Source organism: Tachyglossus aculeatus, chromosome X1 (assembly GCF_015852505.1).
Source record: "Tachyglossus aculeatus isolate mTacAcu1 chromosome X1, mTacAcu1.pri, whole genome shotgun sequence".
Taxonomy (NCBI): domain Eukaryota; kingdom Metazoa; phylum Chordata; class Mammalia; order Monotremata; family Tachyglossidae; genus Tachyglossus; species Tachyglossus aculeatus.
In genome coordinates, this window is record NC_052101.1 from 39274559 (window position 1) to 39397708 (window position 123150).

Genomic DNA, 123150 nt, shown 5'->3' on the forward strand with positions numbered 1-123150 from the left:
AAGTTGGCAACATATAGAGACAGTCCCTACCCAACAGTGGGCTCACATCATTATTACTAAGTCTTGTTGTAGGGCAGTGGGAAGGGCCGAATCGAAAAGGATAAGAATGAATTTAAGGCTGACAGGGTCAGAGAGATGTCTGGATTTCCTTCAACCGTGCTCCTCAATCAATCAATCAATCAATCAATCAATCAATCAATCAATCGTATTTATTGAGCACTTAGTGTGTGCAGGGCACTGTACTAAGCGCTTGGGAAGTCCAAGTTGGCAACATATAGAGACGGTGCCTACCCAACAGTGGGCTCACAATCTAAAAGGCTCGGGCTCGGGAACGGAGGATGCATACTCTGGAGGTGATCCAGGGTAGGGGACTGGTGGCGGGATAAGGGGGCAAGGGAGTTCAGTTCAGTGGAGAGGGTGGTGTTGAGGGTGTCTATTTAATAATAATAATAATAATAATAATAATAATAATGGCATTTATTAAGCACTTACTATGTGCAAAGCACTGTTCTAATCGCTGGGGAGGTTACAAGGGGATCAGGTTGTCCCACGGGGGGGCTCTCACAGTCTTCATCCCCATTTTCCAGATGAGGGAACTGAGGCCCAGAGAAGTGTAGTGACTTGCCCAAAGTCACACAGCTGATAATTGGCGGAGCCGGGATTTGAACCCATGACCTCTGACTCCAAAGCCCGGGCTCTTGCCACTGAGCCATGCTGCGATTTGTGTGTCAGGAAGAAGGTAACTGGGGTGTGGAGACGAAACTGTGTAGGATGGTTGTAGAATACTGGAGGGAGTCAAAAGAACAGAGGTCTGAGTCAATCAATCAATCAATCGTATTTATTGAGCGCTTACTGTGTGCAGAGCACTGTACTAAGCACTTGGGAAGTACAAGTTGGCAACATATAGAGACGGTCCCTACCCAATAGTGGGCTCACCCCACAGAGGGCTCACAGTCTGTGTGCAAAGCACTGTTCTAAGCGCTGGGGAGGTTACAAGGTGATCAGGTTGTCCCACGGGGGGCTCACAGTCTTCATCCCCATTTTACAGATTAACTGAGGCACAGAGAAGCAAAGCGATCTGTCCAAGGTCACACAGCCAACACGTGTCAGAGAACAGAACAGAGAGCCCTATGCGGGGAAAAGGCAGATTTGTGGCAGGGGGGTGGTGGGTGCGTGGAAAACACAACAGGTGAGGAGGTTGTGGCACAATAGAGGGCTGCTAAGTAATGGGAGGGGGCTTTGGGAATAAAAAAGCATTAATCAAAACTAAGGTGCCTTCCGTAATTTGTAGGTAAATTTTAACATCTCTTGTGAATGCTTACCTAATAGCCCTACTGGATAGCGGGATGCAAATAATCTTTGCTTATCATCACCATCAATCGTATTTATTGAGCGCTTACTATGTGCAGAGCACTGTACTAAGCACTTGGGAAGTACAAATTGGCAACATATAGAGACAGTCCCTACCCAACAGTGGGCTCACAGTCTAAAAGCTTCAGTGATCACTTTAATTCAGAAGGGGAAAAAAAAGAATTCCAGACAGAGGGATTCCTCATTCCTCATCCCGGCTCTGCCAACTGCCAGCTGTGTGACTTTGGCCAAGTCACTTCACTTCTCTGGGCCTCAGTTCCCTCATCTGTAAAATGGGGATGAAGACTGTGAGCCCTCCGTGGGACAACCTGATCACCTTGTAACCTCCCTAGCGCTTAGAACAGTGCTTTGCACATAGTAAGCGCTTAATAAATGCCATTATTATTGTTATTATTATTACAGCACCAGCTGCAGTCAGCACTTAGAACAGTGCTTTGCACACAGTAAGCGCTTAATAAATGCTATTATTATTATTATATTATCTCTTTATATTAATATTATTTATATTGTCTGTCCCCCCCTCTGGATTTTGAGGGAACCAATCTACCAGCTTTGTTGTTTTGTACTTTCCCTAGCTCCTTTCATTTATTCATTCGTTTATTTGATCGTATTTATTGTGTGCAGTACGCTGTATTCAGTGCTTGGGGGAACACACTAGTACAACTTCTCGGTGCCTCAGTTGCCTCATCTGTAAAATGGGGATTAAAAGCGCGAGCCCACGCGGGACAACCTGATTACCCTGTATCTACCCCAGCGCCTAGAACAGTGCTTGACACATAGTAAGCGCTTAACAAATGCCATAATAATAATAATGATGATTATTACAGTACTCTGCTTACAGTATTTATTTATTCAGTTGTATTTTTTGAGCACCGTACTGTGTGCAAAGCAGTGTATTATTAATAATAATACTAATAATACTAAAAATAATGGTAGTTGTCAAGTGCTTACTATATGCCAGGCACTGTACTAAGCACTGGGGTGGATACAAGCAAATCAGGTTGGACACAGTCCCTGTCCAATGTGGGGCTCACAGTCTTCATCCCCATTTTACAGATCAGGTAACTGAGGCCCAGAGAAGTGAAATGGTTTGCCCAAGGCCTCTCAACAGACAAATGGCGGAGCCGGAATTAGAACTCATGACCTACGCTTGGGAGAGTACAGTGTTCAATAAATACCACTGATTGCTTATTATTATTATTATTAGAGAAGCAGCGTGGCTCAGTGGAAAGTGTGGCCTTGGGAGTCAGAGGTCATGGGTTCGAATTCCAGCTCAGCCACTTGTCAGCTGTGTGACTTCAGCAAGCCACTTAACTTCTCTGTGCCTCAGTTACCTCATCTGTAAAATGGGGATTAAGACCGTGAGCCCCATGTGGGACAACCTGATCACTTTATATCCTCCCCAGCGCTTAGAGCAGTGCTTGGCACATAGTAAGCGCTTAACAAATACCATCATTATAATTATTATTATTATTGAGTAGCCCAAGGCCACCCAGCAGACAGGTGGTGGCGCTTAGAACGGTGCTTGACATATAGTAATCGCTTAACCTCATCTGTAAAATGGGAATTAAGACTGTGGGACAACCTGATCACCTTGTAACCACCCCAGCGCTTAGAACAGTGCTTTGCACATAGTAAGTGCTTAATAAATGCCATCATTGTTATTATTATTAACAAATTCATTCAACTGTATTTATTGAGTGCTTACTGTGTGCAGAGCACTGGACTAAGCGCTTGGAAAGGACAATTTGGCAACAGATATTCATTCATTCAATTGTATTTATTGAGTGCTTACTGTGTGCAGAACACTGTACTAAGCGCTTGGGAAGTACAAGTTGCGAACATATAGAAACGGTCCCTACTCAACAACGGGCTGACAGTCTAGAAGCGGGACAGACAACAATACAAAACAAGGAGACAGGTGTCAACAGTCCCTACCCAACAATGGGATCACAGTCTAGAATAATAATAATAATGATGGCATTTATTAAGCGCTTACTATGTGCAAAGCACTGTTCTAAGCGCTGGGGAGGTTACAAGGTGATCAGGTTGTCCCACGTGGAGCTCACAGTCTTAATCCCCATTTTCCAGATGAGGTAACTGAAGCCCAGAGAAGTGAAGTGACTTGCCCAAAGTCACACAGCTGACAGTTGGCCGAGATGGGATTTGAACCCATGACCTCTGACTCCAAAGCCCGTGTGCTTTCCACTGAGCCACGCTGCTTCTCTATCAGATACCATCATAAGATACCATCATTCATTCAATCGTATTTATTGAGTGTTTACTGGGTGCAGAGCACTGGACTAAGCGCTTGGGAAGGACAAGTTGGCAACAGAGACAGTCCCTACCCAACAACGGGGTCACAGTCTAGGCGGGGGAGACAGACAACAAAACAAAACAAGTAGACAGGTGATAATAATAATGATGATGGTATTTATTAAGTGCTTACTGTGTGCAAAGCACTGTTCTAAGCACTGGGGAGTTACAAGGTGATCAGGTTGTCCCACGGGGGGCTCACAGTCTTCATCCCCATTTCACAGATGAGGCCCAGAGAAATTGTGACTTGTCCAAAGTCACACAGCTGACAAGTGGCGGAGCCAAGATTTGAACCCATGACCTCTGACTCCAAAGCCTGCACTCTTTCCACTGAGCCAAGCTGCTTCTCAATAATAATAATGATAGTTATTATCGTTATTATAATAATTATTAACAATCATTCTTATAATGATAATTCTTAATAAGCATTATTGTAATGAAAGCTCTGAACAATCATTCTTATAATGATAATTCTGAACAATCATTATTATAATGATAATTCTTAACAATCATTCTTAAAATGATAATTCTGAATAATCATGATTATAATGATAAATCTTAACAATCATTCTCATAATGATAATTCTGAATAATCATGATTATAATGATAAATCTTAATCGTTCTCATAATAATTCTGAATAATCATGATTATAATGATAAATCTTAATAATCATTCTTAAAAGGATAATTCTGAGTAATCATTCTTATAATGGTAAATCTTAACAATCATTCTTATAATGATAATTCTGAATAATCATTCTTATAATGGTAAATCTTAACAATCATTCTTAAAAGGATAATTCTGAGTAATCATTATTACAATGATAAATCTTAACAATCATTCTTATAATGATAATTCTTAATAATCATGATTATAATGGTAAATCTTAACAATCATTCTTATGATAATTCTGAATAATCATGATTATAATGATAAATCTTAACAACCATTCTTAAAAGGATAATTCTGAATAATCATTCTTATAATGGTAAATCTTAATCATTCTTATAATGATAATTCTGAATACTCATTCTTATAATGGTAAATCTTAGCAATCATTCTTAAAAGGATAATTCTGAGTAATCATTATTACAATGCTAGATCCTAACAATCATTCTTAGAATGATAATTCTCAATAATCATGATTATAATGGTAAATCTTAACAATCATTCTTAAAGGGATAATTCTGAGTAATCATTATTACAATGCTAAATCCTATCATTCTTATAATGCTAATTCTCAATAATCATGATTATAATGGTAAATCTTACCAATCATTCTTATAATGATAGTTCTGAATAATCATGATTACGATGATAAATCTTATCATTCTTATAATGGATTATAATGGTAAATCTTGACAATCACTCTTAAAAGGAGAATCCTGAATAATCATTCTTACAATGATAATTCTTAACAATCATTCTTTTAATGATAATTCTTAATAATCCTCATAATGAAATAACAATCAGCCTTATAATGATAATCATTATTATGAGGATGATTCTTAATAATCATTATTACTAGGTCACGCTGCTTGTCTAGCCCCAAGGCGGGGCTGCCCTGCCCTCAAGGAAGGCCCACACCTTCCCCCCAGGGCGCCATTTTGGGGGGAAGGGCCGCCCGTCCCCTTCAGTGGGGTCACCGGAAGAGGCGGTGCTGCCCGCGAGGCCGGCGGCCAATGGCGTGGCGCGAAGCGTCCCGGCCCTGCGTCACTTCCGGTCCGCGCGGCCGGCGGCCGCCACGGGGGTGGGAGGCCGCGCAGGCGCAGTGGGCCTAGCGGGCCTAGCGGGGGCGCGCGCGCGCGGGGGCGCGCACGCACACATAGCGGGGCCGGCGGGGGCGCGCGTGCGCGCGCCCCCGCACTGCTCCAGGCCGGGCTGCAAATCCATCCCAGCCCAGGCGCAAGGCCTGCTCCGGCTCCAACATGCCCTTTGACTTCAGGAGGTGAGTGAGGCCTCCAGATCTGACCCCTGACCTTTGACCCCTGACCCCCCATCCCTGCACAGAGCCCAGCAGGCCCACGTGGGGCAGGGACCACGGCCTGTCCGCCTAGGTGGAATAATAATCAATCAATCAATCCTATTGAGCGTTCACTATATGCAGAGCACTGTACTAAGCGCTTGGGAAGTACAAATTGGCAACATATGGAGACAGCCCCTACCCAACATTGGGCTCCCAGTCTAAAAACAATAGTAACGGCCTTTGTTAGGCGCTTACTACGCGCAGAGCACTGTTCTAAGCGCTGGGGAATTTGCGAGGTGATCAGATAATAACAATCATCATCCTAGTGGTGGCACTTATAGTGGCATGTGTTAGGCGCTTACTACGTTCTAAGCGCTGGAGGGATACAGGGCGGGCAGGTTGGCCCACGTGGGGCTCACAGGCTTAATCCTCGTTTTGCAGATGGGGGAGCTGAGGCTCAGAGAAGTGGAGTGATCAATCAATCAATTAATCGTGTTTATTGAGCGCCTACTGTGTGCAGAGCACTGGACTAAGCGCGTGGGAAATCCAAGTTGGCTTGTGGTGATGTTGACATCTGTTAAGCGCTTGCTATGCGCAAAGCACTGTTCTAAGCGCCCGGGGAGGTTACAGGGTGATCAGGTTGGCCCACGTGGGGCTCACAGTCTTAATCCCCATTTCACAGGTGAGGGAACTGAGGCACAGGGAAGTGGAGTGACTTGCCCAAGGCCACACAGCCAGACAGGTGGCGGAGCTGGGATTCGAACCCGTGACCTCCGACTCCAAAGCTCCGGCTCTTTTAGACTGTGAGCCCACTGTTGGGTAGGGACTGTCTCTATGTGTTGCCATCTTGTACTTCCCAAGCGCTTAGTACAGTGCTCTGCACATAGTAAGCGCTCAATAAATACGATTTGATTGATTGATTTCCACAGAGCCACGCTGCTTCTCATTTAGCATCATAATAATGATGGCATCCATTAAGCGCCTACTATCAATCAATCAATCAATTGTATTGATTGAGCGCTTACTGTGTGCAGAGCACTGTACTAAGTGCTTGGGAAGTACAAGTTGGCAACATATAGAGACAGTCCCTACCCAACTTACCCAACTGCGCTTACTATCAATCAATCAATCGTATTTATTGAGCGCTTACTGTGTGCCAAGCACTGTACTAAGCGCTGGGGAGAGAAGCAGCATGGCTCTGAGAAAGGCCCGGCATTTAGCATATCTATTCTATTTATTTTATTTTGTTAATATGTTTGGTTTTGTTCTCTGTCTCCCCCTTCTAGGCTGTGAGCCCACTGTTGGGTAGGGACCGTCTCCATATGTTGCCAACTTGTACTTCCCAAGCGCTTAGTACAGTGCTCTGCACACAGTAAGCGCTCAATAAATACGATTGATTGATTTAGCATCATCATAATGATGGCATCTATTAAGCGCTTACTGGCGTGGCTCAGTGGAAAGAGCACGGGCTTTGGAGTCAGAGGTCATGGGTTCGAATCCCGACTCATCCACATGTCTGCTGTGTGACCTTGGGCAAGTCACTTCACTTCTCTGAGCCTCAGTTCCCTCATCTGCAAAATGGGGATTAAGACTGTGAGCCCCATGTGGGGCAACTTGAGCACCTTGTATTCCCCCCAGTGCTTAGAACAGTGCTCTGCACATAGTAAGCGCGTAACAAATTCAATCGTATTTATTGAGCGCTTACTGTGCAGAACACTGTACTAAGCACTTGGGAAGTACAAGTTGGCAACATATAGGGACGGTCCCTACCCAACAGTGGGCTCACAGATGCCATTATTATTATTGTGTGCCAAGCACTGTTCTAAGCGCTGGGGAGAGAGGCAGCGTGGCTCAGTGAGAGGAGCCTGGGCTTGGGAGTCAGGGGTCATGGGTTCTAATCCCGGCCCCACCACTTGTCAGCTGTGTGACTCTGGGCAAGTCACTTCACTTCTCTGGGCCTCATCTGGAAAAAGGGGATTAAAAGTGTGAGCCCCAAGTGGGACAACCTGACTACCATGTAGCCCCTCAGCGCTTAGAACAGTGCTTGGCACATAGTAAGCGCTTAACAAATGCTATTATTATTATTATTACAAGGTGATCAGATTGTCCCATGTGGGGCTCACAGTCTTCATCCCCATTTTCCAGATGAGGGAACTGAGTCACAGACAAGTGAAGTGACTTGCCCGAAGTCACACAGCTGACAAGTGGCGGAGCCGAGATTTGAACCCATGACCTCTGACTCCTAAACCCGGGCTCTTTCCACTGAGCCACGCTGCCGCTACTTATTAAGCGCTTACTATGTGCAAAGCACTGTTGTAAGCTCTTGGGAGGCTACAAGGTGATGAGGTTGTCCCCCGGGGGGCTCACAGTCTTCATCCCCATTTTCCAGATGAGGGGACTGAGGCCCAGAGAAGTGAAGTGACTTGCCCAAAGTCACCCAGCTGACAGCTGGCGGAGCTGGGATTTGAACCCACAACCTCTGAATGAATCCCAGCCCTTATCACGGGGCTTGTCACGTTGGAAGTCATCCAAGCGTGCAGAACAGTGTACTGAACGCTTGGGAGGTGTGCCCCCGCAAATGCCAAGCTGCTCGGGTCGAGCTCTTTATGGACAGGGAGTGTGGCTGCTCATTCGCAGTCCTATTTATTGAGCGCTTACTGTGTGCAGAGGACTGTACTGAGTGCTCAGGAGGGTACACTCTAACAACAAATAGACATTCATAATAATAATGATGATGGTATTTGTTAAGTGCTTTCTACGTGCCATGCAGTGTTCTAAGCGTTGGGGTCGATATAAGGTAATCAGGTTGTCCCACGGGAGGCTCACAATCTTCATCCCCATTTTACAGATGAGGGAACCGAGGCACAGAGAAGTTAAGCGACTTGCCCAAAGTCACACCGCTGACAAGTGGCGCAGCCGGGATTACGACTCCGAAGCCCGTCCTCTTGCTACTAAGCCATGCTGCTTCCCACGTTCATTCATTCAATCGTATTGATTGGGCGCTTAGTGTGTGCAGAGCACTGTACTAAGCACTTGGAAAGTACAATCCAGCAACAAATAGAGACAATCCCTAGCAAACAGCGGGCTCACCGTCTAGTATGGGGGAGACAGGCAACCAAACAAGTAGACTGGCACCAGTAGCATCACATTCCTTGCCCAAAATGATTCTGTTGCAATGAAGTGCTTAGTACAGAGCTCGGCACGCAGTAAACGCTCAAGAAATACCATTGGTTGATTCGTGGGGTTGCGGTTGCACCTGCAGGGATTCATGCAGAGCGGGTTGACACGGTTTGATCCGCTTTTCTCGTCGGGAAGCAGTGTGGCCTAGTGGAAAAAGCACCGGCCCGGGAGACGGGGGACCCGCTTTCTAATCCCAGAGCCATCGGCCTGCTGTGTGATCTCGGGCAAGTCACTTAACTGCTCAGTGTCCCAGTTACCTCATCTGCAAAAAAAAAAAAGGTTTAAATACCTGCTCTCCCTCTTAGACTGTGAACCCAACGTGAGACGAGTCTTTATCATCATCAATCATATTTATTGAGCGCTTACTATGTGCAGAGCACTGTACTAAGCGCTTGGGAAGTACAAATTGGCAACATATAGAGACAGTCCCTACCCAACAGTGGGCTCACAGTCTAAAAGGGGGAGACAGAGAACAAAACCAAACATACTAACAAAATAAAATAAATAGAATAGATCTGTACAAATAAAATAAATAAATAAATAGAGTAAAAAAATATGTACAAACATATATACATATATACAGGTGCTGTGGGGAAGGGAAGGAGGTAAGATGGGGGGGATGGAGAGGGGGACGAGGGGGAGAGGAAGGAAGGGGCTCAGTCTGGGAAGGCCTCCAGAAATGCAATGATACGCAGAGTCCTGAAGCGTTGAGGTTGCGGGCCGGTATTTTATCCAACCTTATCTTTATCCAACCTAATCTTGTGTTATCTTGAGTATCTTGTGTATTATCTCAACCTTATCTTGAGTCTTTATCCAACCTTATCTTGTGCTTAGTACAGTGCTTGGCCCGTAATAAGTGCCTAACAAATATTAATTTTGTGATGACCAGCCCCATGCCCCCACCACCCCCGACCTGCCTCGATGGCACCCCGCCGTCTTTAGATTTGCCCCTTATCCATGCCCTTGTCGCGTCAAGGTCTGACTACTTATAAAGAAAGGAAGACTGGAAAGGGGTAGAGAATGGGCCAGGTTTTCATCTCTTTTGACCTAATTTTGGGATCACATTGTGCATCTCAAAGAGGAACTGCCTCTGTAAAGAGCCTGGAGTCTACAATTGCAGCGGTCTGGAGCGGTCAGCTTTCTGGCCACATCGTTGACCCAGCCCACCTGCACCCCTATAAAGCCGGCGCACGTCACCGGGTGGTCGAGAGGGCTGAAACCAGGGCCTGAAGAAGCCAAGGAGAGGTTTTACTAGCCACGGGGATCGGGGAGAGGGATAGGTGACCCTGATGGCTCTCTCTCCCTGCTGTCAATAAATACAATTGAATGAATGAATGTGGAAAGCAGCATGGCTTAGTAGAAAGAGCACGGGCTTCGGAGTCGGAGATCATGGGTTCTAATCCCGGCTCCGCCACTTGTCAGCGGTGTGATTTTGGGCAAGTCGCTTAACTTTTCTGTGCCTCGGTTTCCTCATCTGTAAAATGGGGATGAAGACTGAGAGCCTCCCGCGGGACAACCTGATTATCTTATATCGATCCCAGCGCTTAGAACACTGCATGGCACGTAGAAAGCACTTAACAAATACCATCATCATCATTATTATTATGTCTATTTGTTGTTAGAGTGTGCTCTCCTGAGCACTCAGTACAGTCCTCTGCACACAGTATGTGCTCAATAAATAGGACTGCGAATGATCAGCCACACTCCCTATCCATAAAGAGCAGCCTCGGGAAAGGACTGTGGAGTCCCTCACGAACGCCTCGGCTCTTCCCCAAAAGTCTCTCAGAACTGGCTAGCGTCTTCTCACCGCCCCAGCAGAAATCCGCTACTCCAGACGGCGAGCTCATTGTGGGCAGTCGTATTTATTGAGCGTTTACCGTGCGCAGAGCACTGTACTAAGTGCTTCAGTATGCTATAACAGTAAAGAGACGCATTCCCTGCCCACAGTGAGCCCGCCGTCTAGAGTAGAGGATTTCTGCTGTGGTGGTGAGAAGACGCTAGCCAGTTCTGAGAGACTTTTGGGGAAGAGCCGAGGCGTCCGTGAGGGACTCCGCAGTCCTTTCCCGAGGCTGCCTTTGGGGAGGCTCTCTCCCTCCCGGTCATCTGCCCCATGAGAATGGCAAGGGGGTGGTTTCCGATCTGCCAGTGCATCTCTACTGGGTTTATAAGGTAACAGAATCAATGTTTATCTTCCAAGCCTAGGGCTTTTCTCGGACTTCAGTCGGTTTTGTCACTGGCACAATTTTGGCCCCGGCCAGTGAAGCAGCAGGCAGTGCAGTAAAGTAGTGAAAAGACAGCTCCATAGGTGCCCAGTCTACCAGTGCCATGGGCACAGACCCCTCCTGGCCCCCCAATTTTCCGAGTCGGACTCCTGGAACCGTTTGGCTGATCGGAAGACTTGACGGTTTCCAGTCATGGCCGAAAAGACCCACGATTGTCGCTTCCTGGACAGCTCGTTCGTGGAAGCCCCTTCCATCCTAATCCTCCTTTTCCTCCTCCCCCTAAAGTCCCTGCCCTCTTTCCGCCCCTGGGATCAAAATGAAAAGTTGGCACCTCTGCTCCATTGTTCCCCGAAATGGAGAGGAATTGACGCCCTTGGAAAAATTTGGTTTGGGAAGTGGGGAGAGAGGGGGATGCTGTTGCTTTGACCATGGTCAAGGGCTTAGTACCCATAAAAAAGGAAAGACTGGGTGGAGTTAAAGAGTGGGCCAACTTCTCATCTCTTTGCAGCCTCATTTCAGGACCCCGTTGCTGATTTCTCTCTAGTGTCCGTCTTGTTCTTGGTGAAGAGCGTAGAACCGGCAGTTGCAGCAGAGGTGACAATGACTGGGCTCCTCCAGGGTTCCTCGAGGAGGAACCAGCAGCTTACTTTTCCCTCTAAATTCTTTCCCCTGAGCAAACAGGATTTGAAAATGTTGTCAAGCAGAATTGCCCCCAGACGTTTGCTTTGTCTTCTAGTGTCAGCTTGGGTTGTGCTGAGCTCAAGGTGAGAGGAGAGAAAGTCTCTATGAGGCTCCGCATTGGTTGTGGGGGCAAGAGAGGTGTGTTGGAGCCGCCTCTGTCTTTCCATCCTCGGGGGCTCTTGTTGGGAAGGGCTTTGTGAGATTGTTGTAGGGGTTGGGACTTTCATAGCAATCCCTGGACTTTATAATCAATCAATCTGGTATTTATCAAGCACTCACTGTTGCACAGATCTGCCCTAAGCACTTGGGAGAGTCTGATGTGTCCATTGCTGTGTTGTACTCTCCCGAGCACTTAGTACAGTGGTCTCCACACAGTAAGCGCTGTATAAATACAGTTGATTGATGCAGCAGTGTTAGCAGATACATTCCCCTCTCAGAACGAATGTGCAGTCCAGAGCTCTTCATCATCATCATCATCAATCGTATTTATTGAGCGCTTACTGTGTGCAGAGCACTGTACTAAGCGCTTGGGAAGTACAAATTGGCAACATTTGGGTAACAATCTTCCCGCATCCTTCCCCCCAGGTGGCCTTGGTCAGGGCGAGAAGGTACTCTGGCTGGCTTCATTCTGCTCCTTAAAAACTCGTTGTCCTTAAGAAAAGTGGCCAACAGTCCTTTCGTACCTTTTCATTTTGAAGACTGCGTGAAGGAAGATTCCCAATCTGGTGCAAAACGTTATTGCTTAGAAACTTAGTCTCCTTCTCTTCTCCAAGGAAGAGCTGTAAGTCTTGCGTGCCAACTCCATTCCGCTACTGTTGTAGAGGGAAGTGGGAACGGACCCCTTTGGGGTAAAAATTTGTATTTAAAGCGTAGCAGATTTTCTTTGGGAAATGCAGGCAGGCAGTTGACATCGTCAAATTGGACTGCGTTAACAGAACTCTTTTTTGAGCCGCTGTAACTCTCTGCTTTTCTCTTGTTGAATCATTGTACTGACCCCGTGTCAACAAGGTTGTGAGGCAGGTGTGCTTCCGGGTACGGACCTAGATCCGTCCGGGCTGTTCCCCTGCCGTGAAGTGCAGGGACCGTGGAGTTAGAATGCATTATAGTGTGTGTCTGTGTGTTTGTGTTTCTTTGTCTGTTGCCTCACCCTTGTCCTCTAGATGTGAGGTCGGGCCCAGGTCGAGCTAAAGCTAAATAATAATGATGGTTTGAATTAAGAGCTCACTATGTGTCAAGTCCTGTTCCAGTTAATTAGTCCGGACACAAGTCCTTGTCCCAAGTCCTTGTCCCAATTATGTTGCCAATTTGTACTTCCCAAGCGCTTAGTACAGTGCTCTGCACATAGTAAGCGCTCAATAAATACGATTGATTGATTGATTGATTGTCCCACTTGGTCTCAGTAACCAGGCCCCGGCTTTCCAACTCATCCAGGGTTCCTGCAGGCTTGGTCAGGGAAGCATTAGGGAACGTTTTGGGATAGAGGAGCCGGGCAGAATGAAACCTCTGAGCGCTTAGTGTGCAAAGAGCCGAGCGGACGCTCTCTGGACCGCCCTTAGGATGTCATTATGTCGCGCGGCGTGTGACATGATGCGATGATGACGTCGGGTCACGTGGCTGCTTCGTGATGACCGCTGTTAGGGCCAGGGTGGAATGGAGAGAGGAGGAAGGGGAAAAGAGAAGAGGAGGAATGATGGTTGGCTCTGACAGCCCACGTCTTTTTGCCGTCTCCTGCCTTTTCCCCAGGAGGGCAAGAGGGCCGTACCCAGCCAGGCACTGGCAGCATGGACCGTCCCGAGCTCGGGGTGGTGGGGATTGGGTGCCTTAAAGATGATGAGAAGGAGTTTCTGTTTGGAGATGGATGGCATCCACGAGCAACCTGCGTAGTGGATAGAGCACTGTCTTGGGGGTCAAAAGGCTGTGTAGGTTCTAATCCTGGCTCTGCCACTTGTCTGCTGTGTGACCTTGGGTAAGTCACTTCAGTTCTCTGGGCCTCAGTTTCCTCATCTGTAAAATGAGGATTGAGACTGTGAGCCCCACGTGGGACAGGGACTCTGTCCAACCTGATTTGCTTGTATCCACCCCAGCGCTTAGTACAGTGCCTGGCACGCAGTAAGTGCTTAACAAATACCAGAATTGTTATTATTGTTATTGGAGGCTTTTGAGGAGCGGGAAGACTTGAACTGAACAGATTTTGGGAAAAATGATGCAGACGGCCAGAGGGCGAGCTAGGGGGTATAGAGGTCAGTCAGTGAGGAGGCAGGTTTGGTAGTCAAGGGAGGGTATGTCTTGAATCAGCATGATAGTTTGGATGAAAAGGAAGGGCTGGATTCTACAGATGTTGTGAAGGTAGAATCTAGAGGATTTGGTGCAGATTGAATATGCGGGTTGAGTGAGCCAGGCGAGTTGAGGAAAATCAATCAGTGGTATTTATAACGCCACAGTTATGAGCCTGTGACACAGAGAGGGAATGGCGGTGTTGTCCACAGTGATGGGAAAGTCAAAGGGAGGTTGGGAAGATGGGCTCTGTTTTGGATGTGTTAAATTTGAGGCGTTGGCAGGACACTCAAATGGAGAGGGCCTGAAGGTAGGATGAATGTGAGAATGCAGAGGAGACAGATCAGGGCTGGAGAGTCAGATATGGGAATCATCTGCATAGGAATGGTAGTTGAAGGCTTGGGAGAAAAAAATGAGTTCTCCGAGGGAGTGAATGGAGATGGAGAATAGAAGGGCACTCAGAACTGAGCCTTGAATAATAATAATGGTATTTGTTAAGAGTTTACTATGTGCTTGCAGTAAGGATTAGGATGGAGTAGCGGCCATTGGATTTGGCCAGAGGGAGGTTATTGGTGACTTCAGGGCCATTTCTGCTATCGCACTCATGTACATAATTATAAATTAATGTCCGTCTCCCCCTCTAGACTGTAAGCTCCTTGTGGGCCGTGACTACCAACTCTTGTTGAATGCTCCCACACTCTTAGAACACCGCTCTGCACACAACGCTTAATAATCCGTCAATCTCACAGCACCAACCCGCAGCCTTTGATCACCCCCACAGTGCACTTCCTCTGCCCTTTTGTTCCAGATGAGGAACGCTGCTGGCAGAAATCCAGACACCAAGCGGACCTCATCCGTCTCAAACTCATCCTCACCTGCTTTAAACTCTGCCTTCTCCTCTGCTCGGAAACCGTACTTCTCCACGCTTTTTGGCCTCCATTTTCCTGGGCTAGGCCACCTGCTTCGGACTTTGAATTCCCCCCTCAGACCTCCTGCTCCCCCATCTCTTGCCCCTAACGACCTTGTCACCTATTCCATCGATCAGACAAACCACCGGGTGTGATCTCCCCGATAGCACCCCTCCTCCCTCTCCTTCTTTAACTCTCATCACTTCTCAGAAGTTTCTCACGAGGCGATCTCCCGTCTTCTCTTAAAATTTAGCCCATCCACCTGCACCTTCACTCATTCATTCATTGAGTCATATTTATCGAGCGCTACTGTGCGCAGAGCACTGTATTAAGTGCTTGGGAGAGTACAACGCAACAATAAATGGACACATTCCCTGCCCACAGCGAGCTTACAGTCTAAGATGCACCTTCAGTCCCATCTCTCAGCACCTTATGAAAACACTTGTGCCCTTCTTGACATCTTGAGCCACTCACTCACCCATGGCTCCTTCCCCACTGATTTCAAACATGTCTCTGTATCCCCTATCCTAAAAAAAAGGCCTCCCATGGCATCCTCCAGGGAGGATCGCTCCGTCCCCCTCTCACCATTCCTTCCCAGACTCCTGGAGCTAGTTTTTTATACCTGCTGTCTCCACATCCTCGCCTCCAGTCCTCTCCTTGACCCCATAGCGATCTGGCTTCCACCCCTTTGGACTATTGGAGGGGGTCGAGAGATTGGAGATCTCTGGGGGAGGAATAGCACAGTTGGGGGGAGAAGATGTGTGGGAGACAAGACAGGTGAGGAGATTGTGGTATGAGAGTGGAAATTTCAGCATCGGTGAGGTTAGAGATTGTAGAGTGATTTGAGATGATGAGATCGAACGGGGGTCCAGTGGGTGAATTATTGAGGCGGGGTGGAGCCCGGCGGAGTGGGAGGAAGCGGGCGGCGGAAAGGTCATTGGAAACATCCATGTGACTATCCAAGTCCCCAAGGATCGGGGTAGGGATGGAGAAAGGGAGAAGGAATGTGTGAAAGAAATCAAAATGATTCAGAGTCGGAAGAAGAGCCTGGCGGGCGCGGTAGATGACCGTGACTAATAATTGGCGCCGGTGGTAGAGATGGATGAGGTGGGCTTCCAAGGTAGGGAAAGAGAAGGATGGGGTGGTGGGATGGCGTAAAAGCGGAATTAGGAATCAAGAAGGACGCCAACTCCCATTTCCCAGTGAGTCTTAGAGAATGGAAAACGGTGAGGCCCCCTCCGGAGAGAGCTGCCGGGTTCTGGAGTCTGGTATAAACCGTCCTTCTGTATTCTTCTCAATGTAATCTTCAACATCGTCGGTATTTGAGTGCCAGTCGTGGCACTTGGTAACATGGAGGAGAAGACACAGAGGCCTCTGTTTCTCCAAACATTGCCCTGACAGCAGGCAGTACCAGCTGGGAAGTAAGGAATAAGGAGAAGTTGGGAAGGGGGTGGCACAGGACCTCGCTATTTCAGTTTTTCTACCAGATTACGCCCACCACCGCAGGGAACTTGAAGGAATTCCTATTTCACTTGTGGAACCGCGTTAGTCTCAACTAGGGGTGAAAATGCTGCATGTGGTTAAAGAATGACTCGGCTGGGGTTTTTCTGCCCGCGTCTTCCACCCCTAGTGCGTTGAAGCAGCGGGATTTAGTGGGAAGAACACGGGCCTGGGAATCAGGGGACCTGGATTCTCATCCCAGCCCCGCCTCTCCCTGCTGTGTGAACTTGAGCAATCACTTGGTGTCTCTGTGCTTCAGCTTTCTCATCGGTGAAAAAGAGGTGAAATACCTGTCCTCCTTCCCCCGTAGATCGCGAGCCCCTTATTGGACTGGGTCTGTGTCCAACTTGATGATTTTGTAACTACCCCAGTGCTTAGAACAGGGCTTGGCACTCAGAAGAAAATACCAGGACAGGGAAATAAGGGAGTTCTTCCAACATGGCACCAGGTGTCCATTGCCTAGGATTTATGTGAGTAGTGGGGACCAGTAACATATTAGGACTGTAATATTAAGTGCTTAGTACAGTGCTCTGCGCACCGTAAGCACTCAATAAATACGATTGAATGAATGAATGACTGCAAGCTCCTTGTGGACCAGGAATATGTCTGCCAACTATAATAATAATAATAAATAATGATGACATTTGTTAAGCGCTTACTATGTGTGAAGCACTGTTCTAAGCACTGGGGGGGATACAAGGTGATCAGGTTGTCCCACAGGGGGCTCACAGTCTTCATCCCCATTTTCCAGATGAGGGACCGGAGGCCCAGAGAAGTGAAGCGACTTGCCCAAAGTCGCACAGCTGACAAGTGGCGGAGCCGGGATTAGAACCCAGGACCTCTGGCTCCCAAGCCCGGGCTCTTTCCACTCAGCCACGCTGCTTCAATTTTGTGCTATTCATTTTATACTATTTTGTGTTCTTTCAAGCTTTCGGGCAGTGTTCAGCTCCCAGTGATCGCTCAGTAAATAGCCTTGATTGGTTGATTGGGAGATGGCCTTTTGGAGCAAGTTGGAAGAATCCAGGTCTGCTAATCCCAGGTGCCCTGCTGCTTTCCTGGCAACAGGGCCCAGGGCGTTGCTGTGGCCAGAAGAACAGAGCCTCCCCTGCAGCTTGGGGTTTGGAGAATTCCCAGAAAGTCATGCCCCCGCCCTGCTTTCCCCTTTAGGAATTGTGGCTCCGGCCGAATCATCATCATCAATCGTATTTATTGAGCGCTTACTCTGTGCAGAGCACTGTACTAAGCGCTTGGGAAGTACAAATTGGCAACATGTAGAGACAGTCCCTACCCAACAGTGGGCTCACAGTCTAAAAGATGAGCCTGAGAAGAGCTGAACGTCTTGAACTTCCAAAATGGAGGAGAATCCAGTTCATCCGACTACCTTTTTTCCTGCCCCCGCCATCCAGAGTCCTTGTCAGGAATGCCTTATTTTTCAGAAGGGCCGGGGCTGAGGCGGTGCCCAGTACTAAATCTGTAGTTGGGGGGCCGGGGGGAGGTATTTGGAACAGTGCTTTGCACATTGTAAGCGCTTAATAAATGCCATTTAAAAAAAAAAAAAGGTGGGCCTTAAGCTCTGAGCCCTTATCTGTCCCGAAGAAGCAGGGAAAAAGTGACTCCAGGGGCAGAGGGTCCCCGACTTACTCATGGGCGGTGTGAAACGGTGAAAACAGGTATTTGGTTTCCGTTTCACAAATGAGGAAACTGAGGCAAAGAAGAGTGAAGCGACTTGCCCAAGGTCACACAACAGGCAAGCCCGCGTTAGAACTCGGGTCCCCCGAGGGTCAGACCCGTGCTCGTTCCACCCGAGTTCAAACGCGGGCTCTGGCAGTTGCCTGTTGGGCAAGTCGCTTCACTCTTCTTTGCCTCAGTTTCCTCATTTGTAAAATGGAAACAAAATACCTGTTTTCTCCCCCCTCCTTAGACTGGGAACCCCGCGTGGGATAGGGTATGTGTGTATGATTGTGCATATTTATTATTCTATTTATTTATTTTACTTGTACATATCTATTTTATTTTGTTAATATGTTTGGTTTTATTCTCTGTCTCCCCCTTTTAGACTGTGAGCCCACTGTTGGGTAGGGACTGTCTCTATATGTTGCCAATTTGTACTTCCCAAGCGCTTAGTACAGTGCTCTGCACACAGTAAGCGCTCAATAAATACGATTGATGATGATGATGATGATGACTGTTCGATCTGAGTATCTCCTAACTTCCCCAGCACTTAGTACAATGCTTGGCCCATGGTAAGTGTGTAACAAATACAGTTATTCTTATCATCATGCATTCCTTCAATCGTATTTATTGAGTGCTTACTGTGTGCAGGGCACTGTATGAAGCAGCATGGCGCAGTGGAAAGAGCACGGGCTTTGGAGTCAGAGGTCATGGGTTCAAATCCCGGTTCTGCCAATTGTAAGCCGTGTGACTTTGGGCAAGTCACTTCACTTCTCTGTGCCCCAGTTACCTCATCTGTAAAAGGGGGATGAAGACTGTGAGCCCCCCGTGGGACAACCTGATCACCTTGTAACCTCCCCAGCGCTTAGAACAGTGCTTTGCACATAGTAAGTGCTTAATAAATGCTATTATTATTATTATTACAACACAATGTAACACAGATTCCCCACCCACAAGGAGCTTACCAGCTAGAGGGGGAGTTCCATAATCAATGGTATTTTCTGAGGGCTTACTGTGTAAAGAGAACCGTACTAAGCGCTTTGGAGAGTACAGCGCAACAGAGTTGGTAGACATGTTCCCTGCCCTCAAGAAGCTTAGAGTTTAGAGGGGGAGACAGACATTAATATAATTAAATTATGGGTAGGTGCGTAGATGCCGTGGGGCTGAAGGTATATAAAGGTTGTAAATCCAAGTGCATTAAAGTAATAAGCAGGATCTTAGGGTTCTCAGGATGTTCTTCCTTCCCACGGTAAATTCAATCAGAATCTCAGTTAGGAAAATTACCCACAGGATTCAAAGAACGTCCTGGTTTAGATTGAATAAGTCTTTTGCACTGCAGAGGTAGGTGTCTATTGCTGTCCTTGTGATGTTTAGAAACAGTAATCAGCTCCTCTAAAATCTCAAGTATCTGCTCATCTCTGTAAAATTCGTACTTGCAACAGATGCGTCATTCTTTTGGTATTTTAAACCTAGGATGTTGGCTGTGGGCAGGTCTCCCTCTAAATTCCTAAAATAAGTGTGTTCCACATGCCTTTCCGTATCCCGGGCCAGCTGTAACTATTATGGTGCCCTTCAATCAATCAGTCGTATTTATTGTCCTAAGCACTGTCCTAAGCACTTTTCATTCATTCATTCAACCATATTTATTGAGTGCTTACTGTGTGCAGAGCACTGTCCTAAGCACTCTTCATTCATTCATTCAGTCGTATTTATTGAGCGCTTACTGTGTGCAGAGCACTGTACTAAGCGCTTGGGAAGTACAAGTTAAGCATTTGGGAGAGCCCCATATAACAGACACATTCCCTGCCCATAGAGAACTTTCCCGGACCGTTCCTGTCTTCTCTGGGGTGCTCCCACCCTGATGACCTTATATCTACCCCCGCGCTTAGAACAGTGCCTGGCACATAGTAAGCGCTTAACAAATATTCATTCATTCATTCAATCATATTTATTGAGCGCTTACTGTGTGCAGAGCACTGTACTAAGCGCTTGGGAAGTACAAGTTGGCAACATATAGAGACGGTCCCTACCCAACAGTGGGCTCACAGTCTAGAAGGGGAGACAGAGAACAAAACAAAACATACTAACAAAATAAAATAAATAGAATAAATATGTACAAATAAAATAGAGTAATAAATACGTACAAACATATATACATATACACAAATACAATCAGTATTATCGGTATTCTATATATGTATATATGTTTGTACATATTTATTACTCTATTTTACTTGTACATGATCTATTCTATTTATTTTATTTTGTTAATATGTTTGGTTTTGTTCTCCGTCTCCCCCTTCTAGACTGTGAGCCCACTGTTGGGTAGGGACTGTCTCTATATGTTGCCAACTTGGACTTCCCAAGTGCTTAGTCCAGTGCTCGGCACACAGTAAACGTGCAATAAATACGACTGATTGATTGATTATTCTGTTTTATTCTTCTTTCACTTCTCCTGCATTGGCTGGTTTTGCAAGCCATCCCTTTTTATTGTTGCTCAGGGTTTGCCTTTTTTACCAGTATACCTGTCTGGCTTTCTCTCGCCAAGGCTACACAGAATGAGCACTTTGCCCCATCGCCCAGACTTCCAGTGGCTTTAAAACAGCAACACAGAGTAAGGGTCCTTTGCTGGTTCCTTTCACCTTTCCGGGATTTTTATCTTGCCTGACTCCCCTTCTTTTCCGCTCCCCTTTCCCGCTCCTTCTTCCTCCCAACCACTACTTCCCTTTCCTCTCCCCTTCGCTATAGCACAACCCTCGGCGTCCAATGCCTCAGCTGGAAAAATCAGTCCATCAGTGGTATTTATCGAACACTTACTGTGTGCAGAGCGCTGTATTAAGTGCTTGGGAAAACAGTAGAACCGTTGGTGGACGGGTTCCCTGCCCACAAATATGGTAGACTCTTCTATCGGATGTTTGCTTTTAGACTGTGAGCCCACTGTTGGGTAGGGGCTGTCTCTATATGTTGCCAACTTGTACTTCCCAAGCGCTTAGTCCAGTGCTCTGCACACAGTAAGCGCTCAATAAATACGATTGATTGATTGATTTGCTCAGTACGGCCTGGGGTCTCCCAAGGGCTGGGCACTAAGAGAAGCAGCGTGGCTCAGTGGAAGGAGCACAGGCGTTGGAGTCAGGGGTCAGGGGTTCGAGTCCCGGCTCTGCCAATTGCCAGCTGTGTGACTTTGGGCAAGTCACTTCTCTGGGCCTCAGTTCCCTCACCTGTAAAGTGGGGATTAAGACTGTGAGCCCCCCGTGGGACAACCTGATCACCTTGTAACCTCCCCAGCGCTTAGAACAGTGCTTTGCACATAGTAAGCCCTTAATAAATGCCATTATTATTAGTAGTACATCAACTGGTGATATTTTTTGAGCGTTTACACCATACAGAGCACTGTTAGCTCTTGGGGGCGGGGGGATGCTGTTCCGAAGTTACATAATCTGGTAGCACGCGTGTCTGACTAAGTGAGGCCCTTTTATTGACGGAATCAATGCGTCATAGGTGCCAAGGCTCCTGCCAGCCCCCGGGAAGGGCCATCTGTAACCCTAAATTTGGGCTCTAATTCGACTCCCTCCCGTGAAAGCTGTCGGAAAGTTCTCCTTCTGTCAGAACCACTTCCACGACCATGCTCTTGGTCGCAGTAAGCGCTCAGTAAGTACCTTTGATGATGCAACCACCTTATAGGTGTCAGCGGAGACCAGGGTTTGTAAGCAGGCTCACCCCGGGGTACCAACCGGTTTTCCTTCTCTTGACACAGAGGGCAAAGATAAGAGATTCTGTCAGTTGGCCAGGAGTTTCATTAATTGCCCTGTTCTCTATCAGCTTTGGCTCTCGAGGGCCAAGCCGACCTTTCCCCCTCTGCGTAATCACCAGGATTTCCATCCGGGTTTGTCTTCAGGGTCATATTGTTTTTGAATTCTCACCTCCTTACTTCGCACTGGACTCCTCACCTCTGCTCCCACCCATTCTCCAGATAGCTCACCCCACAGCCCTCGGGCAGGTTTGTATTTCAGCTTTCTTAAGCCTGGAGGATTTCTGAATTTGTGGTCTCCAGTAGGAAATTCAAGATGCAGACTCCTTCCCCTCTCCAGCCCTCTATCATGCCCTTCCCATCCATGGCTCGTGGCCAGTCTTTCACACAGAAGAGCCAAATAAAAGAAAACCTGTAAACAGTGAGGGTGTCAGGGGGCAAAGAGTCACCATAGAAACAGAAGGGGGAGGAGAGCTGGACAGAAGAAGTGGGGGAGAGGAGGGGAGAGAGGAACAATCAATCAATCGTATTTATTGAGCGCTTACTGTGTGCAGAGCGCTGTACTAAGCGCTTGAGAAGTACAAGTTGGCAACATATAGAGACAGTCCCTACCCAACAGTGGGCTCACAGTCTGAAAGAACAACAGGGTGGGCAGGGTGGTACCTGCCTTTGTGTCTAACTCACCCCCTGTGCCTCCTCCTCCACGCTTGAGGTGCATGTGAATCTTTTCCTCCTGTGTTGTTTGTTTTGTTTAAATGGTATTTAAGTGTTTATTATGTGCCAGGCACTGTACTAATCGCTAGGGTAGACGCAAGACCATCAGGTTGGACCCAGTCCCTGTCCCCAGCCCTAATCCCCATTTTTCAGATGAGGTGACTGACGCTCAGAGACGAGAAATGACATGCCCAAGGTCACGGGACAGACAAGTGGCCGGAGCCAGGATTAGAACCCGCGTCCTCTGACTTCTGTGCCCGTGTTCTTTCCGTTAGGCTAGGCTGCTTCTAAGGGGTTTGTGGGGAGTGTGGTGTTGGGGGCTTTTTTGCCCCCTCCCGGAGTGCTGTTCGTGGGGAGTGTGGTTCCCCAGTGTGGGGGCTTCTTCGTGCCCCTCATCAGTGGACAGTAACTTCTACTGAAGTGGAGCATTGGTTGGGGGGAAGGCATTTCCCTTCCTTTCCTGGCTTGGCTGGCCGGCCTTTGGGCCACTGCTGCTTACATAGGGGTGGGGGAGGAAGGAGAAGAGGACAAGGAGGAGGAGGAAGGTGCCAAGAGCATCTCCAGTTTGCTCTGCTGTCCGGTGAGGATGGGGTGGGTAGAGCCCCGTGGCCCACTGGATAGAGCAGGGGCCTGGGATTCAAAAGGACCCGGGTTCCTTTTGGTTAAGCTCCTCCACTTGTCTGCCGTGTGACCCCAGGCAAGTCACTTCACTTCCCAGTTACCTCTTCTGCAAAATGGGGATTATGACTGTGAGCCCCAGGTGGGACAGGGATTGTGTCCAGCCTGATTAGCGTGTATCTGCCCCAGTGCTCGACATAATAAGGGCTTAACAAATAGTGTCGTCATCATCCGTGCTGGCAGCAGAGGCCGAGGAGCGGCGCCTCCGTCTTGATTCTCTCTTAGTCCCTTCCCTATCAAAGGAGCACGGTGGGTGAGCTTCTTCCTGCCCAGAAAGCTGTGAAGGAGGGGGTAATGACATTTCCCTCATGGTACCAAGTCCATTCATTCATTCAATTGTATTTATTGAGCGCTTACTGTGTGCAGAGCACTGTACTAAGCGCTTGGGAAGTACAAGTTGGCAACATATCAATCAATCAATCATATTTATTGACCGCTTACTGTGTGCAGAGCACTGTACTAAGCTCTTGGGAAGTACAAGTTGGCAACATATAGAGACGGTCCCTACCCAAGAGTGGGCTCACAGTCTAGAAGGGGGAGACATAGAACAAAACAAAACATATTAACAAAATAAAATAGAATAGATATGTACAAGTAAAATAAATACATAAATCTGCAAACTGGCGATTGAGTCCACCTACGGAGCCGGAGCTGCTGCTCCACAACCGCGGAGGGGGTCGTGAAGAGCCACGTCTGACGCTCCCCATGTAAAGTTCAATCACCTGCCCCCGTTCATTAATAGAGCAAGGTTGTCACCTGGTTGTTGCCCGTGGAGGCCTGTGGGAGCTGCTTGCCAATGACGAGGGGGTCTAGGACACTAAAGTATTTAAAAAATAATAATAATACCCGAAAAGCTTGCGGGCATCTAGGCAGGGGAAAGCCGAAAGGGTAAAGGTTGTCACCTGGTTGGTGCCTGTGGAGGCCTGTGGGAGCTGCTTGCCAATGACGAGGGCATCTAGGACACTAAGGTATTTAAAAAATAATAATAATACCCAAAAAGCTTGCGGGCATCTAGGCAGGGGAAAACCGAAAGGATAAAGGTTGTCACCTGGTTGGTGCCTGTGGAGGCCTGTGGGAGCTGCTTGCCAATGACGAGGGGGTCTAGGACGCTAAAGTATTTAAAAAATAATAATAATACCCAAAAAGCTTGTGGGCATCCAGGCAGGGGAAGGCTGAAAGAATAAAAATGATGGGATCCTGGATAGGCGCTGATGGGTTTAAAGTCAAGTTGAGGGGAATCTGAGCCAGAGAGGGAGTGGTAGCCAAAGGCCTGGCGACAAGTTTGGGAAACGGGCAGCCCGAGACCTCCGCTGGAACTTCCCAGCTTTCCCTTTCCAGGGCACTTCAATTTCTCCCTCACAGAGTATCTCACCCTTCCCCAGGATTTGGATGGGGGGAGACCATGGTTAGAAAGTTGATATGGAAATACCAGGTGATAGTATTATCTGGACCAGAAACCCTCACATATTAAGCATCCTTTGTGTGTCAGCAGGATTGACAGAAACCTTTATGTGGAAAGATAAGACTATCAGAATTTTTTGGTGTGTTTTCTGACAGAAACCTTTGTGTGGAAAGACAAGACTATCGGAATTTTTTGGTGTGTTTTACTGGGAAAAATACTAGGTTAAATGATAGTTTCAAGGCTTTTCTCAAATCCTGTGGGTAGAAATCTTCCCTGGCTCCTGTCTGGTCCTGGTCCATCATTAGCCCATTGGCTCATCAATCAATCAATCAATCAATCGTATTTATTGAGCGCTTACTGTGTGCAGAGCACTGTACTAAGCGCTTGGGAAGTACAAGTTGGCAACATATAGAGACAGTCCCTACCCAACAGTGGGCTCACTGTCTAAATGGGGGAGACAGAGAACAAAATCAAACATACTAACAAAATGAAATAAATAGAATAGATGTGCACAATTAAAATAAATAAATAAATGGAGTAATAAATATGTACAAACATATATACATATATACAGGTGCTGTGGGGAAGGGAAGGAGGTAAGATGGGGGGGATGGAGAGGGGGACGAGGGCTCAGTGACCTGGCGTTGGAGATAGAACACGAGCCTGGGTGTCAGAAGGACCTGGCTTCTAATCCCAAATCCGCCCCTTGTCTGCTCTCTGACGTTGGACAAGGCGCTTCATGTCATCTCTCTGGGCCTCAATTACCTCATCTATAAAATGGGGATTATGATTGTGCCCCATGTGGGACAGGGACTGTGTCTAACCCGATTACCTTGTATCTACCCCAGCACTTAGCACAGTGCCTTAGTAAGTGCTTAATACCATTAACACCCCCCCCCCAAAAAAAAAAACCCCTGTGGTCTTTCCAAATCTGTTCAGGAATTCTCCCTGTGAGAATAGGTGTCACTATGTTGGCTTCGTTGGAAGAGGTAAAATCACTTTCATCAGCACAGCACTGTGTGCAGAGCGTTGGCCTCAGTGGCAACTGTAGAGCACTGGTTTGGGAAGATGGTAAAAATGGAAGCCCCTGCCCCCAGAAACTTTTTTTTTAGTGGTATTTATTAAGCACTTACTATGTGCCAGGCACTGTACTAAGCGCTACTGTAGATAAACGGTAATTGGTTCGGACCTAGTCCCTGTCCTACAAAGGGCTCAAAGCCGTAACCCCCATTTTACAGATGAGGAAACTGAGGCACAGAGAAATGAAGGGACTTGCCCAAGGTCACACAGACAGGTGGCAGAGCCAGGACTAGAATCCAGTGGGAGCCAAGAGGGCACAAATGGCAGAACATGCATTGGGTAAAGGAGTAAGACTGATAAGATAAGGGTGACTGAAAACAAAATAAGGGAGAGAAGGCCATTGTTCCCCGAATTGGAGAGAAGGGGCTGTTGTGGGGCTAGGGGAGTGGGGAAAGGTGTTGGATTGTGTGGTTTTGCCAGTGAGCCATTCAGATCTCCTGTTGGGCAGGGTTGTATTTCAAAGCACTCAGTCACATCTTGGGCTGGAGATGGGCAGAGGAATTGAAGGGGAAGGAAGGTAGAAACAGGCATCACAGGGCAGACTTTCCACATTTCCCAGCAATTAAAAGGGGCAATTCTGGGCAGGATCCAAGCTGCCAGAGTTCTCTTTGAGAGCATTTTCAGGAACTCGTCTCCCCTATTCGCCCTCACTTCTGCATCACCTGTGCACTTGGATATGAACCCCCTGACTACTTGTTATTCACCCCACCTCCAGTCCCACGGTAACATCTGCCAGGCACTGGGTTGAACACAGCAAATTGGGTTGAACATAGTCCCTGTCCTGCCTAGGACTCGCAACCTTCACCCCCATTTTACAGATGAGGTAACTGAGGAACAGAGAAGTGAAGTGACTTGCCCAGGGCCACACAGCAGACGAGTGGTGGAGCCGGAATTAGAAGCCATGACCTTCTGACTCCCAAGCTGTGCTCTATCCACTTTGCCGTGCTGCTCCTCTACTATGCCATAATAATAATAAGAATAATAATAATAATGGCATTTATTAAGCGCTAACTATGTGCAAAGAACTGTTTTAAGCGCTGGGGAGGTTACAAGGTTGTCCCATGGGGGGCTTATTTACCTGTCCCCTGCTCCATCATTTCCCCTATCTCTAATCGATTTTAATGTCCCTCTCCCTCTCTAGACAAGCTCCTTGTGGGCAGGGATCACATCTACCCACTCTAATGGTATTGTGCTTTCCCAAGCGCTTAGCGGAATGCTCTGCACACAGAAAGTGCTCCATCAATATCTTTGATTGAGTTTCAGGCTGTTTTCCCTCTGCCCTTGCTGAAGATGGCTGGGCCTTATTCCTGCTCAAAGCCTGACTCTGAAGAAGACAGGGAGAAGTCTTCCTCCCGAGAATTTAATCAATCCTGCTGGGAAGGTTAGCATAGCAGTAAGTGTTTGCTTTTCTAGTCTATGGAGTTCAGGTTTGCTTTTCCCTTTTGAATTCCAATCCTTATTGTCATATCTACTAAGCAATTAAGCATGTCAATCTGCTAGGTCCAAAGGCTGAAATAGATACCAGATAATTAGACCAGATGCAATCCAGGCCTATGTGGGGCTCACAATCTGAGAGAGGGGGGAAACAGGCTGTTTAGCCCCATTTTTCAGATGAAAAAACTGAGACACAGAGAAGTGAATTGACAAGTCCGAGGTGTTTCAGCAGAAAAACGGCAGGGCCAGGAGCCCAGCATGGACCTCTTGACTTCCAGTCTTGGACTGTTTCCATTAGACAATGCAGTAAGTATTTTCTGAGTAGGTTATTGTGGCTTACTAATACCGTGTCTGTGAATTCCTTCTCAAAAATGTTCAACAAAACTTCGTAGCTGCCCAAGAGGCCTACTCGGGGTTGCTCGCCGTTGGAAACTTGGCCAGACTCCTTAACTCTCCCCTGTCCCTTTTGAAGGCCTTGATTAGGAAAAGAGCTCTGACTCTTGCTTCTCACTCGAGGTATGTTAGTGAGGCGGTCCCAATCTCACTGTGTGTCAGAAACGGAAAGAACCATAGGTAGCAGGTGGAGTTAGGAAGTATGAAGAGTGTGAGCTGGACTGTAACAGGAGGAAAAAAAGGAGTTGAGAGAGAGGCAGTCTGTGGATTTCTGTGAAGCCTAACGTAGGAGTTTTTTGTTTAACGGGAAGAGAAATGGGTAGTCGTCGGAGGTTTTCGAGAATGAGAGTGATGTGGTCCAAAAGGCATTTTAGTAAGATGATAGGAATCGCCATATATAGGAGAGTTTGAGACGGAGAGGATTGAGGTAGTGAGGCCAGCAGGAGGCCGACCCGGTAATCCAGTTGGGCGGGGTCGAGGGTTTGAACCAGAGTTGATGGCCGGAGGGGTGGGTCTGGGGAAATAAAGGAGGAACCAGCAGGATTTAGATTTTTCCCTGAGGAGTCCTATATGATATCGAGGTCATGAACTTCTAGGGCAGGGGGAATGGTGGGGTCCTCGATAGGGATGGGGTCAAACATCAAACAAAAACTCTTCACCTGTGGCTTTAAAGCTCTCATACCTCCCCCTCCTACAAACCAGCCTGCACATTTTGCTCCCCTATTGCTAACCTTCTCACTGTACCATGATCTCGTCTAGCTCACCGCCGACCTCTCGCCCACGTCCTGCCTCTGGCCTGGAACTCTGTCTCCCACCCCCTAACTGTGGGCATCCTTCTAGGTTCAGTTCTGGGTCCCCTTCTATTCTCCATCTACACCCACTCCCTTGGAGAACTCATTCGCTCCCACGACATCAACTATCATCTGTATGCGGATGACACCCAAATCTGCACCTCCAGCCCTGATCTTTCTTCCTCTTTGCCGTCTCGCATTTCCTCTTCCCTTCAAGACATCTCTACTTGGATGTCCTCCCGTCTCCACAAGCTTAGCATGTCCAAAACAGAACTCCTTATCTTCCCACCCAAACCCAGTCCTCCCTCTGACTTTCCCATTACTGCAGATGGCACCATCATCCTTCTCCATCCCTTCTAAACTGTAAGCCCATTGTGGGTAGGGATTCGCTCTCTTTATTGCCTTATTGTGCTTTCCATGTACTTAGTACAGTGCTCTGCGCACAGTAAGTGCTCAATAAATATGATTGAATGACTGGAACACCCTCCCTCTTCATAACTAAAAGACGTTCACTCTCCCCACTTTCAAAGCCTTATTGAAGGCACATCTATCTCCTCCAAAAGGCCTTCCCGGACTAAACCCTCTTTTTCTTTTCTTCAACTCCCTTCTGCGTCGCCCCCTCCCAGCCCCGCAGCACTCATTCTCATATCTGAAATTTATTTCTTTACATTAATATCTTTCTCCCCCTGTAGACTGTGAAGTCACTGTGGGTAGGGAATGTGTCTGTCGTGTTGTTATATTGTACTCTCCCAAGCTCTTAGCTACAGTGTTCTGCACACAGTAAACGCTCAGTAAATACGATCGACTGAGTGACCGACTGAAAGTGGGGAAGGGGAGAAAGTTTGAGGGGAGGGGAAGAGGAAAAATGTATTTTTTGACACACTGAGTTAAAGTGGTTTTTATGCCTGTCTCCCTGCTTCTAGACTGTGAGCCCGTTGTGGGCAGGGATTGTCTCTATTTGTTGCTGAATTGTACTTTTCAAGCACTTAGTACTGCTCTGCAGTAATTGCTCAATAAATATGACTTGAACGAATGAAGTGCTTACTATGTGTCAGGTCCCCCATGAGACTCACAGTCTTAGCCCCCATTTTACAGATGAGATAACTGAGGCACAGAGGAATTAAGTGACTTTCAAGGTTACACAGGTGGCCGGCGGTGGAGCCAGGATTAGAACCCAGGTCCTTCTGACCCCAAAGCCTGTGCTGTATCCACTGGGCCATGCTAAGGATCATCCGCGAGGTGGGATATTGGTGGTAGAAGGCGATACAAGTTTGTAAAGTAGAGAGGTAGGGCTGTTTTAATGAAGGGGGTAGTTGAAACCACATAAAGAGGCCAAGAATACAGAGCTCCGAAAGGGGAGAAGAAAACCAGGAGGGGACCGAGGCCGTAAAACCAAAGGTGAAGGGAGTTTTACGGAGCGGCGAGTGGTCAGAGGTAACCGACGAGGAGTAGAACAAAAAAGTCCTTTAAAATTGGCGTGAAGTTGGTACTGGAGGTTTTGGTGAATGTGGTCTCAGTAAAGGGGAAAATCCAGTCAGTGGTAACTGTGCACCTGCTCGGGTGTGAGCCCTGCGCTGAGTGCTCGGGTGAGTACAACAGAGGGCAGAGACGTGATCCCGGTCCTCAAGGAGCGGGCAGTCTAATGGGGAAGACAGACAGGATAAAATGTAGGTAGGAAAAAAAAGAGAAAGGGGAGATAGATGAAGAGGAAAGGCTCACATGGTCAAGAAGGTAAAGTGACATGTGCGGAAGTTGTACAGGTGGCAGTGAGATGGGGCATCAGTCAGTCGTATTCATTGAGCACTCATTGTTTGCACAGCACTGTACTAGACGCTTGGAAGAGTACAATATAACAGAGTTGGTAGATGCGTTCCCTGTCCACAAAGTGCTTTCAAGGGTATGGCAGTTAGGCGATAAAAGCAGGAGGAAGTGAGCAAGGAGTCAAGGAGGGGAGAAGTGAGCTTGAGCATCAGTGAGGAATGAAGACTGTGAGTTGGCAGGTCGTAGGAGGAGAGAGTTGATAATTATGGGGTCGGAAGGTTCTGCCTCATGTGGAAAGGAATGGGTAACGATTGAAGGATTTTGAGGAGTGAAGAGATGGGGGTTCAATGCCTATTCTCCCTCTTGGACTGTGAGCCCCGTTTGAGACAGGGACAAAGTCCGACTTGATTATCCTAAATCTACACAACAGTGCTTGACACGTAGTAAGTGCTTATGCAACACCGTAATAATTTTTAAAAAGTGTAAGAACACTGATCCAGGCAGCAGGGTGAAGTATAACCTGGAGATGGGCGAGGCTGAAGTCAGGGAGTCCAGTCAGGATACGTCAGGCACCTGGATCGGGATGCCTTTGGATGGAGAGAAAGAGGCGGTTAGCAGGAGAGAGACAGAAGAGGAGCCTGTGAAAGAGACTCAGGAGCAGCCGGGAAGAGAAATGGGCCGGAAAGCTAAGGTTGGATAGCATTTCCAGGAGGAAGAAGTCAAATGCGGTTGAGTGGTCAAGGAGGATTAGAGTAGAGGCTGTTAACGTGGCAAGGAAAAGGTCACTGGTGACCACACAGCGGCTTTTTTTTAAAAAAAGGAGTTGGAGGTAGCAAGTTGTTTGAGGAGTTTGAAAAGAAATGGGAGGAGGGAGACAGGATAATAATAAGTGTAATATTTGTTAAATGCTTACTGTGTGTCAGGCACTGAAAAAAGTGATGGGGTGGATACAAGCAAATCGGGTTGGACACAGTCCCTGTCCCTCATGGGGCTCATAGTCTTAATCCCCATTGCATAGATGAGGAACTGAAGCATAGAGAAGTGAAATGACTTGCCCGAGACCACACAGCAGACAAGGGACGGAGCCGAGTTTAAAACCCATGACCTTCCGACTCCTAGGCTCGTGCTCTAAACACTTCACCATGCTCCGGGATGGGTGCAGTACAGTGCTCTGCACACAGTAAGCGCTCAGTAAATGCGATTGAATGAGTAAATGAATGCAGAGGAGTCCAGAGAAGGCTATTTCTGTATCAAAGGAACTTTTTTGAAGGTGGACTAGAAGGAGCCATTGGTGAGCGAGCCCTTGAAGATGGTGGCTAGGATGGGAACAGGTGTTTTAAAAGGGGAGAGAAGCAGCGTGGCTCAGTGGAAAGAGCCCGGGCTTTGAAGTCAGAGGCTGTGGGTTCAAATCCTGGCTCCGCCAATTGTCAGCTGTGTGTCAGCAAATCACTTAACTTCTCTGGGCCTCAGTTCCCTCATCTGTAAAATGGGGATTAAGACTGTGAGCCCCCCGTGGGACAACCTGATCACCTTGTTAACCCCCCCCCAACAACCTGATCACCTTGTTAACCCCCCCCAGTGCTTAGAACGGTGCTTTGCACATAATAAGCGCTTAACAAATACCATCATTATTATTATGTCAGAGGAGAGGTAGGAGAGGATTCGTTTTTGAAAGCAGATGTTCACTTTAGGGAACACTGTGAAGAACTGCAGAGAGCAGGGAGTCAAGAAGAGAAAATGGAGGCCGCAGGCACATGTAGTCCATTCAGAGATTTTGGACAGGATTATTTTACCCCCTCTAGGCTGTAAACTCATTGTGGACAGGGGATGTGTCTGTTATATTGTTGTATTGCACTCTCCCAAGTTTTTAGTACCGTACTCTGCACACAGTAAGCGCTTAATAAATAAGATTGATTGCTTAATCTTTTGCCCCCGTTTCCCATTCCTTCCTCCACCATCCCCTCTGCAAGATACCGGCTTGGTCCGTAGAAATACCAGACCTCTCACTTGAACGTTTTTGAACTCTGTGATTTATATTCCCATCTTGATGAGCCGCGGAAGGGGCCGGTGCTCCATGACTCACAGCTTTCACTTCGCTACATACGGATAAAATTTAACGGGGACCGTCTGGACTTTTGAGTGCGAAGGCGCCAAGCCCACGCCCCGCTGAGCACATGACAGCTGCTCAGTGCCCGTGTTCATCGGCCCTGGGTTAGCACGGAGGCTCAGGGAGGCTGAAGACAGAGAACACCTCCGTCGTACAACAGTCGAGCGTTTCTCTTCCGGCTCCTTCCCACGGGGCCTCACTTGCCCTTTCCCCCCTCTCCCAGCCCCCTTCCCCTCTCCTCCTTCCCTCTGGAGAAGCTGCACGGCCTAGTGGAAAAGAGGATGGGCCTGGGAATCCGGGGACCCGGGTGCTAATCCTGCTCTACCACATACCTGCTGGGTGGCCTCGAGCGAGTCACAGAATATTGTGGTGTTTGTTAAGCACTCATTTTTATGCCAAGCAGTATATTGGGCTCTGGGGCAGATGCAAGATAATAATAATAATAATAGCATTTATTAAGCGCTTACGATGTGCAAAGCACTGTTCTAAGCGCTGGGGAGGTTACAAGGTGATCGGGTTGTCCCTTGGCGGGCTCACAGTCTTAATCCCCATTTTACAGATGAGGGAACTGAGGCCCAGAGAAGTGACTTGCCCAGTCACACAGCTGACAATTGGCGGAGCCGGGATTTGAACCCGTGACCTCTGACTCCAAAGCCCGGGCTCTTTCCACTGAGCCACGCTGTTTCATCAGGTCCCACATGTTTGTACATATTTATTACTCTATTTATTTATTTTACATGTCCATATCTATTCTATTTTATTTTGCTAATATGTTCGGTTTTGTTCTCTGTCTCCCCCTTCTAGACTGTGAGCCCGCTGTTGGGTAGGGACCGTCTCTATATGTTGTGAACTTGTACTTCCCAAGTGCTTAGTACAGTGCTCTGCACACGGTAAGCGCTCAATAAATATGATTGATTGATTGATCCCAGTGTAATCACAGGGAGGGGGCTTGGTTCTCCTTGGATTAATACCAGTTTTGTTTTGTTTTTAAATGGTATTTGGTAAGCGCTTACTATGTGCCCGGTACTCTTCTAAGCGCTGGGGAAGATACAGGCAAATCAGGCTGGACACAGTCCGTGTCCCACATGGGGCTCACAGTCCTAATCCCCATTTTATGGATGAAGTAACTGAGAAGTGAAGTGACTTGCGCAAGGTCACACAGCAGGCAAGTGAGAGAACAGGGAATAGAGTCCAAGTTTTTCTGACTCTCAGGACCGTGCTTCATCCACACAGGCCACACTGCTTCTCTAGCCAGTTGTTCCGAAGCAGCGTGGCTCCGTGGAAGGAGCCTGGGCTTGGGAGTCAGAGGTCATGGGTTCTAATCCCGGCTCTGCCACTTGTCAGCTGGGTGACTTTGGGCTAGTCACCTCACTTCTTGGTGCCTCAGTTCCCTCATCTGTAAAATGGGGATTGAGACTGGGAGCCCCACGTGAAATCAATCAATCAATCGTATTTATTGAGCACTTACTGTGTGCAAAGCGCTTGGGAAGTACAAGTTGGCAACAGATAGAGACAGTCCCTACCCGACAGTGGGCTCACAGTCTAAAAGGGGGAGACAGAGAACAAAACCAAACATACTAACAAAATAAAATAAATAGAATAGATATGTACAAGTAAAATAAATAAATAAATAGAGTAATAAATATGTACAAACATATACATATATACAGGTGCTGTGGGGAAGGAAGGAGGTAAGATGGAGGGGATGGAGAGGGGGTAATCAGGTGAAACAACCTGATTACCTTGTATCCCCGCCCAGTGCTTAGAACAGTGCTTGGCACATACTGCTTAACATACCATTATTATTATTGTTGTTATCATTATTATTATTACTGCAGAACTAGACAAACCAGCTAGCCGGAGAGATTTGGCAGGCAGAGAGGAGGAAAGTGCCTGGTTCTTCAGACTCCTAAAGCTGTGCTTCACTAAGGTCGATTGTGCCCAAGCTGGATTATCAGAACCGTATGGACCTGGGTCTGGAATTTCATTCACTCATTCATTCGATCGTATTTATTGAGCGCTTACTGTGTGCAGAGCACTGGACTAAACGCTTGGGAAGTACAAATCGGCAGCCTATGGAGACGGTCCCTACCCAGCAGCGGGCTCACAGTCTAGAAGGGGGAAACAGACAACAAAACAAAACAAGTAGACAGGTGTCAATACCATCGTAATAAATAGAAGTATAGCTATATACAAATCATTGATAAAATGGAGTAATAAATATGTACAGATAAAATAAATAGCGTAATAAATATGTACAAATATATCCAAGTGCTGTGGGGAGGGGGAGAGGGTAGGGCGGGGGGCACGGAGGGGAGGACGGGAGGAAAAAGGCGGGTTTCTGTCTGGGAAGGCCTCCTGGAGGAGGTGAGCTCTCAGTAGGGCTTTGAAGGGAGGAAGAGAGCTAGTTTGGCGGATGTGGGGAGGGAGGGCATTCCGGGCCAGGGGGAGGACGTGGGCCGGGGGTCGATGGCGGGACGGGCGAGAAAGAGGTACAGTGAGGAGATTAGCGGTGGAGGAGCGGAGGGTGCGGGCTGGGCTGGAGAAGGAGACAAGGGAGGGGAGGTAGGAGGGGGCGAGGGGATGGACAGCCTTGAAGCCCAGGGTGAGGAGTTTTTGCCTGATGCGTAGGTTGATTGGTAGCCACTGGAGATCTCTGAGGAGTAAGGAGTGAAGTGCACGGGCTGGTTATAGTAGGAAATTAGCAGAAATTTCTGTCCAGTCAACAGTTATCCCATTTATCCCACTTCTTCTTCCAAGGAGGGAAGTTGAAGAGGGGGAGAACCAGGGAACGAAGCAGGGGACTTGGGTGGAGAGGGGGACAGAGAGGGAGGGAGTCAGCAGTGGATCTCCTAGAGAAGCAGCGTGGCTCAGTGGAAAGAGCCCGGGCTTTGGAGTCAGAGGTCATGGGTTCAAATCCCGGCTCCGCCACTTGTCAGCTGTGTGACTTTGGGCAAGTCACTTCACTTCTCTGGGCCTCAGTTCCCTCATCTGGAAAATGGGGATTAAGACTGTGAGCCCCCCCATGGAACAATCTCGTCACCTTGTAAACTCCCCAGCGCTTAGAACAGTGCTTTGCACATGGTAAACACTTAATAAATGCTATTATTTCTTTTAGACTGTGAGCCCACTGTTGGGTAGGGACTGTCTCTATATGTTGCCAACTTGTACTTCCCAAGCGCTTAGTACGGTGCTCTGCAAACAGGAAGCGCTCAATAAATACGATTGACTGATTGATTATTATTATTATTATCTCCTGCCTCTCTAACCATCCTGTCTGACTGCCTCTTCCACCAAAGCACACTTTTGAGGGGAGTCCTGAATGGGCTAAAGTGGAAGAGAGAATTCAGTTCAGACTGAACTCTAGACATTAAGCTCCTTCATCATCAGTCGTATTTATTGAGCGCTTACAATGTGCAGAGCACTGTACTAAGCGCTTGGGAAGTACAAATTGGCATCATATAGAGACAGTCCCTACCCAGCAGTGGGCTCACAGTCTAAAAGGGGGAGACAGAGAACAAAACCAAACATACTAATAAAATAAAATAGAGTAATAAATATGTACAAACATATATACATATATACAGGTGCTGTGGGGAAGGGAAGGAGGTACGACAAGGTAAGCTCCTTGTGGGTAGGGCATGTGTCCCCCACTTCTGTTGGACTGTCCTCTCCCAAGCACTTAGTACCAGTGCTGGGCACACAGGAAACGCTCAATAAATACCACTGATCCATCGGGTTGGGCAGTGGAAACTTTCCTTTGTCTGGATTGATTAAATATTAAACAGGGAGGCTTTGTCTGAGAACAGTTTAAAAATCAGCTCAACAGTCTCTGACTTGTTAATGTAGGTGAAAGGAGAGTACTGGGCAAGGTGACCTTGGGAGGTTGCTTCTGGCCTGCTGCTTTTTGGCTGAGAAGTGCCAGGGAGGTTGGAGAGCGGGCCAGTCGGCTCTCTGGCCAAGAAAATTGAATATGATGACGGCTGAGGAAGAGGCGGCGACGGAGGGTCCGATTAAAAAACCGACACTGGAGTTTGATAAACCCTGCTTCTGGCTCATTCATTTGATCATATTTATGGAGCGCTTCATGCAGTATACTAAGCACCTGGGAGTGTACAGTCCAACAACAAACAGGCACAGTCCCTGCCCACCGCGAGCTCACGGGGAGACAGACGTCAATACAAATAAATAAAATTGCGTTTATGTACAGAAGTGCTGTGGGGCTGGGAGGTGGGGAGTGTTGCCAACTTGTACTTCCCAAGCACTTAGTACAGTGCTCTGCACACAGTAAGCGCTCAATGAATACAATTGATGATGATGGGGAGCAGCTCTCCAGGCTGGGCAACAGAAACCTGGATTAGGCTGGCTTGATGTTGGCCTTGTCCCCTCAAGCTTTCGGTAGTCACAGCCCCCTGACTCACTATATGTGCTTGTATACATTTATTACTCTATTTTATTTGTACCTATTTATTCATTTTATTTTGTTAATATGTTTTGTTCTGTTGTCTGTCTCCCCCTTCTAGACTGTGAGCCCGCTGTTGGGTAGGGACCGTCTCTAGATGTTGCCAGCTTGTACTTCCCAAGCGCTTAGTCCAGTGCTCTGCACACAGTAAGCGCTCAATAAATATGATTGAATGAATGAACAAGGTCAGCTGAGTTCATCTCTCCTGGACTTACCACTCAACAGCAATAATAATAATAATAACTGTAGTATTTGTTAAGCTTTACTGTGTGTCAAGTACGGTACCAAGTGCTGGGGTGGATTCAAGCTAATCAGGTTGGACAGAGTCCGTGTCCCACATGGGGCTCAAGGTTTCAATCCCCACTTTACAGATGAGTTAACTGAGGCCTAGAGAAGTGAAGTGACTTGCCCAGGGTCACACAGCAGACCAGTGGCAGGGCCGGGATTAGAACCCATGACCTTCTGGCTCCCAGGCTCGTGGTCTTGCCAGGCTGCTTCTCACCCCTGCGTTTGGTCCTCAGATTTGGCTGATGGGTTTCTATCCCCAGGTGAGCAGTGATAATAATAATAATAGTTACTGTTATCGACAAGTAGGGTGCAAAATCGGTTAACTCGGTGTAAATCGGCCGCAGGGTTCTTGAACCCACGGTGGTGATGCAGATAGGAAAAATGACTCGGAGACATGCGTTCAGATAGAGCAGTAAAGAAGGAAAGTGGCTACTTGCCCGTTCACCTCCCGGGAGAGGTACGAGTGACAAGCAGCCCCGATCCCAATATCACTGTGTCTTTTATTGAGTTACAGCAACATGGGAATGGGGCATTTGGGACTTTCAGGAATTGAGACCGGCAGGATGTTACAGATTACCTTTGTTCTCCTTTCCCACGCCTTGCATAGATAGGTAATAGGTATTAAATTCCTGTGCCCTATGGCCTTGCATAGTCAGGTAATAGGGATGTAAATTCTCTTCGGATGGTTGTTACTTGTTGACGGCCTTGAAGGCATCTTTTACAGACTTGTTCTCTCAGCCTGCAGAAAGGGAGGGTTACTGTCAGCATATACAAAATGGAGTCAGTCATGTCAAGTCTGCTGTGGACAACAATACTAATACTAATAATGATAATAATAACAATAATAATAATAATGGCATTCGTTAAGCACTTACTGTGTGCCAAGCACTGTTCTAAGCACTGGGGAGGATACAGGGTGATCAGGTTGTCCCACGGGGGGCTCACAGGCTTCACCCCCATTTTACAGGGGAGGGAACTGAGGCACAGAGAAGTGAAGTGACTTGCCCAAAGTTACCCAGCTGATAACTGGTGGTGCCGGGACTCTGACTCCCAAGCCCGGGCTCTTTCCACTGAGCCCCGCTGCTTCCCTGCCTTGGTGGGAAGGTATGCATTTCGGTTTAGGTGGCCTTTCCTCGTTTCATCCAGTGGAAGAATGAAGGTCTTGGGCCAAAGGTCGGGAGCAGTTGCCACAGTCAGGCCTGCCCCTAGCCCCCCCAGTTACCAGCTCTAGCCCCGGGGAATGGCGAACCAGCTCATCAGTCGGTGCTATTTACTGAGTGTGCAGCACTGACCCAACCCTTTGGGAAAGTACGGGAGAAGCAAGATCCGTTCCCCGCCCCTCCAGGAGCTTACAGTCTTATGGGGAGACAGACGGACAGCAGAAGCACCACGGCCCAGTGGATAGTCATTCATTCAATCAGTCAATCAATCAATCGTATCTATTGAGCGCTTACTGTGTGCAGAGCACTGGACTAAGCGCTTGGGAAGTACAAGTTGGCAACAATCATGCTTATTGAGTGCTTGCTGTGTGCAGAGCACTGTACTAAGCGCTTTGGAAAGCACCATTCACCAACAGAGACAATCACTACCCAACAACGGGCTCACAGTCTAGAAGGGGGAGACAAACAACGAGACAAGTAGACAGGCATCAATAGCATCAGTAAAAATAAATAGAATTATAGCTACACATACAGACGACTAATAAAATTAATAAATATGTCCAAATATACACAAGTGCTGTGGGGCAGGGAGGGGGGGTAGAGCAGAGGGAGGGAGTCGGGCGGTGGGGAAGGGGATGAGGAGCAGAGGAAAAGCGGGGCTCAGGCTGGGAAGGCCTCCTGGAGGAGGTGAGCTCTCAGTAGGGCTTTGAAGCGGGGGAATTGTGCTATCAATCAATCAGTCGTATTGAGCGCTTACTGTGTGCAGAGCACTGTACTAAGCGCTTGGGAAGTACAAGTTGGCAACATCTAGAGACAGTCCCTACCCAACAGTGGGCTCACAGTCTAGAAGGGGGAGAGAGAGAACGAAACCAAACATACTAACAAAATAAATAGATATGCACAAATAAAATAAATAGAGTAATAAATACGTACAAACATATATACATATATGCAGGTACTGTGGGGAAGGGAAGGAGGTAAGATGGGGAGGGTGGAGAGGGGGAGGAGGAGGAGAGGAAGGAAGGGGCTCAGTGTGGGAAGGCCTGGGAGGGCATTCCGGGCCAAAGGTAGGATATGGGCCAGGGGTCGACGGTAGGAAAGGCGAGAACGAGGCCCAGTGAGGAGTTTTAGCGGCGGCAGAGGAGCGGAGGGTGCGGGCTGGGCTGGAGAAGGACAGAAGGGAGGTGAGGTAGGAGGGGGCGAGGGAATGGACAGCTTTGAAACCAATAGTAAGGAGTTTTTGCTTCATATGAAGGTTGATAGGCAACCACTGGGTGTGAGCCCGCTGTTGAGCAGGGACCGTCTCTAGATGTTGCCAACTTGTACTTCCCAAGCGCTTAGTCCAGTGCTCTGCACAAAGTAAGTGCTCAATAAATACGATTGAATGAATGAATGAATGAATGAACAGATACCTGGGAGTCAGGAGGACCTGGCCTCCACCACTTTAATCTGTTGTACGACCCTGGGCAACTCACTGCACTTTTCTGTGCTTCGGTCATCTCATCTGTGAGCCCACTGTTGGGTAGGGACTGTCTGTATATCAATCAATCAATCAATCATTCATATTTATTGAGCGCTTACTATGTGCAGAGCACTGTACTAAGCGCTTGGGAAGCACAAATTGGCAACATGTAGAGACAGTCCCTACCCAACAGTGGGCTCACAGTCTAAAAGGGGGAGACAGAGAACAAAACCAAACGTACTAACAAAATAAAATAAATAGAATAGATATGTACAAATAAAATAAATAAATAAATAAATAAATAGAGTAATAAATATGTACAAACATATATACAGGTGCTGTGGGGAAGGGAAGGAGGTAAGAAGGGGATGGAGTGGGGGACGAGGGGGAGAGGAAGGAAGGGGCTCAGTCTGGGAAGGCCTCTTGGAGGAGGTGAGCTCCCAGCAGGGCCTGTATATGTTGCCAACTTGTACTTCCCTAGCGCTTAGTACAGTGCTCTGCACACAGTAAGCGCTCAATAAATATGATCTGTAAAATGGGGATGAAAGCTGACTGTGGTACATGGACTGTGTCCAACCTGATTAAGCTTGTATCCACCCCAGTGCTTAGTACAGTGCTTGGCACCTAGTAACTGCTTAATGAATTCCACAGAACAAGCAGATGGACACAAATGATTTACAAATACTGAGGAGGAAGACCGAGAATGCCGCAGGAAGTAGCACAGCTACGGGAGAATGAACAGAAGCGGGCTCTGTTGCTCCTGGGGCTGTTGGCACCGTTGAGCATCTCATCATCATCAGTCGTATTTATTGAGCGCTTACTATGTGCAGAGCACTGTACTAAGCGCTTGGAAAGTACAAATTGGCAACATATAGAGACAGTCCCTACCCAACAGTGGGCTCACAGTCTAAAGTCTAAAGCACAGTCTAAAGCATTTCACAGTCTGAGCATTTCACACCTGTGGGGCAGGCCCCGGCCTTTCCGGCCAGATCACCCCAAAATCAATCAATCAATCGTATTTATTGAGCGCTTACTGTGTGCAGAGCACTGGACTAAGCGCTTATAATAATGATGGCATTTGTTAAGCGCTTACTAGGTGCAGAACACTGTTCTAAGCGCTGGGGTGGGGGGGGTGATACAAGGTGATCAAGTTGTCCCACGTGGGGCTTACCGTCTTAATCGCCGTTTTACAGATGAGGGAACTTGAGGCTCAGAGAAGTGAAGTGACTTGCCCAGGGTCACACAGCAGACCTGTGGCACAGCCGGGATTCGAACCGGTGACCTCTGACTCCAAAGCCCGGGCTCTTTCCACTGAGCCACGCTGCTTCTTGGGCGGAACAGAAAGCAGCCGCCCTAGCCCGTGTGAGTTGTATCGCTTGCTGTGGGCGGTCGTCGCAGAAAGCACAAGAAGTAAATTGGTATTGAAAGGAAGCAGCAGCGTGGCCTAGTGGGTAGAGCACGGGTCTGGGAATCAAAAGGACCTGGGTTCTAATCCCGGCTCCGCCAAGTGGCCTCGGGCAAGTCACTTCTCTGTGCCTCAGTTACCCCATCTGTAAAAGGAGAAGCCGCGTGACTCCGTGGAAAGAGCCCGGGCTTTGGAGTCGGAGGTCATGGGTTCAAATCCCAGCTCTGCCAACTGCCAGCTGTGTGACTTTGGGCAAGTCACTTAGCTTCTCTGTGCCTCAGTTATCTCCTCTGTAAAATGGGGGGTGAAGACTGTGAGGCCCCTGTGGGACAACCTGATCACCTTGTAATCTCCCCAGCGCTTAGAACAGTGCATTGCACATAGTAAGCACTTATTATTATTATTATTATTATTAATGGGGATTAAGAGTCTGAGCCCTATGTGGGACATTGTGTCCAACCTGATTACCTTGTATCTACCCCAGTGCTTAGAAGGGGGCCTGGCGCATAGTAAGCACTTAATAAATACCATTTAAAAAAATTGATTGTCCAGCTATGGCTCACTTGGGCCCAGGCTCTTTGGTCAGAAACATCTTGGTTGCAAAAATGAAGGGAAACTGTCCCACACAGTTTCCCAGCCTCGCAGGGGATGTGCTGAACGTCTTGATTCGGTTTCTGCCCCTCTAGACCATAACCTCGCTGCAGCAGGGAATTTGTCTGCTATCCTGTGCTCTCCCAAGCGCTTAGTAGAGTGCTCTGCACACAGTAGGCGCTCAGTAAATACGATCCGTACTTCCTTGTTTATTGCTACATCAGTTGCATGTCTTTTTGGGTGTGTGCTTATAGCGCACAGGCATCGGCAAACGGGGGGTTTCAAACGTCTTTCGCTAGGATTCTGGGTGATCCTTGGAGTCTGTCTAGTTGAAAGCGTTTCCCAGCTTACTGAACCCCTTTTAATCACCTGTATCCAGGTCTCCTGTTGCTTCTTCCAGTGTGGTTGTTTAGAATAGTAATACTAAAAACTGTGATATTTGTTGAGCGCTCAATGCGTGCCAGGCACTGTGCTAAGCACTGGGGTGGGTACAGGCCAGTCGGATTGGACGCTGTGCCTCTCCAACATGGGGCTCCCAGTCTTGGTCCCCATTTTGCAGATAACTAAGGCCCAGAGGAGTGAAGTGACTTGTCCAAGGTCACACAGCAGACACATGGCAGAGCTGGGATTAGAACCCAGGTCCTTCCGACTCCCACCTGCTTTACACGGCATTGGCAGTGGATAATAATAATAATAATGGCATTTATTTAGCACTTACTATGTGCAAACTATGTGTGTACTATGTTCTAGACCGTGAGCCCACTGTTGGATCGGGACCGTCTCTATATGTTGCCAACTTGTACTTCCCAAGCGCTTAGTACAGTGCTCTGCACACAGTAAGCGCTCAATACATACGATTGATTGATTGATTGCAAAGGACTGTCTAAGCGCTGGGGAGGTTACAAGGTGATCAGGTGGTCCCACATGGGGCTCCCAGTCTTCATCCCCATTTTGCAGATGAGGGAACTGAGGCCCAGAGAAGTGAAGTGACTTGCCCGAAGTCACACAGCTGGCAGTTGGTGGAGCCGGGATTTGAACCCGTGACCTCTGAGTCCCAAGCCCGGGCTTTTATGGGGCGGGTCACCCTCAGGTCTGACCCGGCCAGCTGTGCCTTTGCAAAGTCATCTCATAATCTTGATGAATTTTCCAGGGCAGTCAAACTTCCTAAATAATTTCTGGACCTGATCCACTGATACCAAGCGCTTTCATAAAGTCTGTGGGTAATGTGTAAGCGTGGGTTTAATACTGTTCTAGGAACTAAGGGTTAGATTTTCTTTTCTTTTATTTTATGGTCCTTATTAAACATACACTATATTCCAGCACTGTACTGAACGCTGAGATAGATGAATCAACCGTATTTATGGAGCGCTTGTACTAAGCACGGAGATACAAGGTACTCAGGTCGGACACAGCCCCTGCCCCCAGTCTAAGTGGGAGGGAGGACTTAATTCCCACTGTACAGATGAGGTGACTGAGGCACAGAGAGGTGAGGTGACTTGCCCAAGGTCACCCAGCAGTCGAGTGGCGGAGCCGGGATTAGAACCCAGATCCTTTGACTCCCAGGCTCCGGTTCTTTCCAGTAGGCTGTGCTGCTTTCTTGGTGTGGTTGTCTCTCGGGCGATGTTGGGAAGGAAAAGGGGCCCATTTCAGGAGAGTCAGGGGAGGAGAAGAGCGTGGGCCTCCACTAACATCTCGTTGTGGGCTGGGAATTGTCCATTTATTGTTCTGTCCTACTCTCAATCAATCAATCGTATTTATTGAGCACCTACTGTGTGCAGAGCACTGTACTGAGTGCTTGGGAAGTACAAGTTGGGCAACATATAGAGACGGTCCCTACCCAACAGTGGGCTCACAGTCCAGAAGACTGACCAAGCGCTCAGTACAGTGCTCGCTTACTGTGTCCAGAGCACTGTACTAGGCGCTTGGGAAGTGCAAGTTGGGCAACATATAGAGACGGTCCCTACCCAACAGTGGGCTCACAGTCCATCATCATCATCATCAATCGTATTTATTGAGCGCTTACTATGTGCAGAGCACTGTACTAAGCGCTTGGGAAGTACAAATTGGCAACATATAGAGACAGTCCCTACCCAACAGTGGGCTCACAGTCTAAAAGGGGGAGACAGAGATCAAAACCAAAGATACTAACAAAATAAAATAAATAGAATAGATGTGTACAAATAAATTAAATAAATAAATAAATAGAGTAAAAAAATATGTACAAACATATATACATATATACAGGTGCTGTGGGGAAGGGAGGGAGGTAAGACGGGGGGATGGAGAGGGGGACGAGGGGGAGAGGAAGGAAGGGGCTCAGTCTGGGAAGGCCTCCTGGAGGACTGACCGAGTGCTCAGTACAGTGCTCGGCACAGAGTAAGCGCCGAGTAAATACGATTAACTGACTAGAGGAGAAGGAGCCTCTCCAGGGCCAGTGAATTTCTACGGCAAGCTCCATCTCCAAATGGGAGATTCAAGCTGGGACAAAAATCCAAGCGCTTCCCACAGTGCTCTACACACAGAAAGCAGCGTGGCTCAGTGGAAAGAGGCCGGGCTTTGGAGTCAGAGGTCATGGGTTCGAATCCCGACTCCGCCACATGTCTGCTGTGTGATCTTGGGCAAGTCACTTAACTTCTCTGGGCCTCAGTTACCTCATCTGGAAAATGGGGATTAAGACTGTGAGCCCCATGTGGGACAACCTGATCAGCCTGCATCCTCCCCAGCGCTTAGAACAGTGCTTTGCACATAGTAAGCGCTTAACAAATGCCAATTATTATTATTTTTTAGACTGTGAGCCCACTGTTGGGTAGGGACTGTATATGTTGCCAACTTGTACTTCCCAAGCGCTTAGTACAGTGCTCTGCACACAGTAAGCGCTCAATAAATACGATTGATGATGATGATGAGTAGGAATAAATAATTACCATAAATTGATGGTAACAATAAATAAATAAATACCACCGATGAGGGTGGTGACGGGCAGCGGTCAGTGTGTGAGCCCACTGTTGGGTAGGGACTGTCTCTATATGTTGCCAATTTGTACTTCCCAAGCGCTTAGTACAGTGCTCTGCACACAGTCAGCGCTCAATAAATACGATTGATGATGATGAGAGCCACCCGCATGCACGGGGCCAGTGACTTGCAATGGCCCCGACTTGCTTTTTCCGTAGACATCCGCACAGGTGGTGACCCGCAGGCTGCATCTGAACTCAATCCAAAACTCGGCGGGCTAAAAATAATTTCGGGGGCCGGGCCGGGCCTCTACGAGGGGGCTGACATCGCACGGAAGGGCCTTGGGTCAGAGATGACGAGAAGGTGTTGGTGGGCGAGCGACCCGGTTGGCTTTAGATCCTGTTACTGAATATTTTTCTCCTCCCCCAAAAAAGACTGGAGGTGGGTGAGTGAAGGAAATAAAAATAAAAATGATTCCTTTTAAATCCCCGGTTAGGTCCGGGCCCTGGAGGGCAGCCACAGGAACGAGAGCCCCGTCCCCAGAATAGCTCCGGCCTTTCGGCGTTTTAACGCGCCTGTATTTTTATCCGGTGATGGATCGCTTTTGAAATCTGTTAATACTGTGCCCCACCAAGAGCACATCGCCATTTATAGTATCGGCATATAGGGTGTTGTTTTTAATGTTCATCGCGGAGCTATTTCCTGTTTCCAATTATCCGGTCGCACTCCGGGGTTGTTGCTCACTGCCTGCCTTAATTCTCTCTGACTCTTTGCCCGCAAGCCGAGAAGGGCACCACCAAGCCGGCCTTGGCGGCCTGTAGTGCACTTTGAACAGGAAGTCAAGTTCTTTTTCCCCCCTCCGGCAAGATGGGCCGTGATGTCAGCAGCTGCCCTCGCTCACTTTTTCGGCCCTTGGGTCCGTGGAAGGAATGTAAACATCTTTTTCCAGATGGGTTCCGAATGACTGCAGTCCCGTAAACGGGCTCCCGGCTCAGAGATCTCAGTGGCGGGCAGGGCAGGGGCTGGCGGAAAAAAAAAACCGTCTTTGAAAGCGGTTATTTGGAGTCGTAGAATCGCCCAGCCAAGAGTTGCAGGGCGACGGGAGAGACGCCCGCGCAATGGTGGCGGCCTCGAACAGTAATCGCGTTCGGCGTGGCGTAGGGGGTAGAGCCGGGCCTGGGATTCAGGACGTCATGGGCTCTAATTTCCCCTCTGCCACTTGCTGTGTGATCTTGGGCAAGTCACTTCCTTCTCTGTGCCTCAGTTACCTCATCTGTAAAATGGCGATTGAGACTGAGGACTGTTCCCAACCTGATTTGCTTGTATCCACCCCAGTGCTTAGTACAGTGCCTGGCAGAGAGTAAGTGCTTAACAAGTACCATTATTATCATCATTATTATTAATTATAACCCTCACTGTACCTCGTTCTCGCCTGTCCCGCCATCGACCCCTGGGCCTGGAGTGCCCTCCCTCTGCCCATCCACCAAGCTACCTCTCTTCCTCCCTTCAAAGCCCTCCTGAGAGCTCACCTCCTCCAGGAGGCCTTCCCACACTGAGCCCCCTTTTTCCTCTCCTCCTCCCCATCCCCCCGCCCTACCTCCTTCCCCTCCCCACAGCACTTGTATATATAATTTGTACAGATTTATTACTGTATTCGTTTTATTTGTACATACTCACTATATTTATTTTATGAATGATGTGTGTACAGCTATAATTTTATTTATTCTGATGGTATTGACACCTGTCTACTTGTTTTGCTGTTTGTCTCCCCCTTCTCGACTGTGAGCCCACTGTTGGGTAGGGACCATCTCTAGATGTTGCCGACTTGTACTTCCCAAGCGCTTAGTACAGTGCTCTGCACACAGTAAGCGCTCAATAAATACAATTGAACGAATGAATGAATAATAACTGTGAACGGGCTCTCAGGGGAGGTTGGGGAACTCTGACAAGCGCGTAGTACAGTGCTGTGCACGCAGTAAGCACTCAATAAATACGATGGCTTGATTTCAGGAAAGAGAACCATTTTTCCTGGATCATTTTAAGGTTTAAATGTGTATGAATGTGGAACTGAAGTGATGTGGGTCAGATCCAGCGCTTAGAACAGTGCTTTGCACATAGTAAGTGCTTAATAAATGCCATTATTATTATTATTATTATCCGTAGTCAAACAAAATTCCTTATGTCGTCAGGAGCCATCAGCATCCACTTTAGTGAAAGTCCTTTATAATGCTTATCAATTGCCTCCTGAGCTTTCTCTTTCATTCATTCAGTTGTATTTATTGAGCACTTACTGTGTGAAGAGCACTGTACTAAGCGCTTAGGAAGTACAGGTTGGCCACATATATTTCTCTTCTCTAGGTGTAATATTCCCAATTCTCCCATTTTTCTGAATCCCTATTTTTCCTATCTTTATATTTTTGTTGCTTTTCTCTGGAGCCGTCTCTATATGTTGCCAACTTGTACTTCCCAAGCGCTTAGTACAGTGCCTTGCACACAGTAAGCGCTCAATAAATACGATTGAATGAGTGAATATCGTGCCTAGTGTCGTAAATACCATTGATTGACTGAGGGCCAAGGGCTAATGGCAGTGACTTGTGGAGCCCCTGTCCTGGCTGAGGATCACTGGATGAATCTCCGGTCCTGAAAGTCAGATGGACCTGTGTTCCAATCCTGCTCCGCCCCGGATTATTATTCTTATTATCACCGGCACTCCAACTGGAATAATAATAGTGATGATAATAGTATTTGTTAAGCACTTACTCTGTGCCAGGCACTGTACTAAGTGCTGGAGTGGATACAAGCAAATCGCGTTGGACAGAGTCCCTGTCCCAAGTGGGGCTCACAGTCTCAATCGCCAGTTTGCAGATTTATGTATTTATTCATTTTACTTGTACATATCTATTCTATTTATTTTATTTTGTTAATATGTTTGGTTTTGTTCTCTGTCTCCCCCTTCTAGACTGTGAGCCCACTGTGGGGTAGGGACTGTCCCTATATGTTGCCAACGTGTACTTTCCAAGTGCTTAGTACAGTGCTCTGCACACAGTAAGCGCTCAATAAATATGATTGATTGCTATGTTGCCAACTTGTACTTCCCAAGCGCTTAGTACAGTGCTCTGCACACAGTAAGCGCTCAATAAATACAATTGAATGAATGAATGAATGAATCCCCCATCTTACTTCCTTCTTCTCCCCACAGCACCTGTATATGTGTGTGTACATATTTATTACTCTATTTTACTTGTACATATTTATTCATTTTATTTTGTTAATATGTTCTGTCGTCTGTCTCCCCCTTCTAGACTGTTAGCCCGCTGTTGGGTAGGGACGGTCTCTAGATGTTGCTGACTTGTACTTCCCAAGTGCTTAGTACAGTGCTCTGCACACAGTAAGCGCTCAATAAATACGATTGAATGAATGAATGAGGTAACTGAGGCACAGAGGTTGTAAAATGACTTGCCCAAGGTCACACATCAGGCAAGTGGCGGCTCCGGGATTAGAACCCATGACCTTCTGACTCCCAGGGCCGGGCCGTAGCCACACTGTGCCTTGTTGAGCACTGGTGCCCAACTTGTCCCTGCTCATAAGCACCCGTGGGGTCTGTTATTTGATAATAATGTACTGGAAATCGGTCCTTGTCCTCCCTCCTGTTTCCACCCTGAACTCTTTTCGTCCCTCTAGACTGTAAGCTCGCTGTGGCAGGGAATGCATCTGTTACATTATGCTTTTCCAAGCGCTCAGCACACTATAAGCGTTCAATAAATACGATTGACTGACAGATTGTAAGAATCTTGAGAGTGGGGAACCCGTGCTTGCTTCTCTTCTACTCTTCCAAGTGCTCCCCACTCAAGCAGGTGCTCAGTAAATCCCACCGAACGATTTATTCACTGAGGTAGGCAAGAAGCAGGAGTAGCTTGCTTTGTACAGATTATGGAGTTCGTACAGTGCTCTGCCCATAGTAAGCACCGAATAAATGCCATTGATGATACAGATCCGGCCCCAGGAACGGAGATGAGGGACGTGTCGTGAGTTAGAGAGCATGTGACCTCGTGACATGAAGTGGTAGGACTGATTCCCCCTTGAAAACTTGATGTTTTCAATAATAATAATAATAGTACGCATTAAGCATTTACCATGTGCCCAGCACTGAACTAAATATTGGGGTAATGGTGAGAATTTGTGGCATCTGTTAAGCGCTCACTTTGTGCCAGGCACTGTTCTAAGCGCTGAGGTGGTTGTCAGCAGATGGAGTCGGACACAGTCCCTGCCCCACATGGGGCTCACAGTCTTCACCCCCAGGGTGCAGATGAGGGAACCGAGGCGCAGAGAAGTGAAGCGACTTGCCCAAGGTCGCACAACGGACAAGAGGCAGAGCCAGGGTTCGAATTGGGTCCTTGGGAGTCCCGGGCCCGTGTGCTATCCACTAGGCCACGGTGCAGAGATGATCGGGTTGGAGAGAGTTTCTGTCCACAAGGGAAGTCCCTTTTCGCAGATGGAGAAACTGAGACCCAGGGAGGTCACGCGACTTGCCCAAAGTCGTACAGCAGACAAATGGTGGAGCCGAGTCGCGCGTCCAACTCCTCCGACTTAACCCCGTCCACCTGGCCACCCCATTCTGGCGGGGCCCACGGATTTCCCCTGAGCCCACGGTTGTTTTGTGGGCACCTCAGTCATCCGGCCATGGGCAGGGAGGGTGGGCGGCTTCTGACGTGGCGGGGCTGGGCTGCTTGGAGCCAGAGCTAGAAGAATCACTTTCTGGCAGCGAAACCAACCAAAAATAGAAACAGAAAGCCCTATAGCCTGCCACTTCCCACGACTTCCAGTGATTTGTTTTTAAACGGGGTAATTGATTTTATTAAGTCTTGGAAATAGTGAGGTCATGGGCAGCCTGGTGCCTGCCCACACAGGATGGAGCACAAAGTGATCAGAAATCCATCCCTCGGGATCGCAGGGGAAAGCGAGCGCCCAACCGGGAAGGTTAAAATAGCAAAGCGGAGCCACTCGGCCCCGAAAAGAAGTTTTAGACTGAGCGTTATTAGTCAGGCATTTCCAGAGGGCTTAATGAGGTTTGTGTATGTTTCCTTTGGGTTCTGCTGCATTTTTCTCATGTTTCTGTAATGATTCCGTTTTTTCGGTCCTGATTCAGTCTTGGGCGTTTCAGATTCTCTCGGTAAGATTCACTGGGCACCCACCGTGCTCCGGGGCCCTGGCCGGAATAGCGGCTCCAGACTTAGGTCATCCCGACAGTCCCCCGATTTGGGCCTCCTCCTGTAGCCTGGAAGGTCGTTGTGGGCAGGGAATAAGTCTCCCCACTCTCCCAAGCGCTTAGTACAGTGCTCTGCACACAGTAAGTGCTCAGTGAATGCCATGGATTGATTGAGGGCCACGGAGTCCCAATCCTTCTGAAGATCATGGGATAAATGTGGAAGTCCTCACTGCCCTAGGGATCCATCGCCCGTATTTAGCATTTATTGAGTGCTACGTTCACCGACCACATGCAGCTAACACCCCTGTCTCTCCCCGGAGTGAGGCTTGACTGATGCCAGGGGCCAGATGAGGGTTAACACTCCTATTCTTGGGCTAGGCCAAGCCCGGGCTGGGCTCTCCCTTGAGTGTGTAATTTCCTTCTTCCAGAAGGAAATCTTCCAGAAACAGCTCAGGTCCCTGAGACGAGACTGGGTGCGCAGTCCCGTTGCCGACAGTTCCCTTCAGCAACCCTTCATTCATTCATTCATTCATTCAGTTGTATTTATTGAGCGCTTACTGTGTGCAGAGCACTGGACTAAGCGCTTGGGAAGTACAAATCGGCAACATATAGAGACGGTCCCTACCCAACAGTGGGTTCACAGTCTAGAAGGGGGAGACAGACAACAAAACAAAACATATTAACAAAATAAAATAAATGGAATAAACATGTACAAATAAAATAAGTAAATAAAGAGTAATATAAGATAAATAAATAAATAGAGTAATACACATGGTAAGAGCCCGCTGCGGGTCAAGGCCTGCGTCCAACCCGATCTCCATGGGACGGCTCCTTGAGATCTCTCCCGGGAAGGGGCCTCAGGAGGACAGGGAAGCCGGCTCGATTTGGCCTCCTGAATCTTCTGGCCACAAGCGTCAGCCTTCCTTAGGTGAACATAGTCCCTTGGGCTTTGTCCCTCCTGAATCCCTCCTGAATCAGTTCCCTTCGGCAAACCCTTCATCCGGACGGCTCCTTGAGATCTCTCCCGGGAAGGGGCCTCAGGAGGGCAAGGAAGCCGGCTCTATTTGGCCTCCTGAATCTTCTGGCCACAAGCGTCAGCCTTCCTTAGGTTGAACATAGTCCCTTGGGCTTTGTCCCTCCTGAATCCCTCCTGAATCAGTTCCCTTCGGCAAACCCTTCATCCGGACGGCTCCTTGAGATCTCTCCCGGGAAGGGGCCTCAGGAGGGCAGGGAAGCCGGCTCGATTTGGCCTCCTGAATCTTCTGGCCACAAGCATCAGCCTTCCTCAGGTGAATATAGCCCCTTGGGCTTTGTCACTGGCCTACACGGGGCCGCAAGAAAGAGGCCATCCGTGGAGTTACCTTTCGGTAGTCCGCAAAAACCGTCCTCCTGCCTCAGATCTGAATTATTCCATCCTCCTCGATCCATCGATCGATGGTATTTCGGGAGTGCTGAGCTGCGCACTTGGGAGAGTACAGTATAAAAGATTTAGCAGACATGTTCCCTGCCCATAACGAGCTTACAGTCTAGAGTCAGCCTCCTGGTTGAGGTAGGGTGGTGTGTTTGGTGGGGGCTGTGAGAATCTGTTCCTTTCCCCTTTTCCTCTCTTTTTTCGTTTATTTTTTTGAAATGGCATTTGTTAAGCACTTAGGATGTGTCAGGCACTGTTCCACGTACTGGGGTAGATACAAGCTAATTGGGTTGGACACAGTCCCCTTCCCACGTGCGCTCAGAGTCTTGATCCCCATTTTGCAGATGAGGGAGCTGAGGTGCAGAGAAGTTAAGTGACATATCCAAGGTCACACAGCAGACATGATGGAGCTGGGATTAGAACTCAGGTCCTCCCGGGCCCATTCTCTAGCCACTAGGCCATACTACTTCTTTCCTCGAGGGAATACATGGAAGGCCCTGTTGGGGTTTCAGTGTCTGGGTTGGAATTCCCAGAACTTGTTCTCTTTTGGGCCCATTGGCTGTAATAATTACAGGCTATATCCTTTTGAAGGGAATATTGCTTCCCAAATTCTCCTAATCCATTTCATAACATTTTTGAGAAGCAACGTGGCCTAGCAGAAACAATACAGGCCTGGGTATCAGAGGGCTCTTCTACTTGTCTGCTGCATGACTGTGGACAAGTCACTTCACTTCTCTGTGCCTCAGTTCCTTTTGAGGGGAATATTGCTCCCCAAATTCTCCTAATCCATTTCATAACATTTTTGAGAAGCAACGTGGCCTAGCAGAAAGAGTACAGGCCTGGGTATCAGAGGGCCCTTCTGCTTGTCTGCTGCATGACCTTGGACAAGTCACTTCACTTCCCTGTGCCTCGGTTCCCTCTTCTGTAAAATGGAGATTAAGACTGTGAGCCCCGTGCGGGACGGCGACTGTCCACCCCGATTAGCTTGGCGCTTAGTACAGTTCCTGGCTCGTAGTAAGTGCTTAACATATACCTTAAAAAAAAAAGTCCTCAAATCAGACTGATCAATAGTTTATCATTAGAAACATCCTTCAGCATTGCTGGGTAGAACCCCAGTAAGACATTTCCTTCGTTGAGGAACCAGGACTAGAACCCAGGACAGGCCGAAAAAATTGGTTAGGGAGGAGGAGGGATGTAGCGATGGAGACGGGGACGAAAGTATAAATGGCAAATCTTTTTCTGTCCCCGAGCTTCACCGCAAAACCTAAATGTGTCTGGGAATCCAAATGGAAAGATGGCCAGAGACGCTCAGCACCCTGCGGATGCGCGGGACTGAAATGTCCTGCTTCCCTCACGCCTGCCGCTTTTCCCCTTTTCAGATTTGACATCTACAGGAAGGTGCCGAAGGACCTCACCCAGCCAACATACACCGGGGCGATCAGTGAGTATCAAGCCATCGCTGTCTTTGCCCTCTTCTTCCTTCGGACTCCCGCCCGCTGCCCTAAAGTTACTGGGATTGAATGAAAAGTAAAATCCTCCGAGGTCGAGCTGGGCCGTCCTTTTGGAAGGTGGCCTTGTCGGGAGTTTTGGGGGTATCCTGCGGCCCCTTGCTGGCCTGTTCACCTGGAACCTACGGTTCGAATGACGGGCCCCTCCTCCCCGCCGCAGCTCTGGCGATGGCGGTTCGTTCAGTTTCTTACTTCACGGGCACCACCAAGAATAGCCCAGACCACCCAGATACCATTAGATAGCAGTACTAAAGTCTTTACTAGAGAACTAATGCACACACAGACTATTAGAGGCACAGAGAGCTATTATCCAGCCAGCAGAGTAGGGGCTGCCCTGAGGGGCCGGGTTGTGGCAGCTTGCCAGAGGCTCATTCATTCAGTCATTCAATTCATTCAACCGTATTTATTGAGCGCTTACTGTGTGCAGAGCACTGGACTAAGCGCTTGGGAAGTACAAGTCGGCAACATCTAGAGACCGGCAGCAGGCTCACAGTCTGGAAGGGGGAGACAGACAACAAAACATATTAACAAAATAAAGTAAATAGAATAAATATGTACAAGTAAAATAAATAAGTAGAGTAATAAATATGTACACACATATATACAGGTGCTGTGGGGAGGGGAAGGAAGTAAGACGGGGGATTCATTCATTCATTCAGTCGTATTTATTGAGTGCTTACTGTGTGCAGAGCACTGTACTAAGCGCTTGGGAATACAAGTTGGCAACATATCAATCAATCGTATTTATTGAGCACTTACTGTGTGCAGAGCACTGTACTAAGTGCTTGGGACGTACAAGTTGGCAACATATAGGGATGGTCCCTACCCAAAAGTGGGCTCACACTCAAGAATTGGGAGACAGAGAACAAAACAAATTAACAAAATAAAGTAAATAGAATAGATTAGCCACCTTCTGCGGTTCCGGGTCCGGGGAGAGGCCTCCCGGCCATAGGGGCTTGCCATTCCTTTATATCAATCAATCAATCAGACAGATTTATTTAGCACCAACTGTGGATGGAGGACTGTTCTAAGAAACCCTGTGGCCTAGTGGATAGAGCATGGGCCCGGGAATCAGAAGGACCTGGGTTCTAATCCTGGCTCTGGCACTTGTCTACTGGGTGTCCTTGGGCAAGTCACGTCTCTCCTCCTCAGTCCCCTCATCTGGAAAATGGGGATTAAGACTGTGAGACCTGTGTAGGACAGGGACTGTGACCAGTCCAATTGCCATATATCTACCCTAGCGCTTAGTACAGTTCTTGGCATATAGTAAGTGCTTAACACATACCGCAATTATTATTGTTACTAGTACGAATAAGCACTTGGGAAAGGACAGTACAGCAGTGTAGGTAGACACATTCCCTGCCCACAGCGAGCGTAGAGTCTACACTCGGAATATCATTTAAAGAGTTCGTGGAGCGTCCGGCCGGCCCTTCAGAGTGGACTAGATTTTCCAGCACCGTCAATGATTTACTTGCAGCACCCAGGATAGGGTGGGATGTTTGCTTACATTCCTCTGTGTTTCCAGTACTTCCCTTTCCCGGGAGAGATCCCAAGACTTGGGCCCTGCCTACGTGCTGAGGCTCGGGCCAAGTGTGGCCGCTCAGGAGACCTCCTTGGATTCAGTGGTCTTCCGGAGCGATCCTCATCACCTAGCTTGGCCATGCTCCGTGAGCTGGGTACTTCCAGCATGACCCAGTGGATAGAGCACGGGCCTGGGAATCGGAGGACCTGTTTTCTCATGTCGGCTCGGTAACCTCGGGCAAGTCATTTCACTTCTCTGGGCCTCAGTTCCCTCATCTGTAAAACGGGGATTAAGACTGTGAGCCCCCCATGGGGCAACCTGATCAACTTGCAACCTCCCCAGCGCTTAGAACAGTGCTTTGCACAGAGTAAGCACTTAATAAATCCCATTGTTATTATTATTTTGTTCCTCATCCTCCAGTCTAGGAAGCCTGATCCTTTTGGGGGTCTGAGGCAAGAGAGGGACTCCCAGCTTGTGGTGTTGGCAAGAATCTGACATCTGGCTGGGAACAATGGGAGGTGAACGACCCCTGAGATGGCAAATTGGGAACTCTGAGAACAGCAGAGCAGTGCTACCCCAGGACAGCTAGCAGCCCAGTGTAATCTGCAGGCATTAGGGTAGGACAGAAGGGACAAGAGGAGGGCCCATTGGCCCCAGGACCAGGGATTTAGTTCTAAGATGTGAGAATAGAAAGGAGGCCCGAAGAGTCACCTTATTTTTTCCATGACTTGCTATTGCCTCTCCTTCTGTCTAGCTCTGCCAGCCAGTCGCCCTTACCCTTTCTCCTCCTCCTTTCTAACATTCATTAAGCCTTTCCTCTGTGTGCTAAGTGCTAGGGAAATGACTCAAGAATCAATTAAGCCCCTGAGCCCGGTTCCCCTGGCGGCCCACAGTCTAAAGGAAGAGACTTCAAGACAGTAAGAACATAATCCAGGCGGCAATGAAAACAAATCAGAATTCAACGTTTCAAACACCAGACGGTCTCTCCCCGTCCCGAGGAGGAGCAGGGTTACCTCAGCTGCTCCAGGCTGACGGTTCTTGGGGAGAAACCACCCCAACTTTCCAACAGGGTGACGGGAACCGACTCCCGTAATCTGCTCCTGCGGTGGCCGGTGGGAGGCCGCCCAGAGCCCGCAGTGGCTCCTCCATCATCATCAATAGTATTTATTGAGCGCTTACTTTGTGCAGAGCACTGTACTAAGCGCTTAGGAAGTACAAGTTGGCAACATATAGAGACGGTCCCTACCCAATAGTGGGCTCACAGTCATTGGCTCTAGAGCCCCGGTAGCGTCTCTGGGCCGAGAGTTTGAGGGGAGGGAACGCTGGTCCTGTCTGTGAAGGTCTGGAAGAATTCACACAATCGGACCGATTGTTTGGAGCTTGTAATGAGTTGTCGAACGTGGCTCCTGGCTCTGATGGCCAGTGACTTCCTCTTGTAGCAGTGACCCATTCCTAGGCCTTGTGATTGAGTCCCAGTTCTGTTGGCATGACAGTGAGCGCCTGCTTCGTCCTCCAGTGTGTTATAATGGGCAGCGGCCAGAGCCTGACTCGTTGGGGGATGTATGCTGCAGGGTTTTAGGTGGTTAACCAAACATGGATCGAGAGTTTAAACTTTATCTTGGGAGTCGGGAATCAGTTAAGATAAAGATACTTTCGACCCCTGTCGAGATCACTGGATTAGCCCTGCTTTGTCCGTATCTTTCCTCCCAAGTCCTCTCCTCCACCCAGCTTTTCCATTACAGTTGACAACTCCAGCCGTCATTCTCCCCGTCTCTGAAGCCTGTCACCATGGCGTTATGCCTGGGTTCTTTCAAACCCTTATTCAGTCTGTTACCAAATCACGTCAGCTTTTTCTCCTAAACGACTTTGGGATCCGCCCCTTCCTCTCTATCGAAGCAGCTATCCTGCTTGTCCAGGTACTTGTCATATCTTGGTTTAGTATGATCACTAGTAATAATAATAATAATGGTATTTGTTCTAAGTGCTCCCTTCAAAGCCCTATTGGGAGCTCACCTCCTCCAGGAGGCCTTCCCAGACTGAGCCCCCTCCTTCCTCTCGCCCACACCTTACCTCCTACCCCTCCCCACAGCACCTGTATATATGTATATATGTTTGTACATATTTATTACTCTATTTTACTTGTGCATATTTATTCTATTTGTTTTATTTTGTTAATATGTTTTGTTTTGTTGTCTGTCTCTCCTTTCTAGACTGTGAGCCCGCTGTTGGGTAGGGACCATCTCTACATGTTGCCAACTTGTACTTCCCAAGCGCTTAGTACAGTGCTCTGCACACAGTAAGCGCTCAATAAATACGATTGAATAATAATAATAATAATAATGATGGCATTTGTTAAGCACGTACTATGTGCAAAGCATTGTTCTAAGCGATGGGGGGATACAAGGTGATCAGGTTGTCCCACGTGGGGCTCACAGTCTTAATCCTCCTTTTACAGATGAGGTAACTGAGGCTCGGAGAATCAATCAATCAATCAATCGTATTTATTGAGCGCTTACTGTGTGCAGAGCACTGTACTAAGCGCTTGGGAAGTACAAGTCGGCAACACATAAAGACAGTCCCCACCCAACAGCGGGCTCACAGTCTAGAAGAAGTTAGGTGACTTGCCCAAGGTCACACAGCAGACATGTGGCAGAGCCGGGATTCGAACCCATGACCTCCCACCCCAAAGCCCGGGCTCTTTCCACTGAGCCACGCTGTACGATTGAGTGACTGGATGAATGAGTGCTGTCGTAGGTACAAGGCAATCAGGTTGTCCCACTTGGGGCTCACCGTCTTGATCCCCGAACAGTGCTTGGCACATAACAGATACCATAATTATCATTATTAATCCCCATTTGACAGATGAGGTAACTGAGGCACGGAGGAGGTCACACAGCAGACAAGTGGCGGAGCCGGTAGTAGAACCCACATCCTCTGCCTCCCAAGCCATCCTCTTTCCACTAAGCCACGCGGCTTCTGCCTCAGCCTCCTCACTGCCCCCCGAATTCTCTCCCTTCTCCAGTCCGTACTTTCCTCTGCTGTCCAGGTGATTTTTCGGAAACGTCCCTCTGCACGCGTCCCCTCGAAACCCCCCAGTGTTTAACCGTCCTCTGCATCCAGCAGAAACTCCTGGCTTTAAGGAAGTGAGTCAGCTCTCCCTTCTATCTATCTGTCCACTCTCAATCAATCAATCGATCAATCGTATTTATTGAGCGCTTACTATGTGCAGAGCACTGTACTAAGCACTTGGGAAGTACAAATTGGCAACACATAGAGACAGTCCCTACCCAACAGTGGGCTCACAGTCTAAAAGGGGGAGACAGAGAACAGAACCAAACATACCAACAAAATAAAATAAATAGGGTAGAAATGTACAAGTAAAATAAATAGAGTAATAAATATGTACAACCATATATACATATATACAGGTGCTCTCCTCCCATTGCACCCCAGAGCGCACACTTTGTTCCCCTCAAACTATTCTAGTCACCGCTGACCTCTTGAACGCTCCTCTTCCCCCTACCCAGAAGCGCCTCCCACTTCAAATCCAAAAGACCACAGCTCTCCCCATCTTCAAAGCCCTTCTGAAATCACATCTCCAAGAAGCCTTCTCCTATTAATTGTTAATCTCCCCAGATTTATGTCCCCTCGATCAATCAATCAATCATTTATTGAGCGCTTACTGTGTGCACAGTACTACCTGGGCGAGAACAGTATAACAGAGTTGGTAAACACATTCCCCGTCCACGACGAGCTTACAGTCCAGAGTGGAGGGGACTGCTGAGCCCGTTGTTGTCACTCTTCATTGCTGTATTGTACTTTCCAAGCGCTTAGTACAGTGCTCTTCACACAGTAAGCGCTCAATAAATGCAATTGAATGAATTTCTTTGCCACCCAAGCCTTGGTTTACTCAGAACTGCCCAGATCACCATGCACATATTTTACATTCCGATATTACTTTGGCACGGACTCCTGTACAGATCCCCTTTTCGTTCATCCCGTTCCCTGGAAATTATTTTAGGGTCTCTCTCCCTTGCCAGATTGTAAAATTCTTCAGGGAAGGGATCACATCTATTTATTACACTTTCAAAGTGTTTAGGACAGTGCTTTGCATACAGTGGGTGCTCCAAAGATCTTATTGATTGAGTGATGAATTATCTGGGATTAAACAGAGTAGAGGTAATTCCCATGCAGAATTCCCAAACCCACTTTGGAAGGATTAATAATAATAATATAATGTAATAATTAAAAAGTCTCATTTGGGAGAAAGTGAAGAGAAGGTCTAGGGAAATGGGGTGGGGGGTGGGGTTCCGATGGTGAAAGAGAAAGTTAACTTCCAGCTTCCGGATGTTCTGGGGTTTACCATCATTCTCCTCCCTTTATTTTCCTATCGGAAACATTTGGGAGCTCCTGCTTTCTTCCCTGCTAGGGAATCCCTTTGAGGGTGGGCCCAGGCTTCCATGATGGAAGCACTTCTTTCAGCAGCAGACTCTGGGGTCTGGCAGAACCCAAGGACGCTGAAGCTGTAGACCAGCTTTGGGCCAGGGAGTTTGGGGTGATGTTCCCAATCAATCAGTCAATCAATTATATTTATTGAGCACTTACTGTGTTGCAGAGCACTGTACTAAATGGTTGGGAGTGTACATATAACAATTAGTAGACATATTGCCTGGTGATTGGAGTGGTCTGGAGTCACTCAGCGAATCAACCAAGTGATCAATCACATTTACTGAGTGCCCTTTACTGTGTGACCTTGGGCAAGTCACTTAACTTCTGTATGCCTCAGTTCCCTCATCTGTAAAATAGAGATTAAAGACTGTGATCCCCCCGAGGGACAACCTGATTACCTTTTATCTACCCCAGCACTTAGAACAGTGCTTTGGCACATAGTAAGTATTTAACAAATACTGTTATTATTATTACAGAGGATGGTACTGAGCACTGGGGAGTTGGTAGACGCGATCCCGGCCCACAGTGGGCTTACAGTCTAGAGGGGAGACTTCCTGGTTCATCCGTCGATAGGCGCAAAACCTTGTTCCCAAGCTGAGGATTTTGGAGCTGAACCAGACCTCCTTTGAAGCCCCCGTGAGAGAAACTTTTCCTGGCTCACTGTTTTAGCTTCCGGGCAAGATAGATTTGCCCCCTCACTTTGGAGTCTTCTTGTGTTTCATGGGAATCAAGTCAGTTAATCAATCAGTGGTATTTAATAATCATCATCATCATCCTAATAATGGTATTTGTAAAGCACTTCCTAAGTGCCAAGCTTTGTTCCAAGCACTGGGAAATACAAGGTAATCATCATCATCATCATCAATCGTATTTATTGAGCGCTTACTATGTGCAGAGCACTGTACTAAGCGCTTGGGAAGTACAAATTGGCAACATATAGAGACAGTCCCTACCTAACAGTGGGCTCACAGTCTAAAAGGGGGAGACAGAGAACAAAACCAAACATACTAACAAAATAAAATAAATAGAATAGATATGTACAAATAAAATAAATAAATAAATAGAGTAAAAAATCTGTACAAACATATATACATATATGCAGGTGCTGTGGGGAAGGGAAGGAGGTAAGATGGGGGGAATGGAGAGGGGGACGAGGGGGAGAGGAAGGAAGGGGCTCAGTCTGGGAAGGCCTCCTGGAGGAGGTGAGCTCTCAACAGGGCCGTGAACTTAATCAGGTTGTCCAGAGTGGGGCTCACAGTCTTAATCCCCATTTAACAGATGAGGTAACTGAGGCTTAGAGAATAATAATAATAATAATAATTTTGGTTTTTGTTGAGCACTTAACTATGTGCAAAGCACTGTTCTAAGCACTGGGGAGGGTACAGGTGATCAGGTTGTCCCATGTAGCGCTCACAATCTTAATCCCCATTTTACAGGTGAGGGAACCGAGGCCCAGAGAAGTGAAGTGACTTGCCCAAACTCACCTAGTTGACAAGTGGCGGAGCTGGAATTAGAGTCCACGTGCTCTGACTCCCAAGCCTGTGCTCTTTCAACTATGCCGCACTGTTTCTCCACTTACTGTCAGCTTCGAAACCCTCAATCCCCTTGACCCCTCCTTTCTCACCTCACTGCTCTCCTACTGCCACCCGGCCAGTACACTTGATTCCTCTGATGCCAGCCTTCTCACTGCACCTCGATCTCGTCACCGACCTTTCCTCACCCACATCTGGCCTCTGGCCTGGAATGCACTCCCTCTTCATATCTGACAGCCCAGCCCATTGTCGGGTAGGGATCTCGTCTCTATTTGTTGCCGTATCGTGCTTTCCAAGCGCTTAGTACAGTGCTGTGCACACAGTGAGCGCTCAGTAAGTACGACTGAATGATTGAACGAATGAGGACTTACTGTGTGCATTGTAGTATTATTATTATTATCATTTGGAGTCAGAGGTCATGGGTTCAAATCCTGGCTCCGCCAACTGTCAGCTGTGTGACTTTGGGCAAGTCACTTCACTTCTCTGTGCCTCAGTTACCTCATCTGTAAAATGGGGATTGACTGTGAGCCCCCCCGTGGGACAAACTGATCACCTTGTAACCTCTCCAGCGCTTAGAACAGTGCTTTGCACATAGTAAGCGCTTAATAAATGCAATTATTATTATTATTAGTAGTAGTAGTGCTTGGGAGAGTACAGTGTAACAGATGTGGTAGACATGGTGTCTACTCACAGGGAGCTTACAGTCTAGAGGAGGAGACAGATATAAAAATAAATTTCAGATAGGGTAAATGGCAGATTATAAGGATATGCGTATAAGTGCCGTCGGGATGGGGAGGGTGGAGGCGGACGCAGAAGGGAGCGATCAGGAAATTAGGGATTAAGTCAATCAATCAATCAATCGTATTTATTGAGCGCTTACTATGTGCAGAGCACTGTACTAAGTGCTTGGGAAGTACAAATTGGCAACATATAGAGACAGTCCCCACCCAACAGTGGGCTCACAGTCTAAAAGTCCTGCAGGGTACTTTTGCGAGAAAGGGAGGAAGTGTTGATGGGTTTTGTTTTATTTTGTTTCAAAGCAATTCCAGGTCTGGAGAGCTAGAAAGTGCATGTTCAAATGGACATAGGGCTTTATTTCATCTTCCACAGCGGATTTGCGTATTGAGGAAGTAGAATGTAAATACACCTTGTCTCAAAGTCTTTCCCAGAGCAGAAGAGGCAGCCTGGCTTAATGGAAAGAGCACTGGATTAGGAGCCCGAGAGTCCCAGGTTCTAGTCCCAGCCCTGCCATTGGCCTTGAGCGAGTCACCCGACTTCTGAGCCCCAGTTTCCACATCTGTAAAATGGGGATAAGATAAGATAAGCCACGTGTGGGTCAGAGACTGTGCCCAATCTAATAAATCCCGGGTCTATCTCAGTGTTTGACACAGAGAAAGCACTTAACCGAGAGCATAATTCATTAAAATGAAAGGCAGCAAATATGCGAGAACCTATTTGCCTGTTCCATTGCCTGGAGGGTGGAAGCAGGTTGCCTTCTGCCTGCCAGGCAGCAGTTATCTTTTTATCAGGTTGATCTTAGGGGGTGGCAGGCCAATTTAAAGGAAAGGTTCGGCCACCCCAGGCTGATATTCCTGCAGAAGTCTGAGGGGCAGGATGGCAAGTTGTGTGTGGTGTCTCCCCAAGAGAATCCTGGTAGATTGGAGACTTCTTGTGGACAGGAATCTTTTTTTCTACTAGTATTTAAGCACTTACTAGGTGCCAAGCTCTGGGGTAGATACAGGCTAATCATGTTGGACACGGTCCCTGTCCCACGGGGTATCACCGTCTCAATCCTCATTTTATGTATGAGGTAACTGAGGCACAGAGATGTTAAGTGACTTGCCCAGGGTCACCCAGCAGTCAAGTGGCAGAACCGGGATTAGAAGCCAGGAATTGTCTATTTACTCTGTTGTGCTCTCCCAAGTGCGCTTAGTACAGTGCTCTGTACAGAGTAAGTGCTCAGTAAACACCATTGATTCATTGCTGCTTCTTCCTACTCAGGCCCCTGCAAGCTCAGGATGAGGAAGGCCGTGGCGACAGGGAAGAGGAGGAGGAGGAGAAAGGCACGTACCGTGTTAGGAGGCCTCCACCCCTCCCCTCCCCGAGCTAAGCTTTTCCCAAGTGTAGCAGCTTCAGTTTTCAGGGAGTACAGAGACAACGTGGAATTTGAGAAAGGGCTAATAATCTCCATCCATGCAACTCCTCAAAATAAAAACCTTGGAACAATACAGTGCTCTGCACACAGTAAGCGCTCAATAAATACGATTGATGATGATGATGATGATACCTGTGACCCCAAACCCATAATACTTTTTCTCACCCGTCGATTTTGTGTTGTTGTTTTTTGTCTTCCAGTCTCTGTCTGCTGTTGCCTCTTTATTCTGTTCCTCTTCCTTTCGGAGCTCACGGGATTCATAGCCACAGAAATGTGAGTAAAATACCCCTGGATGGGAGCGATTTCTAAAGCGTTCAGGGATTTTGGAGGGAGAAGCTCAGATCTCTGGGACGCTTCCAAATGTTTGAATTCCTCAAGTGCCCTGACCTCCAACGTCACACAGGGCACAGGATTGTGTTGCTTACACAAACACACACCACACACACACTCCCCCCCGAGCCCCCTTGTTATCCCTGGCCTATGAGCCACCGGGTAAGGCACTTACTGTCTGCAAAGTGCTTGGAGAGTACGGTATAACAGAGTTGGTAGACATATTCCTGGCCCACGATGAGTCTAGAGTGGGGGACAGACATTAATATAAATAAATAAATTATGGATATGTATATAAGTGCTGAGGGGTTGAGGGAGGGGTGAACAAAGGAGCCCGTTGTTGGTAGGGATTGTCTCTATTTGTTGCCAAATTGTACTTTCCAAGCGCTTAGTACAGTGCTCTGCACACAGTAAGCACTCAGTAAATACAATTGAATGAAGTACAAGGATGACGCAGAAGGGAGTGGTAGAAGACGAAATGAGGGCTTAGGGAAGGCGTTTTGGAGGTGATATGTTTTTATTAAGACTTTGAAGGTGGGCAGAGCGACCATCTATCGGATATGAAGGGCGTGGGCGAGGGGTCGGAGGGGTCAGAAGCAGGACGTGGGTGAGGGGTCAGCAGTGGAAGGAGACGAAGGTTAAGTGCCAAAATGCCTTGTGGAGTCCTTCGACTGGTGGATTGAGCCCTCTAGGCCCGTGGGGAAGGGGGTAGGGTGGGGTGGAACACTCTCTCCTTTCATTCAAACCCAGAGCACAGAAATGGAGCCGTTTCTTTAACTTCTCGGGATTCCTGCTGGGTTGAGGAAATTGGGCGGATGGTGTCAAAAGATCGGCGGTGTCGGGGAATTGCACAGATTTGTTGGGGAGGAGGTGTGTGGGAGAGAAGGCAGGTGAGGAAGTTGTGCGGACAGAGGAATTTCAGAATTGGTGAGGGAATTCTTGAGATTCCTGAGCAGGGCTAATTCTCTTTCTAAAAGACAACAGAACCTTCTTTTCTGGGATGCCGTTGTTGATTTTATCGTGTGCTTGTAGCTCCTTTTGTCACGGATTGAAAGAAACTCGATTCTGCCCTCCTTACGTCGCGAGCATAGGTCGTTCGTAGTTGCGTGAAGATGCGCCTCTTGCCTTCATGGGCCGTGACCAGTTTCCTTTCGGTCAGGGCAATGAAAAAATGTATTCTGAGTTCAAGAAGAATGGGTGCAATTTCCTGTCAGAGAGGGGAGCTAGGCACGTCACCTATTAGTATTTTCACTTCAAAAGCCATTTCTTCCTGCTCCCTCTAATCTGCCTTTCCTGTACTCATTTTTCAGTAACTGAAGCTGTTTCCTCCCGGGCTTCGACCTAGAGTGAATCCATCCTTAATTCCTAGAATTATTCATCGTCCTCATCATCTCTCCATGAGGTCATTGGGATGGGCAGGAGGCGGGCTTCCTCGGGAATTCTTTAATCACAGTCACATCCGCCGAAATAGACTTGGATCCGACGGGGTCCTGGTACCATTCCTGGGTTTGGATTTTCTTTTTTTCTTTTTTCCAGATACTGGAGACTTTTCAAGGTCTTTTTTGGGTGGTTGTTGCTTTACAATACGCTTAGTCACTGGGAAAGCTAGACCTTCACCTTAGCCGGTCTAGGCTTTAATCGAGAAATACCGAATTTCTGAACAGGTTGTTTCCCCCTCGGTGGTGAGCTTAGTGCCTGCCTTCAAAAGGAATGCACTCAGGTGCTGATCTTCCGGGGCTGCCGAAGACCCATCAGCCCATAACCAGTGTTTAACTAGCCTAAACTGCTCCTGGGTGGTCCTAGCCACCCCCCAATGGCTCCCACAGTCCCTTGGAGCCCCCCCAAAACTGGGCTTTCTGGTGAGCTTCCAACTACGTTAAACTGTACTCTCCCAAGCACTTAATACCGTCCTCTACACACAGTAGGTACTCAGTAAATACCATTAAGTGATTGATTGATTGATCAGGTGGTCCTGGGAGATCTGTTCCCAAGAGCCTGCACCCTCTTTTCAGGGAATACTTCAGGCTGGGCCGGCCAGCCCTGGTTTGGGAATTCTGAGATGATGATGATGATGATGATGGTATTTGTTAGGCGCTTACTGTGTGTCAAGCACTGGGGTAGATACATGCTAATCAGTCTGGACACAGTCCCTGTCCCACCTGAGGCTCACAGTCTTCATCCCCATTTTACAGGTGACGTTAAGTGAGGCACAGTGAAGTGACTTGCCCAAGGTCACACAGCAGACAAGTGGCAGAGCTGGGATCAGAACCCAGGTCCTTCTGACTTCCAGGACCGTGCTCTCTGATAATAATAATGGCATTTATTAAGCGCTTACTATGGGTGAAGCACTGTTCTAAGCACTGGGGAGGTTACAGGGTGATGAGGTTGTCCCACAGGGGGCTCACAGTCTTCATCCCCAGATGAGGGAACTGAGGCACAGGGAAGTGACTTGCCCAGAGTCACCCAGCTGACAAGTGGCGGAGCCGGGATTTGAACCCATGACCTCTGACTCCAAAGCCCTGGCTCTTTCCGCTGAGCCACGCTGCTTCTCCTTCTCTATCCATTAGGCCATGCCGCTCCTTTGCTGAGAGTGGGGTGGGGCTGTCTCAGGGTTCACCACTGGACTCGACTTCCATTTAGGGGGTCCACTAAACCGGGAGAGGTGTCTCTCCCCGCCCCGTCCCCCTTTACCCTCCTTCCCATACACACCCCTTACATCTCAGGAGTTGGTCAGACAGAAGAAAGATAGCGGAGAGATGGCTAGGCAGAGAGGGCCCAGAACTAGATCAAATCCTGTCGTGAACACTCCATCCATCCCCCACAACATCACCTTGTCATTCCTCTCTGTCCATTGCAGCCGGGCCTAATTCGAGCTCCCGGTGGGAGCGTCAGGACGAGCCTCTGTGGTGACAGTGACGGCCACATTCCCCCCATCCAGCCGGCACCCTCGAGTTAGGTGGATACGAAACGAAAACCAAAGCTGGGCCACTTTTAAAGCATGAGTAATAATAACGATAAAACGGCGTTGCGTGTTTCAAATATGCCAGAGCATCGTGTTAAGTGCTTGGGTAGATGCAGACGATCGGATCAGACCCATTTCCTGTCCCTTACTAAGCTCGCAGGGGAGGTGTGATAAACTCCATGGAGAGGCAGTTGATAAGTTGACAAGCAGAGAGGATGCTTGGGCGTGTGAAACAGTCCTTGGTTAGCCATTAGGGTGGCTAATAATAATAATTGTGGTATTTGTTAAGCACTTACTATGTGCCGGGCACCGTACTAAGTACTAGGGTGAATACAAGCAAATCAAGTTGGACACCGTCCCTGTCCCTTATGGGGCTCGCAGCCTCAATCCCCATTTTACAGCTGGGGCAACTGAGGCACAGAGAAGTGACTTGCCCGAGGTCATACAGCAGCCAAGTGGTGGAGCTGGAGAGTTAGCAGACACTTTCCCTGCCCATAATGAGCTTACAGTCTTATCAGCTGGAGGGCATACACGCTTGATTTAGACTTTTGAGCACAAACCTCCTGGACTCTGTCATCTTCAAGACCCTCCTCAGTCCCTCCCATTCCCCTCTCTTCCTCTTTTGCAACGAGAGCATTCCCTTGTCAATGAACACCCTTATTTTCCAGGAGGGGGTTCCCCAGAGCGGCACAGGGAATCTTTCCGCTCAACCACACCCCAGTTTGGAACGGGGGAGACCAGAAGGAGCAGACTCGTCCAACTCCCATGGGGTTTCGGGGGACGAATCTGGATCTGAAATACTGTAGAAGTCGTGGGGGGCCCTGTCATTTAAGGGGTTTATCAGGGTCTTCAGTGGCGTAGCTGCACACAGCGTGGCTCAGTGGATAGAGCACGGCAATGGGTTCAAATCCCGGCTCCGCCAACTGTCAGCCGTGTGACTTTGGGCAAGTCACTTAACTTCTCTGTGCCTCGGTTCCCTCATCTGTAAAAAGCGGATTAAGACTGTGAGCCCCACGTGGGACAACCTGATCACCTTGTATCCCCCAGCGCTTAGAACAGTTCTTTCCACGTAATAAGCGCTTAACAAACACCATCAGCATTATTATTTTTATTAAGGTCGGGCTGTCCCACAACGACTTTTAAAGTCCCGTGCCATTTGGGTGGCAGGCCTGGCGCGTGGTTCTCTCCCAGAAATGTCTAGTTCTTGCCTTCTTCTTACTTACCGCCAGTGAACCGCCAGAAGAAAAATGTGCCAGATGAACCTCCAGACCGTAAGCTTGTTTTGGGCAGGGAACGTGCCTACCAACTCTGTTTTATTGCACTCTACCAAGTGCTTAGTACAGTGCTCGACACGCAGTAGGCGCTCAGTAAATATGACCGATTGATTGATGAAAGGATCTGAATTGGTGCCCAACCTCAGGGCCCACCTCACATTGTTCCAGCGTCGGGGAAAGGCCCTTAGCGTAGCGTAGCGGATAGACCGTGGACCATGAAGGTTCTAGTCCCAGCTCCGCCGCTTGTCTGCTGTGTGACCTTGGGCAAGTCGCTTCACTTCTCTGGGCCTCCATTCCCTCATCCGTAAACCCGATTTGCTCGTATCCACCGCAGCCCTTAGTACAGTGCCTGGCACATAGTGAGCACTTAACGAATGCCATTATTGTTGTTGTTATTATCACCCCCCGGTGCAGGGGTGCTCCACAGACTGGGCCCATGCCCCTTCCAGGTGGATCTGAAAATTTCTAGGTTGTGTGAGGAGAAAGGCCCTCGGGGGCTGGGGCAGACATTCCTCCCTGCTCCCAGGTGTAGGAGTCCCAGCCAGTTTGGGGCTGGCCCTCTGGGTTCAGTCTGGCCACTCATATCTCCCTCCGCAATTGCTCTGGTACAGGTTCTGCTGCTGCCAGTTCTTGAGTCTGTCCGGTGATTGGAAATATCTCGTGCTGAACGTGCCAGGGGATTAGGCCAAACTCCACCTCCGACTTCTCCGCGTGACTTTCTCCTTGTTACCATAGGGAAGCACTCATGGACGCGGCCGTAATTGATTTTAACGCCCGTCTCTCCCTCTGGACTAAGCTCGCTGTGGGCAGGGGACGTGTCTTCCAACTCTGTCGTACCGAACTCTCCCAGTGATCTGTAATAGCAGCAACAACTGTGGTTTGTGTTGAGCGCTTATGTGCCAGGAACTCTACTAAGTGCTGGGGAAGATACAAGCACATCGGGTCCCTGTCCCCTGTCTTTACAGTCTTAATGCCCCCATCTTACCTCCTTCCCTTCCCCACAGCACCTGTATATATGTATATATGTTTGTACATATTTATTACTCTGTTTATTTATTTATTATACTTGTACATATCTATTCTATTTATTTCATTTTGTTAGTATGTTTGGTTTTGTTCTCTGTCTCCCCCTTTTAGACTGTGAGCCCACTGTTGGGTTCCCCTTCCCCTCTCCCCCTCGTCCTCTCCCCGTCGTCCCCCTCTCCATCCCCCCCGTCTTACCTCCTTCCCTTCCCCACAGCACCTGTATATATGTATATATGGTTGTACACATTTTTTACTCTATTTATTTTACTTGTACATATCTATCCTATTTATTTTATTTTGTTAGTATGTTTGGTTTAGTTCTCTGTCTCCCCCTTTTAGACTGTGAGCCCACTGTTGGGTAGGGACTGTCTCTATATGTTACCAATTTGTACTTCCCAAGCGCTTAGTACAGTGCTCTGCACATAGTAAGCGCTCAATAAATACGATTGATGATGATGATGTTGGGTAGTGACTGTCTCTATATGTTGCCAACTTGTACTTCCCAAGCGCTTTGTCCAGTGCTCTGCACACAGTAAGCGCTCAATAAATACGATTGATGATGATGATGATATTTTACAGGTGAAGCACAGAGAAGTTTTAAGTGACTTGCCCAAGATCACTCAACAGACAGGTAGCAGAACCGGGAGTAGAACCCAGGCGGGTCCTCTGAATCCTACTCTGAAAGTGTACTCTTTCCACTAGGAATCACTGCTCCTCACACACAGTAAGCGCTCAATAAATAAGATTGATCGATTGATTGGCGGGGCTCTGAATGGGCTCCGAGGATGTGGTGGGGGAATGCCATTCATCTCGGCTTCCTCCAGCGCAGCCTGCTCGGGCAATAAAGCAAGAAGCGACTCAGCCCCCGATCTCTCCTTGGAGTAACAGGAATCCTTCCTGCTGAGTAGCGGGATTCGTCGTGAAGAGGCCCGTGTCCGGGACCACGGGGAAAGTGGTCCGGAGGAGGGATGAGCGAGGGTGAGGGAACCGTGAGGAGTAGGGGAGAGAAAGCGAGTCCTAGGAGATTGGGGTCGGAAGGAATCTGAGAGGAACAGCGGTGCCGACTTTCTTTTTGAGCACGGGGGTGAAAAGGGGATGGGGATTTTAGAGGAGATGAGAAGTAGCATGGTTGAGAGGATAGAGCGTGGCCAGCGGGTCAGAAGGATCTGGATTCTAATCCTGGCTCCGCCAGTTGTCTACTGTTTGATCTTGGATGGGTCACTTCTCTGTGTCTCAGACACCTCGTCTGTAAAAAGGGGATTTAAGGACTGTGAATCCCGTGTGGGACAGGGACTCTGTCCGACCTGATCAGTTTGTATCTACCTGTAATAATGATGGTATTTAAGTGCTTACTACGTGCCAAGCACTGGTCTAAGTGCTGGGGTAGAGACAAGGTAATTAGGTTGTCCCATGTGGGGCTCGGAGTCTTAATCCCCATTTTACAGATGAGGTAACTGAGGCACGGAGAAGGTAAGTGACATGCCCAAAGGCACACTGCTGACGAGAGGCGGAGCCGGGATTAAAACCCACAGTCTCTGACCCCCCAAGCCCGAGCTCTTTACATTAAGCCATGCTGCTTCTCAGTCCAGAGACTGTTTAGTACAGTCTCTGTCACAAAGTAAGCGCTTCGCAAATATCATTTAAAAAATGACTGGGAGGGAACAGGTATCACGGAGCTAATAGGCAAGAAAGCCACCATTTTCTGTCTCTCTGATGCAGCCTGGAAGCTCAATTTTTGTCAAAGGCCTTCAGTGAGCAAGTATGGGAGTCTAGCTCAAAAACGGTATTTGGAGAGGGGGCGAGGGAATCACCGTCATGGGGTGGATGCGTCGAAGTAGACTTCTCTCTGGGAAGATTGAAAGAAACCAAAATGAGGCCTTACGTCAGAGCTCGAGTCGGCCACGGGGTGCCGGTGGTTAGGGGTGGGGTGGGTGGGTTTGCTGGGGTGGGTGAGGACATGGGCATTTCTTGGGTGGGAGAGCTACAGCAGCGGCAGGCGGGCCTCCAGGAGGTGGTTACTCACTGGACTTGGAATGCTTCTCCTCCTCCTCCTCCTCCTCCTGTTAAGTTGTGCACCAAGGGAATGAAGTCACCGCTCGCTGTTGTAATTATTATTATTCTTTCATTTTAACTCCGGTCAAGCGTGGTGGCTAGAAAAACAACTGTCAAGCTAATGAGCTAATGGGTTCATTCTGAAAGAGCACCCCGGTCGGCTCCCGGGCCGCCGACTCCGTCCCACGCCGACTGGCGCGGCGCGGCCGTGGGACCACGAGGGTCTCACCATTGTGCAACGCGGTGGGTCCCCAGCGGCCCCCCGAGAGCCGCCCGTGATGGACCTCGGTCCTCTCCGCGCCTGCTGACGACTGGCAGGCTCGTCACGGAGCTCTCATCGGGCCCGGGTGTGAGGGTTTCGGTTGCCGGTGTCTCGAAGTTGCCTTCCCCGGAAGGGACGGGAGGGCTAGGGCTCTGGATTGAGGACCGGAACACCAAGGCTTCAGGCCCCGGCATTGTCTGAGGGACCACAGCCAAAAAAACTCTATATCCTCATCAGCCAGTCTTATTTATTGAGCCCTCACTGTGCGCAGAGCACTGAACTAAGCGCTTGGTCGCGTACAATCAAACAGAATTGGTACCTGAGCCCCCTTTGGGTGACGAGCATGGCCCTCGGGCACCAACTATAAAAGTCGAAGGCACGGTCGCTGACTGTGGGGAGCTTTACAATCCAATCAATCAATAAATCAATCGTATTTATTGAGCGCTTACTGTGTGCAGAGCACTGTACTAAGTGCTTGGGAAGTACAAATTGGCGACACATAGAGACAGTCCCTACCCAACAGTGGGCTCACAGTCTAAAAGGGGGAGACAGAGAACAGAACCAAACATACCAACAAAATAAAATAAATAGGATAGAAATGTACAAGTGAAATAGAGTAATAAATATGTACAACCATATATACATATATACAGGTGCTGTGGGGAAGGGAAGGAGGTAAGATGGGGGGATGGAGAGGGGGATGAGGGGGAGAGGAAGGAAGGGGCTCAGTCTGGGAAGGCCTCCTGGAGGAGGTGAGCTCTCAGCGGGGCCTTGAAGGGAGGAAGAGAGCTAGCTTGGCGGAGGGGCAGAGGGAGGGCATCGACTCCAACAACTCCCATTTGTGTAACGGGAGTAACAATCCTTGCCCCTTCCAATTCCCAGGCAGGGTGGCTCTTTGGGAAGCGGCGTGACCAAAGTCCAAGGCATTTATTACCAGATTTTACAACTACCCTCATTAAGGGTTGGCAGAGCTTAGCAGTGGTAAAACTTGGGCTCCCTTGGCTGGAGGTGCCGGCCGTTGTCAGGATGATGTTGTCACGGGTCATTATGAGTGCGTTGACAGGAGGTGGGTGGGAAGCCCCGTCCTCCCTGTGACCGTGTTTAATTCACGCGGTTATTGCGAGCTTGAAATGGGTCAGCCTCTGTAACCCCGAAAATGGTGGCTCCGTGTGTGTTCCCAAATGTGCCGGCTGATTGCCCGCTGCTCCCTCCGGGACGGCGAGCCTCGGGGCCTGGCAGCCGCCGGATGTGAGGACGTGAAAAGAGCGGGTTCGCAAACCGTGGGGAGATGCTTGGAGGGACCCGGGGTTGTGTGGCTTGTCTTTGGCGCTGTCACTATCCCACCCTTAGTTGTTGGGGGTTTGGAGGGAAGTAGCTTCTGCTCTCCTCTCCCCCGACCACTTCTTCAGTTCATTCAGTTCATCGTCAGTTCATTCGTTCACTCAATCGTATTTATTGAGCGCTTACTGTGTGCAGAGCACTGTACTGAGCGCTTGGGAAGTACAAGCTGGCGACCTATTGAGATGGTCCCTACCCAACAGCGGGCTCACAGTCTAGAAGCGGGGAGACAGACAACAGAGAAGCAGCGTGGCTCAGTGGAAAGAGCACAGGCTTTGGAGTCAGAGGCCGTGGGTTCAGATGCCGGCTCCGCCACTTGTCAGCTGTGGGACTCTGGGCAAGTCACTTCACTTCTCTGGGCCTCAGTTTCCTCATCTGTAAAATGGGGATTAAGACTGTGAGCCCCATGTGGGACAACCTGATCACCTTGTAAGCTCCCCAGCGCTTAGAACAGTGCTCTGCACATAGTAAGCGCTTAAAAAATGCCATCATTATTATTATTAGTACTTCTTCCATTCATTCATATAGAGCGCTGTGTGCAAAGCACATTACTAAGCACTTGGTAGACTACAGTATAACGATAAACTGACACATTCCCTGCCCACAGCGAGCTTACAGGCTAGAGGGGGAGAGAGACAGCGTGGCTTAGTGGATAGAGCATGGGCCTGAGATTCAGAAGGTCATGGGTTCTAATCCTGGCTCTGCCACGTGTCTGTGGGCAAGTCACTTTACTTCTCTGGGACTCAGTGACCTCATCTGTAAAGTGGGGATTAAGACTGTGGGACAACCTGACTACCTTCTATCTGCCCCAGTGCTTGGCACATAGGAAGCACTTAACAAATACCATCATCATTATTATTATTACTTCTCTGTGCCTGAGTTACCTCATCCGTACAATGGGGATTGAGACTGTGAGCCCCATGTGGGACGTGGACTATGTCCCACCCGAATTGCCAGTATAATAATAATAATAATAATAATAATGATAGTATCCACCCCAGCGCTTAGTACAGTGCCTGACACCTAGTAAGTGCTTAACAAATACTATTATTATTGTTATCATTGTCAAGTCTTCCAAGGCTGCACGTCTCCTTATTCTCCCAAGAGCTTCCTACAGTGCTCTGCACACAGTAAATGCTCAATAAATAAGTGGTAATGGAGTTTTCTGCAGCTCTGGGCAGCTGCAGGGGAAGAGAGCAGGAGACTCCTCCACTCTCGGCTTCAAGGTTCTCCATCCCTCCCCTCCCCACAGCACCTGTATATATGTTTGGACAGATTTATTACTCGATTTTACTTGTACATATTTACTATTCTATTTATTTGGTCAATATGTTTGGTTTTGTCGTCTGTCTCCCCCTTCTAGACTGTGAGCCCGCTGTTGGGTAGGGGCCGTCTCTAGGTGTTGCCAACTTGGACCTCCCAAGGGCTTAGCGCAGTGCTCTGCACACAGTAAGCGCTCAATAAATATGATTGAATGAATGAATGAATGAATGAATGAATGTACTGGGCGCCCCGCATTGGCTACTAGGGCCTCTTGCCCGCCACCTAGTGGAGAGGCCGCAGGACTGGGAGTAAGGAGGCCTGGCTTCTCATCTTGACTCTTTCACATAATAATAATAATAATAATAATAATAATATAGCATTTATTAAGCGATTACTATGTGCAAAGCACTGTTCTAAGCGCTGGGGAGAGGTAACAGGGTGATCAGGTTGCCCCACGGGGGGCTCACAGTCTTAATTCCCATTTTACAGAGGAGGTCACCGAGGCCCAGAGAAGTGAAGCGACTTGCCCAGAGTCACACAGCTGACAAGCGGCGGAGCCGGGATTTGAACCCGTGACCTCTGACCCCGAAGCCCAGGCTCTTTTCCACTGAGCCACGCGGCTTCCCGTGCCCGCTGTGTGACCTTGGTCAAGTCACGTAACATCTCCGTGCCTCCGTTTCTTCATCTTCCTTCCTCTTAGGGGGTGAGTCTCATGTGAGACAGGGCCTGTGTCTGATTGATCTGATTGTCTACCTCAGTGCTTAGTTCAGTGCTTTTCCTTCATTCATTAGAGAAGCAGCATGGCTCAGTGGAAAGAAAACGGGCCTTGGAGTCTGAGGTCATGGGTTCAAATCCTGGCTCCACCAATTGTCAGCTGGGTGACTTTGGGCAAGTCAGTCAACTTCTCTGTGCCTCAGATACCTCATCTGTAAAATGGGGATGAAGACTGTGAGCCCCCCGTGGGGCAACCTGATCACCTTGTAACCTCTCTGGTGTTTAGAACAGTGCTTTGCACGTAGTAAGCGCTTAATAAATGTCATCATTATGATTATTATTATTCATTCAGTCGTATTGATTTAGCGCTTACTGTGTGCAGAGCACTGTATGAAGCTCTTGGGATGCATATAGAGACGGTCCCTACCCCACAATGGTCTCACAGTCTAGAAGGGGGAGACAGACAACGAAACAAGTAGACAGGTGTCAATACCATCAGAATAAATAATCAGAATAAATGCTTGGCAAGAGAGTAAGGGAACCAGACAGGACGCTCCTTAGTTCCATACTTACTGGCCCCCGGGCAGCCATGGCAGGCTGCCTCTCTCCACCTGAGCAGGGAAGCCGGCAGCTGAACGCACTCCCAGTGGGCTGGTTTAGGGTTTGGAAGTTGCTCCACAGACCTGGAGTAATAATAATAATAATGACATTTATTAAGCGCTTACTATGTGCAAAGCACTGTTCTAAGCTCTGGGGAGTTTACAAGGTGATCAGGTGGTCCCACACGGGGCTCACAGTCTTAATCCCCATTTTACAGATGAGGTAACTGAGGCCCAGAGAGAAGTTAAGTGGCTTGCCCAAAGTCACACAGCCGACAAGTGGCGGAGCCGGGATTTGAACCCATGACCTCTGACTCCCGGGCTCTTTCCACTGAGCCACGCTGCTTCCCTGGAGTAGGGACAGAGATGGCCAGAGGCAGAACTGTTCCCAGTTCCCAGTAGTCTTCCTTCACACAACAGGGATCAAGGCTCTTGACTATAGGGGTTGAACTTGTCGGTCTCCAGCTTGCCCTTTTCATTGGCCTTTTCCTCTCCTCCCTCCCAGCCTCAGCTTCCTTTTCCCCTTTCCCGTTGGAATCCTCTGGGCCTGGCCCACAGCAGCCTCGGCCTCGCCGTCCGGCGTGGCCTCCAAACCCTCGGACCGTCGGAGAAGGCGACAACTTCTCTTCTCTCCCTCCTCCACGCCCCCTCCTCCCTCATCCTTCTGGTGACCCCCGGAGATCCGAAGGGCTCCGGGTTCAGTGATAGCGTGGTTGGAGCCCCAGGCTGACCCGGCCTGAACCCCAATGGCTTTTGTTCCCTGGCCTGAGCCCAGTCATCATCATCAATCGTATTTATTGAGCGCTTACTATGTGCAGAGCACTGTACTAAGCGCTTGGGAAGTACAAATTGGCAACACATAGAGACAGTCCCTACCCAACAGTGGGCTCACAGTCTAAAAGGGGGAGACAGAGAACAAAACCAAACATACCAACAAAATAAAATAAATAGGATAGATATGTACAAGTAAAATAAATAAATAAATAGAGTAATAAATATGTACAACCATATATACATATATACAGGTGCTGTGGGGAAGGGAAGGAGGTAAGATGGGGGGGATGGAGAGGGGGACGAGGGGGAGAGAGGGGGAGAGGGGAGCCCAGTCGGAGGGGTAGCCATGGCTCAGGCTTAGGCACGGACATTTCTGGCGCAGCAGACTGATCTTATGATTTAAAAAAAATCCCTGACTTGGGCCTCTCGGCCCGTGCCCCCCTTTACGTAACTACCCCGGCCCCGGCGAGGCCAAACAGACCTCGATCGTATCCTGTCCGTCATCCCGTAACTTCCACAGACACCCGCTCGTCCTTTGGGAAGTGGGGCGAGAAGGAGGAGGAGAAGATGGGAACTGGCCCCTGCTCCCCTTTACATAACTACCCCGGCCCCGGCGAGGCCCAACAGACCTCGATCGTATCCTGTCCATCATCCCGTAACTTCCACAGACACCCCCTCGTCCTTTGGGAAGTGGGGCGAGGAGGAGGAGGAGGAGCAGGTGGGAATTGGAGTCCTTGACCCCAGTGGGGACGTGAAGTTCACCCGGTCATTTTTGGCCACCCCCAAGACTTTGAGCTAAGAAGCTTTTCCCAGCTATTCCGCTGCTGTTCCTTTGGCCAGGTCACTTCCACCATTTGGGGGCCCAGGCCTCCGGTCTCCAAACCTCACCCCGTTAGACCGGGGGAGGCCGAGAGTGTGAGTTGGGAACCCCTGGATTTCATTTCTCTGCAGCCGTCGCTTTTCAATAGGCTGTGCCTTGGAGATTTTTGGATCTCTTCCCGCCTCTCTCCTTGTCCCTTTGTAAAGAAGGTACAGTTACAGGGAGCGAGCGAGCCTTAGAGGATGTTGGAACGGCACCGTAAGACCTTCGAGGGGGTCTCATGTAGCCCTCCCACCTTCAAGGCTGGCCCCTTGAAGGCCGAGCTGGGACTTTGGATTCCATCTGAGCCTTGGCGCTGTGCCCTGCCAGGGCGCTGGCAGCCCCCACCGTGAGCCAGCTGGCGGGCACAGTATTGGAGCCGGGTTCTAGTCCAATACTCGTCTGCTACGTGACCTTGGGGAAGTCACTTCTCTGGGCCTAAATTCCCTCATCTGTAGAAGGCTTATTAAGATTGTTAGCTCCATATGGGACAGGGACTGTGTCCAGCCGATTATCTTGCGTCCACCCCAGCGTTTAGAACAGTGCCTGCACTGAACAAATACCTTTATTATTATTATTAGGCACAGCCCCCCTCCCCTCGCCCGTTTAGTGCCCAACAGAGAGCCGGCAGGGTGGGGAACCCAGGCCGACGGGGCCGGGCATAGACGTAAGTGAGCCACTCATGGGATGCAGACAGGTGCAGTCATGCCGTCTGCCCCTCAGGGGTTACCACCTCACCCGGGTGAGCTCACTCCCGGAGCAATACGGAGAGCCGGTTCTGTCCGCATTGCACCCGGGTGGGGTGCGTGTGGGGGGGTCAACGACAACCGTGCAACTCACACAATCATCCCCAGGAGGAAGGGGGAGCCGACCGGCAGAAAGATCTCAACCGGCGTTCAGGAGGCCGCCGCGCTCGGTGACCCTCTCCTTAATCACTCAGAAGTTCCCCCGGCGTGTCCCTCGCCAGCCCGGCTCCGCTCGGTGATGAGCGAGCGAGCAGGGAGTGGAGCTGGGATGCGGGAGAGGCATCCAGCCGATAGAGAAAACAATCCACCTCACTGTTGACTTAGTAATTCTCCTGCCAGCTGGTCATTTTCTCCGCTCCAGCTCTGAGCTGTGGGGTCGGAACAGCTGGTGGGCACGTGCTCGCTGGTTTTTAGTCAGCCGGCCGCAGCCCTGCCCTGGATATTCCTGGGCCCACGGGCCGCCGCCGCTGCCGGGCGACTTTACAGTGAGAAGCCCAAGTCCCCCTACGACCCAAGAGCTTGAGCCACGCTAAGGGCAGGCCTGTCTGCCCCTTCCCCGAACTGATCGGAGCAGGGCTAGGGAGTGAGGCCAAAGGACTACTGTCATCCCATCACGGCTCTATTTCCTTAAGAAAATGCTCACTGTACCTCGATCTCGTCACCAACCCCTAGCCTACGTCCTTCCTCTGGCTTGAGACGCCCTCCCTCTTCATATCCGACCGACAGTCGCTCTCCCTACCTTCAGAGCCTTATTAAAAGCACATCTCTTCCAAGAGGCCGTCCCCGACTAAGCCCTCATTTCCTCTTCTCCCCATCAATCTCACTGTGTGCAGACCACTAAACTAAGCCCTTGGGAGAGGACAATATAATGCCCACAATAAGCTTACACTCCCTTCCACATCACCCTTACACTTGGATTTTCACCCTTTATTCACCCTTCCCTCAACCCGTAGCACTTCTGTTCCTATCCGTTATTTATTTGTATTAATGTCTGTCCCCCTGTCTAGACTGTAAGCTCATTGCGCTTAGAACAGTGCTTTGCACATAGTAAGCGCTTAATAAATGCCATTATTATTATTATTATTATTATTGTGGGCCGGGAAAGTATCTCTGTTGTACTCTCCCAAGCACTCGGTTCAGTGTTCTGCACACATAAGCGCTAAGCTTAAGCATAAGAGCTAAGCGCTTTTAGACTGTGAGCCCACTGTTGGGTAGGGACTGTCTCTACATGTTGCCAATTTGTACTTCCCAAGCGCTTAGTACAGTGCTCTGCACATAGTAAGCGCTCAATAAATACGATCGATGATGATGATGATGATGATAAGCGCTCAATAAATACAATTTATTGATTGATTGGATCCCTTTTTCGGTGGGCCTGTTCCTTCCCTTCTAACCCCAGCCCTCGCACTTCACTCCCCTAATACCAGCCATGCGTGTCTTGTCTCGCAGTGTTCTGCGTAGAGTAAATGCTCAGTAAACACTGTGGATTGAATGAATTTTTTAGAAGGCGGCTCCAAGAGTGTCCAGTAGTCAGCTTTGCACCTCGTAATAATAATAATAATGGCATTTATTAAGCACTTACTATGTGCAAAGCACTGTTCTAAGCGCCGGGGAGGTTACTAGGTGATCAGGTTGTCCCACGGGGGGCTCTCAGTCTGAATCCCCATTTTCCAGATGAGGCAGCTGAGGCCCAGAGAAGTTAGGTGACTTGCCCAAAGTCACACAGCTGACAAGTGACGGAGCCGGGATTTGAACCCGCGACCTCTAACTCCAAAGCCCGGGCTGTTTCCACGGAGCCATGCTGCTTCTCTAGAGTACAGGGGAGTGGCAGGGGAGAGGCCGAGTAACCTAACTTTGTCCCTGCTCCACCGCGGCACACGCAAGCCCCATTTAAGCACTCAGTACAGCGCTCAAGCTCTTAGTACGTTGCTTTGCACACAGTAAATACTCGATAAATACGGTTGAATGAATTCCTGGCTCTAACAGAGAGCAAGCTAGGCTGGTACGACCCAAGTTGGGAGAGGATTGGCACTGCCAGTCTGTGGGACCTGTGCCCACCGATTTTAGAGCAAAAAAGAAGAAAAGGGGTTGAGGAGGGGGAGAGAAAGGAGGGGGCTCAGTCTGTCGGTATCAAGTACAGTGTAACAGATTTGGTAGACATTAATAATAATTATGATGTTTGTTAAGCTCTTACTATGTGCCAAGCACTGTTCTAAGCGCTGGGATAGTTACAGAGTAATCAGGCTGTCCCACGTGGGGCTCACAGTTGCAATCCCCATTTTACAGATGAGGGAACTGAGGCCCAGGGAAGTTAAGTGACTGGCCCAAAGTCACACAGCTGACGGGTAACGGATGATGATGATGATGATGATGATGGCATTTGTTAAGCGCTTACTATGTGCAGAGCACTGTTCTAAGCACTGGGGAGGTTACAGGGTGATCAGGTTGTCCCACGGGGGGCCCACAGTCTTCATCCCCATTTTACAGATGAGGGAACTGAGGCCCAGAGAAGTGAAGTGACTTGCCTAAAGTCACACAGCTGACAGTTGGCGGAGCCGGGATTTGAGCCCATGACCTCTGACTCCAAAGCCCGGGCTCTTTCCACTGAGCCATGCTGCTTCTTTTTTTTTCTTTTTTTTTCTTTTCTCTTTCTTTTTTTCTTTCTTCTTTTTTTTTCTCTTCTTTTTTCTTTTTTTTCTCCCAAGCCAGAGCTCTTTCCAGAAAAATCACTTCTGATGGGTTAGCACGTCGCTGCCCATGGAACCATCTTCCCTTTGACAGGACCAAGCTCTGGAGTGTGGGGGAAGCCTTAGCAAAGCGAAATGGCGTAGCGGAGTGGCAGAGGCGTCTTTCATTCAATTGTATTTATTGAGCGCTTACTGTGTGCAGAGCACTGTACTAAGCGCTTGGGAAGTACAAGTCGGCAACATATAGAGACGGTCCCTACCCAGCAACGGGCTTGCAGTCTAGAAGGGGGAGACAGACAACAAAACCAAACATGGAGACGTGAGGTGCAGACCTCAACCTCTCCCCAGCAGAACCGTCCTCTGAATAAAAACCGTGGTATTTGTAAAGTGCTCTTACTACGCACCGAGCGCTGTGCTAGACACTGGGGTGGAGATGATACACTCCGAACAGAGACAGTCCCGGTCCCACATAAGGCTTACAGTCTAAGGGAAACGGGAGAATTTGAAATAAGCCACCACGAGGCCTCTGTCTGTACACGCGAAGGTTGTCTGTGCTTGCCTTTCTGCAGAGTGAACGAGCTGTACGTCGATGACCCGGATAAGGATAGCGGAGGCAAAATAGACGTCAGCCTGAACATCAGTTTACCTAACCTGCATTGCGACTGTGAGTACCGTGGACGTCTGTTTAAGCAGCACAGCCCAGTCCCCGCCCGGAGTTCTTGTCCTGGCTTTGTCCCTGCCGGCCTGCTTTTCCTTTCCACTCCAATAACTCCCCCCTCTCCTCTGGCTTTTAAGGAGAGGTGGCCAAGAATCAAACCTTGGGGAATATTAGACCCCGAAATTGAATGAAGACTTCATCCACATTGTTGGTCTTGGGCTGGCTGAGGGAAATTACATCATTGCTGGGGTGGGGCCAAGAAGCCAGGGCTGTTGAAATAGGTTGGCTTTATTTTTCTCCTGGAAAAACAAACGCTTCGGGGTTGTTCATTTAAGGAGCGGATGTCCTGGAGCCGGGGCGGAGTCTTGGGGGCTGGGGAAAGGACTGGTCAGAGGCCTTCGAACAATGGTATTTATCGAGGGCTTACTGGGTACAGAGCAAGGTACTAAGTGCTTGGGGGAGAGGACAACAGAGTTGGCAGGCAAGTTCCCTGCCCACGGGGAGCTTACAGTCTGGAGGGGGAGACGGAAGGCCTAGTGGAAAAAGCGCAACCTCAACGGGGGCCTCAGTGGAGTGGAGGTGGGCAAAGCAGCCTTTCAGGATCTCTTCCAAAACCCAGTATGCTATAATTGGCCTTAATGGTGACTCGATTTCCCTAATATTTCTCCATCTGTAATTTATTTTAATATCCGCCTCCCCTAGTAGACTCTTGTGGGCAGGGAGCCTGTCTACCAACTCTATGGTGGTGTATTTTCCCAAGCGTTTAATACAGTGCTCTGCCCACAGTTGCACTCAATAAGTACCACTGATTCATTGTTCAATTAATGCAGAGTGGGGAAGGCCGAGAGCCTCCTCTTTCCCCGAAGCGGCGTCCAGCCGTTGGTCCTCCCTACAGCTTCAGAGCTGGTCCTTGGACCGTGCCTTTTTTCCAGCATTTCTGGAGCAGTACGTGTTTTGCGGCGTATTTTCCATTTGTTTTATTCGCGGGGGTCTGTCCCGCTTCGGTGAAGCGCCGCCGTCGTTATCGTCTGATTCCAAGTGGAGCTCCTCAGCAAGTCAGCAGAGGAGTTGGAGATCGAATCCGCCACCTGCGACTTTCCAGTTTGCCGCTGGACGGGCTGATGCCCTCGCCCAGGGGGTGCTTGGCCTGGACTCCCACTAACCCCTCCTGGGACTTTCTCCAGCGCTTAGAACAGTGCTTTGCACATAGTAAGCGCTTAACAAATGCCATTATTATTTATTATTTATTTTGAAACAACCCACATTCTGACGGGAAACTCTAGTTTTCAAAGAGCGCTCCTTTCACTCCCTCCTTCCTTCTAGGCTGTAGCCATTTTCCAGCAGTTTCTTCTGTGGGGCCAGAGACCCTCGTCCCAACAATCTCACCTGTGGTAGAGAACACCCTCCCTTTTTCCTCGCGGTTCCTCCTGGGGCTTCCCTTCCTATCGCTGCCCTTCGGTGGCTTCTGTTTTTTAACCCCACATTGGTTTTCTCTTTTCCAACCTAAAATAGAGTTGAAGCTCGGTTCCATTTGACCTCACCTCGCTTAAGGGGGCTCCCCTTGTCTCTTCCTCTGGGACTCTTGTCGGCTCACTTGACTTTGGCGATTTTAGCTATTTGAGAGGAACTGGACTGAGCGGGGTGCCCCGCATTCAGCTCCTCTGTGCTCTTTTGTCTCCACAGTGGTGGGGCTGGACATCCAGGATGAGATGGGAAGACACGAAGTGGGGCACATTGACAACTCGATGAAGATCCCCCTCAACAACGGGGATGGCTGTCGATTCGAGGGGCAGTTCAGTATCAACAAGGTGACTAGAGAGACCAGATAAGGTGCCTCCTGCGGTGTCTTTCAGGAGGATTATTTTTTTTTTCTTGGTACTGTGTGCGTTTATTAAGTGCGTTCTGTGTGCAAAGCAGCAGATCGAGTGCCGGGTGTATACAGCAGGTGGTATGTACAAGTCAGGGAGAGCAGACGGGTGGGGCGAAAAGAATAAATCACAAACATATAAGAGCAGATTAAAATTCAGCACTCCAGATTAGTAGCATTAAAGCTCGTAGGTAATACAGTAATTGGAGGGGGGCTTTTTGCCGCCCGAGGTGGCCGTCCTTGCTGAGAAAGTGTTAACCGTCTCAGCATCCTACAGGATGGGAAGGCAGACTGAGCCAACCCCACGGGATCTGGCAGAAGGCGGAAAAATCCCCCTCCCCGCAACCGGGACTCTGGAATTCCCGGGGACACGGACCCTCCAGTCTCACCAGCCAAGACCGCAACGAGGGCCCCTCTGTTCCTCCTCCTGCCCAGAACTTCCCGGGAGTTGGTCAGGAGCACTCCTTCCACCTCTGCCCTGAAGTTCTTCTCAGAACAAAGATCGTCTTGAACTTGGACCCAGTCTGTGGCTCGGAAAGTCAGAGGCAGGGCCGTCCCTGTAGCCCAGATGATGCCAGAGGTGGAATGTTTCCACCCTCCTGAGCGACTCGACTCTTGGGTTGAACGCTCAGGGGGAAGCTCCTCTTTCCGAGCCGTTGGGACCGGAGTGTCAGCGGGGCGTTGAGTTCGAGCAGCCAAACTTGGCTGTGTTCTTATGCTGGTTAGGTAGCCCATGTGGTTTTTCTGTTTCAAATTGCTCCAGTTCTCCGTTCCTTCCATAAGTTCAGCTCCCAGCACTCAGGTATAGAGGATGGGGTGGGCTGGGAACAGACAGAACTAATATGGAACGGAGACCCTCTCTGTCCCCCACCCAGCCCCCTGTTGGGAGCCTGGCCATGGTTTTCCAACACGGAATCAATCAGTGATATTTATTGATCGCTTACTCAGTGCTCCGCACTTTACTAAGTGCTTGGGGGGACTGCAATACGAGTTAACAGACGCACTCCCTGCCCACAACGAGCTTACGGTCTGGAGGGGGAAGCTAAAAGGGGGAGAGAGCTGGTCCTGGAGATTTACTCCCTTAGACCTGCAGATACAAGCCCGGTCTTCTGAAGGTTCAGGGCATTCAGCCGAAACAGCAGAGCGTTAGACCCAAGAGGAAGGAATGGCTATTATTTTTGAGTGGCTGGGTAAAAACCAACAGGATATGAAGATCTTGGAGAGGGACTGAAGGGCAGGCATGAGTTAAACAACATCCCCTCTCAGAGAAGAAAATGAAGTATTAAGGCTCCCAGAAGTGGGATGGATGAAGGCAACAGTCCGGAAAGCAAAGCTTGCCGTGTGGCTTCTCCACCAGGAAATATTAAAAGCCAGCCGGAGGTCAAACTGGTCGCACCTGGCCCGGGCCCCCCACCTTCCACCACCATGATAGGACAGGGAGAAGGCGGGAGAGGTGTGAGAGGATCCATAAAAACTGTGTTTTATATTTTTCTTTCCCTTGGGCCATTGTAGGTCCCTGGCAACTTTCACGTGTCTACCCACAGTGCCACAGCACAGCCCCAGAACCCAGACATGACTCACGTGATCCACAAGCTCTCCTTTGGGGACAAGCTTCAGGTGAGGCCTTGGCTCCAGCAAGGTTGGGTTTGGGGTTGGTTTTTTTAACGGCATCTTTTAAGTGCTCTCCTTTGGGGACAAGCTTCAGGGGAGGCCTTGGCTCCATCATCATCATCAATCATATTTATTGAGTGCTTACTATGTGCAGAGCACTGTACTAAGCGCTTGGGAAGTACAAATTGGCAACATATAGGGACAGTCCCTTCCCAGCAGTGGGCTCACAGTCTAAAAGGGGCTCACAGTCTAAAAGGGGCTCCAGCAAGGTTGGGTTTGGGGTTGGTTTTTTTTAACGGCGTTTTTTAAGTGCTCTCCTTTGGGGACCAACTTCAGGGGAGGCCTTGGCTCCATCATCATCATCAATCATATTTATTGAGTGCTTACAGTGCAGAGCACTGTACTACGCGCTTGGGAAGTACAAATTGGCAACATATAGAGACAGTCCCTACCCAGCAGTGGGCTCACAGTCTAAAAGGGGCTCACAGTCTAAAAGGAGCTCACAGTCTAAAAGGAGCTCCAGCAAGGTTTGGTTTGGGGTTGGTTCTTTAACGGCATTTTTTAAGTGCTTACTAAGTGCCAGGCGCTCCACTAAGCACTAAGGTAGATAAAAGCTAATCAGGTTAGACACAGTCCATGTCCCTCGTGGGGCTCACTCTCTTAAAGTTGTCCTGGGGCCGGGGGGCCCTGTATGCGCGTTGGTTAGATCGTACTCTCCCAAGCCCTTCATACAATGCTCCGCACACAGTAAGCGCTCAGTAAATACGAACGAATGGCTTTGCCACTTGTCTCCTGCGTGGCCTTGGGCAAGTCACTTCGCATCTCTGTGCCTAAGTTACCTCATCTGTGAAATGGGGATTGAAACTGTGAGCTGTCTACATGTTTTGTTGTCTGTCTCCCCCTTCTAGACTGCGAGCCTGCTGTTGGGTGGGACTGTATATGTTGCCGACTTGTACTTCCCAAGCGCTCTGCACGCAGTAAGCGCTCAATAAATACGATTGAATGAATGAATGACTAAAGCCCCGTTTTACAGCTGAGGGAACAGAGAGGTTGAATGATGTACAAAGTCACACAGCAGACCAGTGGTGGAACTGGGGTTAGAACTGAGGTTCTTCTGACTCTCAAGCCTGTGGTCTTTCCACTAGACCATGCTGCTTGTAGTAGTAACAGTCACGGTGTCGGCTGAGCGCCTCCTGAACGCAGGGCACTGGACGAAGCGCTTGAGAAGTTCAGCTGAAGCACCAGACACACGTCCTGCCCACAAGGAACTTACACCCTAATGGGGATTGTGAAGCTAGTATTCATTCATCCATCCATTCAATCGTATTTATTAAGCGCTTACTGTGTGCAGAGTGCCGTACTAAGCGCTTGGGAAGTACAAGTCGGCAACATCTAGAGACGGTCCTTACCCGACAGCAAGCTCACAGTCTAGAAGGGGGAGACGGACAACAAAACCAAACCTGTAGACAGGTGTCAAAATCGTCAGAGCAAATGGAATTATAACTATAGGCACATCATTAACAAAATAAATAGAATAGTAAATATGTACAAGTAAAATAGAGGGATAAATCTGTACAAATATATATACAGGTGCTGTGGGGAGGGGAAGGAGGTGGGGATGGGGAGGAGGAAAGGAAAAAGGGGGCTCAGCTCGGTGGGGTCACGTAACTAGTAAGTTCCAGCTTAGACTGTGAGCTCGTTGTGGGCAGGGAGTGTATCTGTTGTTGTATTGTACTTTCCCAAGCGCTTAGTACAGTGCTCTGCACACAGTAAGCGCTCAATAAATACGATTGAGTGAATGAATGAATGAATAGGTGTACAGATGAACTGTGCATAAGGGGAAAAGCTGGAGAAATCTGAAGTTCCACCCTTTACCATGAAGGTGGTTGTCCAAGAGGGCAGCCCTCTCACGGTGCTTCCAAGTGGGCTAGGGGTCCCACCCCTCAGTAATAATAATAATGATGGCATTTGTTAAGCACCTACTATGTGCCAAGCACTGTTCTAAGCACTGGGGGGGATACAAGATAATCAGGTTGTCCCACATGGGGCTCACAGTCTTAATCCCCATTTTCCAGATGAGGGAACTGAGGCCCAGAGAAGTGAGTGACTTGCCCAAAGTCACACAGCTGACAATCGGTGGAGCCGGGATTAGAGCCCATGACCTCTGACTCCCAAGCCGGGGCTCTTTCTTCTGAGCCACGCTACTTCTCCACGCTGCTTGGCCTGGTGCGGTCGTGCGTTCAGCTGGGAACCCTCGCTGAAGGCCTGGGGCAAGCAACTGTCTTGGGTAACTTGGGGAGTTCTGTTGCAGTGTTTAAGATTTGGAATCAATCAATCGTATTGATTACTGTGGGCAGAGCACTATACTAAGCGCTTGGAAAGAGTACAATGCAACAGATACGTTCCCTGCCCACAATGAGGTGTCAGAGTCGACAGGGCCACTTACTAAATGGTTAGCCCCTTTCACTAACCTCATCCTTCCCCATCTCAGATCCAAACCTTCCATTTGAAAACGGGGTCTTGGTAACAGCGGCTGGCAATTTTCTAATGCTGCTTAATTTTTCTGGGCACAGACTCTCTCTGCCTCCCTTTTGGTGGCCCATCTTAGGACTTTGACTTGGTAACTGACTGTCTCTGTGTTCGGGAAGCTTTTCGAGTGGAGCTTCCCTTTGAACACCTCTTTGGACTGGGTTTCCCCGGCCTCTCTGATGGGGAAACTGGGGCTGTGCTAAAGTCCTCCCTGTTCCGTTCAACACATCTCCCTGCTGTGTTTTTTTCAGGTCCCGAACATTCACGGAGCATTCAATGCCCTTGGAGGAGCAGACAAACGCAGCTCTAACCGTACGGATCCTGGGGGCTGGGCATCTGTTTGGCACTCAAGGCGTTGGTGTAGCGGAAAGGGGAAAGATGAGGGAAACTATTTGCTCTAGCAGTGGTTATGGAGGAATTCTTTGGCAGGCAGGGCAGCACGGCTTTGATCCCTGGAGCTTGCGGGGAGCAATTTCGAGAGGTTGGGGGTATGATTACCTTACCGATTTTCTCTGCCTAGTCTCCCTCTCTCTCAGTCTCCCTTCCCCTCTATCTCCTTTCCTCCATCTCCCTCCCTCTCAGTGTCTCCCATCTTCTGTCTGTCTCCCTCTCTCTTCCTCTGTCTTCCGCTCTCTGTCTTCCATTCCCTGTCTTCCGCTCTGTCTCCCTCTCTCTGTCTCTCTCCTCTCCATCCCTCTTTCTCCTCTCCTCTCAGTCTTCCTCTCTCTGCCTCCCATTCTGTCTCTCTTTGTAACTCCTGGCACCTCCTTAATGCCTTAAATTCAGAATCCTGGCCCTCCGCTGAGAGGACTAGCTTTGCCAGTCTTTGGGGCCCCAGGCTCTGAATAGGAAAATCTCAGGTATTCTGCCCTGCTCTTCCCACTTCTGCCTCCTTCCATCATCATCAATCGTATTTATTGAGCGCTTACTGTGTGCAGAGCACTGTACTAAGCGCTTGGGAAGTACAAATTGGCCACATATAGAGACAGTCCCTACCCAACAGTGGGCTCACAGTCTAAAAATCTTCCCGACTCCCAGCTCCTGCTTCAGACTTCCTCCCTCCCAATGCCTGCTGTTTTCCCAGATGCTCTGGAGACCCAGGTCTGGGTGCTAAGGACAGTGTCCTCAGCACTTGTACGTTGACAAATTATGAGTCATCCCAGGCCTGACAGAATATGGTCAGCCCATTGTTTGGCACTTGGACTCATGATTTCCAGCTGGCCAGCTACTCTAGAAAATTCCCTGGGATTGGTCAGCTTCCTGCATCCCTAGGGTCTGCAGGCGGGAGGGTCACGTGCCCCCAAAGACCCCGCTGTGGACCTCTTACAGGATGCCAAGTGATAGGACCGGAACATAGAGGTCAAAGACCAGTTTGGAGAAGGAAGGAGCTCCTTGACATGACTCTGAGTTCACTCGCAACGCTCTCGTTCTGCCGGACGCCCAATCCGGGCTCCTGGGAACCAGGGCCTTTGACGCCACGCTAGCCCAGGCTGCGGTTAGGTGCCAAAAACTGAACTGGGGGCTGTGAGAAGCAGTCTAGTGGAAAGAGCATAGCCCTGGGAGCTGGAAAACCTGGCCTGTAATCCCAGCTCTGCCATGTGTCTGCTGTGTGACCTTGAGCAAGTCACTTCACTTCTCTGTGCCTCCTTACCTCATCTGTAAAATGGGGGATTAAATAATAATGATGGCATTTATTAAGCGCTTACTATGTGCAAGGCACTGTTCTAAGCAGTGGGGAGGTTACAAGGTGATCGGGTTGTCCCTAGTGGGGCTCACAGTCTTAATCCCCATTTTACAGATGAGGGAACTGAGGCCCCGAGAAGTGAAGTGACTTGCCCAAAGTCACACAGCTGACAATTGGCAGAGCCGGGATTTGAACCCATGACCTCTGACTCCAAAGCCCGGGCCCTTTCCACTGAACCACGCTGCTTCCGCACCCTACTATTAGACCCTGAGCCTCATGTGGGACGGGGACTGTGTCCAACCCGATTAATTTGTCACTTTGGCTGCGCATAGAAAAGTGCTTGGGGCATACTAAACGCTTAACAAGTATCCTAATTATTATTATCGTTACCCTATATTTATTCAGCGCTCCTCTTTGGATCTGCCAATACCTGATCCTATTCAGCCCAAGGGCCTCTGGTTTGGGTCTGGTCAGTTAAGGTGGGTGTTAGTGCTGTGTGACCTTGGGCAAGTCACTTCATTTCTCTTTGCCTCATCTATAAAATGGGGATTGAGACTGTGAGCCCCATTTAGGACAGAGACTGTGTCCAACCCGATTTGCTTGTATCCACCCCAGCGCTTAGTACAGTGCCTGGCACATAGTAAGCACTTAACGAATACCATAATTATTAACAATATATAATTATATTATTATAATTAGCTGGAATGGAGCACAGGGATCAGTTTGGGCAGGGGCTGAAGGGGAAGGGTCTGGCTTGGGTCTAGGTAGAGACTGGCTAATGTGGCTGAGGTGGTCATTCTTGGATATATCGACCCCCCGGGGCCTAACTTTTGGGTCTGGTCATTTGCTCGCTCAATTTGAGACTCTACAGCGCTTCACGGGAGCCAAAGATTGGATGAGTCTTTATTAAGGGTCCCCATCCTCCATATCATCATCAATCGTATTTATTGAGCGCTTACTGTGTGCAAAGCACTGTACTAAGCGCTTGGGAAGTACAAGTTGGTAACATATACGCACACACTTCCCCTCCAGAAGCGGGCCGCGGACCCCTCTTAGAAAACACGGAACCGAGATGCCCAGTTTAACAGTGGCCAGGTTGTCGTTCGTTCTGCAAATCCCCGCCTGGTCAGGGTTTTCCTGTTAACTCCAGGAAGCGAAGTCCTGCATTTTAACGCCGCCCTGCTTCTCCCCCCACTTCACCCCGGCAGCCCTCGCTTCTTACGACTACATCTTGAAGATAGTACCCACCGTGTACGAAGATAAGAACGGGAAGCAGCGCTACTCTTACCAGTATACCGTAGCCAACAAGGTGAGGAGGCGGCCTGGGGAGAGGGGACCCGAGCCCGGGCTCGTTTCTTGCCGTGGCGGCCTCTGCTAGTACAGAAAAGAGCTCCAGTGGAGGAGTCATTCAGTCGTATTTATTGAGCGCCTGCTGCGGAGTGCTGTATTAAGTGCTTGAGATAGTACAATATAACAATAAACCCTGCCCACAATGAGCTTACTGGCTAGAGGGGAGGCAGACATTCCTATAAATAACTAAAAGACAGAAATGGACATAAGTGCTGTCGGGCTGGGAGTCGGGGGATGAATGAAGAAAGCAAGTAAGGGAGACAGAAGGGAGAGGGAGAAGAGGAAATAATAATGATGGCATTTATTACGCGCTTTTAGACTGTGAGCCCACTCTTTTAGACTGTGAGCCCACTGTTGGGTAGGGACTGTCTCTGTATGTTGCCAACTTGTACTTCCCAAGCGCTTAGTACAGTGCTCTGCACACAGTAAGCGCTCAATGAATGCGATTGATGATGCTTACTATGTGCAAAGCACTGTTCTAAACGCTGACAAGGAGGGCTTATAGTCGGGTAAGGCCTCTTGGGGTTGTGCCTTCTATAAAGCTTTGAAGGGGTGGAGAGTAATCGTCTGTGGGATTTGAGGAGGGAGGGCACTCCTATACCACCCCTGCTCTTTAGCGGCTAAAGCCCTGAGTTTCCGCGAGGCTTGTTTCCCTCTCTAGAGGTTCACCGTGCAGAGGACCAACTCCCGGTGGTTTCTATCCTCCGCCCCATCCTCAGCTTGAAGCTGCCAATCTCAGCGCATGCTCGCGGAGAGCCTCCAAACATTTAAGCACTCAATTTTCCTGGAATAACACACGTCCAGTTCTACTTTGGATAAATTCACAGCTGAGACACTGATTGGGGTTTGAGGGAAACACTCTAGGGATGATGGAGGTCTGAGAAGGATGAAATCAGGTCCTGCGCCTGGGTCCCTGATGGGACATTTGAGTTAAAGTCCCTCTGTGGCCCATCTCGAGCCATGAGGATCAGTGCCCGTCATCATCATCATCAATCGTATTTATGGAGCGCTTACTGTGTGCAGAGCACTGTACTAAGCGCTTGGGAAGTACAAGTTGGCAACATGTAGAGACAGTCCCTACCCAACAGCGGGCTCACAGTCTAAAAGGGGGAGACAGAGAACAAAACCAAACATACTAACAAAATAAAATAAATAGAATAGATATGTACAAGTAAAATAAATAAATAGAGTAATAAATATGTACAAACATATGTACATATGCCGTGAGGGCAACCAGCTCACAATCCCACCAGCTGTCCTGTTGCCACTCTCAGAGGCAGAACCCCGAGCTAGTTGGATCATCATCATCAATCGTATTTATTGAGCGCTTACCATGTGCAGAGCACTGTACTAAGCACTTGGGAAGTACAAATTGGCAACATATAGAGACAGTCCCTATCCAACAATGGGCTTACAGTCTAAAAGGGGGAGACAGAGAACAAAACCTTTGGCTCAGGAGCGCTGAAACCCCAGCAGCTTGAAACCCTGCTCCGCTTTTTTAGATCCTAATGCAGTGAATTCACTTTTCCGCCCTGGTATGGCCTTCCATTCCCAAACTGTGATTGGCCTCCTTGGGCTGGAAGGAGGCCAGCAGTTGGGATGTGGAGGATCCTGTTCGTTCCGGGCGCACCTGAAAAGTGCCCCATTGCCCCCAAACGGTGTCTTCTGTCGGGTGTACTAGCCGCTTGGCTTTGCTCCTCTAGGTCACGGCCAGCCAGCCCTTCGTGGGCTGTTCCACCTCTTTAAATAGGCGAGATCGTGAAAATATTCACATTTCAAAATGCAGGAATCAGTGCTATGTCTTGAGCGCTTCCTGGGTGCAAAGCACTGTACCGAACACTTGGGAGAGAACAGTATGAGCGAGTTAGTAGACGTGATCCTTGCCCTGGAGGGAGACGGGCATTAAAATAAATTCCAGATAAAGGAAGCAACAGAGGATGTGGATGTGAACGGGCGGAGGAATTGGTTCTAAGGTCACTTGATCAATCGGGTATTTACTGAGTGCTTACTATGTGCAGAGCACTGTACTGATAGCCAGCTGGTTAGCCCTGGTCTAGCAGTAGCTTCCAGGGGGGTGAGGGTGTCATCGCTGTCGTCGGTTTGGCATTGAGCAGGCAAACCCCTAGCTTTGGGGGTCCTGGTGGGCAACTGTGGCTAGTCAGCCCCATCCCTTAAAGCTAGCTGGGATCCCCTAAAGGCCCCCACCCCTGACACCATTTATTTGTAATTTATTTATGTCTGCTAATGTCTGTCTCCCTGTCTAGACTGTAAGCTCGTTGTGGGCAGGGGATGTGTCTGCTTGTTTTCATGTTGTACTCTCTCAAGCGCTTAGTACAGTGCCCTGCACACGGTACCTTCATCTTCAAATGCCGTCAAGTCCTTTTCGAGCCATAGCGACTCCGTGGGCACAGCCTCTTCAGAACGTCCCATCTTCTGTCTTAAAGTGGTTCTGGTATGTGAATCCACGGAGTTTTCTCGGTCAAGCTGCGGAAGTGGTTTACCATTGCCTCCTTCCGCGCAGTAAAAGCTCGAGCCCCCGCCGTTGTCTTTGATTAACGTTTCGATCGCTCGATCCTCCGCCACCGACTCTTTCCCCGTGCCGCCGCTGCCCTGCACGGGGGAGTAGACTTTGTCTGACGCTTTGGCTTGGACCTTTCCATTGTGGGTAACCCTATATGGCACTCCAAGCTTCATCAGCGTCCGCGTCCACGAAAAGGCATCGATTCATAGGCTCGAATGCACACAGGAAGCGCTCGATAAATTCGAACGGATGAACGGGAACTGGTCACGGGCAGAGAACGTGTCTGTTTATTGTTGTACTGTACTCACCCGGGACGCACTAATAAATGCGAATGAATGAACAAACATAGCAGGACTCCCTTTGTCCTGAGCTCTGCTGCCCGGAGTCACCGCGGAGGTTGTTAGCCGCTCACGTCCATCTCCGTCTCTCCTCCACACAGGAGTACGTCGCTTACAGCCACACTGGCCGCATCATCCCCGCCATCTGGTTCCGCTACGACTTAAGCCCCATCACGGTGAAGTACACGGAGAGGAGGCAGCCTCTGTACCGGTTCATCACCACGGTGAGTGGGGGAAGACCAAGACCCCCGCAGGTCCCCCCAGCCGCTCTCCTCACTGCCTGTCCACCCGGACGGAGCGCGCGGGCAGAAACGGGAAAGGGAAGTGAAGCGGCCAAGGGAGTCAGGACCCGGGGGAGGCCAGAAAGGAAGCTTCCATCCTGTCTGAGATGGGCAGTCTGAAAATACCAGTAGGATCAAGGAGGGGTTTTTATTAATTTGATTATTAGGATTTGTCGAGTGCTGATACTTCTACAGAGCTGGCACCTCTGTTCTCAGGTATGGGACTGAGAAAGGGACGCCGTCGGATCGGAGCCTCCAGGGAGGGGGTCTCTGCATCGAGAAATGACGCGTCCAGCTGTGCAGGGTGGCTAAAAAGGAGTAAAAGCGAGTTAAAAAGTCTCTGCCCTTCCCGAGCGGGAACTCAAAAGCCGAGCTAGCGTGCTCCAAGCTCGGGTTGGAGTTGACCCACTCTCCATAGCCTGGACTCAGTCAGGTAATCAATCCATGGCATTTCTCGAGCACTTAACTGTGCGCAAAGCAGGGTACTAAATGCTTGGGAGGGTACGGTATGATAGAGTCGGTAGACTTTTTTTTAATGGTATTTGTTAAGCACTCACTATGTACCAGGCACTGTTCTAAGCGCTGGGGTAGGTACAAGGTAATCAGGTTGGACACAGTCATTCATTCAATCATATTGATTGAGCGCTTACTGTGTGCAGAGCACTGTACTAAGCGCTTGGGACGTACAGGTTGGCAGCATCTAGAGACGGCCCCTACCCAACAGCGGGCTCACAGTCCATTTCCCAAGGGGGCTCACAGTCATAATCCCCATTTTTCAGGTGAGGTAACTGAGGCAAGAACAGTTAAGTGACCTGCCTGGGGTCACACAGCAGACAAGCGTCAGAGCCGAGGCTAGAACCCAGGCCCGGGCTCGCTCCACTAGGCCACGCTGCTCCCTGCCCTTGAGGAGCTTACTGGCTAGAAGGGGACACCGACATTAAAATAAATCACAGATGGGGGAAGTCGCAGAATATAAAGATGCGTCCAAAAGTGCTGTGGGGTAGAGACTCAAGTGCATGGGAGAGGGGGGCGAATGAGGGGTTAGGGAAGGCCTAATTTGAGGAACAGTTCTGCCGTCCAGATTTTGAAGTCGAGACAAAATGGCAGCCCGTGGTCCTGGCGAGGAGTAGAGTCCGAGTGAACTCCTAAAGAGAGGGCGATCTGTCTTCGGGGGCTGACTGCCTTTTTCAGTTCTTCAAGTTGGACTCCTCACCTCCTGCCTTTCCATTCCCTGTGCCAAAGGAAGGGCCGTGGGTCCCTCTCCCCTCCCAGGGGGAGTGGGCAAAGCCAATGTGCCCGCTTAAGGGTCTTTTATCGCCGGCCAGAAAGGAACCGCGTACGTTGCCTCCTCCTCCTCGGAGCAAAAAGTCGTTGCCAGGTAGGAGTGAGTCATGAACGCACGGTCGTCTAAAATTGTCTGCAGACCTGTGTGTGTTCTGTGTTACTGCAATTAAGTCAGACTGTCCGACCCTCTGATGCAAGCCCTAAAAGCATCTTGTGGTCTAAAACCTCCCGTCATCTGCTCCGCTCTCTACTGAAATAGACCGGCTCTCCTGCCGTCATCTTCCCTGAAAGTGCCCCTGCGTCATGCGGGGAGCGGGGTGACCAAGCCCACCTGACAAAAACATTCGTTCATTTCTTCATTCGATAGTATTTATTGAGCATATACTGTGTGCATGCAGAGCACTGTACTGAGTGCTCGGGAGGGAACAGTACAACAATAAACAGACTCATTCCCTGCCCACAACGAAGTGGGGGAGACAGACATCAATACAAATCAGTAAATGACAGATACGCAGAGAAGCAGCGTGGCTCAGTGGAAAGAGCCCGGGCTTTGGAGTCAGAGTTCATCGGTTCAGATCCCGGCTCCGCCAATTGTCAGCTGTGAGACTTTGGGCAAGTCACTTCACTTCTCTGTGCCTCAGTTCCCTCATCTGTAAAATGGGGATTAAGACTGTGAGCCCCAGGTGGGACAACCTGATCACCTTGTATCCTCCCCAGTGCTTAGAAGCTCAGTGGAAAGAGCCCGGGCTTTGGAGTCAGAGGTCATGGGTTCGAATCCCAGCTCCACCACGTCTGCTGTGTGACCTTGGGCAAGTCACTTAACTTCTCTGAGCCTCAGTTCCCTCATCTGTAAAAATGGGGATTAAGACTGTGAGCCCCACGTGGGACAACTTGATCACATTGTATCCCCCTATGTGCTTTGCACATAGTAAGCGCTTAACAAATGCCATCATTATTATTATTTTATTATTTAGAACAGTGCTTTGCACATAGTAAGCGCTTAACAAATGCCATTATTATTATTATTATTTAGAACAGTTCTTTGCACATAGTAAGCGCTTAACAAATGCCATCATTATTATTATTATTATTATTATCATACATAAGTGCTGAGGGAAGGAGGGGGGAAGAACAAAGGGAGCAAGTCAGGGTGAAGCAAAAAGGAGTGGGAGTAGAGGAAACCGGGGAGGTCTTAGGGAAGGCCTCCTGGAGGAGATGTGCCTTCAATAAGGCTTTGAAGAGGGGGAGAGTAATTGTCTGTCGGATTTAGAGGAGGGAGGGCGTTTCCAGGCCAGTTAAGGATGTGTGAGGGGTGGGTGGTGAGATAATAATAATAATAATAATGTCGGTATTTGTTAAGCGCTTACTATGTGCAAAGCACTGTTCTAAGTGCTGGGGTAGATACAAGGTAATCAGGTTGTCCCACGTGGGGCTCACAGTCTTAATCCCCATTTTCCAGATGGGGGAACTGAGGCCCAGAGAAGTGAAGTGACTTGCCCAAAGTCACACAGCTGACAAGTGGCGGAGCCGGGATTTGAACCCACGACCTCTGACCCCAAAGCCCGGGCTCCTTCCACTGAGCCACGCTGCTTCTCGGCGAGGTAGACGAGATAGAGAGAAGGTTAGAAGTAGAGAAGCGAAGTGTGCGGGCCGGGTTGTAGCGGGAGAAGTCACCAAGTGAGGTAGGAGGGGGCGAGGTGATGGACTGCTCTAAAGCCAGTGGAGAGGAGTTTTTGTTTGATGCGGGAAGGGGGTGGGCTACAACTGGAGTTTTTTGAGGAGTGGGGTGACGCGTCCTGAAAGTTTTTGTAGAAAAATGATCCGGGCAGCAGAGTGAAGTACGGATTGGTGTGCTTTTTTCCTTTTGAGTGGTATTTGTTAAGCACTTACTATGTACCAGGCTCCATTTTCCAAGGCTGTTCTTCCTCACATGCCAGCCGTGTGACTAAGGCCCCTTGGTCCATTTTCCCCCAGGCCTCCCCCGCCTCTCGCTGAGCTCATCTCATAGAAATAACGTATTTCGTAACATGTAAGTTTCATTCGAGCGTCACCCCTCCTTTCTCCTGCCGGGCTACTCTTCTACCGTCAAAGAGCTCCGAGGCCGTCGGGTGGTTTTCCGGCCGCGCCGTGGGCTCAAGAAACGGCTGCGGATTTGGTGTCTGTGGGTCAGCTAAGGCAGGCTGACCTGCGGCCGGGGGTTCGGCACCGTAATCGGCCCGCGCTCTCCCTCTTCCCCAGCTGCTGACCGGGAGGGAGCAGAAATTAAGCTGCGCTTGGAGTAGCTGTAAAACCAGAGTAGTCAGTCAGGGGCGGAGGCTTCCTTTTTCAGGAAGGTAGGGAAACAATCGCTTTCGGGACACTTAGTCCCGGAACCCGCGAGAAAAGAAAATAAACTGGATTTAGGCCCTAGTACTGGGCAGGATCTGATGCAAGAGGTGTAAGGGGGGAGGGTTTTTTTAGACTCATGATCACATCGCGGTAGAATTTAACCTTCTCGCTAGGGAGAGAAGCCCAGAAAACAAGGATATTTAATTGTAGAACCGTGGAAAGACAGGAACTTCATTTAGGAATTAACTGAAGAATACAAGTAACCGCCTAGGAGCCTGGAGGTCATCATCATCATCATCATCAATCGTATTTATTGAGCGCTTACTATGTGCAGAGCACTGTACGAAGCACCTGGGAAGTACAAATTGGCAACATAAAGAGACAGTCCCTACCCAACAGTGGGCTCACAGTCTAAAAGGGGGAGACAGAGAACAAAACCAAACACACTAACAAAATAAAATAAATAGGATAGATATGTACAAGTAAAATAAATAAATAGAGTAGTAAATATGTACAGCCATATATACAGGTGCTGTGGGGAAGGGAAGGAGATAAGACGGGGGGATGGAGAGGGGGACGAGGGGGAGAGGAAGGAAGGGGCTCAGTGTGGGAAGGCCTCCTGGAGGAGGTGAGCTCTCAGCACGGCCTTGAAGGGAGCAAGAGAGCGAGCTTGGCGGATGGGCAGAGGGAGGGCATTCCAGGCCCGGGGGATGACGTGGGCCGGGGGTCGATGGCGGGACAGGCGAGAGCGAGGTACAGTGAGGAGATTAGTGGTGGAGGAGCGGAGGGTGCGGGGTGGGCTGCAGAAGGAGAGAAGGGAGGTGAGGTAGGAGGGGGCGAGGTGATGGACAGCCTTGAAGCCCAGGGTGAGGAGTTTCTGCCTGATGCGCAGATTGATTGGGAGCCACTGGAGATTTTTGAGGAGGGGAGTAACATGCCCAGAGCGTTTCTGCAGAAAGACAATCCGGGCAGCGGCGTGAAGTATGGATTGAAGTGGGGAGAGACATGAGGATGGGAGATCAGAGAGAAGGCTGATGCAGTAGTACAGACGGGATAGGATGAGAGCTTGAACGAGCAGGGTAGCGGTATGGATGGAGAGGAAAGGGCGGATCTTGGCAATGTTGAATGAATGAGAAGAATGTGTCTGTTGTTATATTGTACTCTCCCAAGAGCTGCTTTGCACACAGTAAGTGCTCAATAAATACGATTAAATGAACGAATGAGTTGAGAGCCAAAAGGCAGTGAGAAGTCGAGGATGGCTCCGACTTGGCGGGCTTCTTGGATGGCGCGGTGGTCGTGTTATCGATGGAGATGGGGAAGATGGGAGACGTCAGTTTGGAGAAAAGATGAGAGTTTCCGTTTCGGACATACTGCGTTTGAGGTGGTGGCGGGAGAGCCCCATGGAGTTGTCAGCAAGAAGCCGCGTGACCTAGTGGAAAGAGCTCGGGCCCGGGAGTCAAAGGACTGGGATCTAATCCCAGCTCCACCGCCTGCCTGCTGGGTCACCTTGGGCAAGTCACTGCACTTCTCTGGGCCTCAGTTTCCTCATCTGTAAAATGGGGGTTCAGTACCTACTTAGACGGCGAGCCCCATGTGGGACCTGATGATTTGGTATCTGCCCCACTTAAGCGCTTAACAAATACCACAGTTATACAGTTGTCATGATCATCTAGTATTATAGATCGAGAAGCAGTCTGGTCTAGTGGAAAGAGCCTAGGCGTCAGAGATTCTGGGTTCTAATCCTGACTCCACCATCTGTCTGATGTGTGACCTGGGCAAGTCACTTCTCTGTGCCTCAGTTGCCTCATCTGAAAACCGGGGATTGAAACTGCAGCCGATGTGGGACAGGGACTGTGTCCGACCTGATTAGCTTGCATCTACCCCAGCACTTAATACAGTGCTCAGCACATAGTCAGTGCTTAACAAAAACTATTTAAAGAAGCCAACAACAACAACAAAAAAATAAGGTGGGCTGGAGCAGGAGGAAATGCAAGACTCTAAATTAGATCAATCAATCGTATTTATTGAGCGCTTACTGTGTGCAGAGCACTGTACTAAGCGCTTGGGAAGTACAGGTTGGCAACATGAGAGGTCGATCTGGGAGCCATGGGAGGGAATTGGTTCCCCGGGAGAGTGAGTAGACAATGGGAACAGGGCCTACCAGGATACCCGAAATAGGGGCTGAGTGGTGGAAATGGAGCCATTGAATAAGACTGAGAAGGAGTTGGTAGAGTGACCTTGAGCAAGTCACAAACCTTCTCTGTACCTCAGTTTCCTCATCTGTAAAATGGGGGTTAAGACTGTGATTCCCCAAGGGGGACAGGAATAATAATAATAATAATGATGATGGCATTTATTAAGCGCTTACTATGTGCAAAGCACTGTTCTGAGCGCAGGGGGATACACAGTAATCAGGTTGTCCCACGTGGGGCTCGCAGTCTTCATCCCCATTTTCCAGATGAGGGAACTGAGGCCCAGTGAAGTGACTTGCCCAAAGTCATACAGCTGACAAGTGGCGGAGCCGGGATTAGAACCCATGACCTCCGACTCCAAAGCCTGTGCCCTTTCCACCGAGCCACACTGCTTCTCCACTGGTTCACCGGCTCTGTGCAGAAGGTGGGGAGTTCATCCCTATTTTCCAGATGAGGGAACTGAGGCCCAGAGAAGTGAAGCGACTTGCCCAAAGTCACACAGCTGACAAGCGGCGGAGCCGGGACTTGAACCCATGACCTCCACCTCCAAAGCCTGTGCCCTTTCCACCGAACCGCACTGCTTCTCCAGTGGTTCACCGGCTCTGTGTAGAAGGTGGGGAGTTCATCCCTATTTTCCGGATGAGGGAACTGAGGCCCAGAGAAGTGAAGCGACTTGACCAGAGTCACCCAGCTGACAAGCGGCGGAGTCGGGACACGAACCCGTGACCTCCGACTCCAAAGTCCGTGCTCTTTCCACCGAGCCCCGCTGCGGCCGGCCTGATTACCCTGTGTCTAGTCCAGCGCTGAGTACAGTCCCTGGCACGTAGTAAGCACCCAACAAATACCGTTTTCAAATGGAAAGATTCCCGCGGCAGGCGGGACGGTGAATCGGGTGTAAACGGCGGGGACCATTTAGAGTGTTTTAGACCGAGTGAGGTCTAAGATGCAAACAAATGGGTTGGGTTGGTGTCCAACCGCGGATTGTTCTGAAGGGACTTGGGAGGGGGAACAGCCAAAGTGGTAGGGACCGTCCCTAGATGTTGCCAACTTGGACTTCCAAAGCGCTTAGCACAATGCTCTGCACACAGTAAGCACTCAATAAATACGATTGAATGAATTAGCTTGTATCTACCCCAGTGCTTAGAACGGCGCTTGGCACAGAGCGCTAAGCAAATATCATAATAATAACGGTGTGATTGGAAAGTCTCAATGGCTCCTCCAGTTTAAGTGGCTCTAATTGGTAATTTATTTATTTATTTTACTTGTCCATATCTATCCTATTTATTTTATTTTGTTAGTATGTTTGGTTTTGTTCTCTGTCTCCCCCTTTTAGACTGTGAGCCCACTGTTGGGTAGGGACTGTCTCTGGATGTTGCCAGTTTGTACTTCCCAAGCGCTTAGTACAGTGCTCTGCACATAGTAAGCGCTCAATAAATACGATTGATGATGATGATGATGATGTAACTCCACAAACAGCCATTTCATCTGGTCTCAAGGGACTGACCCTGGCAGTCACACACCACTGAGTCTCGCTCCTTTAGACGTGACAAAGCGTTACCTAGTGGAAAGAGCACGGCTAGGGGAGCCAGAGGACCTGCTTTAATAATAATAATAATAATAATAATAATGGCATTTATTAAGTGCTTACTATGTGCAAATCAATCAATCGTATTTATTGAGTGCTTACTGTGTGCAGAGCACTGGACTAAGCGCTTTGGGAAGTCCAAGTTGGCAACATAGAGAGACGGTCCCTACCCAACAGTGGGCTCACAGTCTAGAAGGACTGTGCAGTGCAAACTGCAAAGCACTGTTCTAAGCGCTGGGGAGGTCGCAAGGTGATCAGGTTGTCCCACGGGGGGCTCACAGTCTTAATCCCCATTTTACAGATGAGGTAACTGAGGCCCAGAGAAGTGACTTGCCCAAAGTCACCCAGCTGACAATCGGCGGGGCCGGGGTTTGAACCCATGACCTCCGACTCCAAAGCCCGGGCTCTTTCCACTGAGCCATGCTGGTTTCTAATCCAGGCTCTGCCACTTGCCTGCTGGGTGACCTTGGGCAAGTCGCTTCACTTCTCTGGGCCACAGTTGCCTCATCTTATTCAATGGCTCCATGTAGAGAAGCAGCGTGGCTCAGTGGGAAGAGCCCGGGCTTTGGAGTCAGAGGTCATGGGTTCAAGTCCCTGCTCCGCCAATTGTCAGCCGTGTGACTTTGGGCAAGTCACTTCACTTCTCTGGGCCTCAGTGACCTCATCTGTAAAATGGGGATTAAGACTGCGAGCCCCCCGTGGGACAAACTGATCACCTTGTAACCTCCCCAGCGCTTAGAACGGTGCTTTGCACAGAGTAAGCGCTTAATAAATGCCATTATTATTATTATCGGCAAAATGGGGATTCAGTTGGCCTGTTCTCCCTCCTGCTTAGACTGTAAGCCCCATGTGGGTCAGGGACTGGGTTTAAGCTGATTAACTTGTATCTATCCCAGGACTTGGGACAGTGCTTGGCGATTAGTAAATGCTTAACAAATACCATCATTATTTTGATATTAATCAATCAATCAGTCATATTTATTGAGCACTTACTGTGTGCAGAGCACTGTACTAAGCGCTTGGGAAGTGCAAGCTGGCAATATATAGAGACAGTCCGTACCCAACAGTGGGCTCACAGTCTAGAAGGGGGAATATATTATATTATATTATATTATATATTTAATATATAATTTATATTATATGTATATATTATATTATACAATATATTGTATTATATTATGCAATATTATAATTGAGTTTAAGACCCGTGAACACTTTGAAAGGCAGGATGGTTTTCTAAGGGGAAAACCATGCTGCCTCAGTGATAGGCTGGAGTTTTTGGAAAAAGCCAGTAAATATGTGGATCGAGAAACCTTCAGATATTTAGATTTTCTTTTCCAAAGACAAGACTCCAAAACAAAGGTGGTTTTTTTTTTTTAAAAAAAAAGATTAATTTTGGATCTGGAAGGGAACTGAGGCACCGAGAAGTGAAGCGACTTGTCCATGGTCACAAAGGAGACAAGTGGAGAACCCAGGATTAGAACCCAGGTCCTTCCGACTCCCAAGCTGGGAAGCAGCGTGGCTCAGTGGAAAGAGCCCGGGCTTTGGAGTCAGAGGTCGTGGGTTCAAATCCCGGCTCCGCCACCTGTCAGCTGTGTGACTTTGAGCAGGTCACTTCTCTGGGCCTCAATTCCCTCATCTGTAAAATGGGGATGAAAACTGTGAGCCCCTCGTGGGACAACCTGATTACCTCGTATCTACCCCAGTGCTTAGAACAGTGCTTTGCACATGGTAAGCACTTAACAAATACCAATATTAATTAATTAAGCCCATGCTGTTTGCACTAGGCCAAGCTGCTACCCCAGCGCTTAGAACAGTGCTTTGCACATAGTAAGCGCTTAACAAATACCAACATTAATTAATTAAGCCCATGCTGTATGCACTAGGCCAAGCTGCTTTCCTGAGAAGTGTCCCCTGCGGGGGCCGTGGGGGAATTTCCGACTTCCAAGGAAGCATCCCAGCCCTTCCCTCTGCATCCCTTCCTTCCAGATCTGTGCTATCATAGGGGGAACATTCACCGTGGCAGGGATCCTGGACTCCTGCATCTTCACAGCCTCCGAAGCCTGGAAGAAAATCCAGCTGGGGAAGATGCAGTAACGTCGAAGCACCACGCCGTCTCACCTGGGAACACGAATGAAGGCTCCACGATCCATCCCTCCATCCATCCCTCCATCCCTCCTGGTTCTTCTTTCCTTTCTGTTGGTCTGAATCAGTTCCGTGATTTGTCAGTTAAAAGGTCAGGAGGTAGGGTGGACACCGTCCGAGATTTTGGGTCTTTCCGCATCTCTCCAGGGCCCACTGACCTTTCTTTCAAGGCGGGCTCGGAATTAGGAAACCATTCCAGGGTAGAGGGTAAGGTGGCCCCTCCGCCCGCCTTTCCTCAGCTGCCAGGCCCGTTCAGGGAGCAGTCAGCACATCGGGGTCGGATTCTCAGCAATGCTATGACAATCGCCCGCCTCGCTGCTCTGGGGCACGTATTGACAGGAAGATGGGGGTGGGGAAAGGCTCTTTTCGGGGGGTTGGGGGGGTAGGAAGTCCTGTTTCAGCCCCAGAGGAGGCTCAAAGAGCGGCTTCTTGGCGTTTCCCCTAGGCCCGTGCGGCGGGGATCGCGCCGCTCTGATTGCGGGCCTTGCAGAAGCAGGCTGGCGTGAAGGGGCGTTGCCGACAAGACCACCCTACGCCTCCTCAGACAGGAGGAACGGGCCCCCGTGGCGCCTCTGTTATGGAGCTGGGGGCCTGGACCCCGCCGGGCCCACCCTGAGAATTGGGGGACACTTGGATTCCTTTTTCCCTGCCAGAGGCTATTGAACTGCAGCCCCAGGACTGTAGAGGCTCTGCTCAACATGCCCCCTCTCTTCCCGGCCTCCTGATTTCCTCTCCCCGGTGGGCCACCTTCCTGATCAAGGGCCGGTTTGGGTTGCCAGTCGAGCCACTCTCCTTCGGGGCAAGGCCCGCGGGCAGACGGGTGGCTCCGGTGGAGCCGACATCCCGTGGCCTCGCCGGGGAAGGAGAGCAGTGTCAAACGGTGTCTAAGACTTAGGGCTATCTGCCACTCCGGTCGCTTTTTCTGTTCCTTAAACTGCCCTCTCCCCAGGGCCAGCGGTTCTGGGGCTCACCAGCCCCTCCCCAGAGAGGGATTCCATCCCCTAAAGAACCAATTTGCCTGTCGTGCCAAAACCTGCATCGCTGGGGTTGGGGAGGGAGCGGAGGGGTCCAGAAATGACCTGGCCTTGAACCCTCGTTCCTAACGGGCTCCTGGCCGGCACCGATTCAGCGCCAGGCCGCTGCAGCTCGTTGCCAACGTCGTAGACAGAGCACGAGGAAGGCTTTTTCACCGTGGCTCCCCGCGGTATACGAGGAGGAGGGACGCGCCCTTGGTTTACAGCAATAGCTGGCACCGCGGTGGGCACCGTGGTCCTCCCGGGGGGGCCGAGAGAATGGGCAGCTAGCGGCCCGTTGCCGGTGGTGGTCCCCGGCCAGACTCACCCCTCTGAGCGGCCCCTGCTTCCTCTTGCCCCCACGAGACACGTGCCTGCCGCCGCCGCTGCCACCCTGCACCCTCCCCGATAGCTCCGCACGGGGAAGGCGGCACGGCCTCCGGGCTGACTGCAAACTAGAAGAATTCCCAGGACTCCGGTCGACCCCAGCTAGAGAACCACCCTCCCACTTTCCGGCCGAATTAAGATTGTTTCATCACTTTTTGTAATCGGGGAGACTATCCGGTTGAAGTTCTTTTTATAATGCAATCTGTGCCGTTTACAATTTTGAATCCCTTAGTAACCTCTGCGGATGAAGATGTTGACTAGAGAAGCGCGTCCCCTTCCCCCTTATTGAGATCAAAGTTGTAAACCGGATCGAATTAGTTCTCGTATCGGTAGCTGTTGGGATGGATTTTTTTTTTTTTTAATGCGTGTTTTTTCTTCGGTCTAGAAATGAAGATGGGAACAGTCCCTCTGTGTGGGTGGGGGATGCAGATGTGTGCCAAGCCCCTCTTACATGGAGTTTCTCCACTCATGGACTGTCGGGAACTAATAAAGGGATGCCTCTGCCCCATGGGATCCTTAACAAAACCTATTTTAAAGGGAACTGGTTCTCTCCCAAACCCGTTGGGTTGAAAGTGATTAAAAAGATGTGATTTTTTATTTTTTTTTTGTATTTCAAGTACCTCAAGCGTGTGTCCTTGAAACTGTAGGCACCCCTGAAGCCGAGAACGCAGCCAGGGTCTGTCCGTCCGTCCGTCCTCTTGATTCGTGCACTCAAAGATGCATCAGCAGGGGCGGCGTCCATGAGTTCTGAACCTCTTCGTCAGGTAAACCTGATTTGGGGCCCGCGGATTCGGATCGTTTTTCACCCAGCGTTTCAGGGGCCGACTAAGAGTTAAACTGGATGGGATCCAGGTTTAAGGGATCGCAACGGAGATCTGGCATTATCAAAAATACACTTATTCAGGATCCAGGCATTGCCTGGTGGACTGTCCTGCATGGAAGCTGAGCTGGTCGGAGGTAATGCCCGATGTAAGTGACACTTGTAGGAATAATTGTTGTATTTAATACTCATGGCGTTTGTTAAGCCCTTACTTTGTGCCAGGAACTGTATTAAGCGCTGGGGTGGAGACCAGCAAATCGGGTGGGACACAGTCCCTGTACTACATGGGGCTCACAGACTCAGTCCCCATTTTACAGATGAGGGGGACTGAGGCACAGAAGAGTGACTTGCCCAAGACCGTATAGCAGACAGGTAGTAGAGCCGGGATTAGAACCCGTGACCTGACGCCCGGGCCCATGTTCGATCCACTAGGCCATGCTGCTTCCCAAGTGCTTAGTATGGAGAAGCGGCGTGGCTCAGTGGAAAGAGTCAGAGGTCAGGGGTTCAAATCCCGGCTCCGCCAACTGTCAGCTGTGTGACTTTAGGCAAGTCACTTGACTTCTCTGGGCCTCAGTTCCCTCATCTGTAAAATGGGGATGAAGACTGTGAGCCCCATGTGGGACAACCTGATCACCTTGTAACCTCCCCAGTGCTTAGAACAGTGCTTTGCACATGGTAGGCGCTTAATAAATGCCATTATTCTTATTATTACTATTATGTGTCAAGCACTGTAGTAAGCGCTGGTGTAGATACTAAATCCTCTTGTCCCACATTGGGCTCACAGTTTAAGTAGGAGTGAATTGGTGAACTTCTTGAAAACTGATTGAAATAGACTTTAAAGTGGCCTGGAGTTGCCCAAAATGTTGAGTGAGCATAAAGCAGTGCCGTTTGTGTTATTGTACACACCGCGGACAAGGGAGGTGGAACCTGATTAGGGTTGAAACTAAATGTTAGTAGTGTTTGTAAAAAATCCAATAGCTCTGTGACTCGCTAGATATTTTATTGAGGCCAGCTGTCAAGGAGTCTGATATTGCCTATGAGAAGCAGTGTGGCTTAATGGAAAGAGCCCGGGCTTTGGAGTCAGAGGTCATGGGTTCTAATCCTGCCTCTGCCACTTGTCTGCTGTGTGACCTTGGGCAAGCCACTCAACTTCTCTGTGTCTCAGTTCCCTCATCTGAAAAGGGCGATGAAGACGGTGAGCCCCACGTGGGACAACCTGAGCACCTTGCATCCTCCCCCAGCGCTCAGAACAGTGCCTGGCACATAGTAAGTGCTTAACAAATACCAGAATTAATTAATTCTGGTCAGGGGTGCCTGCTTGATGTGCAGAAGGGATAGGTAACCATTTAAGGTTTATTAAGGCTTGGAAAGATTTGTGCAGAATGGCATTTTAAGAGATCCTTGTGGTAGAATGAAGTGTTGGGAGGGGAGAGGCCGGGAAGAAAGCTGATGGAATAGACCAGCCAGGATAGGGGGAGGACCTGGACCGAGGAATATGGAGTATTGGAAAAGTTACAGTGGTTTGGACGGAGGCAGCGGGGCCCCAAGTGTAGCCCAGCATCCGAGCAGTGACAGACTGCTCTATCATCATCATCATCAATCGTATTTATTGAGCGCTTACTGTGTGCAGAGCACTGTACTAAGCGCTTGGGAAGTACAAGTTGGCAACATATAGGGACAGTTCCTACCCAACAGTGGGCTCACAGTCTACAAGGGGGAGAGTACCAGTACTTTTACTGGTTGCCAAATGGGCCTGTTTTTTCCTTTCTTCCATCTCCTCCCATCCCTCTAGATTGAGAGGCCTCTGTGGCCACTTACCATAAAGACCAAACTCACGTCCCTCGGTACGCAGCCCCACCGCCGCTTCTCCTCTCTGGCCCCCGTGGCCTCTGGAATAAGCCGAGACTATCTCCAGTGTACCCGACTACTTTCAGGGGCGGTGGTGGTGGAAATTTAAAGCGGCCGGTCCCGCGGGCCAGAGGGGCCGGGAAGAGCTCCGGCGTAGTCCCGGTTTGGCAAACGGAGCTCCGGGGGCCTGGGAACAGAGCCGGTGGAGGCTCCTTCTATCAATAGCCGGCAGAAAGTGCCCCTGGAAGGCTGGAGGAGCAGCCAACCCAGACCCGAGGCTTGGCCCCCGATTGAGGATGGGAAATGACACCTCCCCGCCTAGGCCCAGATCCCGACTTACTTCCTTGTGCCGCAGGACGCTCCCGGCCGCGCGCTGCAGCAGGAGGATGACAGACGGACGTCTGTGCGGGCACGAAGGCCGCCTCAGCCCCGAGGTTGGGCTCCCCGCTCACGGGATGGAGCTAATCCAGAATAGGGGCACCCGGCAAACTCCTCCTTCCTGCCTTCTGAGAGCACAAACTCCAAACTGGTAGAAAAAGGTGGTCGGGACCAGGTTTCTAAAACTCTGTTTAAAAATCAATCAGGCAATGGTATTTGAGCTCTTACGGTGTGCAGAGCACCGTTTCAAGCTTGGGGGACAGAAGAGCGTAAGTAGATACGATGTGTGCCATCGGGGAGCTGAAGATCAGCAAAGCAAGCTGAGCTAAAGACTTATGGTGCCTCTGTAAAGGAAACAGACACAGGGCATCCCGACAAAGTAGAAACATCTTTTATTCTAAAAGGTGAAGGCAGAAATTAGGAGATCAAAATCCTCCTGAAAAAGCAGTGTGGGGGAAAATTCCACCCTTCCTCCCCGTCTGCTGCCCCGACCCCAGGGGCTGCCGTGGGTTGGGTGGCTGGAAGTCAGTGGGCAAGCGCTGTGCCCGTCACACTCCTCAAAACAGGGAGGGAGAGAAGAGAGCATCGGCTGATAACTCAGAGTTCCTGGGGGTAGAAGGGTCGCACGCCCTGACAATTCACTAAAAGAAGCCTCCCCGTGCCGCGGAGGGAAGTGCGTGCACACTCACAGTTTAAACAGACGAGGGGCTCTGAAAGTGTAAAAATGTAGGAGAGAGAAAACAGTGGACTATTTTAGTAAGGCATTTCCAGTTGAGTACTACGTTTAAGGCAGGTGGGTTAAGGCAGTCTCTGGTCCTCTCGCAGGTAGAGGGATGACCTTCCCTGCAAAACAAAATCAGGTGGGTTATTCCCGTGGATGGGGACAACTGCACAGGTTCACCATGAGCTGGGCAGAGAGAGCGAGATGGGGCCCAGAGCACCTAAAGGCTTTGGCCACGTAAACTGGAACGAGATGAAAGGAGAGAATGTTTTGTTGTCAGCTGGCTCTTTGTGTTTGTGGAGGGTAGAAAGGGGTAGGTTTGGGGCTTCTAATTAAAGGTAGTTGCCATGGATGATGCAGTTTTCGTATTGGATTGAGCCATGTGGCCTCATGCTTGACGGCAGGATCTGCCCGGAGTCTCCGGGGGTGGTAGTACAAGCGCTTAGTACAGTGCTCTGCACACAGTAAGCGCTCAATAAATACGATTAAATGCATGAATGAATGGTAGCATTGTCAAAGCCAGGAAGCTTTCCAAGCCCCCCAAGTTTGAGGGCTGAGCGGGTCTTCCGATACTCGTATTCTGGTTTTCAAATAGCCGGTCTCCCTCACTGCAAAGCCTGCCCTGGTGATATTTACCTAGTTCACCGTGAGCCCGGGAGGCCGTCCTCCTCCCTCCTCCTCAAGGCCAGTGATACTGGAGATACCAGATGGTTTCATTCTTCAGCTGGGGTCCAAACAGGGGATTGAGCTGGGCCAGGATTGCAATCAGCCAGCTGCAAAAAGGAAAAGAAACCGTCAGAAAGGCCGCCTGCCCTCCTCGGCGGCGGCACTGCGGAAACCCCACCTACGGCCGTTTCCCCGCCCGGGACGCAGGGAGCGGGTTCCCGGGAAGACAGACGGCGAGCCTGGGGCGGGGAGCAGCCCCGGGAAGGCAGGCAGGCGGCCCCAGCCTGCGAACACAGAAGCACCTGGGTGTCCGGCGCCGGACTCGGCCTCCTGGAGCCGCTGACCCGACGCCGTCGGAGGGAGGTGGAGGCCCTGCCGCCCCGCCGTCCACAGGTCCCCCTCGGTTCTCCTCCCGGCCTGCCCGCCGGCATCTGGAAACAACGGCTGTCGCCAGCGTGACAGGCCCGGAAAATTCCCCGGCCCCGGCGAGCAGAAGCGCGGGGCCGGACTGGCCGAGCGGGCTCCCGCTTCCTCTGAAGCGGTGCCCGAGCCAACCTGCATCGGTCCCAGCTAGGCCTCGGCCTCCCTTTTATTACGAGAAAGGGAGACAAACCAAGCCCTCACCAGACATCGGACCGCCAGGGATCCGGCCCGAGCCGATCCCTGACGGCCGCTGCCTGGGCCCATGGGCGGGAGGCGGGTTAAGGGGAGCGGGAAGCGGGCAGCCTGTCCCACCTCGCCCTTCGGGGGACCACGGTAGGGTCGGTCCTCTCTCTCCAGGAGAACGGGACAACACGGCACACTCCTCCAAACTGAGGTCAAAGACCTCAGAAGTGTTCCTACCGGTTCCATTAGGAATTTCACGGAGGAATCTTCCCTTCCTCTACCGTCGGAGCTCAGCTTTGCTCCTCCCACCGGGGCTCTAAGCCTCGTGTGTTTCTCAGCCTTAAATGAGAAGAGATGGAAGGAAAAACTCTTTCTGAATTGATGGAAGTGGGTGGAGGGGGGATCAGATTCCACGGGACAAGTTATTATTTCATGCATTCTGAGGCCTATGTGCCAAAACTCCCTTTCACATTTCCCAACTAGACGCCAACCGGGCCCCGACCGGCGTTGGGATTCCTGCCAGTTTGGGGCGGAGGCTCCTTCACCTCAGTGCCAGGGAATGGTACTGGTGGATCCTCTGCAGGACTGGAAATTCCTTCAGGGAAGGGTTCAATCAGTGGTATGTATTGAGCACTTACTGTGCCCTGTTCTAAGCGCCTGGGAGGACAGCAGAGTAGACAGACACGACTCCTGCCTTCACCGAGCTTAGAGTCAGTCGGAGCTTTCGGGAGCTTCAGGGGCCTGGGTACGGTCCAGCCGTCGGGGGAAGCGGGAAAGTGGGAGGACAAGGTGGAGGGAGGGAGGTCTGTGCGGGAGAGCTTTCCACCGGCAGACACAAGCTTTAGGGTCCCCATCTCCTTGCCCCGTGGGGCTGGCATTCACTCTCCCTCACCCCCCCGGGCCACTGATAGCCCCCTGGGGCCCTCAGCGGGGAAGGGAGAGAGGAGCCGGCAGGAGGAGGGTCTCCCCAGCCCAGAGGGCCTCTGGCAGAAATATCACCCTCCCTTGGACTTGCCAGGCACCCGCCGGGCCCTTGCCTGGGGAAAGTGGATGCGTGCCAAGTTGGCCTGACTTTGTCTGGACTGCACTGCCCATGGAGCCCAGCTCCAAAACCGGGTGAGGCTCCTGAGCAGAAACCAACGGGCTTTATAGGCCGTAACACAAGCTGCGGGATCAGCTGCCGGGCTAAGCCCCCTCGGGCAGGGAGTGGAGACCACAGGTCACCGAGGAAGCGAGCCCCACAAACGTCCCCCGGCCCCGGAAAGCCTGGAGCGCTCACCCAGTGGGGCTCCCGCTTAACTACCCTCACCTAGGGGCCCTGCCCTCTTCAGAAGCATTAATAAGCACTGTGCTATTTGGTAAGGGCTCACTATACTATACTACACTAGATAAGCCAAATGCTATACTAAGCACAGGGGTAGATGCAAGATGATCAGGACCCACATGGGGTCATAATCTAAAGGGGACGAAGAACAGGTATCAGAATCCCTAAGTAATAATTATGGTACCTGTTAAGCGCTTACTATGAGCCAGGCACTGTACAAAGCGCTGGAGTGACTTGCCCCCGGTCACCCAGCAGACGACTGGTTGAGCTGGGATTAGAACCCAAGGCCTCTGACTGCCATGCCCTTTCCACTAGGCCACATGGCTTCTAATTATTATTAGTGATAATAATAATAACAATAATAATGGTATTTGATAAGTCCTTACTATGTGCCAGGCACTGTACTAAGCTCTGGGGGCGGGGGGGGGGGGGGGGTTACGAGCAAATCAGGTTGGACGTAGTCCCTGTCCTACGTGGGGCTCACAGTCTCAATCCCCATTTTACAAATGCGGTAACTGAGGCCCAGAGAAGTGAACTGACTTGCCCAGGGTCACACGGCAGACAAGTGGAGGACTCGGAATTCAAACCCAGGCCCATGTTCCACCCATGACATCACGCTGCTCTGCAGGCCAAGGGCGGAATTATGAAATACATAACCAAGCAATGGTATTTACCGAGCACTCATTACGTGCAGAGTACTGTACTAAGTGCTCGGGAGAGTACACTACAACACAATCAGCCGTGGTCACGTCCCTTACCCATCCGGTCTAGAGGAGGAGGCGGAATTTCGAACTCCAAATTTCTTTGCAACTTGAAGGCACAAGATGGATCTTTCATTCCAACTTTAATAAAAAGCGGTCAAGCGGCAGTATCCTTCCGGTCGCAGGCCAGATCTCCTCTGGACTTGCCCGGTCGTAAACAAAAAGCAGGCCTCGCTTGCCCGGATCCCGATTTCCGCAGCCTCACCCCGAAGCAGCCCAACCGGGCCAAGCTGCCCAGAATCAACCTCTTTACTGAAAACAGGACCAGCCTATGGCTCAAAACACAGCTTTGTTTAGCCCACACCAGCCAACCCGGGGACAGGTGAGGCAGGGGGATGGGGGAAATGATGGGAGACCCTTTCGGTCCTTAAAGCCCACGATGTGATAAGAAACTCGCAGAGTTAACTCAAAATACACCACTCCCAGCCTTTGGCAGCGAGGCCAGAGACAGAGAAGCAGAGTTTTTAGCAGTAGTTACTGGTATATTCCAGGACCTGCCACCTCCCACGCCTTGCATGTTAATGTCCAACTTGGAGGCAGAGGGGTGGAGCAGACAAATAATCGGCAGCATCGGGAGTTTTCTGTCTCCCTCCCTCTCTCTCGCTTTGTGTATGTAGCTAGAGAGGTAGATGGATAGAAATACACCTATTTCCTTATCTCCCAGACTCCATCCCACCCTGTCCTAGAGGACGACAGATGTCAAACAGCCCCAGAACTTCCCCGTAGGGTCTGGCCCTACTTCTTCCTGCTGGGGCTGAAAAGCAGTTAGTTCTCTGGTCCACGGCCCCGGGGCTAAATTAGGCCCAAACTATTCCAGACGAGCAAGGCAGGGACATGTCCTGTTCTATTCATTCATCCATTCAATCGTATTTATTGAGCGCTTACTGTGCAGAGCACCGGACTAAGCGCTTGGGAAGTCCAAGTTGGCAACATATAGAGACGGTCCCTACCCAGCAACAGGCTCACAATCTAGAAGGGGGAGACAGACATCCTTTCCACAAAACCACCCTGCCTCCCCAACTACACAGTCTAAATTTCTGGAGTAATTCATAAGAAAACACAAGAACCGTAGCTATGAAGTGTAGGGCAATAAACATGTTTTTGTCAACCTAAACACCAGGTTTAGGTTGACTTCACCCAGGTTCCCGATGTTTTTGTCAACCTAAAGTGTCCAACTGCTTAGACTTCACCCAGGTTCCCGGAACTCACACACTCACAGCTCGGAGACGGGGAATATGATGTTATTCGCACGTGTAAATTACCAAACTGGACAGGAAACAAGAAAATGTGGAACTTGAAATTACTAGCACCCGAGTAGGGGAGGGGAATCCACCAACGCTCTGGAGAACACGCTTCAGGGGGCAATCGTCCCCACTCTCCGAGAAACCCCCGCGGCCCCAGTTGGGCCAGCCGACAGCTAGCCACCCCTTAGGGAAAATGGCCCTTCCTAGGCTGGAAGCGTGCTACAGAGTCTCCATTTGGATATTCCTTGTGTGGGCTAGGATTTCCCCTGGAATTCCATATTTCACTCTGCTACCCTGACTTGAAAAAAAAAAAGTGTTCTGTGGTTGTCTCCCCACGCCTCCAAGCCCTCGATGACTGCCCCTTCTAGACTGTGAGCCCACTGTTGGGTAGGGACCGTCTCTATATGTTGCCAACTTGTACTTCCCAAGCGCTTAGTACTGTGCTCTGCACACAGTAAGCACTCAATAAATACGATTCACTGATTGCCCATCCATCTCTGCATCATGCAGAAACACCTCACTGTAGGCCTTAATGCAGTCAATCAGCACTCTCCCCCCCCCCCAACCTAACCCCCACTCCTCTTCCACCATAACCCAGCCCACGCACACTTTGCTCTTCTTAACCTAATTCCTCTAATTCTCATCTCTCTCACAATCAACCTCTTGCTCGCTACTTTGCTCTTCTCTGGAATTCCCTCCTACTACATTTCCAATAGACCGGCACTCTCCCAATCTTGAAAGCCCTACGAGGAAGCCTTCCCTGACTAGCCTCTCATCTCCTCACCCGATGTTCCCAACCTCCTGTGTCACCTAGCCGCTCAAGTCCGTACCCCCAAAACCACTGTTGGGTAGGGACTGTCTCTATATGTTGCCAACTTGTACTTCCCAAGTGCTTAGTACAGTGCTCTGCACACAGTAAGCTATCAATAAATACGATTGATGATGATGAAACGACAAAGCCTAATAAACACTGAAAAATCGCCGCTTCATACTTGGAGACACTAATTAACCAGGAACCATTACCAGTTGGTTGCAATTGCAATGCATTCTTAAATAAGCTTAAATAAAAGCTCAAGCCCTTAATTGATGCAAAAAAAATCCCTTAGGGAGGCAAAGTATTCGGAAGGAAACTTGCAGGACATCTCTCGATAGAATTTTGTCAGTAGCTATCAACTAATATAGGGTACTGAGCACCTCCTGGGTACTGAACACTGAGCTAAGCATTTGGGAGACCACATCATCTTCTAGACTGTGAGCCCACTGTTGAGTAGGGAGGGTCTCTATGTGTTGCCAACTTGTACTTCCCAAGCGCTTAGTACAGTGCTCTGCACACAGTAAGCGCTCCATAAATACGATTGATTGATTGATCATGGAGAAGCAGCGTGGCTCAGTGGAAACAGCCCGGGCTTGGGAGTCAGAGGTCGTGGGTTCTAATCCCGGCTCCGCCACTTGTCAGCTGTGAGACTTTGGGCAAGCCACTTCACTTCTCTGAGCCTCAGTTCCCTCATCTGTAAAATGGGGATAAAGACTGAGCCCCACGTGGGACAACCTGATCACCTTGTATCCTCCCCCAGTGCTTCACACATAGTAAGCCCTTAACAAATGCCATCGTCATTATTATCATCTAAACTGCTGCCACACTAATAATAATAATGATGGCTACCGAGGTGGCACCCCACTTTGACTATTGCATCAGCCTACTCTCCGCCCTCTCTCCCTCCTGTCTTTCCCCACTCTAGTCCACATTAAAGTCTGCCGCCCACGCTATTTCCGCCAAAATCAGCCCACACCTCACCACTCCTCAAAAAACCTCCCATGGCTGCCCATCCATCTCCATTTCAAACTCCTTACCATCAATTTGAAAGCACTCAATCAGCTTGCCCCCTCCTACTTCACCTCCCTGAATTCCTATTACAGCCTAATCTGTTGCTCTTCTAATGCTAATCACTATCTTTCAATCTAGCTTTTCTTGCTGCTGATCCCCTGTCTGTGTCCTCCCTCTGGCCCAGAGCTTCTTCTTAATCAATAGTATTAAGCGCTTACTGTGTGCAGAGCACTTTATTAAGTGCTTGGGAAAGTACAGTACACCGGATTTGGTAGACATATTTCCTGCCCACCAGGATCTCACAGTCTAGGTGGGAGGGGACATTACAGTACATTATGGTTACGTATAAAAGTGCTGGGGGGCTGAGGGTGGAGTGAATAAGTGCTTAAGGGGTAAAGAGTCAAGTGCAGATGGGAGAGGGTGTGGGGAAATGAAGGGCTCTCTCCTTTCTCACCTCTCTCCCCATTCCCACCACCTTTCCATTCCCACTCTCTATTGTAAGCTCCTTGTGGGCCGGGAACATGTCTATTAACTTTTATTCAGTGCTTTGACAACACTAAGAGCTCACTAAATACGATTAATAAGGGGCTATCTGTCACATACGAACAGAACAGTGCTTCAGCGCTTAGAACAGTGCTTTGCTCGTAGTAAGCGCTTAAAAAAGACCATCATTATTATACGAATGGGGAGGGGGTTCCAGGCCAGAGGGAGGTCGTAGACAAGGGATCCTCGGCAACAGAAACGGGATTAAGCTACAGTGAGTAGGTTGATGTTGGTGGAGCAAAGAGAGTCGGCTGGATTATACTAGGAAATCAGAGAAGTAAGATAGGCGGGAGCGAGCCGACTGAGCGCTTGAAGGACGATGGTAAGGAGTTTCTGTTTGATGTAGAAATGGACGGGCAACGACTGGAGGTTTTTAAGGAGTGGGAAGATGTGGGCTGACCGTTTTGGAAACAATGATCGGGGCAGCAGACTTCAGTATGGACTCGAGGGGGGAGGGACAGGAGGCAGGGAGGTCAGCGAGGAGGCTAATGGGAAAATCAAGGAGGGCTATAAGTGCTCAGATCAGAACGGCAACAGATTGGATGGGGAGAAAAGGGTGGATTCTGTGATGTGAAGGTAGAAGCCACAGGATCTGGTGACAGACTGAATATATGGGTGGCATGAGAGAGAAGAGTTGAGGATAATGCCAAGGTTACAGGCTTGTGAGACAGGGTGGAGAGTGGTGTTCTCTACAGCGATGAGGAAGAACCAGGCATATCCCACAGAGCGCCACTGGCCAATCTTTAACTGTGATGTTGTGAAGGTAAAAGCCACAGGATTTGGTGACAGACTGAATATATGGGTGGAATGAGAGAGATGAGTTGAGGATAATGCCAAGGTTACAGGCTTGTGAGACAGGGTGGAGAGTGGTGTTCTCTACAGCGATGAGGAAGAACCAGGCATATCCCACAGAACGCCACTGGCCAATCTTAAAAGCTCTACTGAAATCTCATCTCCTCCAAGAGGCCTTCCCTGACTAACCTCTCGCTTCCCCTATTTGCCCTCCCTTCTGCATCGCTTATGCCCCTGGGTCGGTAACTCATAAGCAGTTCGATTTTCGCCCCAACCCAACATGATTTATGTCTGTCTCCCACTCTAATCCTTAAACTCCTCGTCGCAGGGATCGTATCTACATACTACCCGACGTTGTGCTCTCCCAAATGCTTAGTACGGTGTTCTGCACCCAGTAATGACTCAATAAATACCTAAACTTTCTCTTACAATTGCCAAGGAGAAATTTGGCCGTTAACGTGAAGAAAGATTAGATTGCAGAGTCCTCAGTCGACACGCAGTCAATACTGCCGCTTCAATCGCCGACTGGAAACGGGCCCAAACCGAGATTCACTCCGATTTAGTGACCAACAGTCCACAGTGAATGCTTGTGATGCAGTCATACCCCAGAGCCAAAATGCCAAGACCCATGTTCACATTGCACATCAACTAGGATAGGACGTCGGCAGGTACTCACAAGAGGTAGCAGCAGACGGCAGAGGTCACCAGCATGGTGTTGATGACACTGGAAAGGAAAACAAAAAAGGGGGGGATTGGTAATGAGCCGGTCATCTGCTCTGGAAAGGGGGTACAGACGGATCCTAGCAGGTGCCCGGGGCCCACCGTCCCCTCCGGGAGAGTCGAGATTACAGAACCGCTCACTGCCAAGAAGAATCGAGCGGGATTAGGACGAGAAGGGGAGCGGAAAATACTCGAACGGTCGGTGAAGATGGGGTTGGAAAGAACGGTGACCGTGAGGATTAAGAGGCAAAAACTAGGCCGGAGAAAATGGGGAAATTCCTGTGTACACTGCTCTCACACTTCCTCCCTTCGGTTTGCTCAGGGGGCAAAGCCCTTTCCCACTGCCCAGATCCAGGACGCTCCCTCCCTCGTGGAGGAGGCCGTGGGACAGGGGTTCATTCATTCAATCGCATTTATTGAGCGCTTACTGTGTGCAGAGCACTGTACTAAGCGCTTGGGAAGTCCAAGTTGGCAACATCTAGAGACGGTCCCTACCCAACGGCGGGCTCACAGTCTAGGAGGGGGAGACAGACAACAAAACAAAACATATTAACAAAATAAAATAAATAGAATAGTGAATATGTACAAGTGAAATAGAGTAATAGATCTGTACAAACATATGTACAGGTGCTGTGGGGAGGGGGAGGGGGAGAGGAAAAAGGGGGCTCAGTCTGGGAAGGCCTCTTGGAGGAGGTGAGCTCTCAGGGTTGGGTTTGGGGGCTGGAGGCTGAGGGCTTCGGAGAGGTGGGGGGCTCGGGCGGAGGATGCGCCCCGGCCTGGGATCTTGGGGCCGAGTCCCCACAGGGACCGCTGATTTTTAGACTGTGAGCCCACTGTTGGGTAGGGACTGTCTCTATATGTTGCCAACTTGTATTTCCCAAGCGCTTAGTACAGTGCTCTGCACACAGTAAGCGCTCAATAAATACGATTGATGATGATGATGATTTCCGCAGTGCTGCGCACCCCGCTTGGCGCGGTTGCCTTCGTCCGTTCACCTCTAGAAGAGGAAAGTCTCAGCAACGCGGGCTGGACTCCACGCCTACGTGGACACGGGGCCGCACACTCGGGAAAAACCCTGTTCCCGACCACAGAGGAGGTCGTCCTACCTGCAACGTGGGGAAGGGGAACAGTGTGGCCCGGCGGAGCGTCAGAAGGACCTAGGTTCTCATCTCGGCTCTGCCACCGGTCAGCTGTGTGACCCGGGGCAGGTCACTTCACTTCTCTGGGTCTCAGTTCCCTCTTCTGTAAAATGGGGATTAAGACTGCGAGCCCCACGTGGGGCACGTCCCGGGTCCAACCGGATTATATTGTATCCACCCCGGTGATTAAGTACAGTGCCTAGCATACAAGAAGGTCTGAACGGTCAGTTGGACCAGTTCTGTCCCGCAAGGCTTGTTTTTAGGGACGAGGAATGGGGTAACAGCAGTTCACAATTTCCGCCCCCCCCCCCCCCCCCCCCCCCCCCCGCCCGCTTTGTACAGGGCAAGTTTCAAGCCATTTCTTCTCCTACAAAAGTGCATTTTATAACCGGGCAAGTGTGGAACTTAGCTCTCTTCCTCCCTTCAAGGCCCTGCGGAGAGCTCACCTCCTCCAGGAGGCCTTCCCAGACTGAGCCCCTTCCTTCCTCTCCCCCTCGTCCCCCTCTCCATCCCCCCCATCTTACCTCCTTCCCTTCCCCACAGCACCTGTATATATGTATATATGTTTGTACATATTTATTACTCTATTTATTTATTTATTTTGCTTGTACATATCTATTCTATTTATTTTATTTTGTTAGTATGTTTGGTTTTGTTCTCTGTCTCCCCCTTTTAGACTGTGAGCCCACTGTTGGGTAGGGACCGTCTCTATATGTTGCCAATTTGTACTTCCCAAGCGCTTAGTGCAGTGCTCTGCACATAGTCAGCGCTCAATAAATACGATTGATGATGATGATGATGAACAAATACCATAAATAGAAAAAGAGGATGTTAAGGGTTTCCATGGCCAACCACCACGGGATTGTGACTGTGGGGAAATGTCCCGCCCGGTCCGAGTCCTCCCGGCCCGGTGCCCCACGGGGGACACCCTGATTACAGCGGGGCTCAGTGGAAAGAGCCCGGGCTTGGGAGTCGGGGGTCGTGGGTTCTAATCCCGGCTCCGCCACTTATCGGCTGTGTGACTCTGGGCAAGCCACTTGACTTCTCTGGGCCTCAGTGACCTCCTCTGTCAAATGGGGATGAAGACTGGGAGCCCCACGTGGGACAATCTGATCACCTTGTATCCTCTCCAGTGCTTAGAACAGTGCTCGGCACATTCATTCATTCAATCAATCGTATTTATTGAGCGCTTACTGTGTGCAGGGCACTGGACTAAGCGCTTGGGAAGTACAGGTTGGCAACATCTAGAGACCGTCCCTACCCAACAGCGGGCTCACAGTCTAGAAGGGGCACATAGTAAGCGCTTAACCAATGCCATCATTATTATTAATTATCAGTGACCTCCTCTGTCAAATGGGGATTAAGACTGTGAGCCCCACGAGGGACAACCTGGTCACCTCGTAGCTCCCCCAGCGCTTAGAATAGTGCTCGGCATGTAGTAAGCGCTTAACCAATGCCATCAATATTATTATTATTGCCCGGTATCTGCCCTAGGGCTTTCAACAGCGCTTGGCACAGGGTAGGCGCTTAACGTCTGCCATCACTGTTATCAGCATTGAGCAGTCAGTGGGTGTCAAGCTGTGGGGTGGGTGGGTAGGTAGAGAAGCAGCGTGGCTCAGTGGAAAGAGCCCGGGCTTGGGTTCTAATCCCGACTCCGCCACACGTCTGCTGTGTGACCTTGGTCAAGTCACTTCACTTCTCTGGGCCTCAGTTACTTCATCTGTAAAATGGGGGTGAAGACTGTGAGCCCCACGTGGGACAACCTGATCACCTTGTAGAGAAGCAGCGTGGCTCAGTGGCAAGAGCCCGGGCTTCAGAGTCAGAGGTCAGGGGTTTGAATCCCGACTCCACCACACGGCTGCCGTGTGACCTTGGGCAAGTCACTTCATTTCTCTGTGCCTCAGTGACCTCATCTGTAAAGTGGGGATGAAGCCTGTGAGCCCCACGTGGGACAATTTGATCTGCCCCCCAGCGCTTAGAACAGTGCTCTGCACACAGTAAGCGCTTAACAAATGCCATCATTATTATTATTACTATTATTATTACCTCCCCCAGCGCTTAGAACAGTGCTTGGCACATAGTAAGTGCTTAACAAATGGCACCATGATCATCATTATTATTATTATTATTATCACCACCCCCAGTGCTTAGAACGGTGCTTGGCACCTAGTAAGCGCTTAACAAATGCCATCATCATTATTATCATTATTATTATTATTATTACCACCCCCAGTGCTTAGAACGGTGCTCGGCACCTAGTAAGCGCTTAACAAATGCCATCATCATTATTGTCATTATTATTATTATTACCACCCCCAGTGCTTAGAACGATGCTTGGCACTTCTAGACTGTGAGCCCACTGTTGGGTAGGGACCGTCTCTATCAATCAATCAATTATGTTTATTGAGCACTTACTGTGTGCAGAACACTGTACTAAGCGCTGGGGAAGTACAAGTTGGCAACACATAGAGACAGTCCCTATCCAACAGTGGGCTCACAGTCTAGAAGGGGGAGACAGAGAACAAAACCAAATCTATTAACAAAATAAAACAAATAGAACAGATATGTACAAGTAAAATAGAGTAATAAATATGTACAAACATATATACGTATATACAGATGCTGCGGGGAAGGGAAGGAGGTAAGATGGGGGGGATGGAGAGGGGCACGAGGGGGAGAGGAAGGAGGGGGCTGAGTGTGGGAAGGCCTCCTGGAGGAGGTGAGCTCTCAGTAGGGCCTTGAAGGGAGGAAGAGAGCTAGCTTGGCGGATGGGCAGAGGGAGGGCATTCCAGGCCCGGGGGAGGACGTGGGCCGGGGGTCGACGGCGGGACAGGCGAGAACGAGGTACGGTGAGGAGATTAGCGGCAGCAGAGGAGCGGAGGGTGCGGGGTGGGCTGCAGAAGGAGAGAAGGGAGGTGAGGTAGGAGGGGGCGAGGTGATGGACAGCCTTGAAGCCCAGGGTGAGGAGTTTCTGCCTGATGCACAGACTGATTGGCAGCCACTGGAGATTTTTGAGGAGGGGAGTAACATGCCCACAGCGTTTCTGGACAAAGACAATCCGGGCGGCAGCGTGAAGCATAGACTGAAGTGGGGAGAGACAGGAGGATGGGAGATCAGAGAGGAGGCTGGTGCAGTAGTCCAGACGGGAGAGGATGAGAGCTTGAACGAGCTATATGTTGCCAACTTGTACTTCCCAAGCGCTTAGTACAGTGATCTGTGCACAGTAAGCGCTCAATAAATACGATTGATTGGCACATAGTAAGTGCTTAACAAACGCCACCATCATTATTATTATTATTATTATTATTACCACCCCCAGCGCTTAGAACGGTGCTCGGCACGTAGCAAGCGCCTAACAAATGCCATTATTACTATTATTATTACCACCCCCAGCGCTTAGAACGGTGCTCGGCACCTAGCAAGCGCTTAACAAATGCCACCATCATCATCATTATTATTATTATTATCACCAGCCCCAGCGCTTAGAACGGGGCTCGGCACCTAGTAAGTGCTTAACAAAAGCCACCATCATCATCATTATTATTATTATCACCACCCCCAGTGCTTAGAACGGTGCTCGGCACCTAGTAAGTGCTTAACAAAAGCCACCATCATCATCATTATTATTATTATCACCACCCCCAGTGCTTAGAACGGTGCTCGGCACCTAGTAAGTGCTTAACAAAAGCCACCATCATCATCATTATTATTATTATCACCACCCCCAGTGCTTAGAACGGTGCTCGGCACCTAGTAAGCGCTTAACAAATGCCATCATCATCATTATTATTATTATCATTACCACCCCCAGCGCTTGGAACGGTGCTCGGCACCTAGTAAGCGCTTAACAAATGCCATCATCATTATTATTATTATTACCGCCCCCCCCCCCCAGCGCTTAGAACGGTGCTTGGCACCTAGCAAGCGCTTAACAAATGGCACCATCATCATTATTATTATTACCACCCCCAGCGCCTAGAACGGTGCTCGGCACCTAGCAAACTCTTATCAAACGCCATCATCATTATTATTATTATTATCCCTCCAGCGCTTAGAACGGTGCTAGGCCCCTAGTAAGCGCTTAGCAAATGCCGTCATCATCATCATGATTATAATTCTTCTGATTAGGTAGGTAGGTTGGTGAAGGCCGGTGGGGGGGGTGGGGGGGGGTGCGGCCCGGGCCCCCCGTCCCGCGGGGAGCGACCAGTCTGAGCAGGAGGGAGGCCGGGTACCCCCTCCCCTCCCCTCCCACCCAGGGACGTTTGGGGAAACTGAGTCCCGGTTGGGGAAGCGTGTGTGTGTGCCCGTGCCCGTGCCCGTGCGGTGGTGGGTCCCCACTCACCCTCGGTTGGGTCCCTTGGGGACGACCCAGGGCAGGGCGGCGCCGACCACCCCCCAGAAGACGCTGAGCGCGATGAGGGGCACCGTCAGGGCCCCGGACGCCATGGCCCACAGTCTGATCGCCCGCTGACCTCTGACCCCTACCGCCCGACCAAGACCACGGGACCCGGAGCCACGCCCCCTAGCGGCCGCTCCTCGGGCACCCTCCGCGCCTGCGCAGCCCCAAGGCCCAACCCCCCCCCGCCCGAGCGCCGCCGTCGCGCAGGCGCCGTCCGCTCCCGCCCGGGACTACGACTCCCGGCGGCCCCCGCGGCCAGCGCGCACGCGCGCAAGCTCCCTCCCCTCTCCTCCGCCCCCACAGGCCTCATAGGCCCCTGCAGTCAACGCTCCGTCTTGGTCTGGGAAGCGCTGCCCGGCTCCAAATAATAATAATGATGATGGCATTTATTAAGCTCTTACTATGTGCAAAGCACTGTTCTAAGCGCTGGGGGGGGGGGGCGGCGGTACAAGGTGATCAGGTTGTCCCACAGGGGCTCACACTCTTCATCCCCATTTTCCAGATGAGGGAACTGAGGCCCAGAGAAGCGACTTGCCCACAGTCACACAGCTGACAAGCGGCGGAGCCGGCATTTGAACCCATAACCTGACTCCAAAGCTGTACCATATATATACATATATATACACCCGTATATCAATCAATCAATCGTATTTATTGAGCACTTACTGTGTGCAGAGCACTGTACTGAACGCTTGGGAAGTACAAGTTGGCAACACATGGAGACAGTCCCTACCCAACAGTGGGCTCACAGTCTAGAAGGGGGAGACAGACAGCAAAACATATTAACAAACTAAAATAAATAGAGTAAATAAATAGAATAAATGTATATATGTTTGTACGTATTTATTACTCTAACTTGTACATATTGATTCTATTTATTTTATTCTGTTAATGTGTTCTGTTTTGTTCTCTGTCTCCTCCTTCTAGACTGTGAGCCCGCTGTTGGGTAGGGACCGTCTCTAGATGTTGCCAACTTGGACTTCCCAAGCGCTTAGTACAGTGCTCTGCACAAAGTAAGCGCTCAATAAATATGATTGAATGAATGAACAGCATTTATTAAGCACTTACTATGTACAAATCACTGTTCTAAGCGCTGGAGAGGTTACATTCATTCATTCAATCGTATCTATTGAGCGTTGTGTGCAGAGCACTGTACTAAGTGCTTGGGAAACTACAATACAGCAATAAAGTGGTGGAGCTGGAATTTGAACCCATGACCTCTGACTCCAAAGCCCATGCTCTTTAATAATAATAATAATAATGATGATGATGATGGCATTTATTAAGTGCTTACTATGGGCAAAGCACTGTTCTAAGTGCTGGGGAGGTTACAAGGTGACCAGGTTGTCCCATGGGGGGGCTCACAGTCGTCATCCGCATTTTCCAGATGAGGTAACTGAGGCCCAGAGAAGTGAAGTGACTTGCCCAAAGTCACACAGCTGACAATTGGCAGAGCCGGGGTTTGAACCTATGATCTGTGGCCCCAAAGCCCGGGCTCTTTCCACTGAGCCACACTGCTTCTCTTTCAACTGAGCCACGTTGCTTCTCTCCCACCGTCCCGGGCGGCATTTTCATTTTTAGACACAACCCGAGTTTACTGCCTCATTTTCTTACAGTGCGCTCCCTCCATGCACCAAACTCTTAATAAAATACAATTGATTCATCGATTTTAATCGATGACTTATTATCCTCGGCCCAACGGCGAGAAGGAGCCCCAATGAGCTCAGAGAAGGGGACGGAGAGACAGCCCGTCGTCGGGTAGGGACCGTCTCTAGATGTTTTCAGCTTGTACTTCCCAAGCACTTAGTACAGTGCTCTGCACACAGTAAGCGCTCAATAAATACGACTGAATGAATAATAATAATGATGGATCTTGTTAAATGTTTACTATGTGCCAAGCACTGTTCTAAGCGCTGGAGGTGGATACAAGGTAATCAGGTTGCCCCACGTGGGACTCCCGGCCTTAATCTCCATTTTACAGATGAGCTCGCTGAGGAACAGAGAAGTGCAGTGGCTTGTCCAAAGTCACACAGCTGACAAATGGAGGAGGCAGGATTAGAACCCACAACCTCTGACTCCTAAGCCCAGGCGCTCGCCACTAACGTACGAGATACAACCGTCTCGGCTCTCATTTCTATCCTGAGCTTCGTGGTTCTGAAAAACGAATAGGGAGAAGGGAATTTGGAAGGACATGTTTCAGAATCAATCAATCAATCGTATTTATTGAGCGCTTACTGTGTGCACAGCACTGTACTAAGCGCTTGGGAAGTGCAAGTTGGCAACATACAGAGACGGTCCCTACCCAACAGTGGGCTCAGAGTCTAAAAGGGGGAGACAGAGAACAAAACCAAACATATTAACAAAATAAAATAAATAGAATCACACATCCCATGTTTAGAATTA

The 123150-nt window shown here is 49.6% G+C and overlaps 2 protein-coding genes across 2 annotated transcripts; one reads left to right on the top strand and one right to left on the bottom strand.

Moving 5' to 3' along the window:
- Positions 1-5564: 5564 nt before the first annotated feature.
- On the top strand, positions 5565-101667 carry ERGIC1 (endoplasmic reticulum-golgi intermediate compartment 1). Its single transcript, XM_038773028.1, has 10 exons — positions 5565-5637; positions 52516-52577; positions 62503-62575; positions 79758-79852; positions 81530-81654; positions 83226-83330; positions 86105-86165; positions 88746-88846; positions 91848-91970; positions 101406-101667. Exons 1-10 carry the CDS (start codon positions 5618-5620, stop codon positions 101511-101513), a joined length of 873 nt encoding a protein of 290 aa, XP_038628956.1. The 5' UTR covers positions 5565-5617; the 3' UTR covers positions 101514-101667.
- Positions 101668-106376: 4709 nt separating this feature from the next.
- LOC119950285 (V-type proton ATPase subunit e 1-like) lies at positions 106377-120832 on the bottom strand. Its single transcript, XM_038772544.1, has 4 exons — positions 120691-120832; positions 115166-115213; positions 107365-107501; positions 106377-106850 (listed from the first exon to the last, which is right to left on the bottom strand). Exons 1-3 carry the CDS (start codon positions 120792-120794, stop codon positions 107408-107410), a joined length of 246 nt encoding a protein of 81 aa, XP_038628472.1. The 5' UTR covers positions 120795-120832; the 3' UTR covers positions 106377-106850; positions 107365-107407.
- Positions 120833-123150: the final 2318 nt, after the last annotated feature.

Bases quoted from the DNA above. Each gene is read 5' to 3' on its own strand.
- ERGIC1 (XM_038773028.1), top strand. From the start codon at position 5,618: ATGCCCTTTGACTTCAGGAG. The intron at 81,655-83,225 runs GTGACTAGAGAG...GGGCCATTGTAG, and splicing joins GGCAGTTCAGTATCAACAAG to GTCCCTGGCAACTTTCACGT. The intron at 91,971-101,405 runs GTGAGTGGGGGA...CCTTCCTTCCAG, and splicing joins TGTACCGGTTCATCACCACG to ATCTGTGCTATCATAGGGGG.
- LOC119950285 (XM_038772544.1), bottom strand. From the start codon at position 120,794: ATGGCGTCCGGGGCCCTGACGGTGCCCCTCATCGCGCTCAGCGTCTTC. The intron at 115,214-120,690 runs GTGAGTGGGGAC...TTTCCTTTCCAG, and splicing joins CCCAAGGGACCCAACCGAGG to TGTCATCAACACCATGCTGG. The intron at 107,502-115,165 runs GTGAGTACCTGC...TCCTTTTTGCAG, and splicing joins GCCGTCTGCTGCTACCTCTT to CTGGCTGATTGCAATCCTGG.